Genomic DNA, 144,179 nt, shown 5'->3' with positions numbered 1-144,179 from the left:
TGCCCTTTTGCCAGGATTTCAAAGATGTAGTGACAAATGACGGGTGAAAGCAACAGCTGCAAAAGTACTGACAACACCTGACATGTATTTATCAGGCTTTTAACTTAGGGGCTCATGAAGTGCCTGATTATACTGGACTTACAGCAGAACTGGCTTTGCAGGTTACAGTATGTAGCCATTCCTGTAGCTCTTACTTTTGCAAAGTCGAAGTTTCAGTTTGTTGCCATATCAAATCAAGGCAATCAGACTCATCATTAGATACAGCTGCAGATTCTGGGGCTGGCTCTGACCATTCTGCTGGCTGGTAGGGGCATAAGTTGAACATGGTTACAAAATTAGAGGGAGAAATCACAACGTACGAAATATGAAGGTGGTTTGAAAAGTTCTCGGAATCACCATGAGAGATCAGCGCTAGTGCAACGAGTTCACATGATATTCATTGGACTGTTGCCTGTAAACACATGCCACATCAGTGCTCTTGAAAGAGAGCTGTGGCAGTTACATGGCTATGTTGCTGTTCCCATGTAGTGATTTGCAAGGATGGAAAAATTCGAGCAGTGATTAAGTACTTCATAAAGATAGGTATAAAAGCAAACAACATTCATGTCGATTTCCAGAATACACTGGGGGCTCTGCTCCTTCATATTCAACAGTTGCCAAGTGGGCAAATGAATTTAAATTTGGTCAGGAAAGCTTAGATGATGATCTGCGCAGTGGTCGGCCAAGATGTGTCAATTACAAGTTGCTGCACTCAGACAGTCACATTATAGGAGATAAATCATGTGTTGTATGTGGAGAGCCAATCATCTGGGCATAATTAATAATTAATGAGAATGATCTGGCCATAAAATGTAGGTTTTTCAACATCAAAGTGCAATGAAAGGGTTTCAACTGCAAACCCAATTAGGCCTTATCATTTGAAATCGCTTATTTCTGACTATCAGTTTTCAGCTACGTTCAGTGGAGGTGAAGGTACCAGAGGCATATTAGCACAAGTAAATATGGTTATGCTTCAATGGTTATGTAACCTCCAACATTCACAGACTTGTTCTCTACCACTGTTAAGCAACCAGTTGCCAGGCTGATGCCCTAATGGAAACATCCAGTACAAATGCTGGCCTGTCTACCATCATGCTGCAACCAGCAGCCAAGTCAGATGTCTCAATGCAAACTCACAGTGCAGATGCTAGCATATCCATGTGTTCTCGCAGCTGCACCTGTCAAGGCACTGCTGCAGTTATTAGTTTGCCAGAGCCACAAGTGCTAAGTCCCATGGAAAAGCAGGTGACTTCCACTCCAAAAAAGAAATATACCACAAAACATCTACATCTACTTCTTTTCCACCCTCCCCACAGAGAGGGGAACCACTGTGTGGGAAGACCAAGCCTAAAATATGTTATGCTGAGCCCTGTACCTGCAGTGCTTAAGTAACTACTGATGGGAGATAACTGATGGACTTAACCATAAATCATACACCAGCCAGACCACCTAGAAAAAAAACTCTCCCTTGATGTAATGAGGAATGTCAGTTAGCAATTTAGGGACAAGCAAATTATATTACCACAGTGTATGAACAGACCAAGTGGATACAGTCTCAAAGCCTTTTGGCAAGCAAAGGTTAAAACATGGCAAATCATCAAGGCAAGTAATCAGACAAATTTTGACATCTATTATCCGATCCAAACTAGCAATGAAGTTATGGGAGTGACTTCAAAAGACATTAGGGAATAAAGGTTCATATCCAATATCTGCCATATTAAGCAGCTGTGTCCTCCAAACAGCTGTTCATGGTAACAACTAATAATAGTAAAATATTTTTATTGTATTCTACTTCCATCATTTTAACTTAGCCTCAGACAGTGGGCTAAGCAGTAACATAAAAGACACTGCAGTACTTGTGGCTGGCTCCCACACACTATTATGACGACTTAGGGACGTGATTATGGTACTGCTGAGTAGGAGATGCCAACTTTGAGCTGCAAACCCGCCAATGGGAATACTGGCTGCCATCATGTGAGGTATGCAAGAGGGTCAGTGAGGTAGCAGGTGCAACAGCAGGTTGCTCTCTTGCCTACCAGTTTCCTTACCCTCCAGATGTGTTCATCAGTCCTTCCTATTGAGGGTGAAATGCTCTTTCTGGACCATGTGCAGTTCACTCAGTGGTCATAGCAGTATCTGTAAATATTGTACCCCTTAGTGGTAGTTCTTGGGAATAAAATCCATATTTATGTGAGTTCTAGAATTTCCCATTTTATTTACAGGGAAAATCCCCTAGACACCCACCTGAGGTCCTGATAACATCCTGAGCTGTACGCAAATGCTGTATTGCTCACTAAATGAGGAGCCACTAGCTGTTAAACCAGTGACTTTATTTGGTATGATTCTGGTAGAATCCATCCTCACATTGTCTGCAGACCAACATACATAGCAAGTAACAAAAAAATGTAACTATGCATAGAATATACAAGAGTATGAAACTATGAGCATTGTCAAAATTAAACAGCTGAAATACACACCATAGTGATCAGATATATAAAGACAGTATCTAACAAACAAAGGGGTCATGAAAAGCTAACTGACTAGGAATAACCTGATAACCAGGAAGACAATGTAAACCACCAGGAGGTGGTGATGAATTCAAAAATAGTGCCTGAGGGTTTGAGTCCCTGACACTGTTGACATCTAATATTATAATTAATGCTCATGTACCAAATAAATTGGTGTTACTGCTCAGCCCTCTATTTTCCTTGCATTTATGTAACAATTCTGAAATTTTTATTCTGTTCATCCATCATTTTACAAGTGTATCTTTTCTATATAGATGTAAATTTCTATTCTTCGTTCATTTCATCACTCACACTTTGTAAATTTTTGTAACAGTTTAATTTAGTCAACTATATTTCTTACAAAAAAGGTAAAACAATTATTTCTCCTTTATCACTACATGGCACTACTTCTGTATTCATCACTGCCCTCTGGTGGCTTAAATTGTCTTCCTGGTTATCACTTCATTCTGAGTCTGTTTGTTTGGCATAACAGCTTTGTTACATACTGTTGTTATACATCTGATCACCAAGCTGTTCATGATGCATATTTCTGCTGTTTAATTTTTCTGGTGCTTGTAGTTTCATATTCTTGTATGTTTTTAGTGTAGTGGAGATCTTGAGTTGCAGACATGCACAACAAAAATACATGGGAAAAATCACAAAAACTGGTACAGATGAAGTATGGGGAAACAAGATGAAATCTGAGGGAGTAGGGCCAATAGGAAAGGTGAAAATGAACTGAAATTAACATGGAAATACAATGAGAGCAAAGATAAAAATCAATAAAAAGACAATAATGTGGAGTGAAGGTTGGTGAATGGGTATGTATGAAGAAAGGGGACAGTAGATGCAACTGGATAAGGTGAGGTTAGTATGTGCATCCTTTAAAAAGAGAGGAGAAAGACTGGGGGTTAGGGAGGTGGTTGGTAGGATGAGATACAAGTTCATGTGGGACAGGAAAGTACTGAAAATAAACTGCAAAAATTTGTGAGAGTGAGGCAGGGAGAGTAATTAATGTAAAGATCTAGGATTAATTATATCAGCAGGAGTAATGTGGGACATGAGGTGCGGCACCAACGTCAGCAAGGTCACATAGCCATGTTTAGTGCACAGATGAAATGGCTGATACAGTGTGGTTCACAAATCAGATTATGGCGTGTGGTTTGGAATACGATAGGTAAAACACAGGAAAGCAGAGAAAGAAAAGGATGGACACTGAGAAAAGTAATGTGTTAGACACTAGTAGCAAAGGAAAACAGCACTGGGCTACAGGAAAGAAGAAGAGCTGTTATAAAAAATTAAACAATGAAAAATCCAGGATGGAAAATGACAATATCATGAAAAGGCTAGGTTGCTACTCACCATATATTGGAGATGTTGAGTCACAGACAGCCTGTTTGTGTTTAATAATTAGAACAAGATTTATCTATTATTGTTCACTGGCTCTTCACAAATTACAATTAAACATTTGTATTTCTGATTAACTGAACAGTGGAGAGACATTCATATGAATGTGAACTTTTAGATACAACAGTAATTTCTGTCAAATTACACTGTCTAGTTTGCCAAAATATGGGACTTTACTTCAGTAAGTATGTAATAACTGTGAACACTAATTACTCTGGATTAAAAGACGGCAAAAGTCGCTAACATATTTTCAATATTAACTGTACAAATGCTATCACATTTACATGGCCTTTTAACCTACACTTTACATGGCCTTATCAGGAAGTTAGCAGTTGGGTATATGTTTTCATGTGAACAATTATAAAAAAGTATTATATTACATATATTTGTAATGAGCACAGTTTTTAGGTAAACTAATTATCAGTTCAGTTAACCAAAGAATGTAATAGATAATAAAGTTAAGTTGGCTAAGCCCTGCTAGGTGCTGTGTACATGCCACATAAATAACACTATTGAAGATATTTGCAAGAGAAATAAAAAAAATAGAAAGAAACTTCCACATGGGAAAAATATATTAAAAACAAAGATTCCAAGACTCACCAAGTGGGAAAGCACCGGCAGACAGGCACATGAACAAAACACACAAACACACACACAGAATTACTAGCTTTCGCAACCGATGGTTGCTTCTTCAGGAAGGAGAGGGAAAGACAAAAGGATGTGGGTTTTAAGGGAGAGGGTAAGGAGTCATTCCAATCCCGGGAGCGGAAAGACTTCCCTTAGGGGAAAAAAAGGACAGGTGTACACTCGCACACTCGCACACACACACACACACACACACACACACACACACACACACACACACACACACACACACACATATATCCATCCGCACATCATGTGATGTGCGGATGGATGTGTGTGTGTGTGTGTGTGTGTGTGTGTGTGTGTGTGTGTGTGTGTGTGTGTGTGTGCGAGTGTACACCTGTCCTTTTTTTCCCCTAAGGGAAGTCTTTCCGCTCCCGGGATTGGAATGACTCCTTACCCTCTCCCTTAAAACCCACATCCTTTTGTCTTTCCCTCTCCTTCCTGAAGAAGCAACCATCGGTTGCAAAAGCTAGTAATTCTGTGTGTGTGTTTGTGTGTTTTGTTCATGTGCCTGTCTGCCGGTATATATATATATATATATATATATATATATATATATATATATATATATATATATATCCACATGCCTTGTTACATCTTGAATACATTTTTTGCCTCCTTGTATAGTAGGCAAAGCTTCTGAATCATCTGTTCCTGTACATAAAGAGCACAGTCCTTTGACCAAACTGGACGAGTGCCGAAGCAATTAACAGAACGAGGTGGTCAGTTGTGCAGTGAATTTGAATCATGCGCATCTAAAACACATCTTCCACAGGTCATCTTCCCTTTGCATGCAGGAACTGTGTGTCCAAATCTCTGGCATGGAAAGCAACACTTCAGATTGGGTGCATACAGATGGACTCTAATATGTAAGAAACCAACCTTTACATGTCCAGGAATGTAGGGAACTTAAAGATGCGTACCATGGTAGTTTTTTTTTTGTAATTTGCCATTCACCTATTTCAACACATTTCCACTTCAATTATACCTTCACTTCGCAATTCCATCATAAGTTCATTAGGGTCCAGACACATGTGGTCACTACTTGATTACCAAATGAGGTGGTGCAGTGGTTAGCACACTGGAATCACATTTGGGAGGACAACGGTTCAATCCCACATCCGGCCATCCTGATTTACATTTTCCATGATTTCTCTTAATCGCTTCAGGCAAATACCAGGATGGTTCCTTTGAAAGGGCATGGCTGACTTCCTTCCCCATCTTTCCCTAAGCTGATGAGATTGATGACCTCACTGTCTGGTCTCTCCACTCCCTCCTCCCCCCCCCCCTCCCCCTCCCAAAACAATGAAACCCTCACTACTTGATGCAGTGCTTCTGTTGTAATTGAGGATATGCATTTCAACAACTGTAGGATACTCTCTATCTCCAAGATTTTTGCTTTGCAGTACTGTAGGCACCTGACTGGACATCCTTATATCTATCAGCAGGGTACCATTTGGTAACCTTTTAATAGACTTAAGAGCTCCAGAAATTCCCTACACTCCCTTCTGTATATAGAATGGAGCTACCCTCTTGACCTTGTCCTCTTACCGTTTATAAATATTAATATATTATGATGCATTGGCATTGTTCTGTCACTGGTATTCATCACTAAAATAGATGAAACAGGTGGGTTGTCCACCTACATCTACATCTAAATCTACATCCATACTCTGCAAGCCACCCAATGGTGTGTGGCGGAGGGTACCTTGAGTACCTCTATCGGTTCTCCCTTCTATTCCAGTCTTGTATTGTTCGTGGAAAGAAGGATTATTGGTATGCTTCTGTGTGGGCTCTAATCTCTTTGATTTTATCCTCATGGTCTCCTCACGAGATATACGTAGGAGGGAGCAATATACCGCTTGACTCTTCGGTGCAGGTATGTTCTCGAAACTTCAACAAAAGCCCTTACCAAGCTACTGAGCATCACTCCTGCAGAGTCTTCCACTGGAGTTTATCTATCATCTCCGTAATGCTTTCACGATTACTAAATGATACTGTAACGAAGCACGCTGCTCTTCATTGGATCTTCTCTATCTCTTCTATCAACCCTATTTGGTACGGATCCCACACTGCTGAGCAGTATTCAAGCAGTGGGCAAACAAGTGTACTGTAACCTACTTCCTTTGTTTTCGGATTGTATTTCCTTAGGATTCTTCCAATGAATCTCAGTCTGGCATCTGCTTTACCAATGATCAACTTTATATGATCATTCCATTTTAAATCACTCCTAATGCATACTCCCAGATAATTTATGGAATTAACTGCTTCCAGTTGCTGACCTGCTATATTGTAGCTAAATGATAAGGAATCTATCTTTCTACGTATTCGCAGCACATTACACTTGTCTATATTGAGATTCAATTGCCATTCCCTGCACCATGTGTCAATTCGCTGCAGATCCTCCTGCATTTCAGTACAATTTTCCATTGTTACAACCTCTCAATACACCACAGCATCATCTGCAAAAAGCTTCAGTGAACTTCCGATGTCATCCACAAGGTCATTTATGTATATTGTGAAAAGCAACGGTCCTACGACACTCCCCTGCGGCACACCTGAAATCACTGTTACTTCGGAAGACTTCTCTCCATTGAGAATGACATGCTGCGTTCTGTTATCTAGGAACTCTTCAATCCCATCACACAATTGGTCTCATTGTCCATATGCTCTTACTTTGTTCATTAAACGACTGTGGGGAACTGTACCAAATACCTTGCAGAAGTCAAGACACATGGCATCTATCTGGGAACCCGCGTCTATGGCCCTCTGAGTCTCGTGGATGAATAGCGAGAGCTGCATTTCACACGACTGTCTTTTTCAAAACCCATGCTGATTCCTACAGAGTAGATTTCTAGTCTCCAGAAAAGTCATTAAACTCGAACATAATACGTGTTCCAATATTATACAACTGATCGGCGTTAGAGATGTACGTCTGTAGTTCTGCACATCTGTTCAATGTCCCTTCATGAAAACAGAGATGACCTGTGCCCTTTTCCAATCCTTTGGAACACTGTGTTCTTCTAGAGACCTACTGTACACCGCTGCAAGAAGGGGGGCAAGTTCCTTCGCGTACTCTGTGTAAAATCGAACTGGTATCCCATCAGGTCCAGCAGCCTTTCCTCTTTTGAGTGATTTTAATTGTTTCTCTATCCCTCTGTCGTTTATTTCGATATCTACCATTTTGTCATCTGTGCGACAATCTAGAGAAGGAACTACAGTGCAGTCTTCCTCTGTGAAACAGTTTTGGAAAAAGACATTTAGTATTTTGGCCTTTAGCCTGTTATCCTCTGTTTCAGTACCATTTTGGTCACAGAGTGTCTGGACATTTTGTTTTGATCCACCTACCGCTTTGACATAAGACAAAAATTTCTTAGGATTTTCTGCCAAGTCAGTACATAGAACTTTACTTTCAAATTCATTGAACACCTCCCTCATAGCCCTCCTCACACTACATTTCGCTTCGCGTAATTTTTGTTTGTCTGCAAGGCTTTGGCTATGTTTATGTTTGCTGTGAAGTTCCCTTTGCTTCCACAGCAGTTTTCTAACTCAGTTGTTATACCACGGTTGCTCTTTTCCATCTCTTATGATCTTGCTTGGCACATACTCATCTAACGCATATTGTACGATGGTTTTGAACTTTCTCCACTGATCCTCAACACTATCTATACTTGAGACAAAACTTTTGTATTGAGCCATCAGGTACTCTGTAATCTGCTTTTTGTCACTTTTGCTAAACAGAAAAATCTTCCTACCTTTCTTAATATTTCTATTTATGGCTAAAATCATCGACGCAGTAACTGCTTTATGATCACTGATTCCCTGTTCTGCGTTAACTGTTTCAAATAGTTCAGGTTGTTTGTCACCAGAAGGTCTAATATGTCACAGCCACTAGTCGGTTCTCTGTTTAACTGGTCAAGGTAGTTCTCAGATAAAGCACTTAAAAAAATTTCACTGGATTATATGTGCCTGCCACCCGTTATGAACATTTGAGTCTCCCAGTCTGTATCCGGCAAATTAAAATCTCCACCCAGAACTATAACACGGTGGGGAAATCTACTCGAAATATTTTTCGAATCATCCTTCAAGTGCTCAGCCACAACAGCTTCTGAGTCAGGGTGGCTATAGTGACATCCAATTACCATGTCTGAGCCTGCTTTAACCATGACCTTCACCCAAATTATTTCACATTTCATATCTCCGTCAATTTCCTTTGATACTATTGCACTTCTTATCGCTATAAACATGCCTCCCCCTTCACGGTCCAGCCTGTCTCTGCAGTATACATTCCAATCTGAGTTTAGGATTTCATTACTGTTTACGTCTGGTTTCGGCCAACTTTCTGTCCCTAGTACTATAAGGGCATTGTGACTGTTTATTAATGAGAGCAGTTCTGGGACCTTTCTATAGACACTCCTGCAGTTTAGTATTAGCACATTAATATTGTTATTCCCTGTTGCATTTTGCCTACTCCTACCTTGCCGCACCTCAGGAGCCGTCCTGTCAGTCCTAGGGAGGGAATTCTCTAACCTAAATAACCCCCATGTGCACTCCACACATACTCCGCTACCCTGTAGCCACTTCTGGCATGTAGTGCATGCCTGACCTATTCAGGGGGACCCTACATTTCTCCACCCGATAGCGGGGGTCGAGAAATTTGCACCCCAGATCTCCACAGAATCGTCTGAGCCTCTGGTTTAAGCCTACTACTCGGCTCCAAACCAGAGGACCGTGATCGGTTCTGGAAATGATACTACAAATAGTTAGCTCAGATTCCACCCCGAGAGTGAGGCTTTCCACCTTCACTAATTCTGCCAACCACCTGTACGAACTGAGGATGACCTCTGAACCCAGACGGCAGGAGTCATTGGTGCCAACATGAGCAACAATTTGCAGTCGGGTGCACCCAGTGCTCTCTATCATCACCGGCAGGACCTCCTCCACATCTCGGATGAAACCCCCCAACAAGCAGACAGAGTGAACAGTGGCCTTCTTCCCCGCCCTTTCCACTATTTCCCTAAGGGGCTCCATCACCAGCCTAGCATTGGAGCTCTCAATAACTAATAAACCCCTCCCCCCCGTGTGCCTTCTCAGACTTTGCTGTAGGATCGGCCATATGACCTCTCACAGGCAGAGTGGGTGATGCCACACGGCCAACTTCCACATTGACCCTCCGCCTCCTGCGCCGCGAATGCGGCTGAACCTGCCACTCCCCTTGGGGAGAGAGTGCCCCAACCGTGCCCGTTACACGCAAAGATGTCTCGACAGCAGGGACAGTGGTTGAAGCATGTAACACCTGGGGTGTACCATGCGACACACCAGACTCCCCACTGCCGCTACACTCTGAGGCAGCAGCCTGAAGATGGCTGACCGTGGCCATCAACACGCTCAGCTGTTCGCGAACAGTGGCTGGCTCCTCCTGTGTCCGTACACAGCAGTCACACATCCTATCCATCCTAAGAAATCAATTTACTGTAGAGAGTTAATCAACTTTTAACTAGACTGCTAATGCATAAAAGGTGGCTGATAGTTGACTAAACTGTGGTTGCTAGACACTTCTAGTAGAAAACAATGAAAATAGCACTACCTGTCTCTGGACTGTATTGAAAACAAACACCAGCACTACTGGCACTATGGTTGACTAAAGGAACTCTCTCTGACTGTATTAAAAACAAACACGAAATCTATGGAACACTGTTACTAGCACTCGACAATAGCTTCCTAAAAGCAAAAACACATGGAAGAGGTAGTGACAATTAAGAAAATTAAGTTAATACTTAAATTAACATAGATTGTTGCACAGCAGACGTGAAGCAGACGGCAGTTACAATGACACCTAAGGTCTCTTTGGGCAGTGGATAGGAAAACCCTCTAGTGGCCCACCCTTCCAGTGGGAGTTTGAAATTTATTGTTATTATAAGCCATTTCCATCCCACAGGTCACTAGGGAAGCATTTGTCTACCCAGACCAAGCCCCAACTACGTATTTAAGCCTTTTGCAACTGTGGTTCGGCAGGCTCCCCAGAGGTCACCTGCTAATGACTGCTTTACCTCAACAGCCAGACATCTTACTGGTGCACTTATTGAGGTTTTTTTAAATATTGGTTTGTACCATCCTCACAACCCAGGCAGTGAAGCCAGGGTCCCCATTTCCTGTGACACACAATGTTCCACTGCCATGCCACACAGTAGTTGCTGAAGCACATCCAGAGCTTACAGTTACAGAGGACTAGTGGCACTTACCAGACACCAGATCAGGAAACTCTGCTCATTAATCCACACCCAGCAAATGAAAGCGGATCTCACTGAAGTGCTCACCATTGAGCATTACCTGGGAGACATGTGTGGCTTATCGAATGTCATGGTCGTGGCAAGCAATACCCCTCCAAAGTGGCGTTCCGTAGCTGGACGAGTAACAGTATGGTATGCAGGTGAATTAGGAGCACTAAGGAACTTACATGCTTGAGATTTCATGAAGAGTTGCCACATGATGGTGAATGGTGGTGCCCCACCTCAGTGCAGTGATTGGGTATGGGATTGGTTCATTAATCACCCATGGCCAGTATAATCCCCTCATGGTGAATAGCTGCTTCAGGTAAGAAGATCTCCCTGATTCATACACCATTCACTTATAGTCCAGCTGTGACCACACAAAAGTCCTATAACGCTGTTGCTGATGTTCCCTGTCCACTCCTCCAGACACATGGCTAAGTCACTTTAAGATTTAGGCATTTTTTGGGTCCATTCCTTCAAGTCTTTTATGCGTGGTAACCATGACAGTTTTGATTCTGAAATGAGGTCCACAACCTCACCAAATCTTTAAAGTGTAGGATAATGCCCCTCACACCCATGCCAGGAAAATTAAAAATATACTGAGAATGCCTGAAATTAACATTCACACACAAATCTGTCTAAGTAGCCCATTCCTCCAACCTCTTCATAGGAAGTTATAACTGATGACTCACTGTTGGAGCTTTGGAGGAGGAACAAAAAAGCTGCAGAATCATTCACAAATAAGGATCATTGCACAGAACTCCCTACTGTAGATGTTATACAGCTTATTGTTATGGCAAAGGAGGCAGCATTTAAACACTTCCCTGGGGAACACCCTTCTCATGTTCAAAATTGTTTGATAACACCTCACCAACTTGATATCTAAAACAGCATTTTGATACTAAGGACAGAATGAATGCGGGGAGGTGGTCACAAAAACCTCATTGGTGGAACTGTCCTAGAATAATGTGTGTATAGTATCGTACACCGTACTGATGTCAAAGAATATCCCTATACAATGCTATTTACAGAGGCAAACCTGCTGGATAGCCGCTTCTGTCAGCATCATGTTGTTAATAGTGAATTGACACATCCTGAATCCACACTGAGAGTGGCCCAGGAGGTGCCTGGTACCTAATATAAAGACCACCATTTGCTCCAAGGTCTTTGCTACACCTCATTTAGGCAATGCCACTTTAGCTTCTGGGACACATTTAGACCTTTTCCAATTTGAAAAGGGGTAATAAACCTAACTCCCTCCTTGAGTTGGAAAATTGTTCTGTCTGCCATATTGAATTACAACATTCTAAGAGGATTTTATTTGGTGCCATTAGCAAGTTTTTCAGCATGCTGCATTGGGTTTGGTCGTGATAGTGTGTGGCATCACAAGCCTCATACCCTGCTGACTCCAGCCCGTATGTGGAGAAATGATAGTTGTATTCAGAATTGTTCGACCTGAAGTCCAGCTCACACCTCTTCATGGTGGCACAAAAGTGGTGGAGTGATGGTGACAGTGGCTCTGCTATTGTGTGGAAGATGTCTCTGTGTACTGTTTGAAGGCATCCCAGGTTCCGCACCACTGCTGGACGTATTGGAAATCCTCCTGATGGCTCCCCATACAGTTGTAGAACACGTGGAGTGGTTGTGAGAGTCCATGAACACTTGACATATCTTTCCTTGCTCTCCTTGATGAGGCATCAGGATTAGCTCTCACAGTTTGAAAGACAGTGAAGTTTTCTGCTATCTGAGGAATTTAAAAGTGTAGCAGAAGCACACACCTGCCCTAGATTGCTGAGTGGCATGCATGTGTCTGCCAAGGTACAGACCTGAGGACTTTGGGACTGTATCCAGGTGTCTCTAGGCAGCTTTCCTTACTGTGTAAAATCCATCATATTAGAGTGTTCTATCATGTTTTATATGCATGAAGCTATGATTGACTGAGTTCTGTGTGTTCTGTGAGTTTTTTCATAATGGCCGAAACACTTAGAAGAGACCAAGTGTTTTGTAAAGAGGCTAGGGATCTTATTTTAAAAGTGTACTCATTCTTCAAATGTGAGGAAGAACCAGGCAGTCTGGTCTCTGAGTTTACCAAAGAGCAGGAATGTACTGCAGCAGCCCATGGTGATATTGGTGTACTTTCAGCCAAGTAGATAATGCAGCATTCCCTGTGAGCTGTGTGTCCAGAGGCTGTTAACAGTATTGCCAAGTATAACACCATGTCACTGAGCTTAGAATTAGGTCACAGTAACATGTATTTACTTTTATGTAACCAAAAATTATGTAAGCACACTTAAGGTAAGGTGACCAACACACTGCGAAAAACTCATTTTCTATAGTAAAGTATCAACAAATATTGAATCTCAGTTTAGTAATTATAGGATTTAACACATTAAATAGTGGCCCAAATTCATTTTAACACTATTTTTTTCCTGCCACAATAAATAAATAACTGTATAGATAATGCCATTGCATCAGGTAAGTAAATACGAGTAGATAAAAATCATAAAATCCAAACCAGCTTCATAAAATAAATAAAAGTGCTTCCAGTTCAAATATTGGTTTCAAGAGGCCAACTGCATCAGACATTTCTTAGGTTCCTCAGCATAAATAACCAAATCACCTCCAGGATATGGGCAATAGACACATTTTAAATCTAGGCTTCTGGCTCTTTTACTGAAAAGTACAGTTCTTGCTCTTTGGTACCAAGCATCTACATAAAGTAGCATGTCTAAAATTATGCAGCATACACAACTATTAGACTTTATTGGTTTCACAGACATCAAATTGTCAAACAGTGTACATAAAACACTTTCATAGAATAATTCTCCATTCGAATAAACATTTTTGTTCAACTACCTCTCACAATACCAATAAAAACTACATTATGCTTTGGTACAGTCACACATATCCACTCTCCCCTGGCACAGACTGTGCTCAGTGCTTAAATCTTCATCAGCATTGTTACAGTTTAAGCTCCTGCTGGGTTTCTGAGCATGGTGTACTTTAGTACACCCCCATAGACTTTTAAATGTTTGCTTAAAATCTACTTCCTTAGTTTTAGTTAATTCTTACCAAATTTCTTGTGGCCCACTCTCTGTTCTTCTCATTTATGCATTAGAATTAGGCATATCTATTGATGATATAATCATTTCTCTTACTTTATTACTGATTAGGTCAAACACATTCTTCCAAAGAAGCAAGTACAGTGCCTGAAATCTTGGCTACATCTGAATCTGAATTTTGTTCCAACACCCTCAGTCTTACTTCAGTGCCTGAGATTTGTTCATGTATTGTTTTAAATTCCTGATCATTAAAATCCTTTAATTGTTTAAGGTCCTTGTTCGCCTCCTTAAATTGTTCATTTACTTCCTTTTGAACTAAATCACACTGTTTCAATATTTCTGAATTTATTTCATCTGGTAAGGTGGAAAATTTCACCTGTAACTGCATGACACTGTTCTGTATCTCCTGCTTTTCCCTACATGATTCAGATTTAAGCTGTTCTGGTGAGATGATTGTTTATTTTGGTGTCATGTTAATAGTTTTTCGTTTTTCATATCATTAATTAACTTTTCTATGAATGTCTTAAGCAGGACTGGGACATCTTGAATTCATTTTTCTTGTCATGACCGGCATGCAACATCTACAATTATACATGTAACATACATTTCTGTAGTGCATCCACGAACTCTGGTTTTTAAATCTACTTTCAGTTTACCAAAAATAAAATAAAAACTAATTTCTGGAAAGCAGTCAACTTGGAATGTACACATACCTCCAGACTCTCAGCATGTATAGGTACGCACTGGAAATAGGACTGGTGAGTAAGCTGCTACTTCAGCAACTATGAGTGCACTGAGTTTTTGAAATTCCCCTATAGCAGACAAAAGAAATTACCCACTTTTGGCAACTTTTCTTTAAATATCTTAAAGTCACCTACTCCTTGAAACTTTTATGTGCATCAGCATCAGAAACTTAAAGAGGTCGAATTATGTGTTCAGGGCCATAAAATTATCGTACATATCAAAAAATTGTAGGAAATAAACTAAAATTTTTAATTTGTAAATAAAAACTATAACTTGATTAAAAAATAAAAAAACCTGCTGCATGAGGGTTACATTTAGTTTCTTCATGCTTTTTTCATTCTTCTATTGATTTATCATTAGCTCGCCATCTACAGCTCACTTTGCTGTTAGACACCTCTATCCACTTCAGTACTATGAACACATGAAATTTGTGCCTGTGTTTCTTACTTACACCTCCTGAAGGGTTGTAACTGCTGATATGTCATTATCTTACATTTAATTATAGCAAATCACACCAATACCGAAGTGTCTTTGAAAGATCCTCAGTATCTGAAACAGCATATATTTATAGTACCAGGTGGTTACAATAAAAGTACAGCTATTGACAGAGGTCCAACATGGGCTGTAATAATCATATGACACCAAAAACTGGTAGATATGTAAACGTGTTACTGTGGAACTGATTTAAGCTACATAGAAATTAATTCCAATTTTGGTGACCAGATGCAAATCTGCCACTGTGAATTTTACATATAGGAATGTTTTCTATGTAATGGATTAGGAAGTGGACGTGGACAGAAAAGGTCAAACAAATAAGAAAGGCATATCAATGATTTTATTATTAACTGCCACTTACACAATTTGTTCATTGTGAGTATGGGAGATGTCAGTGATACGATGCTTCCATAAAACAATGTGATCAACAGCTCCTCACAGCAAATCCAGTAGAATCTGAGCAATGTGTTCCTGTATACTGGTCTTCAGATCAGGTAGAGATTGAACATTTCCTTGATTAATGCATGCTTTTAGATATCCCCAGAGCCAAAGGTTACATGGATTCAGATCAGGTGATGTTGAAGGCCATGCATCCAGGAAACCTCCACCGATAACACATTCATGAAAGCTTGCATTAAACAAATCTTTGCCCCATCTCGCATGAAAACAGCTCTTCCAAAGCAGGAATCACATGCTGTACAAGGAGATCTTGATAATATGCAGACATCATGGTAAATCTTACAGGTCCACTGGGTGTACCACCTTCAAAGAAGAACAGACTGAGAATGAAGGTACTTGTGAATCCAAACCATGTAACCAAATACGGTGAGTGCAATAACTCTTCATGCACAGCACGCAATTCAGCAGCACCGCAAATTCAGCAGTTCTGTGTATATACTGCACTCGTTAGTATAAAATATGCCTTGTCACTCCATATAATATTGCCCAGCCACCATCAACTTTGATCTGTACCAGAAATTGAAGAGCAAATTCAGAGCATTGCTGCAGATGATGAGGTTTCAGTTGCTACATTGTATGGATCTTGTAGGGGCACCAGTGTAATGTAGCCTGCAAAACTTTCTGTACTGATGACCATGGGATGAACAATTCTTGTGAGACTGCACGAGCACTAGAACTATCCAGAGCATGTGCTGCATTGTCAGTTACAGCAACAACAAGCTAGTCAACAACTTCCACTGGGATAGGATGCCTTCCTCTTCTAGGTACCACACCAAGCTCATCCATGTTCTCAAATTTCATTATCATATTCTTTAAACCATTAAGTGACATTGGGCATCTACTCAGACTTTTCAGTCAGTGATTCTCTCACAATGCAGCAGTATAATTAATCTGCAGTTCACACAAAATAGTTTCACCAACAGTACACAGTCTGTGTTCTTGATAGCGATATTGTTTGCTCATGTTATGGTTTGTTAAACAAATTTCATATCATTATACAAAGAACGTACAGCACCAGATTTGTACCTGGTAGCCAAAATTGTAACCTTTGTTCCAGTGTAAATTGGTTGTGCATTAATGCATTAGCATTTTTCCCACATATTGCTGCCATAAATAATTACATCCCACACTGGACATCTGTGAGTAGCTGCACTTCAATTATAACCACCCAATACATGCTGTATGATACAAAACCCCTTAAATACAAGCTTCAACTAAAACAACAAAATCCAATTTGGTGTCTTCTCAGCATTCAAATGACCGCAAAATTTGATAGACATCCCAAACGGTCAAAACTGGCCAAGTATACATCATAGTGATGTCATGGAGTGCCTAATGTCTCCCACAATAGGAAAAGTGTATCAATTGATTTGAAGAGAGAGTGACATCTATTGAATATCCATAATTAATATTAAGTATGTGTTGTTTGAACAAAAATATCAGAGATGGTATTAGTAGTAAAGGTAGGCAAGCAAAAATACTTTCCCCCTTACTGAAATTTTCCAAAGGTTTCCATTCCCGCAGAGCTCCCCCCACAAAAGTTCAGGGGAGAGGGGATGGGCAACATTGCCGCCGCTGTAAATTGCTGCACCACAGCTGCAATATGCAATTGCTAATGTCAACTTGTGATGGGATTAATTACAATCGAAGGCTTCCGTAGTTGTAGTCTAAATCTTCTGAACTGTGGACTAGTTAATCCTGTAGTTAAAGAATTTAGTAATTGTTCATTGATTACCCAAACCTCTTCAAAATTATTGATTTGAAATGCTAGAAATTAATTTATACATTGTACTGAAAATTTGACTGTAGGCCTTAATTACCATATTAAGATATTAACTTTTGCAAAACTGTGTACTCAAAATCACAAATTCTCTTTAAAATTTCAAATTTCTGTTTACTGTTCTTGTTCTTCATCAATTTTATTTACTCACAGACATCTTTGTCCTGGGTTTTTGTCAGTGGTCACCACGTGCAATCCTCCACTGGTTCTTTACAATGTCATCGGGTGCTGAAGTAAAATCTGATCAAATGGCCAAGACTTTCTGTTATTTAATATTGCTCACCTTATTATTTCTGCATACTCTCCAACATCTTCTGAAAGAACTTCTTTTCTTTTAGTTACTGTTGGAAGTTAAGAGTACACATACAACAACCAACTCTCAGAATAAAGATGAAGCTTCTCATTAACATCTTGTATACTGTAATATATGTTACAATTACTGTTCATTACACACTTGTTACATTATACAGAAGATCACAAAAATTTTAATAAGGACAAACTAAAAAAAAATCTGACTTCATTGAAACATGTCACTTGAATGTGTCTACATAACAGGTTTTCTCTTTCCCTGTGACATCATAGGCATAGTCATGGCTGCTCTTCATCTATGGCATATACAACATTGCCAAGGCAGGATCCAATGACATGGAATAAACTTCCTGGCCAGCTGGTACTGCAAATGTGTTACAATGTTTATGCTCATTCCAGACACAGTGCAGCCATCCATCTCATAATACATGTGTATAAGTGAAGGATACATTCCAATAGTAAGTTATCTAATTCATTATGAAAATAAACCTTTTACTGTAGTGATCATCATTCTTCAGTTCGAAAAATGCTTGTGTAAGACATCGCTTCACCATAGTGGTATGTTACACTGCATTATTCAGTGGTTTTACTGGGTCTTACGTAATTTTGCTTATTTGATCATCTGCTGTCTCTTTCATCTCTCAAAGCTGTTCTTTATTCTTTAATTGTACTCTTTTTCATATTTTAGTCAACCATTGGCTAAAGCCTCCTCTAAAACTTTCAACAACCTCTGAATCTTCCAATTCAAACAAGTCAAATTTACTTAATTATCACCTTTCTAAATTTTTGCACTTTTAATGTACACTGCATAGCTGATAAATTGCAGTTCAAGTCCACATACGTCCCTGTAAATGTTTTGTACTTTAAAATCTGTTTTTAACTCTGTCTTCTTATTATTTAATCTGTCACAAACACTTGCTGTGTGTGAAGCTTGCAGCTTAATTTCATGTTCTTATTGTGGAAGAATTGTGTTCAGCTGGCTCCTACATTCAATGATCTTTATGTAATTAGAGGGCTTCCAGATTACAGGAATTGCAGGGAAACATGAAAAAACAATTAACATAAACTGGAGCAAACAATTCATTGACAGATGCTAAGAACAAGAATCTACACTGGATTAGTCTAAAACATATCACTCAAAAACCACAGAACATCTACATGCCAAGGTAAAGAATAATAATGTATCAGCACTCCAAGCAGACATTGCATGAACTCAGTTGACACATGGTAGGTAATCAGCTGATTCTGTGATTGCAGCTGCATGACCAGCTGTTGCCACAAATCTATCTAAAATCTCCCTTAACTATCTGAATCATTTCTTTATCTTATCATACATTCTTTGAATCTGAGGAGCTAGTATGCATATAAATTTGCACTATGGGTGGAGGTTAGTTTTGTACCTATCTTAATTTTGATAGTGCAGTTATGATATTAATCCTAGAAGCTTATCAGTATTTTATTTTATGTTGATTAAACTTTATTCACCTAATCAGAAATCCTGTTCTTCTTGTCATCACACTTCACCAACTCCCACTATATCCATCTTCAATCTGTCCATTTCTCTTTACAAATCCTGTACCTTTCCTACCTATTTAAGGCATTTAACATTCCATTCTCTGCACCCTATGGAACACTACTTTCATTTCATGATGACAATAACTTCGTAAGCAGCTCTCCACCCACATGTCCAAATGTTGGATTACTTTACGACCAGAGTATCTTACCCCATAGAATACCCTCATCATTCAGCCATACAGTAGAGCTTTATAAGCCATACAGTAGAGCTTTATGTCTTGCCTAAAAATAGTGGTTGTAGCTTCCCCTAGCTTTCACTCCTTCACAGTACCGACATAGCAAAGCCAAGGCGGCTACTGGTAAAAGGTCAGATCAATCAATAACTTGCAGCTACAACTATTAAAAAGACTGCTTCCTCTCCACAGATACCACTCCAATGCAGTTGCACATACAGTATGGCATCTATATGATTGAGGTATGCAAGCCAGCCCTCCACAGTAAGATCCAAACCATCAAATCCTATTTTATTCCTGTCACATGGTTATCTTATTGTATTAAAGGCAGGAGCACATGTGCATCTACATCTATATCTACATCAAAAACAAAGATTCCAAGACTTACAAAGCGGGAAAGCACCTGCAGACAGGCACATGAACAAAACACACAAACACACACACAGAATTACTAGCTTTCACAACCGATGGTTGCTTCTTCAGGAAGGAGAGGGAAAGACGAAAGGATGTGGGTTTTAAGGGAGAGGGTAAGGAGTCATTCCAATCCCGGGAGCGGAAAGGCTTACCTTAGGGGAAAAAAAGGACAGGTGTACACTCGCGCACGCGCACACACACACACACACACACACACACACACACACACACACACACACACACATATATCCATCCGCACATACACAGACACAAGCAGACATATTTAAAGGCAAAGAGTAAGGACAGAGATGTCAGTCGAGGCGGAAGTACAGAGGCAAAGAAGTTGTTGAAAGACAGGTGAGGTATGAGCGGCTGCAACATGAAATTAGCGGAGATTGAGGCCTGGCGGATATCGAGAAGAGTGGATATACTGAAGGGTGAGTTCCCATCTCCGGAGTTTGGATAGGTTGGTGTTGGTGGGAAGTATCCAGATAACTCGGACCTTCCTGTGTGATGAGATAAAAGAAATTATTCAGATAGTGAAGGGAGATGAAAATTTAATAGTCATGGGTGTGTAGGAAAAGAGAGAGAAGGAAACATGGTAGGTGAATAGTGATTGGAGCTAAGAAATGCAAGAGGAAGCCGTCTGGTAGAATTTTACATAGAGCATAACTTAAACATAGCTAACACTTAGTTCAAGAATCATAAAAGAAGGTTGTGTACATGGAAGAATCCCGGAGATACTAAAAGGTATCAGACAGATTATATAATTGTAATACAGAGATTTAGGAACCAGGTTTCAAATTGTAAGACATTTCCAGGGGCAGATGTGGAATCTGACCACAATCTATTGGTTATGATCTGTAGATTAAAACTGAAGAAACAGAAAAAAGGTGGAAATTTAAGGAGATGGGACATGGATAAACTAAAAGAACCAGAGGTTGTTCAGAGTTTCAGGGAGAGCATAAGGGAACAATTGACAGAAACGGGGGAAAGAAATACAGTAGAAGAAGAGTGGGTAGCTTTGAGGGATGAAGTAGTGAAGGCAGCAGAGGATCAAGTAGGTAAACAGACAAGGGCTAGTAGAAATCCTTGGGTAACAGAAGATATATTGAATTTAATTGATGAAAGGAGAAAATATAAAAATGTCGTAAATGAAGCAGGCAAAAAGGAATGCAAATGTCTCAAAAATGAGATAGACAGGAAGTGCGAAATGGCTAAGCAGGGATGGCTAGAGGACACATGTAAGGATGTAGAGGCTTATCTCACTGGGGGTAAGATAGATATTGCCTACAGGAAAATTAAAGAGACCTTTGGAGAAAAGAGAGCCACTTGTATGAATATCAAGAGCTCAGATGGAAACTCAGTTCTAACCAAAGAAGGGAAAGCATAAAGATGGAAGGAGTATATAGAGGGTCTATACAAGGGCGATGTACTTGAGGACAATATTGTAGAAGTGGAAGAGAATGAAGATAAAGATAAATGGGAGATACGATACTGCGTGAAGAGCTTGACAGAGCACTGAAGGACTTAGAAACAAGGCCCCATGAGTAGACAACATTCCATTAGAACTGCTGACAGCCTTTGGAGAGTCAGTCCTGACAAAACTCTACCATCTGGTGAGGAAGATATGTAAGACAGGTGAAGTACCCTCAGACTTCAAGAAGAATATAATAATTCCAATCCCAAAGAAAGCAGGTGTTGACGGATGTGAAAATTACCGAACTATCAGTTTAATAAGTCACAGCTGCAAAATACTAATGTGAATTCTGTACAGGCGAATGGAAAAACTTGTAGAAGCGAACCTTGGAGAAGATCAGTTTGGATTCCGTAGAAATATTGGTACATATGAGGCAATACTGACCTTACGACTTATCTTAGAAGAAAGATTAAGGAAAGGCAAACCTATTTTTCTAGCATTTGTAGATTTAGAGAAAGCTTTTGACAATGTTGACTGGAATACTCTCTTTCAAATTCTAAAGGTGGCAGGGGTAAAATACAGGGAGCGAAAGGCTATTTACAATTTGTACAGAAACCAGATGGCAGTTATAAGAGTCAAGGGACATGAAAGGGAAGCAGTGGTTGGGAAGGGGGTGAGACTGGGTTGTAGCCTCTCCCCAATGTTATTCAATCTGTATATTGAGCAAGCAGTAAAGGAAACAAAAGAAAAATTTGGAGTAAGTATTAAAATCCATGGAGAAGAAACAAAAACTTTAAGGTTTGCCGATGACATTGACTTGGAAGAGCAGTTGAACGGAATGGACATTGTCTTGAAAGGAGGATATAAGATGAACATCAACAAAAGCAAAACGAGGATAATGGAATGCAGTCAAATTAAGTCAGGTGATGCTGAGGGAATTAGATTAGGAAATGAGACACTTAAAGTAGTAAAGGAGTTTTGCTATTTGGGGAGCAAAATTACTGATGATGGTCAAAGCAGAGAGGATATAAAATGTAGACTGGCAATAGCAAGGAACGCATCTCTGAAGAAGAGAAATTTGTTAACATCGAGTATAGATTTAAGTGTCAGGAAGTCGTTTCTGAAAGTATTTGTATGGAGTGCAGCCATGTATGGAAGTGAAACATGGATGATAAATAGTTTGGACAGGAAGAGAATAGAAGCTTTTGAAATGTGGTGCTACAGAAGAATGCTGAAGATTAGATGGGTAGATCACATAACTAATGAGGAGGTATTGAATAGAATTGGGAAGAAGAGGAGTTTGTCGCACAACTTGACGAGAGGAAGGGACCGGTTGGTAGGACATGTTCTGAGGCATCAAGGGATCACAAATTTAGCATTGGAGGGCAGCGTGGAGGGAGACCAAGAGATGAATACACTAAGCAGATTCAGAAGGATGTAGGTTGAAGTAGGTACTGGAAGATGAAGAAACAGGATAGGGTAGCGTGGAGAGCTGCATCAAACCAGTCTCAGGACTGAAGACCACAACAACAACAACTTATTAATCAAATAATTATCAACAACAACAACCATACACCACAGCATCATCAGCAAACAACCACAGATTGTTGCCCCACCCTGTCTGTCAAATCATTTATGTATATAGAGAAAAACAGCGATCCTATCCCACGTTCCTGGAGTACTCCTGATTATACCCTTGTCTCTGATGAACACTCACCATATTCGAGCCACTCTCATATCTGTGAACTTATTTTATATGCTCATATCTCCATTAACAGCCTACAACTGGGCACCATGTAAAATGCGTTCTGGAAATCTAAAAATATGGAACCTGCCTGTTGCCCTTCATCCATAGTTATCACTATATCATATGGGAAAAGGGCAAGCTGAGTTTTGCATCAACGATGCTTCCTAAAACCATGCTAATTCATGGGCATAAGTTTCTTAGTCTCAAGAAAGTTTATTATACTTGAACTGAGAATACATTCAAGGATTGTGCAGTGAAGATAACTTAGGGATATTGGTCTGTAATTTTGTAGGTCCATTTTTTTACCTTTCTTATATGCTGGACTCACCTGTACTTTTTTCCAGTCAGTTGGGACTTTATGATGGGTAAGAGATTCACAATAAATGTAAGCTAGATGAGGAGCCAATGCTGCAGAGTAATCTTTGTGGAATTGAACTGGACTTCCATCCGGATCTGGTGATTTATCGTTGCGTTCTTTGACAGTTTTGCTGTAGTTTCTGCACACCATTTTATGTGGAGTGTGACCAGCATCCAGCTTCCCACATGAATGAATGGTCACTACCAAACGGTGTCCAAAAGCAGAGTTGACCACTCAGGTGCTGAACACACTGCTGAGCAGAAGACACTTGATTTCTATTGCTGGTTCACAACACATGCCATCTGGATCCGTTCCCCCTAATACCAGCTTCTCTCAATTACAAAAATAATAGTTTTCCTTGGAACACAGCATTCAGTCAATAATTCAGCTGGCCTTAATCACCACTAGCTCCTGCCCCACACCCACTTGCACTATGACCCCAACTTCACTCATCCTACACTTTCACTCTCTTCTCAACAGTCTCTCTTTTCTGCTATTCTGTTGCACCTTTCCTCCTCATTGTTGTGAACTGTACCCAATTCCCTGGCACCTGTGACCAGAACGGATTAGCCAGTGTCATATTAATATCCTGAGCACCTGCTGCCTTTCCCTCCCAATTGTAAGACCCCTTTCAGAAATCATGGTTCCCACTCCCAATCTCTTTTTCCCTTGTTCTATAAAAACACGGGAGAACTGCCGGATATCAGGAAGTTACTCATATCCGGCAGTTCTCCCGTGTTTTTATGAAACAATCAGTATGCCGGGAAAGCTTTAAACATCACATCTTTTTCCCTTGTTCAAAAACTTATTGGCTTCTTAGTTAGTAGGGCCTGTAAACTTTCTGGAGACACAAAGCATAAACAAAGTTGGAATTTTAACTGTTACAGACAAGTAAGATTGCTAGTTGACACCGACTCCTAGTCTTGTTGTGTGCTGGCTAAACCAAGCCTGCATAGGTGTGATGTCAGTACATCTCTGGAAAATTTGGATTCCTTAACTTTATCCACAAAGGTTATCTACAGAACTTCTTGAACAACAGCTAAGCGTATGAGGTAGAAGAATTCTATAATAGCATGATGTCCCAAACCTAAGATGTAAATTTTAGTGTAAAATATAAATGCAATATGCAACTTATGATGTTAAATCTCATTATTGTACAAATATCAAAACCTATATTACGTATAAGATCAGTGTTGATGATAGATTGCTACTCACAGTACAGATGACACATTGCACAGGTACAACAAAAACATTGTTATATACACTAAACTCTCAGTCAAAGCTTACTTCAGAAAAGTAAGGAAAACCATAACACATTTGCACAAGCTGGCATGACTCACGTGCACATGACCGTTACCTCTAGCTGCTTTAACTGGACTGCAACTATTGTTTTGAATGAAAGCACCAATTGAGAGTGAGGCAGGGAAGGGGGAGGGAAGAGAAGAATGCTGTGTTGTGGAGTGTGCAGAGACTTATCTAGAAACGTCAAACAAGGCTGCCAGGGGCAGTGCTGGGAGGCTGTGGGACAGGGGGAACAGGGGGTGGAAAAGGAGAGGAGCAGGGAGGGGAAAAGACTGGTTGATGCATTGGCACAATGAGGGTGAGAGATGTGAATTCGAAGGATTCTGAGGTGGTTGTAGGACAAAGGGGATGGAATCTGGTGGGCAAAGTGTGTGGGGCAGTACGTTACTGTAGGTTGAGGACAGGATAATTTTGGGAGCAGAGAATATGTTGAAGGATTACCCCATCTGCACAGTTCAGAAAAGCTGCTGGTGGTGGGGAGGATCCAGATGGGCCACATTATGAAGCGGCCATTAAAATAATATACGTTATGTTCAGCTGCTTGTTGTGTCACAGGAGAGTCAATTTTGCTGTTCGTCATAGTATGGTAACAACCATTCATCCTGGCGGACAGCTGGTTGGTAGTCATACCAATATAAAAATCTGTGCAATGATTGTAGAGAAGCTGGTTTATGACATGGTTGCTTTCACAGGTGACCTGGTCTCTGATGGCATAAGATAATCTTGTGACAGGCATGGAATAGGAAGTGTTTGGTGGATGTATTGGGTAGGTCTTGTATCCTGGTCTTTCACAGGAATATGATGTCTATGGCCATCCTTATACCAATCTCAATTCCAGCCCCTTGCCATTGCACATCTTTTTATATTCGTATGACTACCAATAGGCTGTCCACTTCGATGAATGCTAACTGCTAAACTGTGGCCAAGAGCAAGCTGGATCACAGTGAGGCACGACATGCAGTTGAACATAATATGGTTGATTTTAACGACTGCTTCACAACCCAGGCCATCTGGATCCTTGCTTCCACCACTAGATTTTCTGAACCTCAAAGATGAGAGTAATCTCTGGCAACAAATTATCCACCCTCAACTTATGGTAACCAACTGTCTCCACAGCTTCCACCCAATTGTTTCCACCCCCTCTGTCCTAACACCTCCTCTCTATTTGTGTCCCCTTGCCCTCATTGTGCTCCTCTCTACCAACACACACACCAGACTTCTCCACTCTCTGCTCCTCTCCTTTTCCACTCCCCATACCCCCCCCCCCCCCCCCTCACACCGCAGTCTCCTGACACTGCCCCTGGACACCTTCTCCTGATAACCTCTTGTCCCTCCCCATGCTCCCCTCTCCTCCCATCCATACTCAGCTATCTCTCCTCCTTCCCTGTTTTACTGCCAGTTGCTACTTTTGTTCGATGAAACTGTTGCAGTCTGGCACTGTGTGTGTGTGTGTGTGTGTGTGTGTGTGTGTGTGTGTGTGTGTTTTCCTTTCTTTTCAGAAGAAGGCTTTGGCCAAAAGCTTAGTGTGTAACAGTGTTTTCATTGAGCCAGTCTGCAACTCACATGTCATCTTTATGGTGAATTCCAACCTATCTTTTTCATAACAGTTGACTTTCCAACATTGACTTTCCAACATGGACTTTCCATTCTTAGAAGTGTGAATTCTCAATGGCACTGAGAAACAGCTGAAACCGAAGGTAGCTCCAGGATCCAATGGAACCCATATTAGTTCTACATAGAGTTTGTGGCTGAGTTAGTCCCTTTTAATGATATACCTTACAACCCTCAAATATAAAAGTGTGGTCAATAGTTGTTATAAACCACAGCCATCTACAAGAAGGGTAGCAGGAGAGATCCACAAAAATACCATCCAGCACTGCAGACATTTACCTTTTGTGGAATCCTAGAGCATATTCTGAGCTAAAAAAAAATTGGGTGTCTGAAAAAGAATGGTCATTTACATGCCATCCTGGATGAATTAAAAACTCTTCGATCATGTGAAACCCATGTCATGCTTTTCTCAGATGATATCCTGGAAGCCAGAGATCTAGGCAGTCAGGTAGGTGCAATATTTACTGAATTCCATAAAGCATTTGACTCATTACAACTTCTATTGTAGAAAGTATGATCATCTAGGGCATCGAGTGAAATTTGTAATTTGGTTGAAGATTTCTTAGTAGGGAGGACACAGCATTTTATCTTGGCTGGAGAGTCATTCACAGATGTAGTAACGTTATGTGTTGCTTCAGGAAAGTGTTTTGGGGCCCTGCTATTCATACTGTATATTAATGACTATGTAGACAATATTTGCAGTAATCTCAGGCTTTTTGTGAAGATGATGCAGTTACCTACAAGGAAGTACTCTCTGAAGGGGCTGCACAAATATTCCATCAGATCTTGGCAACCTGATTTAAATGTTTAATACATGTTAAACTGTGAATTTAACAAAATGAAACAAACTACCCTACAACTAAACTATCAATGAGCCAATTGGTATCAGGCAGTTCGTTTAAATATCTGAACATAACAATCTGTAGGGTTATGAAAAGGAACAATCATATATATTCACAGTCATAGTTAGGATACTAGACAAATGAAACCTTCTACAAATGAAATTGCATACAAAATATTTGTTCTATCCATCCTAGAAAATTGCTCAAGAATGAGGCACTTGTACCAAAGAAGACTAACTCGGGACTTTGAAGGCACAGAAAGAAGTGCAGTATGAGTGATTACAGATTTATTGCACACATTTCTGAGAAACTAAAATGGGAGATGACTGAACATAGAAGCAAACCAGGTGACAGCTTACATACAAAATTTCAAGAAATAGGTTTAAATGCTGAATTTGGGAACACACTTCAACTCCTCCCCCCCCCCCCCTCCCCCCGACCCCCCACCCTACCCACACATTTTTCTCCCTGTACTATGTAATTACAGCTTGCACAATGCATATAAATGATTCTTCTTGCAGTTGTGACTTGCCAAAGTTGAGTGGTTGGTAGCACAAGGAAAACAGTTGCACAAGCTTAGTTACCGGTGAACAGTCAGTGCCTAATAATATGAAAATGTGATAATGGGTTTTGATATAAATCTTTTGTATACAATATGTTATAGATGTAGAAAAAGGAGAAAGAAGCTGTGAGAATGACGATGCTGATAGAAGCCACATATGAGGAAGTTCCATGGCTGCAAAGGGTCAATGGCAGCAACAAAGCTGTCTGCTCTATGATTTTCTGATGCCCCGTGACTGCAATTTAACCAGTATTAAAAAGCACCAGTAACACTGTTCACTTGTTGATCTTCACTGGTTCCTGTGATTTTGGTACTGGCTTAACAACAGATGTGTGAAGATTTTGGTCAAGAACTGAGCAGATGATTGAGTATCAGATGGGCAAGTCGACTTTATATGAGTACTTTTGCTTAAAGTTGTAATAGGGCAATGACCAAGTCAAACCAAGGGAGTACAAGAGACTATACATTTAATTTTGTTCTAACAATCAGTTTGTTCAATTAATTTACAGAGCTATAAATGAACCAATTTCAAATAATATGGCAGTTTAACCCTTTTAACTACCATGAGGCCATGGCAGACACAGTAGAGGTTCAACCCTGATTTCGTGCGCCCCCCAACAGCCACAAGCTCTATTCTGTTTAGAACAGTATAAAGTGCAGTGCTGCGCATTTATTTGTCTTTTTTGATTGAGTTGATACTACTGTACAGGCAATCAGGTACAATATCTTGATCGACATTTCGAAAGCATTTTACAACTTTGCATACAACCTGAAGATATCCTGTACTAAACAGAGCAAAGTATGTGGCTGTTGGCAGGCACATGGTAACAGCTATGAACGCCTGCCACATTCACCAGCGATATCATAGCAGTCAGAGTGTTAAGGGTCCAGCGCAAGGAAGGGGCATTTAGGTTGAGAAAACCTTCAGAATCATAGACTGACCATTTCATGCACAGCAAGTCGTATCTGAATTAATAGTGGAATATAGAAGAGGGAATTTGGTTGAAAGGATCTCTGATTGCTAGCTGGTGTGAAGTAGTTTTGCCTGTGCAGACCTGCATCTATTGAGAGTGGGGGTCTGCTAGCTAATATTTTGATAAGTTGCCTTGGCTGCTGGTGACAGACTGAAGCGCATACCTGATGTTGAAGCAGTGATTACTTTTGGGTCACCAGACAGTCTGAACTGCTGATGGAAAATTTATCCCTCAACCAAAATAATAACTGCATTGAATTCTCCACCTAGATATGTGGTCTTATGGAGCCACTAAAACCCAGAGTTCAATGTTATTATTCACTTGTTTCATAAGCTGAATCAAATTTGCAACTATTCCTGTAACCTAAAACTGGGACAAGTAATTTAGCTAGAGGCCACTGGCTGAAGAGAGTGAGAATTATGTCATATATATTAACTGGCAGGAATTAAGTGGCAATGATATTAATGTTTTTTATATGCTAGGCCAATTTAGGATCGGGAGTACAATGGAACTCAATTACAGCAGCTATAGTGAATTAAAAAGAAAAAAACTGGAACTACCTTAAAGAACAAAAACAAAAAGTTCTGATTTGTAGTTAAAAAAATAATAATTCTAGAAAAAGAAAATGAAAGTACTTCACAATGAAATATATTATGAAAAGATTAGTAAGAACCAAAGAGATAACATCTATTCCAGCGATACAAATTGATCAGTTACAAATGAGATTTTGAAGTGCTGGGATAATGGTCAATTTATCACAGTGACTGCTATACTACCTACAAGTAGAACTCTGAGCTCAAAGCATGGGACTTCAACATGCCTGCAAATTCCTGTAATCTGAATTGTAGTCTGTCATGTTATAGTTAGGCAAACAAATTTCTACCATTTTTCAGGTGATAAGGAATTATCTGGTTATTTCTGGCATTGAATCTTGTGTTAATATGTAATAGGTGACATGGAAGAATAATCTAACAGGATTTTCATTTTGCATTCTCGTGACATTTCATGTTATAATTAGGCAAGAAACAAAATATGAGCATTTTGGCCAGCAAGTTCAGACAATTGGAGTAGGACTCATTTATTATGATACTCCTCTGATATTGACCATTATCTTAGCACTGGTATCCCTGATCTCTATCTTACTACAGTGATAACAACTGAAAGAGGATTACAAAAATATTTAAGTAAAATTTCTGCTTAATCAGTACACATTTCTTTTGTAAGGAAACATTGTTTTATATTTTTCTGGAAACCATTTGTTTGTTTAGGATTACTTTTACTACTGGTTATAAATTTACAATACAACTTTCATATTTCCAGTAATAATATAGTCTTTACTATCACTTCATTATTCTCAATGGGTTTTTATTCTGATTATTAATTTACTGCAAACAATCATTTATCTATTAGTAATATAATTTTAGATATACTGCTATTCTGTTGTATTTACTGTTTCCTTTTATGTTACTACTTTCATAAAAGCCTTGTAGATTCATTACTGTTATGTCCTGTTGGTGGAATGTTCTGCCACTGTGATAACTCCTAGCGTTGCCCAGGCTATGCCCAATCATCTGTGATGGCATATATCAGTGGAATTATCTTTAGGAGGACCTTCTTTGTACCCCTAGTCTACAACCGAGAAAGAGCTTTCTTTGAATAACTGAAGCAATTACATCATTGCCTTCTGCTCACTGAGTAGAGCTGTGATGAGACAAGGCAATTGGAAGTAGCAGCCAAGACCTAAATGAAGAGCCTGCTATTGGTTTACAACTACCCTACCAGATGTGGAAGACTCTGAACAGACTGTGACCTGGAGTGACACAAGCAAAGTAAGCTTGAAGAGGTGGTGCTACATTACTGGAGATGCAACATGTGAATTTGGAAAACTTCAAGATACTGAACTGCTCGTGGTCCGCCCAAAGTTTCCTGAAGCCTTTACATTGGATGACCTGGTTTTACCAGATGATCCAGCAATCATGGCATCTGAATGCTGGGCCTCAAAATCAATTTGAAGTTTATGAAGTCTTGTATATATATTTGTTTTTGTAAATGACTGTACTTTACCATCCAGAATATGAAAATAATACTAATAATTAGTACCTTCATTCTTGTTTCAGTATCACTATTTTATTAGCATTTTCTCACATTTTTATATACTGCACACATTGTTGCCATGTTTTATCGATTGTATCGAAGTATCTTTCTCTCTGCTACGCTCACACACCTTCGATTTCCACACTTTCTGTTAGGTAAGCATAGCCTATCAAAGACATAAAGCCAAGTATACCTTCCAGCTCTGTATATCTAACAGACAAGGCAGCACAGTGTGGCAAGATATATCCTACATGCAAACTTATTACCTAATGTTGTGCTCACATCCAAAAATAAGGACAAACAACCCAAATATATGCTCATCAAAATCAAACCTCACAACACAAAGTGTCTTATCTGTGCTATATACAAGCCACTCAAAGTTAGACAAGTCTTGAATCTTTGTATAATCACACAACTATAGTCAAAAACAAAGATTCCAAGACTTACCAGGCGGGAAAGCGCCGGCAGACAGGCACATGAACAAAACACACAAACACAAACACAAACACACACACAGAATTACTAGCTTTCGCAACCGATGATTGCTTCTTCAGGAAGGAGAGGGAAAGACAAAAGGATGTGGGTTTTAAGGGAGAGGGTAAGGAGTCATTCCAATCCCGGGAGCGGAAAGACTTCCCTTAGGGGAAAAAAAGGACAGGTGTACACTCGCGCACACACACACACACACACACACACACACACACACACACACACACACACACATATCCATCCGCACATACACAGACACAAGCAGACATATTTAAAGGCCTTTAAATATGTCTTCTTGTGTGTGTGTGTGTGTGTGTGTGTGTGTGTGTGTGTGTGTGTGTGTGTGCGCGCGCGAGTGTACACCTGTCCTTTTTTTCCCCTAAGGGAAGTCTTTCCGCTCCCGGGATTGGAATGACTCCTTACCCTCTCCCTTAAAACCCACATCCTTTCGTCTTTCCCTCTCCTTCCTGAAGAAGCAACCATCGGTTGCGAAAGCTAGTAATTCTGTGTGTGTGTTTTGTTCATGTGCCTGTCTGCCGCCGCTTTCCCGCCTGGTAAGTCTTGGAATCTTTGTTTTTAATATATTTTTCCCATGTGGAAGTTTCTTTCTATTTTATTTACACAACTATAGTCAGATGTACAAACATAAATTTTGCTAAACAACAGTTCTTCCACAACAATACTCAGCTCTGTTCTTTCCTGCTTGAATCTTACACTGCTTCCACTTGGGTCAACTCACCATACAGCAGACACTTGTACATTTATCAATATATTCACAGCCAAATCTCTAAATAGCATTACTTTCACTGATGACATCTCTGCACCTGGATTGTCTCCTCGTAATTTAATATTCATGGCTTACTCATTGCAATAAAGAAGCAATTTTTAAAGATTTTAACAGCACAAATGTGTCTGAGCTATGGTATTTCTTGGCTGACAATTATGACATAAATTATAAAGCATATAATTTCACACCTCCCCCCATGAACCATGGACCTTGCCGTTGGTGGGGAGGCTTGCATGCCTCAGCGATACAGATAGCCGTACCGTAGGTGCAACCACAACGGATGGGTATCTGTTGAGAGGCCAGACAAACGTGTGGTTCCTGAAGAGGGGCAGCAGCCTTTTCAGTAGTTGCAGGGGCAACAGTCTGGATGATTGACTGATCTGGCATTGTAACAATAACCAAAACGGCCTTGCTGTGCTGGTACTGCGAACGGCTGAAAGCAAGGGGAAACTACAGCTGTAATTTTTCCCGAGGGCATGCAGTTTTACTGTATGATTAAATGATGATGGCGTCCTCTTGGGTAAAATATTCCGGAGGTAAAGTAGTCCCCCATTCGGATCTCCAGGCGGGGACTACTCAAGAGGATGTCGTTATCAGGAGAAAGAAAACTGGCGTTCTACGGATCGGAGCGTGGAATGTCAGATCCCTTAATTGGGCAGGTAGGTTAGAAAATTTAAAATGGGAAATGGATACGTTAAAGTTAGATATAGTGGGAATTAGTGAAGTTCGGTGGCAGGAGGAACAAGACTTCTGGTCAGGTGAATACAGGGTTATAAATACAAAATCAAATAGGGGTAATGCAGGAGTAGGTTTAATAATGAATAGGAAAATAGGAATGCGGGTAAGCTACTACAAACAGCACAGTGAACGCATTATTGTGGCCAAGATAGATACGAAGCCCACACCTACTACAGTAGTACGAGTATATATGCCAACTAGCTCTGCAGATGATGAAGAAATTGAAGAAATGTATGATCAAATAAAAGAAATTATTCAGATAGTGAAAGGAGATGAAAATTTAATAGTCATGGGTGACTGGAATTCGGTAGTAGGAAAAGGGAGAGAAGGAAACATAGTGGGTGAATATGGATTGGGGCAAAGAAATGAAAGAGGAAGCCGCCTGGTAGAATTTTGCACAGAGCACAACTTAATCATAGGTAACACTTGGTTCAAGAATCATAAAAGAAAGCTGAACACATGGAAGAAGCCTGGAGATACTAAAAGGTATCAGATAGATTATATAATGGTAAGACAGAGATTCAGGAACCAGTTTTTAAGTTGTAAGACATTTCCAGGGGCAGATGTGGACTCTGACCACAATATATTGGTTATGATCTGTAGATTAAAACTGAAGAAACAGCAAAAAGGTGGAAATTTAAGGAGATGGGACATGGATAAACTAAAAGAACCAGAGGTTGTTCAGAGTTTCAGGGAGAGCATAAGGGAACAATTGACAGAAACGGGGGAAAGAAATCAGTAGAAGAAGAGTGGGTAGCTTTGAGGGATGAAGTAGTGAAGGCAGCAGAGGATCAAGTAGGTAAAAAGACAAGGGCTAGTAGAAATCCTTGGGTAACAGAAGATATATTGAATTTAATTGATGAAAGGAGAAAATATACAAATGCAGTAAATGAAGCAGGCAAAAAAGAATACAGCCATCTCAAAAATGAGATCAACAGGAAGTGCAAAATGGCCAAGCAGGGATGGATAGAGGACAAATGTAATGATGTAGAGGCTTATCTCACTAAAGAGATAAGAGGAGCACTTGTATGAACATCAAGAGCTCAGACGAAAACCCAGTTCTAACCAAAGAAGAGAAAGCAGAAAGGTGGAAGGAGTATATTGAGGGTCTATACAAGGGCGATGTACTTGAGGACAATATTATGGGATTGGAAGAAGATGTAGATGAAGATGAAATGGGAGATACGATACAGCGTGTAGAGTTTGACACAGCACTGAAAGACTTAAGTCGAAACAGGGCCCCCGGAGTAGACAACATTCCATTGGAACTACTGACAGCCTTGGGAGAGTCAGTACTGACAAAACTCTACCATCTAGTGAGCAAGATGTATGAGACAGGGGAAATACCCTCAGACTTCAAGAAGAATATAATAATTCCAATCCCAAAGAAAGCAGGTGTGACAGATGTGAAAAAACTATCAGTTTAATAAGTCACAGCTGCAAAATACTAACGCGAATTCTTTACAGACGAATGGAAAAACTTGTAGAAGCCGACCTCAGGGAAGATCAGTTTGGATTCCGTAGAAATGTTGGAACACGTGAGGCAATACTGACCCTACGACTTATCTTAGAAGCTAGATTAAAGAAGGGCAAACCTACGTTTCTAGCATTTGTAGACTTAGAGAAAGCTTTTGACAATGTTGACTGGAATACTCTCTTTCAAATTCTGAAGGTGGCAGGGGTAAAATACAGGGAGCGAAAGGCTATTTACAATTTGTACAGAAACCAGATGGCAGTTATAAGAGTTGAGGGGCATGAAAGGGAAGCAGGGGTTGGGAAGGGAGTGATACAGGGTTGTAGTCTCTCCCCAATGTTATTCAATCTGTATATTGAGCAAGCAGTAAAGGAAACAAAAGAAAAATTTGGAGTAGGTATTAAAATCCAGGGAGAAGAAACAAAAACTTTGAGGTTCGCCAATGACATTGTAATTCTGTCAGAGACAGCAAGGGACTTGGAAGAGCAGTTGAACGGAATGGATAGTGTCTTGAAAGGAAGATATAAAATGAACATCAACAAAAGCAAAACGAGGATAATGGAATGTAGTCGAATTAAGTCGGGTGATGCTGAAGGAATTAGATTAGGAAATGAGACACTTAAAGTAGTAAAGGAGTTTTGCTATTTGGGGAGCAAAATAACTGATGATGGTCGAAGTAGAGAGGATATAAAATGCAGACTGGCAATGGCAAGGAAAGCGTTTCTGAAGAAGAAAAATTTGTTAACATCGAGTATAGATTTAAGTGTCAGGAAGTCATTACTGAAAGTATTTGTATGGAGCATAGCCATGTATGGAAATGAAACATGGATGATAAATTGTTTGGACAAGAAGAGAATAGAAGCTTTTGAAAAGTGGTGCTACAGAAGAACGCTGAAGATTAGATGGGTAGATCACATAACTAATAAGGAGGTATTGAATAGGATTGGGGAGAAGAGAAGTTTGTGGCACAACTTGACCAGAAGAAGGGATCGGTTGGTAGGTCATGTTCTGAGGCATCAAGGGATCACCAATTTAGTATTGGAGGGCAGCGTAGAGGGTAAAAATCGTAGAGGGAGACCAAGAGATGACTACACTAAGCAGATTCAGAATGATGTGGGTTACAGTGGGTACTGGGAGATGATGAAGCTTGCAGAGGATAGGGCAGCATGGAGATCTGCATCAAACCAGTCTCAGGACTGAATACCACAACAACAACAACAACAACAACATAATTTCACAGTGAGACTCTATAATTTATACATTAAATATGCTCCATAAAAAACTGTAAGAATACAGAGAAAACCTGCAACACATTATGAGCAACATGGACACAGCATACAGGACATTTAAACAGCACAGACCTCTGATGATCATCTTGCCTACCAACTACTGCCCAGAAGAAGTTAGTCTGTGAGAAATGGAAAACTGAGGTACATCCACTCATTAATTGGCAACTTTCACAGGCCATCTGACTTGTGGAAAAATCTACTACAAGTGAACCTCTAGTTCCTAATGAGTATCTAAATGTGTATTTCATCTTGCCAATGTCTTCAGTTGAGCAAGACACAAAAGTGCAAACCATTGATTACTTTGAAGAATCGTTGGTTCGTACAAACTAGAAATTTTTTCTGCAGCTGGTAAGGATTGATACAGTCAAGAAGTCAACTGCAAGAATTCATTTGGCAGCTACATGATGCTATAATTGTACAGTACAAATGATAAGTTTCCTCCTCAGTCCACTACTATCCAAAATAACAGACATATTTAACCATTCTATGAGCTCTCAATGGTCTTGAACAAGGAGCTCTTAAAACCATTACCCACTCACGAATCTGCTAAGAACCCTCTGACTACACATCTATTTGCATTCTACCAACATTATCTAATGCTTTGGAATACTTAGTTCATGGTCAGCTTACTAATTACTTAACATCAAATAACCTGTTAGATTAACCAGTGTGGTTTCCAGCCCGGTGAACTGAGACAAGCTAGGGACAAACAAAATGTAACTTTTATAAGCTTTTTGAATTTCAGAAAAGTTTTTGTCATTGTTGACTTTGACATTCTACTCAAAATTTTTCTTCAAGTGTTGTACAATGGTTCAACTCATGCCTTACATCCCACCAACAGCGTGCAATGAGTGGAACAAGAGGGTCACAAAGGCGAGATGTAGTGTCATGTGTCCCACAAAGATCAATATTCAGTCCATTACTTTTCTCATTGTATGTTAATAATGTGTTGACTATTCTCTCTGAATGCAAATACCTTTTATACGCTGACCACCTTCAGTTATACCTAAATTCATGTCCAACAAATCTATACACAGTCATCCAATATGTGAATACTGAATTACTTGCTTGCTCGCTTTATCAGAGAAGGCGCAGATCGTAACCCATCTAAAACACTAACAATCTGTCCTTCACAAAAGACTTATCACCCCCTCAGTTCAGAAAATATCTTCCACCTTTAACCCTAAATGGCACTGAACTGACCTTTTCTTCTTCTGCAAAGAACTTGGGCATAATTCTGGACTCTCACTTAAACTGGATTTGGCACACAACTGCAATCCATAAGAAAATGTCAGCATCAATTCATTCATTACAGAAATATAAAAAAGTATTTCCTTTTGAGGTTAAAAAGAAAGTCTTAAGAGCCACTAATGCTCGCCAGTCTTGATTACAGTGATCTTATTCTCCAAGGGCTTTTGTAAGAGATCTCAAGCCAGATGGAACTATCAAACACTCGTTTACAATACATTTGTGATGTATGCTATTTTTACCATATCTCTCCTGCCTGCTCACAATCATCATGTCTGTGTGTTTATAAGCATAGAGATTATCATACCCTGAATTTGCTCTACCACCTACTCTATCATTGTATCAAACTCTACATTAGTCTCTGAAAACTGCAGCAGGAATACTCATTATCTACCACTATGTAACACTGCCACATTCCCTATATAAGTTCTCTATCAGAAACCCAAGTTTGGAACAATCTTCCTCAAAATATCAGAGAAATTACCATCTTTTCAAACTTCATAAGACAGCTAATGGCCTATCCATCATAATTGCTATGTCTTCCATATACTGGGTGCTTATAATTAAAGTGCATCTACTCAAGAGGGTTCAATGTGATCTGTAATTACCATATGGGAATGATACTTGGTAGATATGCAAATGTAGTAATGCAGTACTGATTCATGCTGGAAAACAAAGTTCCAACTTTAGCTACCAGGTGCAAGTCTAGCAACTGTACCTCATATGCATGATAGTATGACATTCACATTGTCATTTGACAAGCCATAACATGAATGAACAATATGGCTACCAAGAAGAAAGCCCATATGCTGCTAGTGAAGCTGTTTCATGTGAACAGCAACAATTACAGTGCTGTGTTGAGAGAGTATCGCCAACTGAAAGGTCTGAGAAGCTCGAGGTTTTTAACGGTTTAAAGAAGATAATGAAATTTGAAAACACAGGTGAGCTTAGAGTGACATCCAGAAATGGAAGGCATCCTATCCTGGCTGAAGTTATTGAACATGTTGCTGTTGCTGTAACTGACCATGCAGCACACACCCTGTGTTAGAGCTCGTGCAATCCTATGAGACTTGTCCATCCAATGGTCAATGGTATCGAAAGTTTTGTGGTCTATATTACATTTGAACCTGTACAAGTTCCAGACAGCGCAGCAATTGAAACCTCATGACCCGTAGTAATGTTCTGAATTTGCTCTTTGTTTTCTGGTATAGATCAAAACTGATTATGTGGCTGGGCAATGCTCTATGGAGGGACAAGGCACATTTTACACTACAGGGTGCAGTGAATACACAGAACTGATGAATTTGGGGTACTGTTAAACTGTGTATCACACATGAAGAGTATTTGCACTCACTGTACGTGACTGTGTAGTGTTGATTCACAAACATCTTTATTCTCGGTCCTTTAATCTTGAAGAGAATACGTCCAGAGGGCTTGTCAAGTGTACCGAGTATCTGCACATTATCGAGACCTCCTTGTATGGCACGTGATTCCTGCTTTGGAAGAGCACAATCATGTGCAAACCACTGTTTTCATGCAATATGGATCAACGCCTCATGTCTCTTACCCAGTGAAAGATCTGTTTAATGCAACTTTTCATGGACATATTACTTCCAGAGATTTTTCAGATGCATGTTTTGCAAGATCACCTGATCTGAATCCATGTGACGTTTGTCTCTGGAGACATCTAAAAGAACACATTTCCCAGGGATACCTTCAGTCTCTACCTGATCTGAAGGCCTATATACATGAACACGTTGCTCATTTTCCACTGGAACTGTTGATCATTTAGTTTCATAGAAGCAGCATCTTGCCAACACCTCTGTTGCTCATACTGAATGATTTGTGTAAGTGGTGGTTGATAATAAAATCAACATTATGGCTTTCCCACTTGTTTGACCGTTTCTGTCCACGTCACTTTTATAATCCATTATATATGGCAACATATCTATATGTCTTTCTTGCATTCACAGTGCCAAATTTGCACCTGGTGGCCAAAATTGGAACTAATTATTTTCCAGAGTAAATTGGTTCCACATTACCACGTTAGCATACCTACAGTTTCACTCCAGTATCATTAGTACATCCCACATCTGACCTGTGTGAGTTGCTGCACTTTAGTTGTAACTACCCAGCACTTTCGTTTACAGTTAATTCTCAGATCATAACTGAAGATGAAACATGGATTTCGCATATCATGACTGAATTGAAGCAACAGAGCATGGAATGGAGACACACACAATCGCCTGTAAAGGCGAAGGCCAAACACACTGTCCTAGCGCAAAATCATGGCGTTGGTGTTTTGGGATAGGCATGGTTTTTTGTTGGTCAACTTCCTGCAACGAGGAACCACTATCAATGCAGAAGCATACTGCCAAACCCTGAGAAAGCTACGCAGAGCAGTTCAAAACAAAAGACGTGGGATGCTGACAATGGGAATTGTCCTTCTCCATGCAAGACCTCACACGCAGGTCACACCCACAATTTATTGGACAGTTTTGGCTGGGAAGTTTTACACCACCCACCCTACAGTCCTGATCTTGTGCTGGGCAATTACCATCTATTCCTCCACCTCAAACAACACCTCAGTGGCAACCGTTACAATGATGATGACGATGACGTGAAAACGGCAGTGAACTCTTGCTTATCAGAGCAGGTGGCTAGTTTTTATGAAGAGGGTATTTTAAAATCGGTTGAGAGGTATTTAGCGTGTTTCAACAAACTTGGCAACTATGTCAAAAAATAGAGTGAAGTATGTACTTTCTAAAAATCAATTTACTTTTTTTGAAATAACCTTTCATTATGTACTTATGTTCGAATGGACCTCACTTAAAAAACAGGCCTTGTAAGTTGAAGGAAATCTCCCATGTCCTTTACGAGGAACCATTCTGGCATTTGCTTTAATTTACCTAAACCACAAGTGGGCAAACAAGATTTCAATGATCTTCCTCACAAATGCAAGTCCAGTGTGCTTTATCACCGTTCCACTTCACTTGCTATTAGATTACACTGACATAAAAACAGTATGTAAGTTGATGAAATGCAGTATGGGTTGAACTGCTTAAAACTTAGCTTCTATGGACATGAGAGTAAGATGATAAAGGGGAGAACTTTTCAGTCTGCTCTTTATAACAAAGTTTCAGTGTTGCTTCTTGTACATGCAGTACAACTTTTGATGCCCTCAGCTGACATACAATATTTCTCATTCATTCTCATGGGAGTACAACATACAAAAACTGATAAAAATTACAAATATTTAAAGAAACGATTTTAAATTTTATTTTCATAAAATACTGTGCTGAATAAATATAAATGGTTCACATAAATAAACTTCTGCAGGTTATAAAATATAATTTATCACATTGTGCTAATTAAATATCTCTCTTTGTGCTCTTTAAAAAATGTGTCACCTTAGAACACACTAATTCTTCCATATCGACTCAAACATAGTACCACGACGACATTCACAATAGTGCTTTTAAAATTATATAAGAGACAATGAAGATTTGTGATCCATAAATAAGAACAACAAGCTATGAAAACAATGTCTTGGTCTTGCAATTTTAATAAGTAAAGGATACACAAAAAGCAGTTTTCAAAAAACCTTCTGATTACATAGTAATACAAAACTAAGTGCTTACACTTCTGACAGGACAACTTAAAGTAACAATTCTACAAATAATTTATGAGTGAGTATTTGCAACATATTCAAGTGTTTATGCTGAAAGAGCCAGCAGCAAGAGCTGAAAAATACACATTTTTCAGGTACACAATGTTATTCATTGATATCTGTAGGAATCAATGGCAAAAACAGGGCAACAGAATTTTGTCTTAAAGGCTAATATTATATTTCTGGAAGGGATAATTGTCACAGGACAATACCTGAACCTGAAACTAAAGCCAACTCAAAAACAAAAATAAAATGCATGTGAATATATAGCCTTTATCTCATCAAAGCTGACTGCAAAACATAAATAAATAATCAGAGAAAATCAATAACTGTGACTTATAGGAGATTCAAGGGGTAGGAACATTTATCTTCAGCAGATTCAATTTCTTAATTTGATTAATACAGAATACATTTCACAAGTGCTACCCATATCAATGTTGGCATTAAAATATTAAGTACAAAATCTTCAAACCATGAATGTGGTTAGGAAGAAACTGGTCAGGATCTGAGCTGTTATTAGAAGACTAACAAGAATTATCATACAGGAAATGCCGGTTACATTTGGTGCTAAGAGAGATTAATTCATTTAGTGAGACACAACATTATAACCTTCAATGGAGGACAAAACACAAATGTAGAGATTGGGTAACCCACATTCAGCATTGTAATGACGTACTTTCACATAAGTGTCATTATATTTGAGGTACAAATAATTAACATAACGAGTATTCAGGAAGTCTATGTCATAATAATTTAAGACAAACACAGCTGAAACCATGCAACTTAAAAGTGCAGAGTGGTATTCAGATTATTCACTCTTACATGTAATAGGAGTTTCACATTCAACTGAAAAAGTTAAAAAAATATTCCTTTGAAACATTACTTTTCCCAAGTCAAAATTATCACAAATTTGTGATAAAGTGTGACAGCAATAAGTTATAAAAAGTAGAGGATTTTACAGGAGAAAATACCTTATTGGACGGAAATATCAAATAAGAATTTGTCGTCACATATACAATTATATGAAAGCTTTAAGTAAAGCAGCATTTCTCTTGGCCCTATTTATGAACACGTTTGAACTACGGCCCACAATTACAGAGAGGACATATCAAATAGCACTTGCAAGCTCATAGGCAATTCTAATTTTTCAGGTTGTTTTTGTTCTACATTCCGTGAGCTGCAACTACGTGGTCTGACTGATACTGTAATATACAATGTTTCTATAATAAACTCACTGAGGAGCTTCCATAATAATTAAACATAAGGAAAACCTTCACTACATCGACACAGAGAGTTAAGTTTCAAGACATGTCAAAGCAAAAAAATTCTTGAACTACTATATATTATTCAAAATTTAGCACAAAAAAAATCAGCAATTTAGATTTGAACATTTTCCTTCAGGTTCTGACTTGATTAGTTTTACACATTTAGCACCAATAAAACTATTTAAGGAAAAATATTCTGTAGGTGGGGATAACTACTCAAGTTTGTTTATATACAAAGGCACCTAACAATAGATCTTAATAACCTGAGTGGTGGTGGTGGGGGTGGTGGCAAAACTCAATTCTACGCAGTAATGGAGGCTTAACCTGTAAGTCTTTTCAATACAGATGCCAACTACGATTTTTCTAGCTTTTTTAAAAACAACACTTGGCCATATCAAGCTTTATGGACTCTTGAAATTGTGTCAGAGGAAAACATTTAACTATGATTCAATAATATTATACAATTACTCTTATAAAACAGAACATTGCTAATAGAATTTTTATGTTTCTCCTGTTCCGTAGTGTTTATGGTAATTCTTTTAGCCTGTACACTTAGTGAGCAAGGCGATTCAAATCTGATGTTTGGAACATTTTTATGCCAGCATAAATCAGTTGTCTACCCTGGGTCTTTTAACACAATATTGTTAATATTTGTTTCCCAAATGGCTACACATTAAGCATCTTTCTTTAATTTAACCCTGCACATCAGTGTATCAATGCTACTCATAAAACATGCTGTTTCAGTTTTATAAGAACACACACACACACACACACACACACACACACACACACACACACACACACACACACACACACACACCTTAATTTCACTTTCTATGTTTAAATTTGATCAGATTTCTGAGAAAAGAATTATAAAGCCTAATGACATAGCTATGCAACACAACATGGCTGAACAAAAATTTTCAATTGAAGACACATTCAGAACAATTTTTTGACATTCACTATGCAAGATGTATTCCTGTACAGAAATTAGGTGACAAAAATTAAGAAGTGCACTGCCACTGATGTGATAATAAGGCTTTCATGGTTGTACTTGTGCAGACTTTAAGTGCTCTCCTTGCATTGTCCTGTGGGATACTATTTTATGACATTTTGCAGAAAAGTATCATCACTACTCTAAGTCCATATGAGATGAGTATGTGAGCCACAGCACTTCAGACACAAAGAGGAATGCAGTTAACACCACGAGTGCCAGGAGCATCACTAAGACCAAGCCTGAGATACACCACAAGAGGAAATATCAGGAATTCCAATGCAAGCGTAGCATAAAGATGGTACACAAACCGACAAAAAGATAGAACTACTCACAGCGTAGGGAGTTTGAGGAATACCACAGAACTGTGGAAAATTACAATTCAATGACAGGTTCGCTGAAATAATCGGCACTGGTGGCTGTGATTCAGCGTGACATATCATTAAAATAAATAAATAAATAAAAATAAAAAATTGATGGCACACATAAGATATGCCATCAAGAGCTATCAAACCTTATATACGGAGAATCTATTGAGACATAGAAGCTTGGCAACAGCTCTGCAAAGAAAGAGTACTTGCTGATAAAAACAAGAAACCACACCAGCAACTGCCTGGAAGGACCTACAGTCAATGATGCTGTGGCTACATGTAACCGATGGGTACAACATCAATTCCAGTCTGCTACCTGTAGGGTAGAATGAATATTTAAATACTGCCACAGTGTAAAATTCACTCTCTAAATATCACCAGACATTTGCCATGCTGCATGCTGCTACAATACCACTGCATGATATGGTGAGACACTGATCTGCAACGCAAATGTGTGAGCATAAATTTTATGTAAATATTTTAAATTTTCTGTGTACTAAGTACAAACACATACAAGAGGCCTCAGTGAAATGAAATTTGGCAAGTGCAGACTTTGTAAGTGAAAATTTGAAGAGGAATATAAGATACAAAAGGTGATAACGTAATGCAATCTTAAGTTTGTGGACAGCGTAATGGGTTAATATTAAAAAAGAAACAAATAACTTATATGAAGACTCAAGTGCACTTAATTCAATGATTTGAACACTAAAACTATGACACCTTTCTCAAACATGCTGTTAAAGAATTCAGAGGTCAACATGAAAATCAATTACAATTGTCAACTATTAGTTTCTTATGGTATATGAATGGAATCTAAGAGTGAACTATCTCGAAGATCATGTCTACCAACGAAATGTGTCTGCACTCAAATTCAGAAAATGGTGCCAATTTGCTCATAAAATATTCACACAAGATGTCTAGTTAATGAATGGTTCTTATAAATGGCTTTAATTACCCATAAACCTATACCTCCAGCTTTCAAGTTCACATAAATAACAAATAAAAAAGTATGTTTTGGAAATCGTTTCAATTATGTTACTTTGAACGTCTACTCCTGTTGCTGACTAGCTACAATATGCCTTTCCTACAAGACACCCCCAGTACAGAGGAAATGAAAGGAGAGAGAATAAGTGTAAGAGTAAAACCTGAAGTAATTTTGCAGAAGATACAAGAAAGCTAATATGGAATTGGATCTGGTTACATTGGCCTTTAAGAGTACTGTATGGCATATTGTCAGCGTCTTTCATTTTTTTGGAAATTGATAACTGAAATAAAAGTATTAACCATAGCATAAAAGGCCACATTCAGTTGGATTACAAAAATGTTCTCCAATGTAGTGTAAACTAATATCATAATATCAAAAGTGGTTATCTAAACCGTTTGCAACAATTGTGCATATTTGAAACTTAGTCCAATATAAAATTTCCCATTTGTATTACATTTAACAAGAAGTTTTACAAAGTGTTTTGTAGCATTATCAAATTATGTACATAGTACAAAGATCAGGTAACTACTAGCCGTTTGCCAAAACAGAGTTTCAGGTTGTCAACCATAAATGGAGTGGGAAATACAAATACCTCTTATTATGGTTACATATGGGAATTCTTGAAAGTCAAACACACATGCTACGAATAAAATCTGTTCACAGAAACTCCCTATTAAAGTTGTGCAGTGTTAGCAATAAATCATCTTGTTAATACACTAATCCAGTTTCTACCTGGAGATGAAACTATAGAATGAAATTCTTTAGCAATAGAGCAAGCAGTATTAAAAATAAATAAATTAATTAAATAAAACGGTACTACTTGTAATCTTTTTTAAAAATGCATTGTCTAGGAAGCAACATCACAAAACTTTTGAAATATGGTTTTGAAAGTCTCCTGCCAGTTATCTTCCATGTAGTGTCTGTGCAAAACATTTTAAAACTACACTCATTAAACAACAAATAAATAAATACAACATTTGCTAAAGCAATCATTGCACACATACTTGATGAAACAGTAGGTACAATAAAACTTCACACACAACAACAAATTATAAGTGACTAAGATTATGAGTCAGTACCATTTACAAAATATATCACAGTCAACAGTCATATAGTAACAACAATTATATATTAAGATATCAGGCCAGCTTGATTTTCATTTTGGATGCTGGCATTAACAAAGCCATCTGTTTGTTCTTCAGAAGTCAGTGAACGGTATGGTGGTGCCGCACCTGAAATGACAATCAAGTTCTTTTGTCAGGACACGTGGTTTTTAATTGTGTAATTACCAAATAAGTAAAATAAATAAAATGCTCTCTGCCTCCAGAAAAAACAGCAAATCTGATGAATCAATACCATAGGGTAACGATATATAATTCCATTGAATAGGCTTACCAGATCAATAGCAAATATGAGAGAAAGCAATAACTTTATGAGGGAATATATTACTAAGAATTCAAACTAGATGAATTATATTGTGGACCTTTTAAATTCATGATATTAGCTACAAGAACAACAGACAACTGCTGTGACTTAAAAACAGTAAATTACCATATTTACTCGAATCTAAGCCACACTTTTTTCCGGTTTTTGTAAACCTAAAAACCGCCTGCACCTTAGAATCAAGTGCAAAGTAAGCAGAAGTTCTGAAAAATGTTGGGAGGTGTCGCTACAACTAACTTCTGCTGTTAAATATATGTATCGCTTACACAGGTATGCTTTGCAGGCACAAAGATAAATACTGGCCCCAAAACCTCTGCGTCAGTAAATAAAATAAAAAAAGATGGAAAACAAGCTTTTTTCTCCGCTCCGAGTTTCGACCACTGCATTTTCATACATTATCCAAGGAAGTAAATACAAAGTCCGTATTGTTTATCATAGAATGTAGCAGCATTTCAATGTACTATGAAAATCCGAATGGTAAGACTGTTTGGGATGTTTGTCAATATGGCCAACTCTACGTTCTGAATTTTCGACTACCTGTGACAAGAGATCGTTGCTAGTAGGAATGTTTATGAACTGTGAATCACATGCAGTATTCTCTTCATCATAAGAATAATACGAATATAAACATTTTACCATGTATTCTTTCATGTTTGCTGCTATCTCATTTAAATCCTGTCTGCGTAATTAACTACAAAACTAGAGTAAGATAACGGCAAATGCAGAAGAATATACATATCATGTCATGTTTATATTCGTATTATTCTTGTGCCTAACTGTGATACAGTCAGAAATGAAGCATGGCAATTGATTAGATTTTTAAGTCTAAGATGACTAATTTCTGTGCAGAATGTAATGTACTAAAGATTTTCAAACGGAGAACAATTTTCACTAAACTCTCATTCAGTTGTTGTTGTTGTTGTTGGGATGTTTAAGGGGGACTAAACAGCTAAGGTCATCAGTCCCCCATTCCAAAAAACCGGCGAAACAAAATTTACGGAACAGGTAAAACCCCAAGGGGGGAGGAGACGCCCCTCCCCCCAGTCACTGAAAAAACACCAATGTGGAAGCGAACACTAGAGACAAGAAGAGTACAGACGAACACCGGACAGACAGAAACGGAAGAAAAGAAGAGGGTCGGAGACTGGTTGACTGACCATGGGAACAAAAATTGGGAAAGAGTCAACCATCCGAATACACACATTAAAATCTGCAACCAATGAGACACTCGAGGACAAGATACACAGAAAGGGAAAGGGACTGGTCCCCCCTAAATGGAACCATAAAAAGGACTACCATGGATAAAATTTAAAACGTCGTCAGCCATGGAGGCATCGTCGCATAAAACCAAAGGCAACGTGCCCGGGAGATTAAAAGTCTGCCGGAGGGTGCGCAGGCGGGGACACTCCAACAAAATATGGGCGACTGTCAACCGGGACCCACACCAACACAGGGGGGGATCCTCCTGACGCAAAAGATGTCCATGCGTCAGGTAGGTATGGCCGATACGGAGCCGACACAGGATAACAGAGTCCCTGCGAGAAGCTCGCAGAGAGGACTGCCACACATCGGTCGTCTCCTTAACAGCCCGCAGTTTATTCGGAGAAGTCAGGCTACGCCACTCGTCACGCCAAATCTGAAGCACCTTACGGCGCAACGCCAGCTGCAAATCACGAGCCGGGAGGCCGATCGCCAAAGTGGGGGCGTCGACCGCCCCTTTGGCCAGCCTGTCGACACGTTCATTCCCTGGGATGCCAACGTGACCTGGTGTCCAAACAAAGACCACCGAAAGACCAGAGCGGGTAATGTCAAAAACAAACTCCTGAATAAAGGATACCAGAGGAGAAGAGGTATAGCAGTGGTCGATAGCCTGGAGGCTGCTCAGGGAGTCACTGCAGATGACGATGGACGTAGCTGAGCAGGAACGCATATGCTCAAGAGCGCGCAATATGGCCACCAGCTCTGCAGTAAAAATACTGCAGCCAGTCGGCAAGGAGCGCTGTTCAACATGGGCAGCGTGAGCAAAAGCGTAGGCAGGACGACCATCCACCAGGGAACCATCAGTGTAGACAGGCTCACAGCCTGAAAATGAGGCGACGAGCACAAGAAAACGGTGACGGAGGGCCACATGCGGAACCGAGTCCTTGGGTTCCTGTGCCAAGTCCAGGCGGACAGACGGACGGGTCATACACCAGGGAGGCGTGGGTGCACAGGCCCGGAAGGGCGGCAGAAGAGGGAACGACCCCAGTTCAGACAGCAGGGACTGGACGCGGACAGCAATGGAAAGCCCAGACCTAGGTCGCCGGTCGGGCAGAGGGAGAACCCTGGCAGGGAAAAGCAGGCGATGATTGGGAAGGCCCGGTGAGCAATGCACGTGGACAGCATAGTCGGCGAGCAGTCGGTGGCGGCGAATCCGCAGCGGGGGAACCCCGGCCTCCACCAGCAGACTATCCACGGGGCTCGTACGGAAAGCGCCAGTTGCAAGCCGAACCCCACAGTGGTGTATGGGGTCCAACAATGTCAACACTGAGGGCGATGCAGACCCATAGGCCAGGCTCCCATAATCAAGCCTGGACTGCACAAGGGCTCTGTATAATCACAACAGCGTGCTGCGATCTGCACCCCAAGACGCATGGCTCAGGCAGCGGAGGGCATTGAAGTGCCGCCAGCACTTTTGCTTCAGCTGAGTAATATGAGGAACCCATGTGAGCCGGGCATCAAAGACGAGTCCTAAGAAGCGGCTAGTGTCCACCACTTCAAGTAGGTGACCGTCGAGGTAAAGTTCCGGATGAGGGTGGACCGTCCGATGCCTGCAGAAGTGCATAACTCGAGTCTTGGCCGCAGAGAACTGAAATCCATGAGTCAGAGCCCATGATGCCGCCTTGCGAATGGCTGCTTGCAGCCTGCGTTCGGCGACTCCTGAAGTCGTTGAGCTGAATGAGATGCAGAAGTCGTCGGCATACAAAGGAGACACCGACGACCCCACGGCTGCAGCCAGACCATTAATGGCCACTAGAAATAAGGAAACGCTCAACACCGAGCCCTGCGGGACCCCATTTTCCTGTATATATAGAACTAGAGGCGGCACCGACTTGCACCCGGAAAGAGCGGCGCAATAAAAAGTTTTGAAGAAAAGCTGGGAGCTGACCACACTCGCGCAACGTAGCAAGGATGTGATGCCTCCATGTTGTGTCATATGCCTTCCGCAGATCAAAAAATACAGCAACGAGATGCTGACGGCGGGAAAAGGCCATACGGATAGCATATTCCAGCCGCACCAAATTGTCTGCAGCAGACCGGCCCTGACGAAAGCCACCCTGGGATGGAGCGAGGAGACCGCGCGACTCAAGGACCCAACACAAACGCCGCCCCACCATACGTTTGAGCAATTTGCACAAAACGTTGGTGAGTGTAATGGGACGATAGCCGTCCACCGCCAGAGGGTCCGCACCGGGCTTCAAGATGGGAACGATAACACCCTCTCGCCATTGCGACGGGAACACGCCCTCGCTCCAAATGCGGTTAAAGATGTTGAGGATGTGTCTCTGGCAGTCCCCGGAGGGATGCTTCAGCATCTGCGCGTGGATGCAGTCCGGTCCTGGCACTGTATCAGGGCAATCGGCGAGGGCAGCGAGGAATTCCCTCTCGCTGAAAGGAGCATTGTATCTCTCATTCAGAACATCATCTATCATAGGCAGTCTATTATTTGGTTCTTGTTGATCATTATCAAAGAAAGCAACAGTGTAAGTAACAACAAATAGCAGTCTCTTGCCATTGTTTCACTAATGAGACAATTCCACTCTCTCTCTCTCTCTCTCTCTCTCTCTCTCTCTCTCTCTCTCTCTCTCTCTTTTTTTTTTTTTAAGTCGCAGTAGCGTGCACAAAAGCAAGCCATGCCGCAAGCGGTGACAGGTCGCAAACACTCATTATCAAAATGCGACAAACAATGCGCGACACACTATAGTAATGCATTTTCAGCTTAGAGCGACGTAAACACCTATAACAAAGAGAACGACACTTAACAGATCAAAGAAAAATAAGCAATCAATTCAAACCAGACGAAGCACGTGAAAAAGGAAGGGTACCTGTATAAATATGAACGGAGTGCCTGACACATAGCAATGGCTCCCTGGTAAAGCTTACGACTCTAACCTAACTACTGTAGCTGTATCGTCATTCATTCGACCTAAATTGTGTCTCATATTACAATAGCCCAACTTTGTTTCGATTTGGAGGAGCGGCCTAAAACTTTTCTCTCTCCTTGAATTTCGAGTCTCATTTTTCAGGTGTGGCTTAGATTCGAGTAAATACGGTACTCCAGTTAGCAAATAAAGGCAACACCATGGTGGATTAACAACCTTCAACTTCTTGATAAACTGAAGCAACAACAACTGGGCTTCACAAATATTGAAGAAAGCTGAAAAAATGAATCTTGTTTCTGCAAGACAATGCTGCTCCTCACAAGGTGGCCATCACGCACAAATAACTGGCAGATGCTCACTTTTAAATCCTAAAACATCCACCCCACTCACTTGATTTGGCCCCCTCAGACTATGATGTTTCCCAAACCTCAAGAAACATCAGAGGCAGATTATTTCTGAACATTGAGGAAGCCTGAAAAGCTGCTGATGAGTGGTTTGCACCAGCATCAATTTCTTTTTTCAATTTTTTTTATAGGTAGATTAAAGAATCTGGAACAAAGATGCCTAAATTTTTTGAGCTCAAGGGGGACTATGCTGAATAAATAAACTTCTTCAAATCCAAAACAGCATTTTTTTATAAAATCAAAAATTTATCAGCATCCCTCATGTTTCTGATCAGAAGTGAACAGTAGCTAGTTATTTAAGTGTTTTTTAGTTGTGTTATATATTTTTGGTGAACAAGTTTGCATAATTTTCAGTTTTTTGCATTGAGTGAGTTCAATTTCCTGGGTGGGGTAATGTTGTCTATGGTTCAGACATTACCTGATTAATGATTGATAGAAACAGCACCAGATATGTGCAGATATTCGGGAAATTGGCCACTGTCTGAACAGCCAGAGGCTGTGTTTGCCATGGTTGATAGGCTTCACATTTCTGCTCTGGGCTGCAGCAATGTTGTGGCATTCAATACCAATGCTTTGGCACCTCTGTAGCCTGTAGTGTCACCTGGGACCCCTGATGCTGCTGCATGTTCCAATCCACATGTGAAATGACACGTGATGGTGACTGGCAAACAGTGACAGGGTCATGAATCTCTAGGCTGAGTGTGAAAGTGTGAATCGGCTGCATGGCTGTCCCCGTACATCTTAAAATCAGGTTTGATGTACAGCTGCTGCTGAAACTATGCTGGATCCAGCATGAACTGCCTCACCTGTTGGGACTGTGGCTGATCTCCCCGAGAAGTCCAGATAAGTGATGAGGGTGGAATTGCTTGTAAGTGAGAGCTCCAATGTTAGGCGGGAGGTGCAGCCCCTCACGAAAATAGTATGCGGGTCGGAAATGAAGGCCAACGCCCACTGTTTGCCTGCCGAGGGGTCTCAATCAAGATATGAAGGATGATGTGCTAGCAGTGACTAGGCACATTTGGTGCACTTGGCTGCAAACTGTGGCTCATCTAGGCACAAATGACGCACGAGGTCTGCTGCCTGGGTTCAGAGGCCATTCCCAATTCCTACACGCTGCTTGCTGATTTGGTGAACAGCTAGCAACAACCACAGGATGGACACAGAGCTATTGTTTTGCAGAATCATTCCCAGAACCTATTGTGGTCATCTGGTTTGGAGCAGAGTGGAAGTATAAAATATAGACTCAGACGATTCTTTGACTATCAGATACAAATTCCTCAACCTCCGCTAGTAGCTGGAGGAATTTAGAGTTCCCCTTCTCGGTCAGGCATAAGCAGCTATTGGGGTACTGGAGTACATGAATAGGCCCTGTAAGATGACTTCCAAATTCAGACAGAGTAGCATTTGTCAAAGTAGATTGGAGAATGAAAATGGTAATATAGTATTACTGAGTCGCAGATAGGCACAACAACGAGACTGTCACAATACACGTGCACCCGCACCTGCACGCACCCGCACCTGCACATGCACAGTGGAAGTATAAAATATAGACTCAGACGATTCTTTGTGCACGCGCGCACACACAGCTGCAGTCTCAGGCAACTGAAACCACACTGCCAGTTGCCCGAGACTGCAGTGTGTGTGTGTGTGTGTGTGTGTGTGTGTGTGTGTGTGTGTGTGTGTGTGTGTGCGTGCGTGTGTGCGTGCGTGTGTGTGTGAGAGAGAGAGAGAGAGAGAGAGAGAGAGAGAGAGAGAGAGAGAGAGAGAATGTGAGTGTGTGTATTGTTGACAAAGGCCAATGGCCAAAAGTGCTTTAATTGTGAGAGTCTTTTTGTTGTGCCTATCAGTGACTCCGCACCTACACTATATGATGAATAGCAACTTTCCTTCTCATAATATTGTTACATTCCATCCTGGAGATTTCATTGTTTGATTAATTTAGTGTTAATTAATTGCCAGAGCATCTATGGAAAGCTCTCAAAACTAATCTTTTATAAATGGTAGCAATGCCCAATGTACTAAGGATAGAAAGCTGGCTGAAACCGCTTGTCAATAGCAATGAAATTATAAATTCTGGTTGGAAAGTATAATGCAAAGATAGGTTGAACACTGATGGTGGAGGTGTGGTTATAGCCATAAAAATATGATAAAGTATAGTGAGATTAGTTCAGATTCCAAATGAGAATAATTTGGGTGAAGACAAATATTAAAGGTGGCACAAACACGGTCATTACATGCTTTTATAGGTCCCCATCTCAGCAGTAGAAGTGGCAGAAAAGTTGCCTAGTAACTTTGATAATATTTTGAATGAATTTCCTAGTCACATTATAGTTTTGGGTGGACATTTTAACTTGCCTGTTATAGACAGGGAGACTTAAATAGTTAGGATGGCTAGCACAGACAAAGAATCATGTAAAATTGGCTTAAGTGCTTTATCTGAAAATTATTTTTAGCAGATAAGCAGGGAACTGATTTATAAAAGTAACATCTTAGACCTGCTGGTGACAAATGGATGAGAGCTTTTCGAGCCATTTAGTGTAGAACAGGGAATCGGTGACCATTAGACCATCATATCATCACTGAATATGGCTGTAAATATAAATCAAAGAATGGCAGAAAGATCTTTCTAGTTAGCTAGAGCAACAAGAAACATTTCAGATTAACTGAGCGATCAGCACAAAAATTTCATCTCTAGCACTAACAGCATTGAATATCAATAGACAAAGTTCAATCACATCATAAAATATGCTTTATGACAGATATGTGCCAACCAAAGGTGTGAGGGATGGAAAAGAAATGCCATGGTTTGACAGCCATGTTAGAAAACTGCTACAAAAGCGAAAAAGAGTGTCGCTGCAGTTTTAAACACAACCAAAGCCTCAAACACAAATGAAAATTAAATAAAGCCAAAATTAGCATAAGGAGAGCAAAGTGTGAGGTGTTCAATGACTTTGAAGGTAAAATTCTGTCTACTGACTTGACAGAAAATCCTACGAAATTTTAGCCATATGTTAAATCAGAAAACAGACTGAAGCAATCTGTCCAGACATCATAATGGCACTGAAACTGTGGACAACAGGAAAGATCAGAAAACAAAACTTTTTGCTTAACAGAGGAAGATCACACAGTAGTGCCTCTAAATCCTCTCATGAATGACGAAATGGCTGCTATCAAAATAAGTGACCTTGAATAGAAAAGCAACTGCAATCACTCAGTGTGCAGGCCAACAGACCTGAAAAGATACCAGTATGATTCTACACAGAGTATGCGAAAGAACTTTCCCCTCTTTTAGCAGCAGTGTATCATAGGCCTCTGGAAAAGCAAAGTATTCCCGATGATTGAAAAAAAGCATGTTATTCCATTTTTCAAGAAGGGTCGTCATAAGGACACTCAAAGTTATAGGCCTATATCTACAACGTTGGTTACTTGAAGAATTTTCGAACAAGTTTTCTGCTCATATATTATGACACATGGAGGCCCAAAAATCTCCTCTCCAGGAACTAACATGTGTTCTGAATAAAACACTCAAGTGAAACCCAGCTCAATTTGTTAGTCCACTAAATCCAGCAGATACAACACTCATGTTATGCCATGTTCCTTGACTTCTGTAAGGCATTTTATACAGCCCTGCACTGCTGCCTAATGAACAAAATATGAGTCTATGGGATATCAAATTGCATGTGTGTTTGGACTGAAGACTTTCTAGCAAACGGAAAACAGCATCATTCTGAACAGAGAGGAAGCTTCAGTCATAAAAGGAATTTTGAGGTGCCCCAAGTGAGCATTATAGGACCATTACTTCTCACAATACAAATAAAAGGCATAGTAGATAATGTCTGAAGATCCACGAGGCTTTACACGCATGATGCTGTAGTATCTAGACAAGTCATGACATTAGAAAATTGTAGCAAATGTAGGAAGACCTGTAAAGGGTCAATGCTCTGTGCAGGGAGCGACAACTGACCTTAAATATAAACAAATTTAATGTATTGCAAACACATAGGAAGAACACATTTTCAGAACAATGACTGGAACCAGGAGCTTCCGCAAAATATTTTGGAACTACTTTAACATCTAAGAGCTACTAGAAATGGAACAAACACACAGATGTATGTCACGAGTAAGGCAGATGGCAGAAGATTCAAAGTCCTCAAGAAACGCAGTCCATCAATCGAGGGAGTAGCTTGCAAAACTCAACCGATATGTGAATATCGCTCATGGGTATGGGACCTGCACCAGATAGGACTGATATAGGAAATAGAGAAAATCTGAAGACGAGTACCACATCTTGTTACAGGTTCTCTTAGTAAGCATGAAAAAAATCACAGGGATGATCAACCACCTCCAATGGCAGACACTGCATCATTGTGTGGTTTATTGTTGAAGTTCCAGGAGTACGTTCCTGGAAGAGCCAACAAATATATTGCTTCCTTTTCCATATATCTTGCGGAAAGACCATGAGGAAAAAATTAGGGATAGATGAGCCCACTTTGAGGCTTCCCAGCAATCTTTCTTCCCACAAATTACTCGGGACTGTAACACGAAAGTGGGGAAGTGACAATGGTACAGAGAGTACCCTCTGTAACAGACTTGTTGAGTATGGGTGGGGATTTAGATGCAGAATTGTGCATATTCAATAGAAGACTCCCAAATTAGTTTAGTCCAATAATCATTTTATCAAAATGTATTAATGGGGTTGGTGAAACAGGAACAATAACTAATAATCTGGCAGTAGCTGAATACCGCTAATGCATGGGCGAAGCAGATATGCTATCTGATTCATGGTGGTATGTGAGTCACTGCTGAAGCATTGGTTATTCTTTATTTTTTACTGTTCCTGTTAATACATATTGATAAAACTAATATTGCACCAGACTAATTCGGGATTGCTCTATCAAATGGTGATATACAATTCCTCTTTAAAACATGTTTTATGTATAATAGGAAACAAACTGACACACTCTGCTGAGAGTAAGTGTTACATTAAACGTGATGAGCCATATTTGTTTGGACTGATGCCATCTACACACTGAAAAAACAAAATTGCCAATTTTTCATGAAACAGCAGAGAAAATGTGCATAGTGACTTAGGAGAGAGACCCTATGCATACAATTATTATACAAAGATGAATACAATAAATAGCCACTATTTTTTCTGACAAGTGTCAACCCTTATTTTAAATTACTTATGATGACATTGGCTGCATGTTAGTGATGGGCACATAAATAAAAACAATTAAATACCGTATTTACTCAAATCTAAGCCACACTTTTTTTCCGGTTTTTGTAATCCAAAAACCTGCCTGCGGCTTAGAATCGAGTGCAAAGTAAGCGGAAGTCCTGAAAAATGTTGATAAGTGCCGCCACAACTAACTTCTGCCGTCAAATTATGTAGCGCTACACAGGCATGCTTTGCAGGCACAAAGAAAAATACTGGCGACAAAACATTTGCGTCAGTAAATTAAAAAAAAAAGGTGGAAGACGAGCTTTTTTTTCTCCGCTCCGAGTTTCGACCACTGCATTTTCGTACATTAATCCAACGAAGTAAATACAAATTCTGTATTGTTCATATTCGAATGTAGCAGCATTTCAACATACTACGAAAATACGACTGGCAAGACTGATTGGGATGTTTGTCAATATGGCCAACTCTACGTTCTGAATTTTTTCCTACCTGTGACAAGAGATCGTTGCTAATAAGAATTTTTATGAATTACATGCAATATTCTCTTCACGATAAGAATAATACAAATATAAACATTTTGCCATGTATTCTTTCGTGTTTGCTACTATCTCATTTAAATCCTGTCTGCCCAATAAACTATGAAACTAGAAGGAGACAACAGCAAACGTGGAATAATATACATATCACGTCATGTTCATATTCGTATTATTCTTATGCCTAATAGCGATACAGTCAGAAATGAAGCATGGCAATTGACAAGATTTTTAAATCTAAGATGACTAATTTCTGTGCAGAATGTAATGTACTACAGAGGTGCCTGCAAAGATTTTCAAATGGAGAAAAATTTTCGCAACTCTCGCATCTTCTATCATACGAAGTCTATTATTTGGTTCTTGTTGACCATTATCAAAGAAAGCAGCAGTGTAAGTAACAACAAATAGCAGTCTCTTGCCATTGTTTCGCAAGTCATGCCACGCCCGGCGACGGGCCGTAAACAATCATTATCAGAATGCGACAAACAATGCATGACACAGTACAGTAATGCAATTTCAGCTTAGAGTGACAAACACCTATAACAGTCATTTAAAAGAAAAATAAGCAATCCATTCAGACCAGAAGAAGCACTTGAGAAAGGAATGGTACCCGTATAAATACGGACAGAGCACCTGACACATAGCAATGGCTACATGGTAAAGCTTATAACTGCTATGCTTAAGACTCGAACCAAACTACTGTAGCTGTATAGTCATTCATTTGACCTAAATTTTGTCTCATATTACAGTGGACCAACTTTGTTTCAATTTGGAGCTGCGGCCTAAAACTTTTCTCTCCCCTTGAATTACGAGTCTCAAATGTCAGGTGCGGCTTACATCTGGGAAAATTTTGTTTTCCTTGATTTCGAGTCTCATTTTTCAGGTGCAGCTTAAATTCGAGTGCGGCTTAGATTAGAGTAAATACGGTACTCCAGTTAGCATATAAGGCAACACCATGGGGGATTAACAACCTTCAAATAAATTATAAAGTTTTAAAAGTTTTTGGAAAGAACACTTAATGAACAAATATACAAATTTACAGCTGTTTGCAGCACATATGCTCATTTTACCTCTGCCTGACCTGATTTATCCACTGAAAATTCACTCCTATGTACTCAAATCCTGATTTTTAATTTTTTATTTTATTGGTTCAGCTGAAAGCGATATGTGGATGGAGTGTACCACCTCCATCTTCTTAATCTTTGCTAATAATATTCTGTCCATTCCATTCACAAGAAACTGATCCTGCTCCCTGCAGTTTCTATGTTCTTGCTCATTTGTACTGGTTATGTCATTGACCTGGATTATATGCCTGTATCGACATGTGCCAACTGAGTGACATTCTTACTCTCCATTTGAAACTCACTGATATTATTGTGGAACATTTCCCTCATGTTCTTATCTAGCAGAAACTGAAATAAATCTGGTGATAAAACAACATCCTAGCCTCTGTTCAACGATGTTACCAAAGCTATTCCCAAGATCACTTTGTCCACTTTTTTACACAGATGTAGTAGCTAGATTCATTACAACAACAAAAATAATCAGTTTTTGAAAATGTAATATAAGTGGATAGATAAAAGATCTACTCATCTCCAGCCACCAGTCGGTGAGTAGATTTTTACTTATCCAATTACATTATAAATTCTCAGATATTTTGAATTGGGTCAGACAGTTCAGTGGGCCCTCCTGATGAATAATCATAATCACCTTAAATCTTGCCAAAGGTCCACAAATTTTTGTCGAGTTTGCATGACATTTTGGTGAGTTATCCAATATGATAGATGCCACACATTGGGGATAATTGTTTCCAGAAACCACAATGAGTTTTACTGATACTTTCTTCCTTTGCAGATTGCATTTTATAAAATATACAGTTGGGCATCATCTTATAGTAGGTTTCGGCAAGAGCTGTTCCTCAATAGTAAGTGCAGTCCATTTTACTGTCATATTTGTAAATCACATAATTACACCATTTTTCCTCTTCAATAATTGTCTATTAATTGAGCATCAGAGAGAGAGAGAGAGAGAGAGAGAGAGAGAGAGAGAGAGAGAGAGAGAGATGTAGTAAGAACACTCATAGCAATAATATCAGTAGAAACAGTGACAAAATTTTGTTCCAGCAGTGGTCACTGTTTAACTTACCATCCTTTCTTCTACCTATCTGGAATGGCATCAGGGTCACTAAAGCAACAACACCAAATAAAGCTGCACCACCACACACATATGTCATTACATCTCGGTAGTAGCCGACACACAGTGCGCCACATTTCCTGAAACAAATTCCATTTTTTCTATCTGGTAGCTTCCTTAAAAACATACAAAACAACCAAGTTCATTTAAGATATAAAATACATTAAAACTGTAGGACTACACTTTTAACCTAGACATCAAAATAGGAAACATTTACATCAATGTAATTTTTCTAATATTATTCCAGTCAGTAGACTATCTGCAAATGTGTAAAATGTGATTTCTTAGTCTCATTACATACATTGTAAAGATCATCCAAGCTATGATTCTCAAAGGTTTGCAAAATCAAATACTACAGTATAAAGTTATTTATTGCTATCTAGATATCTTCTAGCCTCAAATTCTTAGGTGGAAACCAAGGAGGGTCGTGTGGTATGAAGGGGGTGCCGTATCTTAAGTTTTATCATTCCTGAACCATCTTTGTGGTTAACTGTACAGTTCTGATAATAAAAAGGACATTTTCTATCTTTTTCAGCCCTTGCACTCTTTCACCCAGCTGATGATGCCATTCATTGTTATATCCTCTGAACGCTGACAAAAAACAAATACCTGTTTTGCATCTCGGCGAACATTGTCCAGAGGCCTCTCCAGCAGACCTAAGTGTCCTTGCCTTTTGTTACAGAATTACTTCTACCACTGCTTTGATTACTATTAAGTTTCCACCATGAAGGGGTACTAACTCTTCTTATCTACAGTACAAGCCAGTACACAAATTATGTTATTTTTTAGCATGCTTATTGAGCAGGCACAAAAGTGCTCTTATTGACACATACATGGAATGTTCCAGCAAATTGCAGTATTCCATAAATAACCAAGTCCCAGAAATTACCAATAATAGATGTAATTACCAATAATAGATAAATGCAAATGATGGGAATCCAATCAGTGATCCATATATTGTTATCCAGTAACTGAAACCACTACACCACAGAATACATATAGTATTTGGCAATACTGCAACAGAGGTCTTCTCCAACTTGAAGGAATCTGGTAGTGTCACAAACAACATTCTGAGAAGAATGTTACGTTTCCAGATACATGGTTCAGTACATGCCTGATTTAGTTCATGGAAGGGACAGAATGTGGAAAATTAAGATATAGCTACCACCCCCCCCCCCCCCCCCAAAGTATTTTGAATTTTGCTGTTAATTATTTCTCTCATGAATTCCTCTGTCCTATTGAAGCTGTTATGGAGGAACAAAAATCTTTCATTTGAAAATCCATCTGCTACCAGTCAGAAATTTTATTTTAATGAGCAAAAAGTATTAGTTTAATGAGTGTTTCACTCTATGTTCTGTTCCAAAGTTAAATTCATTAGGAGGTAGTGCAGATCAGTTTTGCCTCCTGTGCTTGTGAATATTTATGGTTCTGAAATGGACAGCTGGCAGCAAACTTCATAAGTGAATAAATGTATTGATGCTTGCAAAATGTACATGTGATTCTATGTGTAATGCAAAGTTACCAAACTTGACAATTATACTTATGATAGAAGCTGGCACTAAACATCTTACTTTGTTGAGTATGTGAATAAGCAGTATTGCACCAATAATCATACATTCTGATTAGTGTATATATCCTATAGAACAGTGTCAGATGCACATTGCTGGCACTATGGTATTTGTCCCATCCCCTTCTACACACTTTAGCAGTACTCACAGATGGTGTACACTAGTATTTAGCGTTTAATCACTCATAACACACTTTACCAGTACCTTTCTGAAGAATCAAAGCCTACCCTTTGCTTTAATCACAACTGTACCTATGTGCTTGGTCCACTTTGCAACTCTACATATTGCTACTCCCAATAATTTGCAAGATGTGGCGGACTAGTTGTGATTAATTAACATCACAGTCTAAGAAAACCACAGATTTCAGGAACAGCAGATGATGATGATGATGATGATTCATCATCATCATCATCATCATCATCGGTTTGTGTGTGGGGCTCTCAAATCCACAGTCATTCGCATCCGTACAAAGTCCCAAGCTTTGTTGTGGTTGTGGTCTTCAGTCCAGAGACTGGTTTGATGCAACTCTCCATGCTACTCTATCCTGTGCAAGATTCTTCATCTCCCAGTACCTACTGCAGCCTAAATCCTCCTGAATCTGTTCAGTGTATTCATCTCTTTGTTTCCCTCTACAATTTTTACCCTCCGCACTGCCCTCTAATACTAAATTGGTGATCCCTTGATACCTCAGAACATGTCCTACCAACCGATCCCTTCTTCTAGTTAAGTTGGGCCACAAATTTCTCTTCTCCCCAATTCTAATCAATACCTCCTCATTAGTTATGTGATCTATCAATTTAATCTTCAGCAGCACCACATCTACATCTACATGACTACTCTGCAATTCACATTAAAGTGCTTGGCAGAGGGTTCATCTAACCACAATCATACCATCTCTCTACCATTCCACTCCCGAACAGCATGCGGCAAAAACGAACACCTAAACCTTTCTGTTTGACCTCTGATTTCTCTTATTTTATTTTGATGATCATTCCTACCTATGTAGTTGGGTTCAACAAAATATTGTCGCATTTAGAATAGAAAGTTGGTGACTGAAATTTTATAAATAGATCTCGCCGTGATGAAAAAGTCTTTGCTTTCATGACTTCCATCCCAACTCGCGTATCATATCTGCCACAATCTCTTCCCTATTACATGATAATACAAAATGAGCTGCCCTTTTTGCACCCTTTCAATGTCCTCCATCAATCCCACCTGCTAAGGATCCCACACTGTGCAGCAACATTCTAACAAAGGACGAATGTGTGTAGTGTAACTGTTTCCTTAGTGGACTTGTTGCATCTTCTAAGTGTCCTGCCAATGAAACGCAACCTTTGGCTCGCCTTCTCCACAATATTTTCCATGTGGTCTTTCCAACTGAAGTTGTTCGTAATTTTAACACCCAGGCACTTAGTTGAATTGACAGCCTTGAGAATTGTACTACGTATTGAGTAATCGAATTGCAGCGGATTTCTTTTGGAACTCATGTGGATCACCTCAAACTTTTCGTTATTTAGCGTCAACTGTCACCTGCACACCATACAGCAATCTTTTCTAAATCGCTTTGCAACTGATACTGGTCTTCGGATGACCTTACTAGACGGTAAATTACAGCATCATCTGCGAACAACCTAAGAGAACAGCTCAGATTGTCACCCATGTCATTTATATAGATCAGGAACAGTAGAGGTCCCAGGACGCTTCCCTGGGGAACACCTGATATCACTTCAGTTTTACTCTATGATTTTCCGTCTATTACTACGAACTGTGAACTTCCTGACAAGAAATCACGAATCCAGTCGCACAACTGAGACGATACCCCATAGGCCCACAGCTTGATTAGAAGTTGCTTATGAGGAACGGTGTCAAAAGCTTTCCGGAAATCTAGAAATACGGAATCAATTTGAGATCCCCTGTCGATAGTGGCCATTACTTCGTGCGAATAAAGAACTAGCTGCATTGCACAACAACGATGTTTTCTGAAACCATGGTGATTATGTATCAATAGATCATTCCCTTTGAGGTGATTCATAATGTTTGAATACAGTATATGCTCCAAAACCCTGCTGCAAACCGACGTCAATGATACAGGTCTGTAGTTCGATGGATTACTCCTACTACCCTTTTTAAACACTGGTGCGACCTGTGCAGTTTTCCAATCTGTAGGTACAGATCTATCGGTGAGCGAGCGGTTGTATATGATTGCTAAGTAGGGAGCTATTTTATCAGCGTAATCTGCAAGGAACCTAATCGGTATACAATCTGGACCTGAAGACTTGCCCGTATCAAGCGATTTGAGTTGCTTCGCAACCCCTAAGGTATCTACTTCTAAGAAATTCATGCTAGCAGCTGTTCGTGTTTCAAATTCTGGAATATTCCATTCATCTTCCCTGGTGAAGGAATTTCGGAAAACTGTGTTCAATAACTCTGCTTTAGCGGCACAGTCGTCGGTAACAGTACCATTGGCACTGCGCAGCGAAGGTATTGACTGCGTCTTGCCGCTTGTGTACTTTACATACGACCAGAATTTCTTCGGATTTTCTACCAAATTTTGAGACAATGCTTCGTTGTGGAACCTATTAATGGCATCTCGCATTGAAGTCCGTGCCAAATTTCGCACATCTGTAAATTTTAGCCAATCTTTGGGATTTCGTGTTTTTCTGAACTTCGCACGCTTTTTCCGTTGGCTCTGCAACAGCATTCGGACCTGTTTTGTGTACCATGGGGGATCCGTTCCATCTCTTACCAATTTATGAGGTATAAATCTCTCAATTGCTGTTGCTACTATATCTTTGAATTTGAGCCACGTCTCGTCTACATTTGCATAGTCAGTTCGGAAGGAATGGACATTGTCTCTTAGGAAGGCTTCTAGTGACACTTTGTCCACTTTTTTAAATAAAATTATTTTGCATTTGTTTCTGGTGGATTTAGAAGAAATGGCATGGAGCCTAGCTACAATGACCTTGTGATCACTAATCCCTGTATCATTCATGATGCTCTCTATTAGCTCTGAATTGTTTGTGGCTAAGAGGTCAAGTGTTTTTTCGCATCCATTTACAATTCGCGTGGGTTCGTGGACTAACTGCTCGAAATAATTTTTGGAGAAAGGATTTAGGACAATCTCGGAAGATGTTTTCTGCCTACCACCGGTTTTGAAATAGTATTTTTGCTGACATATCGAGGGAAGGTTGAAGTCCCCACCAACTATAATTGTATGAGTGGGGTATTTATTTGTTACGAGACTCAAATTTCCTCTGAACTATTCAGCAACTATATCATCGGAGTCTGGGGGTGAGTAGGAGCAGCCAATTATTAACTTAGTTCGGCTGTTAAGTATAACCTCCACCCATACCAATTTGCACGGAGTATCTACTTCGACTTCACTACAAGATAAACCACTACTGACAGACACAAACACTCCATCACCAATTCCTGAACACCATCTGAGACTTCATAAAAACTTCTGCAGATCTTATTTCAGGCTTTAGCCAGCTTTCTGTGCCTATAACAATTTCAGCTTCTGTGCTTTCTATTAGCGCTTGAAGCTCAGGGACTTTTCCAGCGCAACTACAACAATTTACAACTATAATTCCGACTGTTCCTTGATCCAAGCACGTCCTGTAATTGCCAAGCACCCTTTGACATTGCAGCCCATCCCGCACTTTACCGAGGCCTTCTAACCTAAAAAACCGCCCAGTCCACACCACACAGCCTCCGCTACCCGTGTAGCCGCCAGCTGAGTGTAGTGAACTCCTGACCTATTCAGCGGAACCCGAAACCCGACCACCCTATGGCGCAAGTCAAGGAATCTGCAGCCAATACGGTCGCAAAACGTTCTGAGCCTCTGATTCAGACCCTCCACCCGGCTCTGCACCAAAGGTCCGCAGTTGGTTCTGTCAACAATGCTGCAGATGGTGAGCTCTGCCTTCATCTCGTAAGCAAGACCAGCAGCCTTCACCAAATCAGGTAGCCGCTGGAATCCAGAGAGAATTTCCTCAGATCCAAAGCGACACACGTCATTAGTGACGACATGTGCCACCACCTGCAGCTGGCTGCACCCTGTGCTCTTCATGGCATCCGGAAGGACTCTTTCCACATCAGGAATGACTCCACCCGAAATGCACACGGAGTGCACACTGGATTTCTTCCCCTCCTTAGCCGCCATATCCCTAAGGGGCACCATTACGCGCCTAACATTGGAGCTCCCAACTACCAATAAGCCCACCCTCTGCGATTGCCCGGACCTTGAAGGATGAGAATCATCCTCTGAAACAGGGCAAGCAGCTGCATCTAGCTCAGCCAGAGAGAGTGCCTAACACCTGTTTGTCAGATGCACCAGGGAGGCTTTCTGATCAGCCTCCAGGGACGTGTTTCGCTGCTTGCCATGCCTTGGAACGACCTCCCAATCAAACACAGGCACAGGCGAGGGCTCAGCCCCACTGTGGGCAGCAACCGGGGCAACCACAGTGGCATACCAATCTGGGAACAGACAGGACAAGGTTGATATCCCCGTGATACCCAAATCTGGCTCCCCACAGTGGTGCCCATTGGCAACAGCCTCAAGCTGCATGACCAAAGTGAGCGCCGCTTGCAGCTGTGAGTGAAGGGATGCCAACTCAGCCCTCATCTGAACACAGCAATCACAGTCCCCGTCCATTCTAATCAATGTTGAACAACAGTTACTGAAACATGAGTCCGTGCCTAGATAACGCAAGGGAAACACACAAAGAATGTATGAACTAACCTGTACAAATGCCTAATGACTGCGCTACAAACTGCCTGAATTTACGATTACAGTAACAAACTCGAAATTACACCTCCTATACGAAACTCACAAGCATTTAAGTAAGAATCTACGAAGTGAACACTAAAGCGCAATGCTACAACTCTCAAATACTACAATACACACGAAATTTATGAATTAAAAAAAAAAAAAAAAAAAAAAAAAAAAAAAAAAAAAAAAAAAAAAAAAACAACCCGCAAAGAAATTAAGAATTAAACTATGTAACAAATAAGTAAGCTAGGGGTATACGACTTGCTGCTGGCAGCTACTTATCCAACGGCGGCAGGAAGCATATTTTGAAAGCTTCTATTCTCTTCTTGTCCAAACTATTTATCATCCATGTTTCACTACCGTACTTGGCTACACGCCATACAAATACTTTCATGAATGTTTCCTGACACTTAAATCTATATTTGATAACAAATTTATCTTCTTCAGAAAAGCTTTCCTTGCCATTGCCCGTCTACATTTTATATCCTCTCTACTTCGACCATCATCAGTTATTTTGTTCACCAAATAGCAAAACTTCTTTACTACTTAAAGCCTCTCATTTCTTAATCTAATTCCCACAGCATCACCCGACTTAATTCGACTACATTCCATTATTCTCATTTTGCTTTTGTTGATGTTCATCATATATCCTCCTTTCAAGACAGTGACCATTCTGTTCAGCTGCTCTTCCAGGTCCTTTGCTGTCGCCGACAGAATTGCAATGTCATCGGCGAACCTTAAAGTTTTTATTTCTTCTCCATGTATTTTAATTCCTACTCTGAATTTTTCCTTTTGTTTCCTTCACTGCTTGCTCAATATACAGATTGAATAACATCAGGAAGAGGCTACAACCCTGTCTCACTCCCTTCCCAACCACTGCTTCCCTTTCATGCCCTTCGATTCTTACCACTGACAACTGGTTTCTGTACAAATTGTAAATAGCCTTTCGCTCCCCGTATTTGACCCCTGCCACCCTCAGAATTTGAAAGAGAGTATTCCAGTCAACGTTGTCAAAAGCTTTCTCCAAGTCTATAAATGCTAGAAATGTAGGTTTGCCTTTCCTGCCCCAAGCTTTAATCAGTCTAATCTAGCCACTTTCACGGATGATGATGGAATGATGAGGACAACACAAACACCCAGTCCTCAGGCAGAGAAAAATCTCCAACCTGGCCAGGGATCGAACCCAGGACCCCATGATCCAGAGGCAGCAATGCTAGCCACTAGACCACGAGCTGCGGACAGTTATGGCAGAGATAGCACTTCTCTACAACAGAAGGTAGTTAGCAATCTTTGCATCGGACACCTATTTTATTGAGAAAGAACTGATTGCAACTTATAATACTGAGTACATCATTACTATACAATGGGGACAGTAACAGACATATTATTCTTCACTTATGAACACTAGATATTATTACAATATCTGCCAAGAAGTTTTTGATCCATCTGTAGATCTAGTTAGTTTATACCAAAGGAACATGTTTGCCTTTAAAAGTATTCAATATGGTACCAAATAAGAAGCTTTTCAAAATTTCGAAAATGCTGAAACAATCAGGTTTCCTCCATTAATAGCACTGACGATAATGGGAGTGAAGAGTGCGAGTTGGGTTTTGTTAGATCAAAGTTTTTGGAGTCCTGCCTGATTTCCATTTACATTATTTGTTCCAGGCAGGTTATTACATTTGAAGTCAGAATGTGTTCCAGTTATCCTGCTACACAAGCAGGTGTTGAGTAATGTACGATGACGGTAGTTCTATGACTATGTATACATCTTTTTAGTACATAGGTATGACTCTTTCTTTTCCAAGCATTGAGACAATATTTCTGCTCCAACACATTTGTAGTTTATTACTGTCAATATTCAAGCTAACTCTCACACATCCTGCAAAGTCTAGGGTGTTACTGAGCAGTTGTGTTCAAGCTGTTTTTCAACACTACTAGTACAGCCTACTTTGTCACATGTCCCTATTACATAGATGTTTTTCTACAGCTTGGTGGGTCATTCATATAAACTTGAACCACAGACCCTCTAAATGTTCCAACTGTAATCAAAACTGATTCTAGTTCTGCTTAACAGATGAGATAACCCACTTATTAATTTTACTGAACATCAGAATTTTTTGCTGATTTTTTCCTACCCCTTTACACTTCGCTGCTACAACTGTTCACGACCATGGATCTTATTCTGTATGTGAACATCCTCTAGGAGATTGGGTCGGCTTGTTAAGTTTAGAATGTTTTGAGCGTGATTATGGTCCTACACTCCCTTTGAGGAATTTTAGAGGAATTTTTTATAATTACTTCATAGGAAGTTCTCTCTCATCCACTACTCCTGAAGTACTTATTTTCCCAATCAGCTGTGCTGTGGCTAATATCTCCAACTATCATAGCACGACTTGGAAACACACATACTACTGAACAAAGTGAACAGTTACTTCTGTAGAAGGGTCTGTTTGTCGATGTAAGAATTTACTAACAACTTTTATTCCACTCATGATGGCTTTCCTTGCTTAAACCATTTTACACAAAGACACATTTTCTACATAGACTCATTTCAAATTCTTGGTTGCTGGTACTTCTCATTGCACAGAGACTGTTTTCAGTACACATGTACGTTTGCATCAAAGATCTCCTACCTATTGAATTCCAGTGTTCATCTATCAGAAACAATAATGAAAACCCTAGCACTTTTTGTGAATGTTTTAGCAGTTAATAACTATCATTTCAATATTTTCATCTACTTAAATTTCTTGAGGTGTGGAGTGAATATTTTAGAGCCTTTCTCTGTATCAAAATTTATCCTGACTGGGCGGAGTGAGTGAGTGACTGAATGTACGAGGTGTGTTCAAAAAGTAAGATTACTATATCCTTATGAAAAAAAATTTGTTGAATAATATTCATGTTGTCCCCTTCAAAGTAATCCCCCTCAAATACAATACACTTGTGCCAACACTTCTTCCAATCCTCAAAGCACTTCTCATAAGCACTTTTTGGTATAGCCTTGAGCACTTCCAGCAATGCAGTTTTTATTTCCTCAGTCTTTGGAAATCTTCATCCTTTCATAGATGTGTTCAGTTTAGGGAACAGGAAAAAGTCACAGAGGGCCAAATTTGGTGAATATGATTGCTGAGGCATGATTGCTGTGTTGCTTTTAGCCAAAAAATCTCTCACAAGCAATGATGAATCAGCAGGTGCATTGTCCTGATGCAAAAGCCATGAATTATTTTTCCACAATTCCAGATGTATTTTGCATACTGCTTCTCTCAAACAGCACGTAACATCAAAGTCATACTCCTTATTGACTGTATGACCTCGAGATAAAAATTCATGATTCACTACGCCACAGCAATGGAAAAAAACAGTGAGCAAAACTTTGACACCTTCCTCTGACCTTGAGTACATATAAACAAAGCTTGCACAGGAACTAAACAAGAACTACTACCAGCTACTACTTCACTAAAATGGAAAGCACGATAACAAATTACATCTCTATGCACAAAACTCTCACTACCACTGTACTCACTCACGCTCCACATTCAACAAACACAACAGTTAACCAACCATTACGGCTACCAGGTGGCGTAACACCAGGTCTGACTTACATCAAAACCAAATATACAACCTAAAAACACACATGGTCCATCAATATGAGCACGAGAAGTGATGCCTTTAACTTTATTTTTAGCTGTGATAACAGCAGTCTTCAACTCAACGTTGTCTATTACCTTGTTCACAGTCGTGCGCAAGTGTCGATTACAACTATAGCAACGCCCCATTGTGAGACGTTCAATGCTGTTGCACGTGTAAAACTCCCAGCCAGAGTCTACCTGCAACTATCTGCTGTTGCGCAACCAGAAATGAATTTTTCTCTGTCACAGCCCTAGTAATACTAGGGCCTGTGCCACACCTGGTCTCACCAGAAACGAAGTCCCATTACTTTAACAGCTTATTTAACCAGTTGCCTCACTTAACCGAGAACGTCTTTAACTGTGATGAACAGTTGCAGCTCCAGCTCTCTCTCTCTCTCTCTCTCTCTCTCTCACACACACACACACACACACACACACACACACGCACACACTTTTATACCAGATGTCTCTCCTAAGGGCCATCAGGCACATTTTATATGGTGTTTTGGCAGGTTTTGGCAGGTATTTGCAGCTCTGTTTTTGCACTGTGTAGCTGGAGTAAGCCCATACAATTACTGCTCATTACATCTTTCATGCAATGCATAGTGTCAACAAAAAGTGTTGGTTTGTTTCCCTCTACAAACAAAATTACTTTTATATCTGAGTTGTATGTGTCCATTTGATACAACACTCCAAAATTGGTCTAGTCTGATGTTTGTTTTATCATTAAGTATTAATGGGGATGTGGTATCAGCTACTATGTGTCCAGCAGCACTTTCAAATATTTGCACCACCAGCTGCACTGTCGCATTTCCTACAGCCACCACTGCAGTACAAGGGCGCTGCCACAAGCAATTACACTGGTGACAATGACATGCAAGCATCACCTCTCTGGAGGTCCAGCGATGAGAGTACTCAAGTTCGAACATTCACACACAGAGCCCCATTTTGTCTGTTTGGCTGTTGAACAACATTTACAGACTTTCATGTACAACAGGGCTCATGATCTACTGAGTAGTTATTGCATTGAAGAATGACTGATTTGTAAATCTCATCATATAGTGGAGATTCTGAGTTGCAGATAGGCACAATAATTTAATAATTTTTAGTGATTACAGCACCACAAATTAAAGAACTTTTTAATTGAACTGTGCTGAGACTAGTAAGAGTAGGGAATGTTATTGTTATCTTAAATAGTGATTGTCGGACAAAGGTGACGACTTAAAATTCTCAAACGCCAGACATTGGTGCAATTGTAGACAGCACTAAAAAACCAGGACTCTCCAGGCTAATCCTGTACATATAGTAGGCCAAATCCTGCACATGGTTCTCCTTACCATCACTTCCTACCATTTTTACAAGTGGACCACTTTCCCATAAGTTCAAATTTCCAACAATAAATAGAACCCTTCCCTCCTGCAGGATGTAGACAGCTTTCCAATGTAACAAGTTTATCACACTGCTTCAGATACACTGTCAGTTTCACACAACACTTCATACTTGCTGGTCAAAGAAATGGGTGTAACTCCATTCTTTCCTCATATCCTGCTTCCCCTGAACAGAATGTGTAGTCCTGAAATAAGCCAGCTACAGTCAAAAGGACAAACACTTTTCAGGACAGTCTTTTCTTTTGAGTAGACTTTAGAGAAAGATGGTAACGCCTCAGATAATGGGTTCTTTTCCTAATAAATAACCCAACAGATTCACTTGCAACGGTTTCCAATTTTTGGATCACAGTAGTCTGCAACCATGCACAAGTTTCAACCTGGAAAAATCTTGTGCAGTGTGGTTCAATTTTAATTATGATCATGATGGAGTGTCTAGCAGAACGTTAAAGTACTGTGCTGCACATGTTAGCCCTACATCTAGAAACATTTGTATTTTTTTCCTTTAGGAATGGTCAGTTTCCTGAACAATTAAAAGTACTCTGTAGTAAAACCACTTTATAAAATGGGAGAAAGGGATTAATGTAGACAATTTTAGACCAATTTCTATGCCATCAGTGCTTGCTAAGGTTATTGAAAAGGCTGTGTATGTAAGCATAATTGATCAATTTATATCACACAATTTGTTATCGAATTTACAGTTCGGCTTTAGAAGTCGTTAACAACTGAAAATGCTATCTTTTCTCTGTGAGGTACTGGATGGGTTAAACAAAAGGTTTCAAATGCTAGGCATATTTTTTGACTTAACTAAGACTTCTGATTGTGTTGATTACAAAATACTGCTCCAGAAGTTGGACCATTATGGAATAAAGGGGAGTTGCTCACAACTGGTTCACCTCTTACTTTAGCAACAGACAGCAGAAGATCATTATTCACAGTATTGAGAATGGCTGTGATGTGGGGTCTGAGTGGGGTACAGTGAAGTGGGTGTGTGTGTGGGGGGGGGGGGGGGGGGGGGGGGGGAGGGGGGGGGGCAGGGATCAGTGTTGGGGCCACTCCTGTTCCATATTTGTATAAATGATATGCCCTCTAGTATTACGGGCGACTCTAAAATATTTGTTTGCTGATGACACTAGCTTGGTAGTAAAGGATGCAACATTGGCTCTGTTTCAAATAGTGCAGTTCATGACCTAAGTTCATGGCTTGTAGAAAATAAACTAACACTAAATCACAGTTGAACTCAGTTTTTACAGTTTCTAACACACAATTGAACAAAACCAGACATTTTAATTTCACAGAACAAGCATATGATTAGTGAAACTGAACAGTTCAAATTTCTAGGTGTTCAGATAGATAGCAACTATCGCGGAAAGCACACATTCAGGACCTTGTTCGAAGACTTAGTGCTGCAATTTTTACTATTTGAATGGTATCTGGAGTAAGTGATCATTCAACATGAAAATTAGTCTACTTTGCTTATTTTCATTCATTTATGTCATATGGTATTATATTTTGGAGTAACTCTTTCCATTCTTAAAGGATATTTTTGGCTCAGAAATGGGCAGTTCGGGCAACAAGTGGTGTAAGTTCATGAACATCTCGTCGACCCCTGTTCACTAGTCAGGTATTTTGACATTGACCTCTCAGTATATATACTCCTTACTGCCATTTCTTGTTAACAATGTTAGCTTATTCCCAAGAATAAGCAGGTTTCACTCAGTTAATACTCATCAGAAATCAAACCTGCATTTGGATCAGACTTCCTTAACTCTTGTGCAGAAAGACGTGCAGTATACTGCTACATCCATTTTCAGTAAGCTACCACTAGATTAAAAAATCTTAACAGTAATCCACATGCTTTCAAATCCAAACTGAAGAGTTTCCTCATGTGTCACTCCTATTCTGTCGAGGAGTTCCTTGAAAAATTAAGCTGATTCTTGTTGTATTGGTGATTGCATTTACTTAAACGTATGATGACTTTTTTCGGGTTCATTAACATTTCTTTTTATTTTTTGGTGTTATTACTTTTATGTTGTAATTTCCTGTACTGCTGCGTTCCATGAGAATGGAGATTTGCTCCTCAATTTGGTCCTACAGAACTTGGCGTGTAAATAAATAAAATAATCAGTATATCTATACTCTAAAGTTATATTGCATAAGGAGACTCATGTAAAAAGCTGACTGATAAAACCAGTTTATACCTACAGAAACAGAAAAACAGAAGGAGAAGGAGAAGGAGAAGGAGAAGAAGATGATGATTAAGTAGTTGACTAACATGCACTGAATGAAGAGATGTTTCAGGGAAACAAGTTACAAACATTATGCAAACTTTAGTTGTACATGACATCCATACTCTGAACGCTATGTAAAATATTTTACACATTTTGCAGTTGAGACCCAACAGTGCTAAAATATTTAAAAAATATAATAAAAATCCTATAAATATGCACTAACATTAAGGAAAAACAATTTTTGAGGCAATATATCACTACACTGAATATTAAAACATACAAATGTATCAAAGGTGTTGATTTAACGTGACATGTATTGTGATTTCATACTCCAATTAACAAAACCACATGTAAGCATGAAATTTGGCTATGCATTTTCTCTCTCTATTTTATAATCATGAGTGTTGACTACATGACTTCCTGCTCATTCTTTACAATTCCTGCAATCAATATTTCATGTCAGGCAGTAGCCCTGAAATAAAATGGTTTCTCACTTACACTACTACCAGTCAGATTTCTTTCTGGGTTTCTTTTCTGTTCAGCAAATAAGTAAAGTTTTCAGTATTATTAAGGAACAAAAAAATTACTGATAAATTTTAAAACTGTTTTCAACACACAGATAATGCTGGGAAAAGTGCATTGCATATAATAAATAATATTCTGAACTTTATTAAAGGTGCTTTAAGTCTCATCAAGTGTAACTATGATGATTTGTGTTCCTTGTCAGCTGAGTTGCACTAGTCACTTACAGCAAACCTGTGGGATCGTTACTGTTATAAATTTTAATATTCTAATCATATTGCATGAAAGTGATCATGAAATCACACTTTTCATATTGAGTTGTTAGCAAACTATTAGTGACAGAGAGAAAATTGCAATTTATGAAAAGAAACACTTACAACGTCTGTATTATAGTTACAGCAACTCCATTTGACAATTTGTCAGTGAAACTCATTGCCCCATATACAAATGCACCACTTTCAGTATTATGCCCAATAAAGTCAGCTGTGATACCAAGACTTGTCACCAACATTATGGAACCTCCAGCACCTGCGGTCAAAAAGAAAAAAGAATGTGGCAAATCAACAATATTTTATGAGACAAACTGACACAAATGATCAGATGTTAATTGTAAATTGTGCAGTCCACATAAACAGCATACGCTAACTACATAAACATCAATGAATGGTTTTCTATGACACTGACATGCAGACTACTAAAATTCATTACATCTTTTACATCTGTATAGGTACAAAATACTACCGGAGTTCTAAAAGTTCAATATTTAAACATCAGCTGCTAACTGTATGATGTTAACTACGATCAGTTGTGACGAGGAATTATTAACCATTACTCTCAGTACTGCCACAGAAAACTTGGTATACTGCTCCCTATCTGCTTAAGAAACAGTGGGAAACTAGAGCAGAGTTCAAGGACAGATAACAGCTCAAACTATGTGACAGACAAAGTAATACTGAGGATAACAACAGCAGGCACAGTGCAATGCTAAGGCATCAACATAGTAGGGAAAGCCTGACTCACCAACAGTACCTTCAGGTAAGTAGCTGTTTCAGCCTCCTGGCTTCAGTCCATCAGCATGTTTCATAACTCATCCTGTTGTCAAAATACTGTGCATGCCCAATACAATAACAAGAACAATTTTCTGTCAATAAAAAAACTGATTATCAAGCACAACAAATAGTGCAACAAGCTGCAAGTATTGGCACTTGTTGGCAAAAAATGCTGCCAGCCGCTTGGGTGCTGTGGCTGTCCTTAGCTCCTTTTGGCACATGCGGGGTACAGGCTAAACTGTCTATTTATAGCATCACACCTGGGTCGTTTGCAGTCCTCTGCTTAGAAACAGATCGGGAAGTCTAAACCAGAGGTTCAGATGACTCCGCGATGGTATCGGATGCAAATTTCTCTAACTCCACTATCAGGTGGAGAACTGTAGGGTTCCCCTTAATAGGTCACGAATACACTACACACATAAAGCAGCTACTAGGTTAGCAGAGTACATGTAGTGTGCACTCTTTTTTTTAAGTTTAGACAAACCCCTCTTAGGACCTTAGTCTAACTGCCTGCCAAAATCGAGGTTACACCAGCCACAATGTTCTCAGAGAAAGCTTGTCCTCACAAACTGGATGCACAAAAGGTTGATAAGCTATTAGTCAACTGCAGAAACATCAAAGGAAATGTCCCAGAATTAGTATCACTTATTGAAGGTTATAATTCTCTGACAGTATTAGGATCAGAAAACTGGTTGAACCTAAAGCGAATAGCAATGAAGTCCTAAGTTCTGACTGAAATATTCATGGTAAGGATAGGTTAGTCACCAATGGTACTGAGGTATTTGACACTTAAATTCACGCCAATAAATTCACAATCAGTATCCATAACAGCCTTGCTAGATATCATCGAGTAAAGAACTTGATAATATCTAGCAAGACAGTTCTGGATCCTGAATGTGAATTAATCAGGGTGAAGTTAAGCATCAAAGGTCAGTCAAAATGGTAATCTGATGATTTATAGACCACCTAGGTCAGCAGCTGTAGTAGCACAGCATTTCAGAGATAACTTACAGAATACTGTTCATGATTTTCCTCATCATGCTGCTGTAATGGGTGTGACTTCAATTTCCCAGGTATAGATTGGGAGAGTCGTGCTATCAAAACTGGTGCCAGAGGCAGGGAGTTATCTGACAGTATTCCAAATACCTTGTCTAAAAATTACTTTAGAGAACCAAATAGATCAAACAGACCTGAACTTTATTGAATCAGTTAATGTAGAGGACGATATCAGTGACTTTCAGACTGTGATACCAACCATGACTGGGTTTCACAAGGGATATTGAGGAAGGTAGGAATATGTTTTTGTTTATCAAGAGTAACACGATAAAATTGCAGAGTATCAGCATCAAATATTCAGTGATGAGGACAAAGATGTGAAGCACAAATAGAAAAAATTCAAAAGCATCATTCAATATGCCTTAGATAAGTTAGTTTGAGCAAGGTCGTAAGGGACGGGAAAGACCCACCAGGGTTTGATGGCCATGTTAGAAAACTGTTACATAAACAAAGAGAGCATCTCAGATTCTAGAGAAGTGAAAATCTAGATGACAACCTTGATGAACAAAGCAAAAATGAGCTTAAGGAGGGCAATGAGAAGCATTCAATGACAAAGTAATATATTTTGTCAACTGATCTCAGTAAAAACCCTAAGAGGTTTTGGTCTTATGTAAATTCATTCTGAGACCATACTACCACCAAAATAGAAGATAACAGAGAGAAGGCCAAAATATCGAATTTGGTCTAACAAAATTGTTTCACTGCAGAAGATCTTAACACAGTCACACCTTTCAATCACCATACAATAGTCAAAACTGAGATAACCAATTGCTGAATAGCAAAGCCAACTACAATTGCTTAGTAGTGTAAATGCATCAGGACCAGATGAAATACCTATTAAGATTCTACAAAGATTATGCAAAAAGAGGTTGCTCCCCTTCTAGCACCAGTTTATTGTAGATCACTGGGGCAACAAAGGGTACTTAGTGAATGGAAAAAGACCACAGGTCATCCCGTTTTCAAGAAGGGCCACAGGAAAGATGCACACAAATAGAGACCTATATAAATGACAGCAATCTGTTTAGAATTATTGGACATGTTTTATGTTCAAATATTTTGATGTTTCTGGAGAACAAAAATCTACCTTATAAAAATTAACATGAATTCTGCAAACAGAGATCTTGTGAAACTCAGCTTGCTCTGTGCTCTGTTCCTTCATGAGATCCATAGCACTGTAGACAATAGCACTCAGGTTGATGCTGTGTTCTTTGACTTCAGGGAGGCATTTGACACTGTCCCGCATTTCTTTTTAGGTAAACTTATTGAGTATCAGATCAGAGTTGCGAGTGGATTCAAAACTTCCTTGCAGGTAGAATTCAACACGTCACTCGTAACAGAACAAAATCAATAGATGTGAAGATAATTTAGACAGTACCCCACAGAAGTATCATAGGACTGTCGTCGTGTACAATGTACATAAATGATCTAGTAGAAAGCTTCGGATACTCTTAATGACTGCAGACAATGTAGTTGTCTGTTACACAATAGCAATATCAGAAGGCTGCACTGATTTGCAAAATGACCTGCAGCAGACTGATGAGTCATACAGGTTCTGGCAATTGATCCTGAATGTAAATATATGTAACATATTGTTCAGTCATAGGAGAAGAAAGCCACTACTGTACAACTACACTATTGATGAGAAACTGCTGGAAACAGTATATATGATAAAAATCTGGGAGTAACTATCCAGAGCAACCTTAACAGGAATGATGACATAAAACACATAGCAGAAAACCAGATGCCATACAAATTCAAAGGAAGAATCTTACAGAAATGTAACTCATCCACAAAGAGAGTGGCTTATAAGGTAGTTGTTTAACTGATTCTTGAGTACTGTTTATCAATATGGGATCCTGAGCGGGAGAGAGAGAATCCAATGAAGAGCGACGCATTTTGTCATGAGATCGTTCAGTTGGCGCAAGAGCATTACCAAAATGCTCAATGAACTCCACTGGCAGTCATTGCAAAATAAGTGTTGTGCATCACGGAGAGGTTTACTAATGAAATTTCAAGAGAGCTTCCTTCCACATACACCTTGCATTATGATACTCCAAGAAAATTCAAGAAATGGAACAGGATATGGGGTATCAGTTAGTGGTACCATTAGTACCCTCCACCACATGCCATTTGGTGCCTTGTGGAATATAATGTACATGTAGGTTTCAAGAGGATATCCAATTCCGAAAGATTAAAAAAAATAGAAAAATACAAATCATCTTTCAATATGGTGTAATAGGATTGTTCAGTTTTCTTGAATAATTCAGGGTATGGAAGCTTACAAATCTTTAATAACCTTTAAACAATCATTAAAATGGAACACACAATGTTGGGAGGGGGATAGGGAAGGAAACTTCCACAAAACAGCAGTAGATACACTAATAAAAATTTAGAAGTCTCATGCAGGAACACTATCAACTGAGAGGCTTCAAATATTTAGTCACATGGAAAATTATGTTTCCAGTGTTATTTTATGACATTTTAAAGATTACTTTGTCTGAATTTTAGGCTGTATTTCTGGTTTTTCATACAAAGTGTTCTATCTGAACTACTTGAGCTCTGAACACAATCTAATGTAATCATGCCTCTTTCATTTTTCAATATTCCGCTTCTTCCTTCTACATATGAAAGATTGCTATCTGTATGACGGCACGTAATGGGACATTGTTTAGTACAAACTTAGATACAAAACAGCAGGAGACACTTCCACTGTTTGAAGGATAAAGCAAGTGAGATAGGTAAATGAATGTAAGAAAATAGTACCGCAGGGGGAGGGGGATTTAAATGCATATAAAGTTGGTTGCAAAAAATGACTCTACAAGGAACTGGTATTGGGGTGATGAAGGAAAAGAGGAAAGCCCCTAATTACATTAAGGGAATCAGTCCAGCTAAATTCCACTATCCATTCCAGAGATTCCTGCCATGCAGCTGTTGGTTACCACCTTGTTGGTTCACATTATGGGAGACAAACTAACCAGCCCACTATGCACATAAAGACGCAACTCTAAGTGTAGTTCTCTTTCATTTAACTGGTTTAATGATTCTAGCCTTTCATGACATTTCTCGTTAATGTTTGTACTGCTGATCGATGATCAGTGTGACTCATGATGGATAGGGTAAAACTGAAAAGGAGGAAGTTAATAGATATCCTTATGTAGTTACATGTCAATTACGTGATATTCAATTGTATTTATGCATGTTCTAAATGATTTCTTTCATGTAAACATATTGCGATGATGGGTCACCCATAACGTGCTCAGTGCCATACCTACTATACTTGGAGCCGCCTGCCAAATCCTTTTATGCACACATGTAAACCAACTAACAAGTACAGACAGGAAAATTTCACACAAGCAATAACATGGAAAAGACACAAAATCGATTATTTTTAGTGACTATGTGAAATTGGAGGTTCTTATGAAATTTGGAAACTGTACATTTTCACCATTCCCGTGTAAAAATATAGTACATCTGAAGGCAGCAATTTACTAACATTTATAACAGAGTGTTATTGAATGTTGAAATTGGACTTTTCCTTTTTCCTCTCACAGAGGTTCATGTACAACTGTAAAATGACTGTTTACTTCCCTCATAAAGAACTGTGGCTCTGTATTTAATGCCAAACAAGAAATACATTACTCATAGAGGTCTGCATGGGTGTGGAGCTCTAGAAGTCCGCAGTAATATTTACTTTGCTGATAAACACTTGTGCAAATGAAGATATCCATGGGTATTTCTGCACACACACCCAGTAAAATTACTTTGTGACAAAGTTTACATTATCAATATTATGAGTTTTCTGTTTTTGTATCACAATTCAAAACAATTATTATTACTATTATTATTATTATTATTATTATTATTGTTGTTGTTGTTTTACACCAACCATTTGAATGCATAGTATATTGAAAATAGACATGTTAACACCTCCAAGAATTAAAGGCAGCAACAAATCTATCTTCCATGTTTTCTGCACAATTACACACACGTTCTACTTTCATCATACTACCTGCTGCCTTAAATTTGAGTCACACCTGCTTCATCTGCAGAAACACAGATCACTTATGTAATTACCAAATGCTGTCAAAGTGACAACAAGGCATTCTGATTTTTGTAATTTTTAAGGTTTCGTCCCATTCAGCAACACTAAACTGCAGAATTCTAGGATCAAAAAATGGCTTAGTGGTGTTGGAAGAGTAGTTAAATAACCAAGTGGAATGTAGTAGCGTTATAAATAGTACTCTGAATGAATAAGATCAAGGCATATGAAAATCGGAAACTATGTTTACTACAGTGGAACAAAACAGGAAAAAAAATTCAACAATAGACAATGCAAACAAGAACATGAAAATCAGTTTTACAGATACTTGAGGAATACGGTAAAGAACAGTAAGAGTTCTTTTTTTTAAAAAAAAAAAAAACATCGGTATTCCACTTAAATTATTTAAATCGGTACACCAATATGGTCATATTCTGATGAGGATGTAGGCACCTCAATAAACTGACAAATGACATCAAATCTCAATACAAAGCAATAACAGAGAATTTTAATGTGGAATTAGAACTAATATTAAAGGATGGATTATTTAATTGGGACCTTCGGATACAAAAAAATGACAAGCCTGTATTATTAGATTTTGTCCAGATAAAGAATATGTCCCAAATACATTGTTATAGAAGAAGAAAACATAAACCCTTTGTATGATCCACTTGAACTAAAATCGACCCCGACTATGCTGACACGAACAATACAGAAACATCGCAGGATGTGATGGTACTATACCACTTAGGAATTTCAAGTTGCAGAGCAAAAATGCATAAAGATAGAGAGAAATAGACTTATTGGACAAGAAGTCAGAAAAATCTGCGTCTTGAAAAACTAATGTTATACAAAAACATATGAAACACAAAATAATGTAATAACTATGGAATACATTGTAGGTATGAGCAATGCAGAAGACAACTATTAAAAAAAAGGAAAAATATCTAACAAACAATAATAGAAACACAATAGAATTTACTAAATGCAACAAAACTATGAATACGGCAAAGCAAAGCTTAAACTTATGCTGAATGACCTTCTGGCCAGAGAAGGGCAACTCAATGCATCATCTTTACAGTTAGCTATCTGTTCTTTCTGACATTGTAGAAACTTATGTTGGGTGGATGTCACATTTCGCCAGCTAATATGGCATATGGCAAAGTATGTCACAACAGAGAGAAACCTGTACACAATTTTCTAGACTTATTTAAACCTTTATGTAACAAAACGGATATCAGAAACATAGAGAACTAAAATGAAAATTATGAGATTCTGGAAGTAATGTCAGATGACATTTATGAAAACACCCATTCAAGTTATAAAGAAAGGTAAGCCATAGAAATTGTTCAAGCTGGTAGCTAAACAACACAAAAGGAACTTTCAAAATTGCTGACTGAAGACATGCAGAGAAATACAATTCCCGGTGTTTAAATTACTTTGCTTCATTTGAAAGGAAATACATGAGGCATACACTATAGCACTTCAGCCTGCTCCCCATAACATGAAAGATATTCATTTGAATATGGACTACTTTGAGGTTGGTAAACAAGTACAGAATGAACAATGAGTATGAATTACTGATTTAGCTAGGAGTGACATTCTGAGAAAACTTGACTCTGTTTCATAAAAATCTATACTATTGGTACCAATTCGTCCTATGCCATTACACTGAAGAACATGCACAGCAATGCTACAGCTTCCCTTAGCTCAGCTGAACGAGCTATCGAGCTATCTAAGCACAACTCACAACCTGCCACCATAACTTAATTCTGGAAACAATCCCCTAGAATTGTTTCTCATTCTTAATTCTGCTATTCTTCTATATTCCCTTAATCTATCTTTATTTCTCACTCTGTCCTTATCTCTGTATAGGAGGTGGTACTGTGCTTACCAACATACCATCTCTGACACCTCTCCCTTCATCTTGGTTAACTCTCTCTCTCTCTCTCTCTCTCTCTCTCTCTCTCTCTCTCTCTCTCTCTGATGCAAGTGCATGCGCACACGCATGCCTCTACACCCTTGGATCTGAGTGCCCTGCCCTTCATTTTTAATCTACCAATTTCTCAACTCTGATGGAGTAATTTACCAAAGCAAATTTTCACCTTGCAGCTGATTATGCCCCAATTGAAAATTTACCTGGCTGATTCGAACTGTGTGCTGAACAGTGCCTTGAAAATGGTTCAAATAACTCTGAGCACTATGGGACTTAACATCTGAGGTCATCAGTCCCCTAGAAATTAGAACTACTTAAACCTAACTAACCTAAGGACATCACACACATCCATGCCTGAGGCAGGATTCGAACCTGTGACCGTAGCAGTCGCACGGTTCCAGACTGAAGTGCCTAGAACCGCTCGGCCACACATGCCGGCACAGTGCCTTGAACCTGAGACCTTTGCCTTTCCTGGGCAAGAGCTCTAATGACAGCTTCACAAGTATGATTCACTACCTACCCTCACAGCTTTGCTTCACCACTATTAACTCCTACCTTCCAAATACCATTGAAGTTCTCCTTCATGTCTTGCAGGACTAGCAGTCCTGGAAGAAAGAATATTGTGGAGACATGGAAGAGAGGTGCTACTGGAGGAAATAAAGCTTTTAGGGCAAATTGAAAGTCGTGCCTGAATAGTTCAGTCTGTAGAGCAAAGTAGGCAAAGTTCCCAGTTTCAGGTCCCAGTTCAAAAGAACTAAGGAGTGTGTCCCTGGTGAGGACACAGTTTTCTTTTTTTTTTCTCTCCTTAGGAAAATTTGGAATTTTTCCTTGAAAGACAGACGTGCAAAGTTTTCTGTACACTCATCTTTTTATTTTAAAAAATGAGTAATAATGTCATTTACCAATGATAGATAAAAAGGGTATTTTTGAGATACTGCACAGGTCCACATTCTTGCATAGGATATGCTGTATTGGTATGGATACTTGTCTGTGTTTGGACTGCATGCGGCAGTGAAGTTCCCCAGCAGATTAATTTTCAATATAACAAGTATGTCATAAAGCTCCCAACACCACATGGATGCTGAAGGGGGCCTTTCAGACCATATAACAACAATAATTATCTTGGAAGATTGTTTATAAGACGTGCATCCAGAAAGTACATTTCCCGATGTTTCCTTTAAAGCAGACATATTTAGCCAGGAAAAATGCACATGTGCAACAGATCTATGACACGACAATCAAATGCCAGCCTGACACAACCTGCATGGTGCCTCTTATTCGTTCTCCTGTAGCTTGTGAGGTTTGGAAAGTGATAAGGTCCCTCAATGCACAAAACATAGAGCCCATCGAAATTACTCATCAGCTCTGCTAGGTCTACAGGCAGAACATCATGAGCAAACAGATGGTGAATCATGAGTGTAGGCTTTTCTCCGAAGGTTGTCAAAGTGTCCCTGAGAAGAGTGCAGTGGGTGAACATCTCTCAACAATGATCATCTGGGTGAGCAGCAGTGCACCCAGGAGACTCATCCCTTCACAATTAAGGAGCTTAGCAGTCATTTTCCACAGATATTGAGAGCCTTGTTGCATGAAATTGTCACTAAGAAGTTCAAGAAATTGTGTGCCAGGTGGGTGCAGAAAAACCTGACACCCAAGTACAAAACAAAATGCTTTGGAGCAGCACTGACATTTCTGCAGCAGTATCATCATGATGGTGATGAGTTCCTTGACAGGATTGTCACAGACGATTTCCATCTTTTCTTGTACCTCACGAAATTCCTGTCCTCCGTGATGATGATGAAGAGCTGAAGATGACTTCCATACACTGATTCCATTCACAGGTGGCAGACTTCTGCGACACAGGAATACAAAAGTTGATCCCATGACATCACAAGTGTCTCAATTCTTTGGCCACTATGTCGAAAAGTACCTCAAACATTGCTGTACCTGTTGCCGATGAAATATTTTATGTAAATATGTTGTCTTTGTTTAAAAAAAAAATATGGAACTTATTTTCTGGATGTGCCTCATACACGAAAACCCCCATAGCTGCAAAACTTAGTTTGTTTCACACACACTCTGATATTCACACTGCAAACTAGATTTTATGTAATCATTTAATAAACAGTCACTTTTATTTACTCTTCAGGATAGTTATTTCCAATATTACAAAAAGGGAAGTTTGCTACTCACCATATAGCGGAAACACTGTGTCGCGGACAGGCACAACAAAAAGAGTGTCACAAAATAAGCTTTTGACCAACAAGGCCTTTGTCAAACACACACACACACACACACACACACACACACACACAGAGAGAGAGAGAGAGAGAGAGAGAGAGAGAGAGAGAGAGAGAGAGAATTTTTGATGAAGGCCTTACAGGCTGAATGCTTTATTTGTGACAGTCTTTTTGTTTTTCCTATCCACAACTCAGCATCTCCACTATATGGTGAGTAGCAACTTTCCTTTTCAATACTGATACTTTAAGAATAGTAATTTTTTACGATTTAGACGCTGAGAACCCTCTCACTCTAACTTTTACTTTTTGTGTTTAACATTAGTACTACACCCATCACCTCCTGAAGGTATGTAATGGCCGTCAAATCTGTCTCATAGTTTATTAATTTTTCCAACTGAATTTTCCTTTGATACTAATATTATTAAGTATGATGATAATGACGAAAGATAAACAGGTTTACTTATACAATACTTTAAATAGTTTTAGGAATGACAATACCTGAACATACCCAATAAAACTGCAACACCATAGATTTCGTATCTAACAAATGCACTGCCATATCCAAATTGGATCCATAAGCACCCAGCAAACCCCACAGCAGCACCTACTAAATACGCTACCTGAAAACCAAAAATCATAAAATAAGAATGTAGCGAAGACTACACACACTAACTTTTTTTTTTAATTACAATGTCAAACTAGTCAAACCTTTCTGCCAAGTTTCTTGTTTAACAGTTTGATCAGCAATGATGTTCCAAAACTGGACAGAAGCATGACAAGTGGAACTATTGCCAAGCTTTCTGCATTCATACTCAGTGACTCATGCAGGTACAGAGGGATGTAAACCTGGCTGAGATTGACAAAGAGCCTAGTTGCCATATACACTCCTGCAACCTGAAATTGTGTGCACATATAAGAGACAGTGCAAATTTGTAACTATTCACATATATTAATAAAATAGAGAACTAAAACATTCACTTGTGAATTAGTGACTACCCCTATTATGATATGTATCTTAACTCACTTAAGTAGTGCCATTAACATTTTTTAAATAATTTCTATCCTTATAATAGATTAACCACGATCAGAGGTGTACACACTAGCTAATACCATGGGCCTCAAATCCCTCACTGTGACCATGAAAGGACTGTAAGAAATTTTTCACAAAAAATTCATTTTTTGGTGTGGCTCAAAGGAACGATGTTCTGCAAGGGCTCACCCTCTCCTCCTTAGGAAAAAGTGAAAAATGAGTAAAAAAATTATAAGAATGATCAATGAGGGGTGGGCTGCCATCAGATCAATGCTGAGCTACATGAAGCTCATGGGCCATCAGCTGTGCATCCCTGACCAAGATGATCTGTGCCACCAAGGTAATGTTACTTTTCCATAAGAAGATTACTTTAATTCATTTGAGAATATGCATTTTTATTTTACAGATTGCTGCTAGCACAAGTACATACTATCATGCAAGTTTATACAAAAAGCTGTGTTTGAAAGGGAGGAGGGAGCTGAACCTGTCCTTTATATATCCTAACTGTTGTACACTTCACTCTTTGCTTCAAGTTGTATGCCAAAATGAAATAGTCTCCTTATGTTATTGATAGCTTTCACTGTGTTGCAACATGTGTCCATCTTTGCAGAAAGGCAATACCACTGAGCTGTAGATTTTCAGCACACACTGTTTCCTGATAACTAAAGGTAACAACTATATAACCCAATACAGCATGCTGTAGTGTGGCAACAAATTGAAAATAATTTACTGGTAATACATGGTACAGTGATTTAATCTATACTTAAAAGGTGTTTTGGTTGTCATGCTATGTGAAACGTGTGTTTAAAAACTGTTTTTATTTCTATTTACTCAAGAGCGAATAGTAGATTAAAACTGAAGAAACAGCAAAAAGGTGGGAATTTAAGGAGATGGGACCTGGATAAACTGACTAAACCAGAGGTTGTACAGAGTTTCAGGGAGACCATAAGGGAACAATTCACAGACATGGGTGAAAGAAATACAGTAGAAGAAGAATGGGAAGTTTTGAGGGATGAAGTAGTGAAGGCAGCAGAGGATCAAGTACGTAAAAAGACGAGGGCTAGTAGAAACCCTTGGGTAACAGAAGAAATACTGAATTTGATTGATGAAAGAAGAAAATATAAAAATGCAGTAAATGAAGCAGGCAAAAAGGAATACAAACGTCTCAAAAATGAGATCGACAGGAAGTGCAAAATGGCTAAGCAGGGATGGCTAGAGGACAAATGTAAGGATGTAGAAGCTTATCTCACTAGGGGTAAGATAGATACTGCCTACAGGAAAATTAAAGAGACCTTTGGAGAGAAGAGAACCACTTGTATGAACATCAAGAGCACAGATGGAAACCCAGTTCCAAGCAAAGAAGGGAAAACAGAAAGGTGGAAGGAGTATATAGAGGGTCTATACAAGGGCGATGTACTTGAGGACAATATGGAAATGGAATATGATGTAGATGAAGAAGATGGAATGGGAGATATGATACTGCATGAAGAGTTAGACAGAGCACTGAAAGGCCCCCAGAGAAGACAACATTCAATTAAAACTACTGACAGCCTTGGGAGAGCCAGTCCTGACAAAACTCTACCGTCTGGTGAGCAAGACGTATGAGACAGGCGAAATACCCTCAGACTTCAAGAAGAATATAATAATTCCAATCCCAAGGAAAGCAGATGTTGACAGATGTGAATATTGCCGAACTATCAGTTTAATAAGTGACAGCTGCAAAATACTAAGTGAATTCTGTACAGACGAATGGAAAAACTGGTAGAAGCGGACCTCGGGGAAGATCAGTTTGGATTCCATAGAAATATTGGAACATGTGAGGCAATACTGACCCTACGACTTATCTTAGAAGAAAGATTAAGGAAAGGCAAACCTTCGTTTCTAGCATTTGTAGACTTAGAGAAAGCTTTTGGCAATGTTGACTGGAATACTCTCTTCCAAATTCTGAAAGTGGCAGGGGTAAAATACAGGGAGCGAAAGGCTATTTACAATTTGTACAGAAAACAGATGGCAGTTATAAGAGTCGAGAGGTATGAAAGGGAAGCAGTGGCTGGGAAGGGAGTGAGGCAGGGTTGTAGCCTCTCCCCAATGTTATTCAATCTGTATATTGAGCAAACAATAAAGGAAACAAAAGAAAAGTTTGGAGTAGGTATTAAAATCTATGGAGAAGAATAAAAACTTTGACGTTCGCTGATGACATTGTAATTCTGTCAGAGACAGCAAGGGACTTGGAAGAGCAGTTGAACGAAATGGACAGTGTCTTGAAAGGCGGATATAAGATGAACATCAACAAAAGCAAAACGAGGATAATGGAATGTAGTCGAATTAAGTCGGGTGATGCTGAGGGAATTAGATTAGGAAATGAGACACTTAAAGTAGTAAAGGAGTTTTGCTATTTGGGGAGCAAAATAACTGATGATGGTCCAAGTAGAGAGGATATAAAATACAGACTGGCAATGGCAAGGAAAGCGTTTCTGAAGAAGAAAAAATTGTTAACATCGAGTATTGATTTAAGTCAGGAAGTCGTTTCTGAAAGTATTTGTATGGAGCATAGCCATGTATGGAAGTGAAACATGGATGATAAATTGTTTGGACAAGAAGAGAATAGAAGTTTTTGAAATGTGGTGCTACAGAAGAATGCTGAAGATTATATGGATAGATCACATAACTAATGAGGAGGTATTGAATAGAATTGGGGGAGAAGAGAAGCTTGTGGCACAACTTGACTAGAAGAAGGGATCGGTTGGTAGGACATGTTCTGAGACATCGAGGGATCACCAATTTAGTATTGGAGAGCAGCGTGGAGGGTAAAAATCGTAGACGGAGACCAAGAGATGAATACACTAAGCAGATTCAGAAGGATGTAGGCTGCAGTAGGTACTGGGAGATGAAGAAGCTTGCACAGGATAGAGTAGCATGGAGAGTTGCATCAAACAAGTCTCACGACTGAAGACCACAACAACAACAAGAGCTCATGAGTGACTTAACATTCTGATGGTCGAAATGTCGCTACAGCAACCATATGTGCTGAGACAGACATTGCCACAACTTGAAGCAGCAGCAAGAAGATTCTGCCGTTCAGAGTTACACAACTCTGGCTTCAGTGAGATACTTAACACTCTGTTGAACAAACCTGAGCCCAGCTCAAGCCACAACTCAGTATTAAAAAAAGACTACAACTATGTACATATTCGGCTGCAGTTTTCCAGATGCACAAGGCACCTACTGCTCGGAAACGATGTACGGATGTATTGCTACATGTCCCTTGTCTGGTGCTACCTTGTGTTGTTAACTTCTGGAATTATTTTTTCTCGGCAAATGCAACAGCTGCTGTTGTGAATGGATGAGCCAGTAGGATCACACTGACAATTTCGTGTGTGTGTTTGTTAGATTTCATAGTTTGCTGTAATTCTGCTACAAATGCGTTAAATACATTTCATTTGTTGAGCAAGCAAGAAATTTTGAAAGCTCAAGAGGACTTTTTTTTGGAATTAAAAAAAAAACAAAGGTGCATATGAAGAATAAATCTTGAAGCTTCGTCTTTTTTAGTATGTAATATTCTTTAAGATACATCAATTATATACACTGATCAGCCAGAACACTATGACCACAGACCTACTATCGACATAAATCCATCCAGACGATAGCAGCGTCACATCCTGAGGAATGACAGCTAGTCAAACACACACACAATACATGTAGCATCACTGAGCGTGCTGAATGTGAGTAGAATGGGGAAGGTATGTGATCCGAGTTCGACTGAGGACAAGTCACGATGGCCCAGAGGCTCGCCATGAGCCTTTCTGAAACTGCATGACTTGTCAGGTGTTCTAGGAGTGCTGTGGTGAGCATCTTCAACATGTGGTGAAACCAATGTGACACAACATCCTAACTTCGTGGGATTAGGCAGCCAGCCCTTATTACACATGGCTGACGTTGCAGGCTGTGCAGACTGGTAAAACACAATGGGCAACAAACTGTGGCAGGACAAACATCAGGCTTTAATGCTGGGCAGAATACAAGTGTGTCTCAACACACAGAGCGCCAACGATGTGCCTCCGCAGCTAATGACCCATGCATGTGCCAATGTTAACACCATCATATTGGCAACTACAAGTGAAATGGGCATACGACCATAGGCACAGATCATTGCCGCAGAGGCAGAGTGGTGCATGGTCTGATGAATACAAGTACCTTAATCATCATTCAGATGGGAGGGGGCGAATCCGTCGTCTTCCAGGGGAACAGCTCCTTTACACCTGTACAGCGGGAGGGAGACAAGTTGGCAGTGGCTCTATTATGCTCTGGGGAACATTCACACGGGTATCTGTCTGTTAGAGCTCGTGCAAGGCATCATGACAGTCAAGGAGTATCATACACTGGTTGTAAATCATGACGATCATGTTTCCCAACAGCAATGGCATTTTTCAACAAGGTAACGCACCATTTCGCAAGGCCTCAAGGGTTATGCAGTGGTTCGAGGAACAATGATGAGTTCCAATTGGTGTACTAGTCCCCCAATTCCCCAGGTCTGAACCCAATCAAACACATCTATGATGTGACTGAACATGGCATCAGAGATCAGCAGCCCCCCTCCCTGGAATTTACAGCAGATGTGGTGCCAACTCCCTCCAGTGTCCTACCAAGGCTTCACTGCTTCCATGCTATGATGCGTCACCACTGTTATCTACGCCCAAGATGGACATACTGGCTATTAGGTAGGTGATCATAATATTCTGGCAGATCAGTTTATGTGCAAGTATCGCTTTAAATAATGGCATAGGTGGCCTGTTTCCCAGGCCCTACATTCTTCTAAGTGGCTGGTCACCAAAGCGTTACAATTCAGTTGTAAAAATTAAAATAAGTGAATGAGTACCTTACCATGTCATTTTGAACTTTTTCCATTTCCTTGTCTGTCTTAGTCATGAACAGACCAACTGATTTCATATGTGCAAATATATATTTGTCTACAGGAAGTTAAAAACAATTTTACACTGGGAATATTTACAGGCAAATGATATTAAACAGCACTGGAAGACATGAACTAATTTTATGGACAAAAATACCATATTGCAATACTGGTCTAAAAAAATATTAAATTAAATATTGCGAAAAGCAGTCTCAAGAAGCAAAAGGGAATGATTAGGGATACATATATAACAGATTAAAAAGAATCTTCTTTGCTTTTCCAAAGATTTCACAAACTAATAAGGATTATTATGATTATATTCTGGGGGACAGTTTATTCTGAGCACTTTCATAACAAGAAAATGAAATCACTAGTAATCTAGACATAGCATCAGAATGTGCAATGCGTCAAGTTTCACAACCACAATTATGACAATTTGCCCCAGAGAATCGAGGTATTGGGTGGTTGGTTGTTGGAGTTAAACAAACCAACTTGTGAGGTCATCAGTCCTTCCTTCCTAGAAGTATGGAGCCAAGAATAGCCCTCTGAAGGAGGACGCAAAATGGCAGATCCTGGTAAGCCCGACTGTAAGCAAAATACAATAACACAGAGAGAAAATCGAGGGCAAGTAGACAGGCAGTGGAGGTTTCCAGAGCATTGTGTGCACAACACCAAGATAGTGCACACTGCTGACCTGCTGTTGGTAACATAAGTTAATGAGGAAACTTTAAGCATCACACAGTGTGGATGGGAGGGAGCTAATGATTTCCTGAGGAGCACTGGAGACGAGATTCTTTAATAGTTGCATCGGCAATACATAGAGTAAACTATTAACTCATGATGGGAGATGGGGCATACTGTTGGCAAGTCTGAGGTTAAAATGCCAGACAATACATCATTCTATACTGTATTTCCTTATAGTAAATGGCACAAAAAAAGCTGCAGGTGAAACAACTTTTTGTTACACGGCAAGCACACAGACATACTGTTATGCCTTCCACGTGAAAATTTGCGATACTTTCATTTTTAATTCTATCAAATTTATACTCTAAAATCAGAAAACAAAATGTGCTCTGTAGTAGATTGTTACCAAAGAAATTAACAAAAGTGAATACTTGCTTAAAACTTTTATTGGACTTCATCCTTCACATTAAATGCAAAATTCACTTAATCACACCAAATATACAACGAAAAAGAGATTAAAATATATGTCATAATTCACAGCACATGACAGTTAGTTCATTACATGTCCAATTAAAGAATGCATGTAAATATGGGATATTACAAAAGCAATGAAACAAGGAATTTATTATCACCAAAATTCTGTGAAGCATGTCAAGAGATAATGCTTTTAATATTGCAGTCATCAAACACAAGAAAACAAAGAAATGCATGTCTTTAATTCACTTCCCCTAAAAAAGAAAAAAGTTGTGTAATGGTTTCGACTGTGGACACATCTGGCAGCCCAGGATTCAAATACCCAGTTGGCTATCCAGATTTAGGTTTCCCATAGCTTATCCAGGACTGATCAAGGTGAATTGAGAGAGAGTACCTTTAAATAGAACATCGTCAATTTCCTTCCCAAATCTAAATTTGTATTTCCTTTTTAATAACTATTTCAGAGATGGGATGTTTAAGCTCAAGTTTCTTTCCATTTTCTTCATAAAAAAATTAAATTATAAACAGAGCACACCACACGATAAAGATTTCTTAGCAAAACATGACACCAAACACCTTATGGTATATGCATTCATACCTGATAAAGCTGAATATCTTTCAGCATGTGTAATGCTGTGCGTCTGCCACCTGGACCATGCATTAAGCCATCACTGCGTGGTGGTGCTTCCTTGACACCCAGATGAAATATCAGAGAGGCAAATGCACCAACTCCAATCCCAATCAGTGACACATTCTATAGCAGTAGGGCACAGCACAATATGTTATATAAATAGGAATTTCCAACTGTGTATCGTGTTAATTACATCAGGTTCAGTGTTTAAAATAAGATAAATGACAAAGGAAATGTAAAACTATGCTGCTTGTGAAATTATAGTAATTTGTCCATTATTAATTTGTACTTGCCTGAAATTTTGTTAAATCTTTTGGGCCTATTTGTGCTTCTGAATTTTCACTTGTGAAGTGCAAAATTGCCCATGTAATAATGTACACAAATACATTGGAACAGACTGTAAAACTATACCTATAAATAACAAAACATATTTCACTAACAGACACATGACAACAAATCAAAAGCTACTTTAAATATCAAGAACCTTTGAAATTTTATACTTAACAAATGAAATGAAAAATGACACACAAACACACGCATTACTAAAAGCAAGATGAATTTTCAATTATTAATCCAAGCTTGAGAAAATATATTAATACATTCAGTAAATGAATTATAAGCACGAGGGCAGATTATAGCTGCTTAAACTGAAAGAATACCTACACCAAAAATCAATTTGGGTTTTGTGCTAGTTTTTGCACTCAACAAGCAATTTTATCTCCGCAATCAAGTTTTGGAAGCCACTTAAAAATGTCTGCAATAAGTATGTGTCTCCGTCTGTTGGGGGCAGAGGGCGCGGGGACTGGGAACAGACATCTTACATTGTGCTGTGTCACAAGGTGCTGTTCTAGGAACGTTGCAATTTTCTTCATTCCAATATAGAGTAAATTTAACCTTTTTGCAAGTGATGCTACGATGCTACAATTCTCATTGACCAATTGTCAGATAATCTTGAATAAACTATGAACAAAGTTTTCAGTGAAATTGTATCTCACAAAGCAGATAAAACCCATTATATGAGGTTTCAGACACTACAACGAAATCTTGAAGAAGTTATCTTTACGTGTGGAGAAAAAAAAAAAAAAAAAAAAAAAAAAAAAAAGAAGTTGAAGATGCAAAATTCCTGGCTGCATATATAGACAGCTAATGTAATTGGTCAACACACATTATTCATCTTTCTAGAAGACGTTGTTGTTGTTATTGTTGTTGTTGTTGTCTTCAGTCCTGAGACTGGTTTGATGCAGCTCTCAATGCCACTCTATTCTGTGCAAGCTTCTTCATCTCCCAGTACCTACTGCAACCTACATCCTTCTGACTCTGCTTAGTGTATTCATCTCTTGGTATCCGTCTACGATTTTTACTCTCCACGCTGCCCTCCAATGCTAAATTTGCGATCCCTTGATGCCTCAGAATATGTCCTACCAACTGGTCCCTTCTTCTTGTCAAGTTGTGCCACAAACTCCTCTTCTCCCCAATTCTATTCAATACCTCCTCGTTAGTGATGTGATCTACCCATTTAATCTTCAGCATTCTTCTGTAGCACCACATTTCAAAAGCTTCTATTCTCTTCTTGTCTAAACTTTTTATCGTCCATGTTTCACTTCCATACATGGCTACACTCCATACAAATACTTTCAGAAAAGACTTCCTGATACTTAAATCTATACTCGATGTTAACAAATTTCTCTTCTTCAGAAATGCTTTCCTTGCCATTGCCAGTCTACGTTTTATATCCTTTCTACTTCGACCATCATCAGTTATTTTGCTCCCCAAATACCATAACTCCTTTACTACTTTAAGTGTCTCATTTCCTAATTTCAGCATCACCTGACTTAATTCGACTACATTCCATTATCCTCGTTTTGCTTTTGTTGATGTTCATCTTATACCCTCCTTTCAAGACACTGTCCATTCCGTTCAACTGCTCTTCCAAGTCCCTTGCTGTCTCTGACAGAATTGCAATGTCATCGGCAAACCTCAAAGTTTTTATTTCTTCTCCATGGATTTTAATACCTACTCCGAATTTTTCTTTTGTTTGTTAGAAGACTTAGCTCAGCAATATTTGCACTATGAAATATTGCTTCAGTGGCTGAAGTAGATACCATTAAAGACTTCCTAATTCAGTTACTTTCATTAATTAATGTCCTATGCTTTTCTATTATGAGAGAACCAACATCTCTCAAAAACACTGCACTAATAAAAGCCATCACAATAATGAGTGGTGTCCACTGTACACAACTTGCAGGTATTTGATTCAAAAGATGTGGATCCTCACCACCTCCTCAGTATATTTTTTCCTTGTGGACCTCTGTCAGTAATAGCTTTTCTCTGTGCAAAGATAACAGCGAATATCATGGCTATAACACAAGAACCAAAAACAGTATGCACACTGGATTGAAAAGTCTAAATTTGGCTCAAAAATAAGTTTATTACACTAGCATTAAGCTCTATAATGCACTCCCACTAAATAACAAAGTCTTCATAAGCAGTTACTGAAATTCAAACAAATTCTGAAAGAGTACCTAACAGAAATCTTTTTATATGGTTAATGAATTTATAAGAAAAAATGAAAACCACCCCTAAACTTACAATTGTTATAGAAATACTATTAATTACTTTTATTTGTAGCACTACCACAGACACAAAAATTTGGTGTTTGTTATTCATGTATTTATTTATTGTAATATTTAGCTTAACTCTGCTTCATGTAAATACACTATTTTTGTTAACTGGGTATATTTTTATTTGATAACTTATTGAAATTGTATCTTTTATTGTATTTATGTAAGTTATGTCTGAATTGTGTACAATTTGATACACTCCATATCCTTGTTATTCACTCATTACCTTTATCTTGCACAAGATCAACAAGTATGGAGAACTGCATCAAACCTACTTTTGGACTGAGACAGCAGTATAAAAGCGAAACACACTTGACCAGGAAAATTTTATGTAAACTTTAACACAAACTCTGCAGTTTTTGTTGACGTAGAGCAAAACATGCTGTTGTACAGTATAGGATGTGTGACATACACAATAGTACCTGCTGAAAACAGTTCTGCTTTGTCAGCTCCTAACCAAACCATTACCTTTCAACCAGACCTAGGGCTTGTGTTACATAGCAATTCAGTTTGCGACCACAAGATTTAGACATGAAATAGTAAAAATAATATTCAACAAATGCTGAAATAAACATTTTCAGTATGCTGTTTTACCACCAGGCACGTGTTTATATGATGACACATATCTTGTGCTGTGACTGGGTGATAAGAGTAAACCAAACAGGTACCATGTTTATTTACATGTTTATGAAGTTAAAGTGACATATTTGGTAGTTTTCATATTTATAAATATATCCTACAAAAATATACAGTTTAACTGATGCACCACACTAACAATTTTCCAAACTGTATTATTTCTGATACAACTTGTTGTGCACAAATATTGGGAAATGTGACATCACTGGGCAAAACTATGGTGTTACCTATATTACAAGTCAAGAATTTGAAGATTGCTTCATTACTGTGATAAAGGGATTTTGTAATGATGAAATCAGCGAGCTTTAGAGAAACATAAATGAACAAATATTTCAGGCATAGGTAAAGGAAACACAAACAAACTGGGTTACAACTTGAAATCAAACTAATGTCTCTTAACATCATAGATCCATCAAAGTATGTGTTCACATTCATGGGAATGTGTTTTAACCAGGAGGGGAAGGGGGAGGAGGGGGGGGGGGAGGAGGAGGATGAACTCTGTTAATGCTGCGTTTTAATGAGCCTGTTCTGTTATGCCTGTAATGCCACGATTCAGCTGCATAAATATTCCCATTGATTACAAATCCATTCAAATCATGTTTCAGAATTGCTTCAATGTCTTCCTTTAAACTGACTTGGTGAGGATCCCAAACACACTAGCAGTACTCAGGAATGGATCACAGAATATAATACTGTTTGCTGACAACACTTTAGTGTATGGTAAAGTGTCATCATGTGACCACAGGAGGGTAAAGGATGATTTACACAGAGTTTCTGTTTGGTGTGATGAATGGCAGCTTGCTGTAGATGTAAAAAACTAAATCAACACAGATGAGTAGCAGAAACAATACAGCAATGTTCAAATACAGTATTAGTGGTGTGTTTCTTCACACAGTCATGATGATTAAATATCCAGGTTTAATGTTGCAAAGCAATAAGAAATGGAACAAATGCAAAGTCCAGTAGGGGAGATGAATGATCAACTTCAGTTTAATAGGAAAATTTTAGGAAAATATAGCTCAATTGTAATGGTGGTCACATACAGAATGCTATTGTGATCCATTCTTGAGTGCTGATTGAGTATTTGGGATCCCCACCAGGATGAATTAAAGGGAGACATCAAAGCAATTCAGAGGCAGGCTGATAGATTCGTTACCAGTGGTCTCAGTCAACATGCAAGTAGTAGGTAGATGCTTTGTGAACTCAAATGGGAATCCCTGGAGAGAAGGTGACATGAAATACTGACAAAATTTAGAGAATGGACATTTGTGGCTGACCACAGAACAATTCTAGTGCCACCAACATAAATTTTGCATAAACACAGTGGAAAAAAGATAAGATACTCTAGTGGTCATAAAAAGGCATACAGGCAGTCTTTCCCCCATCACTCCATTTGCAAGTGACACACAAAAGGTAATGACTAGTAGTGGTACAAGGTACCCTCTGCCATGCACTGCGTAATAGCTTGTGGGAAATTATGTAGATATAGATGTAGATTATTTAGTGGAAAAGCAACTTGCTATGTCAAGAGGAAATGTACACATTGTCAAATATCTGGTGGTGTACTGAAGGCAGTATGTCTTCTATGTTCAAATATAGACTCCGGGCACCTGTTTTGTTCTGGCAGATCGGCAGCATAATGTATCCAACTTTGATTGAAAAATTTCCAATAATTTATGGCTGCAGAGTTATTTTTGTTATAACTGACTAGATTTAATTGTTCTAGTGAAATCTTTTTAATAATGTAAATAAATGTAATGTAATTGACAGATATAATCTCATTTTCAAAACACACACACACACACACACACACACACACACACACACACACACACACACACACACACACAGAGAGAGAGAGAGAGAGAGAGAGAGAGAGAGAGAGAGAGAAACCATTAAGGAAGACAAAAATAAGGAACATCAGGTACTTCAAAGTAATACCGAAATGGATAAACAACAACACCAAAATTAGCCACAACATACAATGATTTTTTTCCTTTCCCTAAGAAAAGATCATAATAAATATGGTTCTTCATATGTTTAATATATTACTCACTGTGTGTGTGTGTGTGTGTGTGTGTGTGTGTGTGTGTGTGTGTGAGAGAGAGAGAGAGAGAGAGAGAGAGAGAGAGAGAGAGAGAGAGAATATGCCTCCAGAAGATGCTTCACAGTCCTATGCAAAAGACAATGTCCTGCAACTACTTTGGCCTCAAATACTACAGCTGTTATGATCTCACCTTATAGCTGTCAATTCTGTGCGTTCATGCTCACTTGGTGTGAGATCAGGAATTAGTGAAAGATGTGAAATCTGTACTGATGCCCAACCCAACTGGAAGATGATAACAAATGCAGAATAATATATAAGCTGAGCCCACTGATGGCTATGTTCGCAGTTCAAGCACGGTGAGAATATCAGAGGAAAGCTGAATAGGACACACACTGTACCTGTGGAATGAAAAGGATTAGTGTTAGTGTTGTGAATCAACTTTTATCAAGTAACTACAGTCGCACTAAAACTAATATAATTTATGAACAGGGAAAATTAAAACAAAATAGCTGTAAGATGACTATAAGAATTTGTCTTAAATGAAGAACAGAACGAGTGAAAGTCAAATTATCATTATGTGCTCTAACACTGTTTGTACAACTGCAAGAAATGTGAACAGTGCAAAGGGCTTTCAGTAGAAGAGACCTGCTTCCAGTATCTAAGGTGAAGTGCTCATAGTTCCTAAGATATGCATTTTAGAGCCCTGTTTATTACACTTCTTGCTTCAAAAGGTCGTTCCTGTCATGTCCATGAATATTGACCATTACTCCTCAGATACTCTGTATACAGTGTCTATGATGGACTGAAAATTGTTATATCATTCATTTTATCATAAGGTACAAAATGGGACAGTTCCCCATTTCTGATAATCATCATCATTTGATTTTCTTAAAATTTGGCAAAGACTATTTTTCAAACAGCTGTGATTATTGCATCCTGTGTTGGTGCAGAAAGAGTTCAAAACAGGTAGTTCCATTACTTAATGTATACAATTCAATTTAATGTAAACAAACAGAATTTTATGTTTTTTTTTAAAACGTCAACACTGGTTTGCCACTATCTGGAAACATGTTGTATGATACAGCGAACAACTTTAAGATAATCTGCACCACATTGCAGGTGTAATAGCAGAGCCTTTGTGATTGATGTAGGACAAATCGAGATGTCACCAGCATCACCACGAGGTTCAGCAAGTGAAACGGCACTGTTAGATTACAAATACATATAGAAAATGACAAAAATATACCATAAACTGTACAGAGTAACTTACGACAGGTAACCAGTAAAAAACTAGTAATGGTCTATAAAAAGAACTGAAATTTTCATTTTTCTACATTAACTTTAATGTCTTTACACATCCATTGCTGAATCGTGCATTCCATTCTGGACAGTACATTCAGAAACCAACTGTGCATTAACAGGTGAGACAATAAATGTAACTATACTTGATTCATCATAACAATAAACTTTATGTAAACAGTACACAATGTATTCTTCGACATTACAAACAAGAATAATGAAAATTCCTAACTAAAACATAGGGTAATTTTTCTGAGTGAGCTATGTGTGATGCAAAAGCATACTGCAGGGATTTCATCATATTGTTGAATAGTGAAGGCACTGAAGATATTAATATAGTCAGTCGTCTGGTAATCTTTTAGCTCCTTCCTTTTCAAAACTGAGAAACACATTTCAGTTCTGGGGCTGTGACCTGCTATGTTGAGGATGAGTCAATCATCAACAGACTCCATGAAGACACCCAGGCATTGCATTTTCCCCTCTTTTTTTTATGACACGCCAGCATTTGGCAGTGACGTGTGAAAAAGCTGCATGTGTTAGTTCCGATGTGTCTGGTAGCTTAACAGTTTTGTTATTTCTTGGGCCAAATCCCTCAACTTCGCTGTTCTGTTGGGCTTACATGGCAATGGTAAGGTGGCACATATAAAAAAGCAGCAATTACATGGTGTGCTCTATGCTGTGAAAATGATTGTTTTTCATGTTTCGTAGACACTTGACATTCCGGTTCATGTGAGACAATATCTGTGGTGTAAAACAATGGACATAGTTCAAATAAAGAATATCTGGTTTTTCAGTTTTGCCCTAAAAAATTAAACTGTGATGTTTTCTTAATTTAAGCAACTCTTATTAACTATCTTTCGCAAAGTATCAATAATTATGAATTTATATTTGAAATGAAAACAGAAATTTCATGCGCAATATGTAAATTGAAACAAGAATATGTGCATTTTTCATAAAAAATATGATGAATTTTACAATTATGAGATGTAGGTACCGCAAATTGAATGAAAAATAAATATATAAAGACTAAGGCGAGACTTAAACCAGAGACCCATAAATTACACTAGGTTATCGATCTACTACGCTGACGATTCTGCTATACATCCAATGTGTATTTCTTTCTCAACTGTATGAAATATGGTCCGCTGGGAAACTTAAAAGCCATTTTTTTTTTCTGTAAATTTATGAAAAACTTTAAGAACAACCTATTTCTTAGCACTTTTTAACCACGATCCACAGGTGTGTTTCACTACAGAGCAGGAAGCAGCCTCAACCATTTTCATACTGCGTATTAACAGTGAGACAATCAGAGCACAACAGTCCAGAGACAGTGACTGTACACATTTTTTAAACAAAAACTATAAAGCTAAAGCATGTATGAGAACACCGTTCATGGCTGTTAATACATTAGAATATCTTAAAGTCTAATTAAACGTAACTTAGTAGTAAATAAAATAGAAATAAACATTCCACATGGGAAAAATATATTAAAAACAAAGATTCCATGACTTACCAAGAGGGAAAGCACTGGTAGATAGGCACAATAAAAAAACACACACACAAAATTTTGAGCTTTCGCAACCCAAGGTTGCTTTGTCAGGAAAAAGGGAAGGAGAGGGAAAGATAAAAGGATGTGGGTTTTAAGGGAGAGGGTAAGGAGTCATTCCAATCCCGGGAGCGGAAAGACTCACCTTAGGGGGAAAAAAGGACAGGTATACACACACACACACACACACACACCAACACACACACACACACACACACACACACACACACACACACACACAAGCAGACATATTTAAAGGCAAAATCCTTTCATCTTTCCCTCTCCTTCCCTCTTTCCTGACGAAGCAATCGTGAGTTGCGAAAGCTCGAAATTTTGTGTGTTGTTTTATTGTGCCTATCTACCAGCACTTTCCCGCTTGGTAAGTCATGGAATATTTGTTTTTAATATAACTTAGTAGTAAGATATCTAATACATAAGTAGGACCTACTTCCAAAAGCATAACACCATAAGTGTTTGTGTGTGTGTGCGCTACAGCCTCTGACCAATCATCACATTTGTGTTTGTTTATATCATGTTTTCTCATATGTTCAAGTTGACAGCTGGGGATTCAAATAGTACACAATTGCAATGAAAAATTTCATATTTTTTTTTCTGGCCTGCTGAGGTATAAAGCAAGCATCCCTGCATTAAATATTGGAGATCCAGAGTTTTCAGACTACCTATAATACAAGCTAAGGAGTTACAAAACTAGTTAAAAGTGTATGTATTGTAGCTTGCAAATTTACACCAGACAGATCTCTCCATCACAGATCACACAAAATCCAGCAAGCTGCACTCTATATTCCTCATTCAGTTCGATGTGACATAGGCACCTCCAATTCATGCCTCTCATGAAACATCCTACATTTGAAGTGTAGAAACATCTTAAATAAAATTGTAACACAATGAGTATGGTCATCATATGCTTAAGACAGTGCAGAAATTGTATTTGGGTAGCAATCATGGATATCATGATGATGCATTACACCCTGTAAATGATCAATTGCTGTTGATATGTTCCTGTCATATGTGCCAAGCATAATTTAATGTTTAAGTTTGTCTAGGTTCTGGATAATGTTGCTTCACCTATATGCAATTAAAGTTCTGTAATGGTTATTACACAATTGTTGATGGTAAGAAGTGTTAGACCACACATTGTTTACAAGCTTAAAAGATGCACAAAACAAATTATTTCTTTTGGGTATTTTCTATCTGTCAGTTTAAGTACATTCTATTTTTCTATTAATTTCATATATTTTGATGAAAAAAATTAAAACACTCACCAAACAAATGCCATGTTTTGCGTCTTCCGTACTTGCAAAGCCAAAAGTTGTCATCTCTATCCGACTGATATCCTACAAATGGTGTGGCTACTGCATCTGCTATTTGTCCAATTAACAACACTAGGCCAGCTAAAAAACTGTTGAACTGTAGCACCAAATGAAAAAATACTAGAAGATAAGTAAACCACATAGACGCACATATATCATTCAAAACATGGCCAACACCATAGGCTAAACGGTGTTTTAGAGGAAGACGGCTAATTATTTCAGTATAGTCACTACTCGGTCTTCTTTCAGTTGACTCCATCATCAGGGTTGAAGTAGGACAGCTGAAATTAGGAAACATTTGTTTAGAATACAACTGAAAAAAAAAGCTCGGATAGTATTTATTTTAAACGTAAACTACAACTACTTAGCTGGGTGTTTAAAATGGTAGTTGGAAAATATCAATAGCAAAGAGGCTGCACAATGTGACCTACTCATCCCATTCCCTTTCTTCCATTCATTTACTCTTTTCTTGCCCCTTTTGAGTAACACATACAGGTAAATCCACATCCACTTCAGATTCAAGAAAGCTGCTTATTACAGTCAAAAAAAATTTTTTTCCTTACTGTGCCATTCACATTAGACTCTAACACTTCTGTAAATAATTTAAATTTAGTACTTCCTTATCACACCAAAGTAACACTGGTATGGGAAGTAAAGCTGCTACTCACCATATAGCAGAGATGCTGAGTTGCAGATGGCAGTGTGGTTTTAGTTGCCCGAAACTGCAGACGTGTGTGTGTGTGTGTGTGTGTGTGTGTGTGTGTGTGTGTGTGTGTGTGGGCGCACGCGCGCAATAGTCTTTTTGATTTGCCTATCTGCGACTCAGTATCTCCGCTATAATATGAGTAGCAACTTTCATTTTCATAATATTGTTACATTCCATCCTGGATTTTTCTATTGTTTGATCAAAGGAATATTGCTGTTACAGGGCAAATTTTAGAAAGGAAGGAAGGAAGATTAGAATGTGACATCCCATGAACATCAAGGTCATTAGAGACTGAACACAAGCTCTGATTCAAGGTTGGGGGGAAAAAAACGGCCATGTCTTTCCAAAAAAAACTAGGGTTTGATGGGAGTGGATGTCCTAAATCAGGATGGCCAGATGCAGATTTGAACCATTGCCATTCTAAAAGTGAGTCCAGTGTGCAAACCACTACCCCATCTCGCTCGGTGGCAAACTTTATAATGGGTGATGTACATATGGAGAAGAAAGAGGGTGTGCTGTGCATCTAGATGTCTACTCTCCAATTCATGCTTAAGTGCCTGGGAAAGAGTTCATCGAATTACTTTCAGATTATTTTCACTGTTCCATTCTCGAGTAGCACATGGGAACAGTAAAACACTTCAATCTTTCTGCAAGGCCTCTAAATTCCCTTATTTTATTATTATGATCACTTCTTCCCAAGTAAGTTGGCATCAACAAAATATTTTCACATTTAGAAGAAAGTTTGTGATTGAAATTTAATGAAAAGATCTTGCTACAAAGAAAAATGCCTTTGTTTTAAGGATAGCCACACTAACTCGTGTATCACACCTGTGACACTCTCTCCCCTATTTCATGATAATATCATATGTACTGCCCTTCTGTGAACTTTTCAATGTCTCACCAATCCTGTCTCGTACAGACCCCATGCCATGCAACAATATTCCAGTAAACGGCAGATAAGTGTAGTGTAGGCAGTCTCTTTAGCACACCTGCTGCATCTTTCAAAAGCTCTGCTAATAAAATGGTGTCTTTGTTTCACCTTCACCACAGAATTTTCTATCAGATCATTATGCTTTAAGTTGTTAATAATTGTAATACCTAAGTATTTCGTGGAGAGAGAGAGAGAGGGGTGAATGACAGTGATGATGATCAACAGAATGACAAATACAGCTTTCTATGTAACAAACACACACACACACACACACACACACACACACACACACACACACACACACAGTGTTTCATAAGTAATGGTTAATATTCAGGGATTTGACAGGAATGATCATTCAAAACAAAAAAAGTCAAGTAAACACAGGCTCTAAAACGCATACCTTAAGAGCTATTTGCAATTCTGGATCTTCGATACAGTGAAACAAATTTCTTCTACTGCCAGCTCTTTGCTTCCCATATCTTGGAAAGTGGTAGTACAGAATAAATCAAGACAAAAGTTTCCAGTAAATGCATGCTCTAAAACTCCTACCTCAAGAGCCATGAGCACTTGCTCATCTTTGTTACTTTGAAACAACTCATCTAAGTGAAGAAGTGCTCATAACATTTAAAGTATGGATTTTAGAGCACATGTTTACTAGACACCTATTTCTTGTTTTGGTCCATATTACCACTTACCAAAACATGGAAAGCAAAGAGCCTGCAGTAGAAGAGATCTGTTTCACAGTATCCAGGCTCAAGACTTGCTCATAGCTCTTAAGGTACACATTTAAGAGCCCATGTTTACTAAACGTTTTGTTTCCAATGATCATTCCTATCATTTCCCTGAATATTGACCATCACTTCTAAAACACCCTGTGTACTATACTAGTTTCAGAAGCAGAACAGACTATACCAACCTGTAGGCTAATAGGTGATGTCAGCTATCCCCTGATCTGAAAAAGCTACACGTTTCAAATGGAGAGCTGCTCATTACAAGTTTCTCCACGTCCCACTTCCATCTATTGTGATGTTGAGATTATGCATGCATAATGACATCTCTGTTGGTCACAACATAATTTGAATTTCTAAGAAGCACTGCATGAACGAAAGGCTAACTGAACACTCATTACCAACTTGTTATTTAAATGGAATCACATGGTATGGACGACCAATTGTATATCAGAAGGACACTGCAGATGACCATCAGTCATACAGCAAAAGGGATAATACCTCATACGACAATTGTCTTCTGGCATAGCTACCTTTAATAGAAATGCCTCTCGCTGACATACATGTCCAGTCATGCTCAGAGACTATTTCCTATACCTCAGAAAGTGATAGCAGATGTTTAATGGCCTTCTTTGCTAGCATCACTCACATGTGGTTTTGGTTACCAGACTTATGGTTGAGCTGATTAATATCTCCATTCCTGTTGCCTGCCTACTGTACTCTTTATTTCAGCAGAATTGTTGCATCACTTGTCAACAATCTGTATTATACACTCTTAACTAGATCTACCATTTGATTATTTCCTTCTATCATACCTTCAACTGCTGTTAGCTCCTACCTCTCATTTTCATACTGAGCACACTTTTACGATAAGAAGCAATGTCGCAACACAATACATTGCATTTTTTCTTTCCTGCATTTGCACATACTCTTGTTCAGTCAAATGATGCTTCTTACATTCTTTTGAGCAGGGAAGGAAGTGTTGCATTTCCTGGAATATTATTATCTGTCAGACACGAAAATAGTGTCATGAAGGGTGTATGAAAATTCTTTAGATTCAAAATTTAGTCTTACTATCGGCAGTGTGTTATTTAAATACAGGACCTTATCAGACATCCTTACTGACTATAAAGACACCCTACATCATTACTTTCTATGGTTGTTAAAGCACCATTTCGTGAATGGTAAGAGCAAGATAAAAACTATCATTCCGATTTATCCTCCTCTCTTAATTCTAAGCTGTTGATGATGCTGTGGCATGATTTATGGACTTCAAAAACAACAAAAAGTACTGGGAAAGTTTTGCAATACTGTTGTTGTTGTTGTTGTTGTTGTTGTGGTGGTGGTGGTGGTCTTCAGTCCTGAGACTGGTTTGATGCAGCTCTCCATGCTACTCTATCCTGTGCAAGCTGCTTCATCTCCCAGTACCTACTGCAACCTACATCCTTCTGAATCTGCTTAGTGTAGTCATCTCTTGGTCTCCCTCTACGATTTTTACCCTCCACACTGACCTCAAATACGAAATTGGTGATCCCTTGATGCCTCAGAACATGCCCTACCAACCGATCCCTTCTTCTGGTCAAGTTGTGCCACAAACTTCTCTTCTCCCCAATCCTATTCAATACCTCCTTATTAGTTATGTGATCTACCCATCTAATCTTCAGCGTTCTTCTGTAGCACCACATTTCAAAAGCTTCTATTCTCTTCTTGTCCAAACAATTTATCATCCATGTTTCACTTCCATACATGGCTATGCTCCATACAAATACTTTCAGTAATGACTTCCTGACACTTAAATCGATACTCAATGTTAACAAATTTCTCTTCTTCAGAAACGCTTTCCTTGCCATTGCCAGTCTACATTTTATATCCTCTCTACTTCGACCATCATAAGTTATTTTGCTCCCCAAATAGCAAAACTCCTTTACTACTTTAAGTGTCTCATTTCCTAATCTAATTCCCTCAGCATCACCCGAATTAATTCGACTACATTCCATTATCCTCATTTTGCTTTTGTTGATGATCATCTTATATCCTCCTTTCAAGACACTATCCATTCTGTTCAACAGCTCTTCCAAGTCCTTTGCTGTCTCTGACAGAATTACAATGTCATCGCCGAACCTCAAAGTTTTTATTTCTTCTCCATGGATTTTAATACCTACTCCGAATTTTTCTTTTGTTTCCTTCACTGCTTGCTCAATATACAGATTGAATAACATCAGGGAGAGACTACAGCCCTGTCTCACTCCCTTCCCAACCACTGCTTCCCTTTCCTGTCCCTCGACTTGCAATACTATTCAACAAGAAGTCACAGGAGGCCAATCATGTTGTGTTCTGAGAATACTACATACCTGCAGTGTAGCCTCTGCACCAAGTCTGTGGTCGTAGTCACTCACAAGCACAGTTAGTTTTAAGTGCTCGGTATGGCATTGTGTTAACAAAGTGAGATTCGGGAAGTTTTGTGGTACAACTTTGCGCGTGGTTTAAACCTAGACCTGTGCTTTGAAGAAATCACTCGTGTTATGTGATGTGTGTCCACATCATACGACTATATTCATGTACCAAATATTGCAGGGTACAGTGCTGAAACTTCTTGACCACCCTCCTTCCAATCCAGACCTAGCTCTTGTGACTTTGCACTGTTCCTGGATGTGAAAAGGAGAGCAGTTTTAAAGTGATGAGGACTTCAATCAGCATGCCTTTCTCTCTACAGAAACTTGGGAGAACTGGCTTAGGGACTCGTTTCAGAGTATGTGGAGGTGTATTCCACATGGTGGAAATTACTTCAAAAAAATTAAATAAATAAAGCTGTACTGCAAAACTTTCCTAGCACCCTTTGTACAATCATTTTCTGTTTGGTTGTTCACCTAGCTACAGTAGCCCTCACAATGTGAGAAGATGTTTGATTACCTGTAGTCCCCCCCCCCCCCCTCTCTCTCTCTCTCTCTCTCTCTCTCTCTCTCTCTCTCTCTCTTTCTCTCTCACACCCCCACCCCCCAAGCTAAGCTGTCATTCTTGACTACATGACTATTGAGATCACTGGTATGTCAGATTAACTGAAGACATCAAAACAGTTGAGGTGGGTACTGTTACATTTGTTACCAGTCAGTTAGTATGAGGGGGCAATTTTTCTCACAACATGCTTCCTATTGGCAAACTTTTTCTAGATAACTAAAACACCCAAGCTTTTTCTTACAACATAGTTGCTGGTTTTGTCAACTTACAACCAAACAATTGCCTTTTAACTAAACCTAGATCTCTCATGCTATTTTGATGAGCAGTGACTATACAACCTTACTCCAAAATGAAGTATGTAAAAATACTGAAGAAGTGATGATGACACCAATTTAGGGCAACCTTTCAAGATTGAGTGTAACACAATGTTCAATAGTTCCAATTTTGACACTCCAAATAGATCACTTCTTTTCTAGTCTGTTACTGGTTACCTAAAACTATGCTAAAGTTATGTGCAGATGACTTATGCATTGTCTATGGTAAGTGTGCTGGCTGGCACTGCCACTGTTATACAAATTAACCTAAGATTTGAACCACAATTACAAATAAATTTTTGTGGGACAAGAACACTGCCAAAGTTACAATTCATAGTAATGTCAGGTATGAAACTTCCTGGAAGATTAAAACTACATGCCACACTGGGACTGACTAACACCAGGTGGGACCAATGGCCTTTGGATCTCAAGAGATCACATTTCACAGCTTCAACAGCTTCCAAACTATCATCTTACAATGTGCTACAAATCAGTACTGCACCACAACTTTACTTCCAATAGCTAGTACAAATAATATTAAATCCATTGCGGTAAAAAAAAAAAATTGCATTGTTTGTCACATTTCTGCTTCTTTATGATGAAAACACTTCAATCTATACCTATTATTATGTTGTAATTGAGCTGTAAATTACTCAAAAGTGCTTCATTTTAATGGGAGATTGGCAATGCTCCGAATAAATGGAAAACTGCTTAACAAAGCACACCAAACCCTCAAACTCAATATTACTGAATAATTTCAATTTCTGCATCCTCACTGGTACCTCACATAACTCTCTCAATGGTCTTCCAAAACTAATGTCTTGGAAACCTACATACTACAGATGAAAAAAAGTCCCATGCAGTTGCACTGTTACTGCTCACAGGCTACTTCATGTCAAATCAAACTCACAACACCACAGACAACACTGAGAAACATGAAATTCTAGTAAGGGAAAAAAATTTAATTTACACCTGGTTTGAAAACTCAAGAAATAACTGCTTTCTATCTCAAAGAAGTTGTTCTTTTAATCAACTACTGGTATGCATGTTTAAATGGAGCCAAAGAAATAAGAAACGTTTTTAATACTGGAGCTTATTGTTGTAAATAGTTCTCGAATGGGATTACATCTGTTACATTAATACTTATTTGAGAACTTTGATGTAGCTTCAACCATTCAATTTAACATCTAAAACAGAACAGACTACTCAAGTCACTGCAGCTGCTGCCAGACTACATACACAGTCTTGACACCGCAACTACTGCTTTATGAACTTGTCTTGACTGCTTAATAGGATGTGGTGTGAGAGCAAAAGGAAGAAGAATTGCCCAAAATATTGGCTGGCAAGTGGAGAAGAGCAGAGCAGCAAAAACAAGTTACATCCTCTGCATGCAGTATTGGTACTATTCCATCAGCGTTTTGTTTGGAGCAACAACTAAATTAGAATTTAAACAAGGTAACAACAAACGGTAAAACGTTAACATGAGGATATGAAGGGGATAGATGGGAACTGCATCACTTCATAGACACAATGGTTACTACAATGCTACAAACATTATTGCTACTGTTACACCTGTAAAGCTGTTAGTGGCTGGACACAGTTCTTTAAGCCTAAAAACTTCAGACTTCTTTAGACTTAACTAGGAAGGTCAATCATCAACAATGATACAATTCATTTTTAATTGTGTTCAAAATTCGTTGTGCTTATTTACAATGCAGTCAACAGTTTAATGTGATGAAAGAGTTCTGAGCAGTCCACCTGCAGACTACAGTGTGCATTGAAAAAGAAACATTCAGTAAAACAATGGTAGGAATTAATATTTATTATATGCTTTTTTGTATCAGTTTGTTCAGTATCACAATGGGCAGACAACCTGGGTCTTGAACTACACCCTAATAAATCACAAGCGACCCTTGTACAGGGTGTTTGGATATTCCCATTACAAACTTCTAGGACCCCTAGTGGGGAGTGAGTACATAATATTCTGAATAGGAACCCATGTCCAGAAATGTACTATTTCCATTCGAAGGCAGTTTCAATTTAGGTGTTTAACTCATCCACTTTTGCTTTAGGAATTTAACTAGGTGTGATGCAGTAAAATCGTTAGGTAACAATTCAAAAGAAAATGTAAGAAAACATCCATTTATCACTTAAACATATCATTTTACATTGACACTGAAGCATTACATGTTTACATTTTTCCCAAGCAAAAAACAACCCAGCATACTGTATGTATAGAATAGTACCGATGCATTACAACAATGCCTCAATGTGGCAACCACCAAGTTTGTAAGAGACAGTGTACCTACAAATCACGATCAAATATACAGGCATGCACGCACATGCACACACAACACAACATCCCACCTGGTGTCTCTGCAATTTCTAGTGCAGTGGCCTGAACTCCTGCCATCAGATCTTCCTCTGTGTTTATACAAGTGTTTCGTAAATTAAACTTTGCAAATGATCCTACATGAAGTATTCCATATGATTTAAATCTGGCAATCACAGTAACCATGTGGTTGGACCACCTCCAATTATCCGTCTTTCACCATATCTGTTTGTTGATATGTCTCCAATCCGCACATGACAAGTGAGGTGGTGCACCATATTGCTGAAACCACACTTCCTGACAGACATTCAGTTGCATATCTTCCAAGAACAGATCCAATACATTTTGTAGGAAAGTCAAGTATAGCCTAATCACATGACCATCCAGAGTACCTGCCCACACTTTAATACCAAACCTGTACTGAAATCCCTGAATTTGTGTGACAAGGGTTTTCGTCTGCCAAGACATGGCTGTATCAGTGCAGGAACAACATGCAGTAGGCAATGCATTTTAGAAAATAAGCTGGGCCCATAGCATGTTCCCATTGTAAGTGGTACAGATGTAATTATAGCTCATACAGGATGTGCCAGATAATACTGTAACTAACAACCAATGCACATGTAACTGCTTTAGCACTCCAAAGGTTCTCTTCAATGTGATTCAGTATATCATCTTCAAATTCAGGCATGCAGTGTAGCCATGGAACATCACAGCCTTGTCTCCTCACAGTGCGGGTACTTATTTCTCAGAGCCACTGCGTAACTTGGACAAAAAGTTTGTGCAACAGCATGCTATACTGGGGAAAAGTTCATGATACAATGAACTAGCAGCTCTATCCTTACCTCAAGCTTCACCACACACAAGAATCAAGTATTTCAAAAAATGTACTGAACCATGTTTACCGTATCGGAAATGCACAGGCATTGACTAGCTTTCACGTCGGTGATATCAGGCAATCACCTGACATAATTCTGTCTACCCTACCACATAGCAACACAAGTAACTCAGACTTTTCTGTTTCCTTCACCAGAGCTGGATACATTACACATCTGAATTGCAACCACCTTAAAACAGAAAATGTACATTTCTGAACAGAGGTTCCTATTCAAAATATTATGTACTCACTCCCCCTCTACAAGTCCTAGAAGTTTGTACTGGAAATTTCTGAACACCCTGTGCTGGTAGCTGATCAGTGAACATCATGGTGAAACAGCTTGCAAGAAACCTCATGCCAAAATTTTACTAAAAACATTTAGGAAAATATTTCCATTAAAAATAAAACAAAAACAGTCCTATTATTTATTACATCTACAGCTACATTTATACTCCGCAAGCCATCCAACAGTGTGTGGCGGAGGGCACTTTACGTGCCACTGTCGTTACCTCCCTTTCCTGTTCCACTCGCGTATGGTTCGTGGGAAGAATGACTGCCAGAAAGCCTCCGTGCATGCTCGAATCTCTCTCGTGAGGTATAAGTAGGGGGAAGCAATATATTCAATACCTCATCCAGAAACGCGCCCTCTCGAAACCTGGACAGCACGCTACACCGTGATGCAGAGTGCCTCTCTCGAAGAGAGTCTGCGACTTCAGTTTGCTATACATCTCCGTACTGCTATCACACTTATCAAATAACCCTGTGACAAAATGCGCCGCTCTTCTTTGGATCTTCTCTATCTCCTCTGTCAACCCGATCTGGTGCGGATCCCACAGTGATGAGCAATAATCAAGTAGAGGCCGACCAAGTGTTTTGTAAGCCACCTCCTTTGTTGATGGACTATATTTTCTAAGGACTCTCCCAATGAATCTCAACCTGGCACCCGCCTTACCAACAATTGATTTTATACGATCATTCCACTTCAAATCATTCCATATACATACTCCCAGATATTTTACAGAAGTAACTGCGACCAGTGTTTGTGCCGCTATCATATAATCATACAATAAAGATCCTTCTTTCTATGTATTCGTAATACATTAGATTTGTCTATGTTAAGGGTCAGTTGCCACTCCCTGCACCAAGTGCCTATCAGCTGCAGATATTCCTGCATTTCGCTGCTTTTTTGTAATGCTCCAACCTCTCTGTATACTACAGCATCATCCGCATGGAACTTCTGACACTGTCTACCAGGCCACTTATATATATTGTGAAAAGCAATGGTCCCATAACACTCCCCTGTGGTACAACAGAGGTTACTTTAATGTCTGTAGACATCTCTCCATTGAGAACAACATGCTGTGTACTGTTTGCTAAAAATTCTTCAATCCAAAGGTTGTGGTAACACTGATCTGTTGCATAGGCTGAGGTCCATACAAGATAAATTTAGAAAAACTGTAATACATAATTAACAAGTCTCCCACAAGTATTATAGTAAATACATTGTACAGTCATTATAAAAAGTATGAGGATAAACCACTATGTGAACAGTACTATAGTGTTTTGGTTCAACATTAAACTTTTAGAGCAAAAACAAGCCAGAAAGGCAACGGTCCACAATAAAAACTATGTGGGGTGGCACACTAGTTAAGAGACTGGACTCATCTCGGAGAGCCATGGTTCAAACCCATATCTTTTGTTCAGATCTAAAATTTTTGCATTTCATCATCAGCTGCTGAAGGGAAATAAAGGTAAGGTTACTTTTATAAGGCTACAACTGAATTCCTTCCACATCCTTCCTAAAACTGTGTATCTGCTTGGTCTCTTATGACATTGTTGACGGAACATTGAAACCTAATTTTAATTCCTTTCTGTTGTGACAATGTTTCCTAGTATTATGGTAATCGTATAATACCTATTAATAGTCAATGAATTTAACTGACAGAAGCCATATCCACCACTTTAATTGATCTCTCCAGTACACAGATCTGTGAGAAAATTATGACTATTACCCTAATTTAATGAAGTAAATAAATCACACAATATTGTACAAATGAATAAAAGTGTGACTTCATTAATACTTGTTCCAAACACCATGACTACAACATTTGTAATGATGTTAAATGTATCTCTTTAACATAAGATATATATATAAAAAAATATTGGAATGACTCCTTACCCTCTCCCTTAAAACCCACATCCTTTCGTCTTTCCCTCTCCTTCCTGAAGAAGCAACCATCGGTTGCGAAAGCTAGTAATTCTGTGTGTGTGTTTTGTTCATGTGCCTGTCTGCCGGCACTTTCCCGCTTGGTAAGTCTTGGAATTCAGTTACTACTTCATATCTAAAAATTCACATATTCAGAAGAAGGAGTTGTATTCAGAAATTCTTTTAACTTGTTTTTAAATGTTGGTTGCCTATCTGTCACACTTTTATAGCTATTTGGTAAATGACTAAAGATTTTTTGGCAGCATATTACACCCATTTCTGCGCCAAAGTAAGATTTATCAACCAGAATAGTGAAGATCATTCTATCTTCTAGTGTTGTAGCTATGCACTTTGCTATTATTTTTGAAATAGGATGGATTATTAATAACAAATTTCATAAGTGAATATATGTATTGTGAAGGTACTGTGAATATCCCGAGATCCTTAAATATATGTCTGCAAGGTGATCTGGGGAGTGCTCCAACTATTATTCTCATTGTACACTTATGTACAAAAAATATTTCTTCTCTTAGTGATGAATTACCCCAAAACATGCCTTGTGAAAGAAGTGAATGAAAATAGTCATATTAGGCTAATTTATTGATATGTTTATCACCAAAATTTTCAATAACCGTTATAGCATTAGTAACTGAACTTAACCATTTCTGCACTTTATCTATGCGTTTTTTCACGTTCAGTTTCTCATTAATACACACACATTCAGAAATTTTTGATATTCTGTTTTAGCAACAGACTTCTGTTCAACGTCTATGTTTATCAATGTTGTTATGCCATTCACTGTACAGAAATGTATATACTGTGTTTTCTCAAAACTTAGTGAGAATCTATTTGCAGAGAACCACTTAATAATTTTCTGAAAGACATTATTTACAATTTTCTCAGGAAATTCTTGTTTGTTGGGTGTAATTGCTGTACCTGTATCATTAGCAAAATGAATTATCTTTGCATCTTCATGAATATAGAGATATACTTCATTAATATATATGGCAGTCATATGTGTGGCTTACAGCATAGTTAATTACACAAAAAATGATTATTTGGCAATATTTTTTTCGAATTATTATTTCTCTGTGTTCAGGTAAATGTGGAATACCATCTTTTACATGTTTTACAATATCGGTATATAAATAAAATTACTATAGCAGAAACATACCTTGGTTCAAGTAGGGAATTCTTTAATACTATGGCGTCAAATTAGTGCTGAACGGTGTGTAAAAATCTGCAGATTCATAATTATGACAGCAACAACCCTGCAAAATAAGATAATTATATTTTATAATGATGTTAAGTTTTTATGTTTCTACAGTAATTGTTGTTCAAGGGGCATGCATAAGCCTCTAGTGTTAACTGTTCTGGTACATGTACTTAAACTTGTCTGATGTTTCAATATATGAATCTCGACAGTGCCACTGTATCACATTTTGCAAATTCAACAACCTGCCAACAGTAACCAGCAGCCACTACCTGACAGAGGCATTGGGGTTTTTACCTAACTTAATCCAGAGGCAGAACAGAGAGCCATATATGGAACAGATGCGGGAGAAAGACTAGAGTCATCAGTCTGTTTCACTGCAATTTAAAAGTCTACAGTTTTGAAATTAGGAGCGATTCCTGCTGATTAGAATGTTCAGTACATTAACTGTTTTAATGAAACGTGTTTCCTACTGACAATGCAAATACTCTCCACTGGAAGAAGTCCGAAAACTTTCAGCTGCAGCGCATCGGTAACAAAACACATTACTCTGAAGGCACCGAATATAACACACACAATCTCCGGAATTTCTTATAGGCCTAATACAGCGATAAGGTATAATAGTATTAATCACAGTCTAGACTGTGGTATTAATCAAGAAGAGTGATGTGTTAGTACACTTGCTCCCGCTACAACACCAAGGCAGATATACCTCTTATTCAAATTTATGCCGCCGTAGCCAAATTAAAAATTCGATACGTATACAACGCGTTAACATCATAACACAGCGCGCAAAATTTCTAGCCTGATGCAACACGTTTGTCCTTGGTGGCGCACACTATTACCAAGAATAATAACATGCATGCAGTTATCAATTCCATTCTTGTCCTTTCGACCTAGTAACCTAATTAATATTCCGATTCTGTAAACAATGCATTTAGAAGCGAAAAAACTAAAATAACTTACGAAACTTACGGATACAGCGCTCAAATAAAAACATGTTTACGTCAGTTGTTTCTACCTAGTTTCCGCGTTTAAAATACTGTCATTGTGCTACCGATCAAATTCCGTGAACAAATGGTCACAAGCACTGCTCACACACGGTGATGAAAGAGTTGAAGTGACATTAGTCACAGGATTTCTTATCATACAACAAACACCGGCTGGGAAATTAGTCATCCCTGTGTCACAAGGAATTTGAGCTGTCATTGGGACCAAGGATGTTTTATTCTGCGTAAACTGCGCTAGAGTGGACCACTAGCGATATGGTATAGCGTCTTTGACTAGCCATATAACGTGGGGAAATCTTTTTCTACTTCATGATTACGTTGAGGCATTAGGGGTAGCGAAACAACAGCTGTAGATAACAAAAATTGGCTTTTTTTTTCCTCAATGGTTTTTTTCAGTCACTACAACCCAACTGAAGAAGTTGCAACCTTGAAGCCATCTGCTTTACTAGTATCCTGATTGATGTGTGATAATGTTAACGCGGCGGCTGCAAAGTTATGCAACAGAAAGGAAACCTCTGTTATTATTACCAGGCAGGAAGGCACCACTATATTCAGAATTAAGAGTTTGTTTTCCTGCCTCAATGCACCCACTACATCATACAATGTTTTTCGCGCAGTTTCGTTTGTCACACCATTGAAGCTATTAAAATAAAAAGAAAAGAACAGTTGCCTACGAAATTTGTTTAGATTATTAGGCTACTCTTTTATTACCACATCAAGTCATTACTGGACAAATAGCGTCAATATTCCAGTGCAGGCATAATAGAGTTATGCAACTGCATAAAACAAAAGAGAAGCACCGTATGTGAATTAAACATAGGGAGGGGTAAAGTGGGGTAAGATTGAAACAAAATAATTTTGATGAATGAACATTGAAATTTTTGCTTGCTCGTGATGGTAGTTCCTCAGTATGTAGAAAAACAAGCGCACACAATTTGGTGCTTGCCCGAGTATTGTAGCATTTTAGTCCTTTCGCTTTCGATTTTTGTGGTAAACAAATTTGAAGACTAGTCGAAAATGTTGTTACCAAAAATTTCAGAAGATGTGTTTGATAAATGTATGAACAGTGGCCTATCTTCTTGTCATATATCGTTTCATCTAAATACTATACATTCCCAACAATTTTGGTTTCATATCGATAGGAACAGGAGGAAGAAGACTTTTGGTCAGGTGAATACAGGGTTCTAAATACAAAATCAAATAGGTATAATGCAGGAGTAGGTTTGATAAAGAATAAAAAAAATAGGAATGCGGGTAAGCTACTACAAACAGCATAGTGAACGCATTATTGTGGTCAAGATAGACACGAAGCCCACCCCTACTACAGAAGTACAAGTTGATATGCCAAGTAGCTCTGCAGATGATGAAGAAATTAATGAAATGTATGATGAGATAAAAGAAATTATTCAGGTAGTGAACGGAGACGAAAATTTAATAATCATTGGTGACTGGGATTCGACAGTAGGAAAAGGAAGAGAAGGAAACATTGTAGGTGAATTCAGAATGAGATTTTCACTCTGCAGCAGAGTGTGCGCTGATATGAAACTTCCTTGCAGATTAAAACTGTGTGCCTGACTGAGACTCGAACTCGGGACCTTTGCCTTTCGCAGGCAGGTGCTCTACCACATGAGCTACCGAAGCATGGCTCACGCCCGGTACTCACAACTTTACTTCTGCCAGTACCTCGTCTCCTAGCTTCCAAACTTCACGGAAGCTCTCCTGCGAAACTTGCAGAACTAGCACTCCTGAAAGAAAGGACATTGCGGAGACATGGCTCAGCCACAGCCTGGGGGATGTTTCCAGAATGAGAGGTGCTCTACCATCTGAGCTACCGAAGCACGACTCACGCCCGGTACTCAGATGGTAGAGCACTTGCCCCCGAAAGGCAAAGGTCCCGAGTTCGAGTCTCTGTCGGGCACACAGTTTTAATCTGCCAGGAAGTTTCATATCAGCACACACTTCGCTGCAGTGTGAAAATCTCCTTCTGGAAACATCCCCCAGGCTGTGGCTACGACATGTCTCCGCAATATCCTTTCTTTCAGGAGTGCTAGTTCTGCAAGGTTCGCAGAAGAGCTTCTGTGAAGTTTGGAAGGTAGGAGACGAGGTACTGGCAGAAGTAAAGCTGTGAGTACCGGGCATGAGTCTTGCTTCGGTAGCTCAGATGGTAGAGCACTTGCCCGCCAAAGGCAAAGGTCTCGAGTTCGAGTCTCGGTCGGGCACACTGTTTTAATCTGCCAGGAAGTTTCATTGTAGGTGAACATCGATTGGAGCTAAGGAATGAAAGAGGAAGCCGCCTGGTAGAATTTTGCACAGAGCATCACTTAATCATAGCTAACACTTGGTTCAAGAATCATGAAAGAAGGATGTATACATGGAAGAACCCTGGAGATACTAGAAGGTTTCAGATAGATTATATAATGGTAACACAGAGATTTAGGAACCAGGTTTTAAACTGCAAGGCATTTCCAGGGGCAGATGTGGACTCTGACCACAATCTATTGGTTATGAACTGTAGATTGAAACTGAAGAGACTGCTAAAAGGTGGGAGTTTAAGGAGATGGGACCTGGATAAACTGAAAGGACCAGAGATAGTACAGAGTTTCAGGGAGAGCATAAGGGAACAATTCACAAGAATGGGGGAAAGAAATACAGTAGAAGACGAATGGGTAGCTATGAGGAATGAAATAGTGAAAGCAGCAGAGGATTAAGTACGTAAAAAGACGAGGGCTAGTAGAAATCCTTGGGTAACAGAAGAGATTCGGAATTTAATTGATGGAAGGAGAAAATACAAATATGCAGGAAGTGAAGCAGGCAAAAAGGAATACAAACGTCTCAAAAATGAGATCGACAGGAAGTGCAAAATGGCTAAGCAGGGATGGCTAGAGGACAAATGTAAGGATGTAGAAGCTTATCTCACTAGGGGTAAGATAGATACTGCCTACAGGAAAATTAAAGAGACCTTTGGAGAAAAGAGAACCACTTGTACGAATATCAAGAGCACAGATGGAAACCCAGTTCTAAGCAAAGAAGGGAAAGCAGAAAGGTGGAAGGAGTATATAGAGGGTCTATACAAGGGCAATGTACTTGAGGACAATATTATGGAAATGGAATACGATGTAGCTGAAGATGAAATGCGAGATATGATGCTGCATGAAGACAAAGCACTGAAAGACCTGAGCCGAAACAAGGCCCCTGGAGTAGACAACATTCCATTAGAACTACTGATGGCCTTGGGAGAGCCAGTCCTGACAAAACTCTACTGTCTGGTGAGCAAGATGTATGAGACAGGCGAAATTCCCTCAGACTTCAAGAAGAATATAATAATTCTAATCCCAAAGAAAGCAGGGGTTGACAGAGGTGAAAATTACCGAACTATCTGTTTAATAAGTCACGGCTGCAAAATACTAACACGAATTCTTTACAGACTAATGGAAAAACTCGTAGAAGCCGAACTCAGGGAAGATCAGTTTGGATTCCGTAAAAATGTTGGACCATGTGTGGCAATACTGACCCTATGACTTATCTTAGAAGAAATATTATGGAAAGGCAAACCTACATTTCTAGCATTTGTAGACTCAGATAAAGCTTTTGACAATGTTGACTGGAATACTCTCTTTCAAATTCTGAAGATGGCAGGGGTAAAATACAGGGAGCGAAAGGCTATTTAAAATTTGTACAGAAAGCAGAGGGCAGTTATGAGAGTCGAGGGGCATGAAAGGGAAGCAGTGTTTGGGAAGGGTGTAAGACAGGGTTGTAGCCTCTCCCCAATGTTATTCAATCTGTATATTGAGCCAGCAGTAAAGGAAACAAAAGATAAGTTTGGAGTAAGTATTAAAATCCATGGAGAAGAAATAAAAACTTTGAGGTTCGCTGATGACATTGTAATTCTGTCAGAGACAGCAAAGGATTTTGAAGAGCAGTTGAACGGAATGGACAGTGTCTTGAAAGGAGGATATAAGATGAACATCAACAAAAGCAAAACGAGGATAATGGAATGTAGTCGAATTAAGTCGGGTGATGCTGAGGAATTAGATTAGGTAATGAGACACTTAAAGTAGTAAAGGGGTTTTGCTATTTTGGCCGCAAAAAAACTGATGATGGTCAAAGTAGAGAGGATATAAAATGTAAATTGGCAATGGCAAGGAAAGCATTTCTGAAGAAGAGAAATTTGTTAATATTGTGTATAGAATTAAGTATCAGGAAGTAGTTTCTGAAAGTATTTGTGTGGAGTGTAGCATTGTATGGAAGTGAAATGTGGACAATAAATAGTTTGGACAAGGAGAGAATAAAAGCTTTCAAAATGTGGTGCTACAGAAGAATGCTGAAGATTAGATGAGTAGATCACATAACTAATGAGGAAGTATTGAATAGAATTGGGGAGAAGAGGAGTTTGTGGTACATCTAGACTAGAAGAAGGGATTGGTTGGTAGGACATGTTCTGAGGCATCAAGGGATCACCAATTTAGTGTTGGAGGTCAGTGTGGAGGGTAAAAATCACAGAGGGAGACCAAGAGATGAATACACTAAACAGATTCCGAAGGATTTAGGTTGCAGTAGGTATTGAGAGGTGAAGAAGCTTGCAAGGATAGAGTAGCATGGAGAGCTACATCAAACCAATTTCAGGTCTGAAGAGCACAACAACAACAACAACAACAACATTGAAAATGGCCCCATGGCCTTTGGGGCAAATATGGACAGTTGAAGAGGGATGAGAGTGGAAAGTGCTTACAGTTACTCCAGTCCTGTTGTAAAACAGACTCTAACTTTTAGTTACATAACTTCACTTTTATAAATGATTTTAAGTAAATTATCTATATTGTACATGATGAGGAATACATACCCACAAAACTGTCATGGCTAATATTAATGAAGAAAAAGTTCAGAGAGCGTTGAAAGAAGTTGTCGTCAAAAAGGGGAGTAGGGCCTAGCTAAGCAGATGTATTGTACAAAAGACAATTGCCTCCTCATACTTCTGGACAACAATGTGATTCACATCAGCATTGATATTAACAATATGAACAGGGATACTGGACTCACTGTACCAACTTTGTTCTCATAGGCTGCAGCCACTAAATATCATTGTATTTGGTCTGTTTAAGGGATCCCTAAGAATAGCAATAGCTGACTGGATGAGAATGTGTACTGGTCGCCCAGTTACTATTTCAGAGATCACTATGTTTGATGGGACACAGTAGCATTTCCACTCTCCATTATCCCCCTGCACTAACCCTAACCAAAAACGTCACATCTGGCTTCAGTGTGCCTGTATTGTGGCCAATCAATAAATTGATATTCAATGAAGAATATTTTAGGCCATCATAAGTAACTGAGCAGCCAGGAGCCTCTACACTGAGTTGTAATACACTTGTGTGGAACCTGCAACTTTGTGTGATGATGTACCTTCCACTTCAGGTCCAAACCTAATTGAAATACTGATTCTTGAAGACTGTACACCATTCTTAAGAGCTGTGAGGGTATAAGCAAAATCAAGGTAAAATAAATCTTCATTTTACACTAGTGCTCCAGTGAAAGTGGGTGGCAAAACAGGACCAGCTTTATAGAAAACCTCGTTCATGAGCAAGAAGTAATTGAAAGTTTCAGCAGAAAATAAAATCAGTGATGATACAGACAATGAATCAGAAACCCTTTCATTCAGTACACTGGAATCGGAGGATGAGAGATGCTGCAAAAGAAAATACAGCTGGAAAAGGGGAAACGTATGTTACATATCCGCAGAAAAAGGTTCTGGATTTATATTCACTATTGTGCCAGGTAAGTCAGTAGTGAAAATGTCTGTTATTATCTGTCGCCTAGCTTCCACAAAAACAACTGTCACACAAAGGGGAGGGAGGATCCTGCTGTTTAGTGTTATTTTTGAAATGTGCAATATTTGTAAAGAAACAAAAAAGATATGGTAATTTTGATATGTCTGACATTTACTAGGAAATAAATAAACCTTCCCCCCCCCCCCCCCTCCCCGTCAGCTGGTGGTCAGAATGATGAAGATACCAAGAATCCCTATACGGCTTCTCTTAATGTAAAAACCAGTGAATCCAAAAGGTATTAATTCTATTAGTCTGCCTTATATTGCCTAATTTTAAGGTCAGTAGACACACTGTAGCTTACGGGGAGAACTAATAGAGGTACTCAAGGTACCCTCCGCCACACACCGTCAGGTGGCTTGCATATTATGGATGTAGATGTAAATGTAGATGAAGGGGAGCTGGAACGCCAAATCCCAACATTGTTAAATTTAGTGACTTAGCATCCCTTGTATTGCAGGAACCGCTGAAGCCATTGTCATGAAACCTTTACAGGACATTAAACTTTATGTTCTGAGTCTACTGAACTACAATAATTGCATTTCAACCACTGCTTTCGGAAATACAATTTTTTAATTACATTGTTAAAATTTTTGTACCTTTTTTACGTTATCCTAAATAATTTTAATTATACATTACATTATGGTCTTGTCTTAGTTCAATAGAATCAGCATATGTATGTTATTACTGCCTGAAAATTTGAATACTTTACTCAAAGTGGTTTCTGAGATCTGAGATATGGGGGGAAATGCAACAGGAAATGTGAGCTTTCAGAAACGGCTTCTGAAGTTTCAAAAGACTGTAACTCACTTAATATAGGCTTAATTTTTTATTTTTAGTAACTCAGAAGCATCCTGCACCATACTGTATATCACCCTCTTGATCTTTTTTCAAGTTTTTTCTTCTTTCTGGTCTCCTTAGTGGCCAATTGTGCTGCATACTCTGCTTTATCAATGTGAACCTTGTCCATCTGTTCAAGTTCTCTGATGCAGTTTGCTCCAGAATTAATTCTCATATGCTGTAGCACTTTCACCCTGCCAATGTTGCCATCATTAAAAGCAATAACAGCATCACTGACCCCCCACTTTAGTGTCTTCTTTCCAACAAAAACATTTTTTGGTAGGCAAGTCCATATAAGATTATTGAATGACTCATTGGGATTTTGAGTCTGAATTTCAGAATTTGCCAGGTCTCTGTAAATAGGTTTTATGATATCCATGACTGCTGCTGGGATGGAATTGCAGTAATTGCTCCATGAATAGGATCCAGGAGGGCAAAGGTGATGTTCTGGTTTTTCATCAGTTGACAGTCTGTGGAAGAAGGTAGCCCATAGTGCCTGCTTCATTTTCAACAAACCCTCAGTATTATTTCTAATGGGCATCCCATAACACTGCTGTAGTTCATAAATCATTTTGTCTGTTAGCCTGCCTCTTATGGTTTTACCATTAGAAAGTTTCTTGTCTCTCAGACTTTGTTTCAACTTCCTTAACCTGGTGCCCATCCTCTTCTGGAAATGACATATACAAACACATAATTTAACATATACAACACAGCAGTCCACAGCCTTCCATATAAAAAATTACTGATATTAGATCTTGAAGTAATGCACATAAAACATTTTAACATTTTCAATCAGTGTAGATTATATTTTTAAAAAAATACATAAAATACTTCCCAATGTGCACTTATAAGTGATATATATATTGTTTTATTTGGAAAATTGCAAATTTTATAATGAGATAAAAATCCAAAACCATGAAAAAAATGTTTTTGTCCTAATTCCCCTTAATAACAAAATAAATAATTTAATTCTGTATTTAGTTTAATTGAAACTTCAACTCAGTAAAGTTTGAATACTTGTAATTGGGTGAGATTATTCTAAATGACTAAGAAAATGCATAAGAATGACAAGGCCTAAGATCCAAAGTTGTGTTATTTTCTAGACAAAATACAGTTATTTTCAATTTTATTTTGAAAAGCTACCTCTTTATTAATGATATTATGAACACTACCATTAACTGTTTAGCAAACTGTACATTTTATGTTAGAACAACAGCAGACTGGAAAAGAAAATATACTGCTACCGGACTGTGTGTAGCATGTATTGTGATTTGATTTCATCTAAATAATATATATTCTCAACAATTTTGGTTTCATATCGAATATGGCCTTCCAGGAGCAGCATGAATGGTCAAAGGTTGTTTTACCTGTGGGAGAGTGTCACACAGATGCTGAAGAGAGTGAACTAGCTCTTGAAGATGCATGTAATTGATTTTCTAATTTATTTTGACTATTACTAGTTAGTATCTTTCATTATTGGGTGAAATCAGTAATTTTTTCATAACAATAACTTAAATTCTATTGTTGACACATAAACAATTATAAATTCTGTAATAACTATAAACATATGAAAGACGAAATACTAATATTCTTAAAGCATCTATTTGGCTCTAGTCGGAAACAAGTTAGCAAAGCCAGCCCTTAATTAATTCCAGAGTAATACGTTCAGTATCCTCTGTTGGTCACTATTTGATACACACTTGAGCAATATTCCAGAATGGGTCACACATGTGATTGGTGAGCAATCTCCTTTGTAAACTGATTGCACTTTCCCAGTATGCTATCAATAATTAGACGTCTACCATGTGCTTCACCCGTGACTGTGTGTATGTGTTCATTTCATTTCATATCCCTTCAAAGTGCTACACCGAGATAATTGTATGAGTTGTCTGGTTCCAGGAATGGCTGATTCTAACTGACTCATTGATATTATAGTTGTAGAATACTATTTTCTTTTGTTTGTGAAGTGCACAGTTTTGAACATTAAAGCAAACTGTCCATATTTGCACCACTTTAGAATATTATCAAGACCTGACTGAATATTTATGCAGTTTCTATAAGACAATGCTTCTCTACCGATAATTGCATCATCTGCTAAAAGTCTGAGGTTACTATTAGTATTGCCCGCGTGGTCATTAATATACATGGACAGCAAGCATCGTGTACGATACAAATAACAGTATGGCCACAACGAAACAAAGGCTATTCTTCTTTCACATACAAGTGGACAGCAGTTGAGAACATAAAAACAGACATTGAGACAGTCCAGGTACTGACACAAGCAGTTGCAAATATGAACACAATATGAGAGCGAGAGGCTGTTACACTGCTCTTTTAGGGAGGAGGGCTCCAGTAGACAGCATGGCAGATGCCATTTGGTGTGCAAAAATCTACATCTGCAAACATACTCTGCAAGTCACTGTATCATGCATGGTGGAGAGTACTTTGCACCAGTCAAGCATTTACCTTTGCTGTTCCACTCTCAAACAGAGCAAGGACAATAGACCTGCCTATATGCCTCCAAATGAGCCCTAATTTCCTGTATTGTCTTTATGGTCCTGATGTGAAATGTATGTTGGTAGTTCTGCAGTCAGCTTCAAATGCTGATTGTCTAAATTTTCTCAGTAGTGTTCCTTGAGACAAATGTTGCCTTCCCTTGAGAGAGCTGCACTTGAGTTCCCAAAGCATCTCCATAATACTTATGTGTCATTTGAACCTACTGGTAACAAATCTAGTAGCCCAACTCTGAACTGTTTCAATGCCTTCCTTTAATCCGACCTTGTGGATACCCCAGACTTTTGACCAGTACTCAAGAATATTTCACTCTAGTATCCTATATTTATCTCATATACAAATGAACCACACTTTCTAAAATTATCCCAATAAACTGAAGTTTACCATTTGCCTTCTCTCCCACAATCCTCATATGCTCGTTCTACTTCATATCACCTTACAGTGTTATACTTAGATATTTAAATGATGCGGCTGTGTTAAGCAGGACACTACTAATGTTCTATCCAAACATTATGAGTTGGGTTTTCCTATTCATGTGCACTAACTTACATTTTTCTACATTTAGAGCTATCTGCCATTCATCATAGCAATTGTAAATTTTATCTAAGTCATTGTGTTTCTTCCTACAGCCACTTAACTTTGACACATTCCCGGACACCTCAGCACCATCAGTAAACAACCACAGATTGCTGCACACCATGTCTGGAAGACTATGTATATATATTTGAAATAATAGCAGTCCTGTCACACTTTTCTGGGGCACTCCTGAAAATACTCTTGTCTCCTATGAACATTTGCCATTTAGAACAATATACTGGATTCTATTACTTAAGAAGTCTTTGAGGCACACACATACTTGGGAATATATTCAATAAGCTTATACTTTTGCTAACAGTCTACAGTGGGACACCATGTCAAATGCTTTTCAGAAATCAAAAAATATGGATTCTGCCTGTTACCCTTCATCCATAGTTCACACTGTGAGAAAATGGCAAGCTGAGTTTCACATGAGCAATGCTTTTTAAAACCATTCTGATTCATCGACATAAGTTTTTCAGCCTGTAGGACATTTATTATATTGAAACTCAGAATATGTTCTAGAATTCTGCAGCAAAGTAATATTAAGATTATTGACCTATAATTTTGTTGGTCCATCATTTACCCTTCTGATATACAGGAGTCACCTATATTTATTTCCATTGGCATCAGACTTTGCTCTGGGCAAGAGATTCGTGATAAATGCAAGCTAAGTGACTGGACAGGACCACAGAATGATCTTTGTACAACTGGTTTGGGATTCCATTCAGAGTAGGGACATGGCCCACCACAGACAACCTCTGATGGGTGGCCTGCACAGGTGCCAATGGCTGAATATGTGTAGCACGATGGTGGCCTGGTGCTGTGGCACATACCCAAGTATTGTATACAGGGTTATACCATCCCTCTTCCCCTTGAGGAAAGGATGTTCCACTGATGCTGGCATGGGGTCAGTTTTGAAACATAGCCACTGTGATAGATACCTCAGATGGCAGAAGGTGATGCCAGGCTGGAACTGGTGAGTAGGGATGAAGGTGGTGCAGCTGCTCTTCTGTGAAGTACCGTAAGAGAGAACCAGTGACACGGGTACTGGTAGCATCTCAACATCCAGCTCCTTGACATGGTGGGGCTGCACTTACGGTGAAGGTGCTGGCCATTCATTCAGGGATGCTGTGAATGCCAGTGTTGAGGGCTCAAAGGCACAGGCTCAGTGGGCAGCTAAATTGCCGGTGGCAGTAAAGCAACACAAGAGGGACTGGCAGCACATTCTGCGGGGCTGTAATCTGGAGGGGAATCAGAAATCAGCGGCATCTATAAAGAAGGTGGGTTCTGCTCCCCACATCAGGGATACCCCTCAAGACTGGGACAGTTGCTGAGAGAGGAGGTGGCAGCCGAGGACCCACAGCTCACATTGTGGTGCTCAGATGCAGCTCATCATGGTGGCACATGACTAACCCACCTCTGGTGCACACTCTACAGAGGAGGCAACTGTGGACTGTGTCCAGAAACCATAACAGTTGACAGCTGAACCCTCAAGCCTAGAACATGGAACTAGCAGTGAACCATGACAAGGGCCATGCTGAATGGCACTGGAAGGATGACATGAGCATATGCAGGAGGTTGCGTGGCTGACACCCATGAAACATGTCAACCGGACTCTGATCCCCCCTCCCTGTGTGAACCTACAGGAACTCAAGAAGCTTGTTAAGGCATCATCTGTGGAGGCCCCCATGATGTACTTCTTCATTTGGACCTTGAATGTGCATACAAGATGTTCTGCCTCACAATTAAATTGGGGGTGAAGAGGAGGAGTAGTCAAGTGATGAGTGCCTTATTCTGCCCAAAACTAATGGAAAGCCTGAGAGACAAACTGTGAACCATTATCCATTGCATTTGTATAAGGCAATCCTTCAATATAACAAAAAATGGAGTGGACATGACCCATAGCCAGTGGCTGAAATGAAATGAAATACACTCCTGGAAATTGAAATAAGAACACCGTGAATTCATTGTCCCAGGAAGGGGAAACTTTATTGACACATTCCTGGGGTCAGATACATAACATGATCACACTGACAGAACCACAGGCACATAGACACAAGCAACAGAGCATGCACAATGTCGGCACTAGTACAGTGTATATCCACCTTTCGCAGCAATGCAGGCTGCTATTCTCCCATGGAGACGATCGTAGAGATGCTGGATGTAGTCCTGTGGAACGGCTTGCCATGCCATTTCCACCTGGCGCCTCAGTTGGACCAGCGTTCGTGCTGAACGTGCAGACTGCGTGAAACGATGCTTCATCCAGATCCGGAGATCTTGCTGGCCAGGGTAGTTGACTTCACCTTCTTGAGCACGTTGGGTGGCACGGGATACATGCGGACGTGCATTGTCCTATTGGAACAGCAAGTTCCCTTGCCGGTCTAGGAATGGTAGAAGGATGGATTCAATGGCGGTTTGGATGTACCGTGCACTATTCAGTGTCCCCTCGATGATCACCAGAGGTGTACGGCCAGTGTAGGAGATCGCTCCCCACACCATGATGCCGGGTGTTGGCCCTGTGTGCCTCGGTTGTATGCAGTCCTGATTGTGGCGCTCACCTGCACGGCGCCAAACACGCATACGACCATCATTGGCACCAAGGCAGAAGCGACACTCATCGCTGAAGACGACACGTCTCCATTCGTCCCTCCATTCACGCCTGTCGCGACACCACTGGAGGGGGGCTGCACGATGTTGGGGCGTGAGCGGAAGATGGCCTAACGGTGTGCGGGACCATAGACCAGCTTCATGGAGACGGTTGCGAATGGTCCTCGCCGATACCCCAGGAGCAACAGTGTCCCTAATTTGCTGGGAAGTGGCGGTGCGGTCCCCTACGGCACTGCGTAGGATCCTACGGTCTTGGCGTGCATCCGTGCATCGCTGCGGTCCGGTCCCAGGTCGACGGGCACGTGCACCTTCCGCCGACCACTGGGGACAACATCAATGTACTGTGGAGACCTCATGCCCCACATGTTGAGCAATTCGGCGGTACGTCCACCCGGCCTCCCGCATGCCCACTATATGCCCTTGCTCAAAGTCCGTCAACTGCACATACGGTTCATGTCCACGCTGTCGTGGCATGCTACCAGTGTTAAAGACTGCGATGGAGCTCCGTATGCCACGGCAAACCGGCTGACACTGGCGGCGGCGGTGCACAAATGCTGCGCAGCTAGCGCCATTCGACGGCCAACACCACTGTTCCTGGTGTGTCCGCTGTGCCATGTGTGTGATCATTGTTTGTACAGCCCTCTCGCAGTGTCCGGAGCAAGTAATGGTGGGTCTGACACACTGGTGTCAATGTGTTCTTTTTTCCATTTCCAGGAGTGTACATGAAATGATCATATGGCATTGATGGGCCGGAATCCCCACATGGGGAAGTTCAACCACTAAGTTGCAAGTCTTTTCAATTGATGCCACATTGGGCAACTTGCATGTTGATGATTATGAAATGATTTTGAGAATAACGCAATGCCCATGCCCCAAGTGTAGAAAATATCCAACCCTACCAGGAATAAAACCCAGGTCCACTACATGACAGTCAGACATGCTGGCCACTCAACTAAAGAGGCAAACATAGCCACGGCTGACATCAAAAGAGAGTGGATAATGTATGGAAATTTAGAGAAAGCATTGACAACAAACAACCAGGAAGAATTTAGGAAGGGTTCTGTAAAATCAATATGGATGCATTACCACAGATGCTGTGGTTCAGGCCGCGGAGAGAGCATCACGTATGAGACTGCGTGAAGGGAAGCACACTGAGAGCAGGTCGAGGCAAGATGTACAATGTTACCATTGATGCCATGCCAAAACATGTGCTGACAGGCCAAATACTTGTTATGTGAGGCTTTTTGCAGATGGTGCAGTTAAGTTACCTGTAATGAAGTGCTGTGTGAAAGAATCTGCATAAATATTCAACCAAATCTTGATAAGATTTCAAAGTGGTGCAGAGATTGGCAACTTGCTTTAAATCTCCAGAAATGTAAAATTTTGCACTTCATAAAAACAAAAAACAAATGTAGTATACTGTGACCATAATATCAATGAGTCACTGTTGGAATCGGCGAACTCATACAAATACCTAAATGTAACACTTTATAGGAATATGAAATGGAATGGTCACATAAGTTCAGTCATGGATAAAGCAGGTGATAGATTTCAGTTTATTAGTGGGATTCTGGAGAAGTACAATCAGTTTACAAATGAGATTACTTACAAATCACTTTCGCAACCAGTTCTAGGATACTGGTCAAATGTGTGGGACCCATCCAGACAGGACTAACAGGAAATATTGAACATGTGCAGAGAAGGGCAGTACAAATCGTCACAGGTTTGTTTAATCTGTGGGAGAGTGTCACAGAGATAGTGAAGGGCCTGAACAGGAAGACTGTTGAAGATAGACATTAACTAGTCTACTAAAAAAGTTTCTGGAACCAGCTTTTAATGTACTCTAGGAATATACTACAACCCTATTTGTATTGCCCACATGAGTATCATGAGGATAAGATTAGAATAATTACTGCAAGCTCAGAGGCATTCAGATAATCATTCTTCTCACACACCACACGTGAATAGAACAGGAAAAAGCCCTAATACCTGGTACAATTGGATGTACCCTCTGCTATGCGACTCATGGTGCTTTGGAGAGTATATATGTAGATATAGATGAAACCCTGCTGCCCAGAGACCTGTCCAGTCAATCTTGCTGAAGGAGGTGACTAACTTGATGCAAAACTGGGTTGGAGCTCTGGCATAGCAAGTTACTCCAATTGAGCAAATTGTCATGCAAGCAAACTGTCATGTTTCCACATACAAAGCTCGCTATGCCAGACAATAAGAGGCCTGGAAAACGCCTATGCAAGCTGCAGGTCAAGATGTCCACAGACCAGGCGGATTTGTCTTACCTGGCCACAACCTGCATGGTCATCTCCAGTGATGACATTGCCACTAACTCCAATAATGCCACACCTCCTATCCTACATGTGTAATACACATGCGATTGTATGCCGACTGATTTGGAAGCTGCCATCTCCGTGGTGACATGTGGAAATTACTGTGCAATGGACTGGGGGGGGGGGGGGAGACAGCAGTTTTCTTAATTGTCCTTTGCCTCCCAAAGAGCTCATGATGTGGTCAAGGAGCTTTTGCCTGAACACCTAGTCACCAAGAATGCACTCAAGATCCTCAGATGATGTGAGACTGTGAGGGCGGCCATACATGGCCTTCCCTGATTTGTGTCAAAAGGGAGGTCACTGGGGCTTGGGTTCTACAGCATGACTGACCTCCTCCAGGTTGCAAAGAGGAAAAAGAGGAAACGGGTGCCATCCTACCTATTTGTAGGCCCCATCTGGCACAAGAAGAGCAAAGACATTTTCCATGTCTGGATGCTGATGCAGTTCAAAGTCAAAATTGTGTCGGACATGGAAAAGTGTAATAGACACAGCAGTGTTTCCACTTCCAGCAACTGGGCTATATAGCAAAGTATTGCCACAATGCTGAGGCATTCACAAATGCACATGAGTGCATGACATGCATGCCGTGCCTGCTCCCAGCCACACACAGCCAGTTCCTGTCCATAATGGGTTGTGGAAAGAAGCTCAGACAAAGACACAGAAAGAAGGCCTCACAACCAGACCTCCTTCCCCTGCTCTACCACCAAGACCATGAGCACTTGCCCCACAAGAAGTCGATATCAACATGACAACAAAGCATTCGGTGATCCGTTAAAGGATGGTGGGGACTTCCAGATGGCTATTGGAGCAGTTCGTAGCTGCCTTGATGACAGCCACAGAAGAAATCCTCCAGCAGGTGAATTCTGCTGCCACCAGATCCGGGCTGCATGCTGCTCCCATGATGAAGCAGCCGAAAAACACAGATCAAAAAAGACTGCAGCCAACACCCCCAGTGCTTGCATGTCTGCAGAGTGCCCGCAAAGCTGCGCAAAGCAACCAACAGTTGCATCAATACCTGTCTGCCCCAAAAGTCAGACAGAACAGTTGCTACCAGGTGCTCCTGACACCATCTGCGCCACGGAGCAACAGCTCGTCTCACATATCACAGGACCCAGGAGGGTGGCCATGAAAAGACAAGCCAAGCACACACCACCCATGTCACCTGAACAGCAGGGAAATGATGGGATGCCATTCACCTTCAGCACCAGTTAGGTGTTGCATCAGGATAGGAAGGTGGCTGCCACACAAGATATGCTTGCCTTCCCAGTCACACCACACTGGGCAACTGGGATAAAACAGCACAATCAAGAAGAGAATTCAGATGAGATGAACAGCATCTCAAGTAGATCTTACAGTTGCTCCCAAATGGTGCTCACTTGCACAATGAGACACCGAAAGAAAAACATAAAACTAAACCTTTACATGCTGAGAACCCTACCTAGTGACAGCTGGTTGGCAGATTACGCTGATACTATAGCTCCCTACTTAGCACTCATATACAACCGCTCGCTCACCAATAGATCTGTACCTATAGATTGGAAAATTGTGCAGGTCGCACCAGTGTTCAAGAAGGGTAGTAGGAGTAATCCATTTAACTACAGACCTATATCATTGACGTCGGTTTGCAGTAGGGTTTTGGAGCATATACTGTATTCAAACATTATGAATCACCTCGAAGGGAACGATCTATTGACACGTAATCAGCATGGCTTCAGAAAACATCGCTCTTGTGCAACGCAGCTAGCTCTTTATTTGCATGAAGTAATGGTCACTATCGACAGGTGATCTCAAGTTGATTCCGTATTTCTAGATTTCCGGAAAGCTTTTGGCACCATTCCTCACAGGCGACTTCTAATCAAGCTGCAGAGCTATGGGGTATATCGTCTCAGTTGTGCGACTGGATTCGTGATTTCCTGTCAGGAAGGTTGCAGTTCGTAGTAATAGTCGGCAAATCATTGAGTAAAACTGAAGTGATATCAGGTGTTCCCCAGGGAAGCGTCCTGGGACCTCTGCTGTTCCTGGATAGTTGCAGTATTTCTTGAGTTACAAAAGGCATTTGACTCAGTACTGCACCTATGCTTATTATCAAAAGGACAATCATATGTGGTATCGAGTGAAATATGTGATTGTACTGGGGACTTTTTTGTAGGGAGGACACAGCATGTTTTCTTGGATGGAGAGTCATTGTGAAATGTAGAAGTAACTTCAGGTATGCCCCGGGAAGTGTGTTGGGATTCATGCATTCTTGTTGTATACTAATGACCTTACAGACAATATTAATAGTAAAATGTGGATTTTTGCATATGATGCAGTTATCAATAATGAAATGTTTTGTGAAAGAATCTGCATAAATGTTCAATCAAATTTTGATAAGATTTCAGAGTGGTGCAGAGATGGGCAACTTGCTTTAAATCTTCAGAAATGTAAAATTTTGCACAGCAAAAAATGAAAAAAAACGTAGTATCCTACCACTATAATATCACTGAGTCACTGCAGGAATCGGCCAACTCATACAAATACCCGGGTGTAGCACTTTGTAATAACATGTAATGGAATTATCACATATGTACCGTCACTGAAAGTGCAATCAGCCTACAAAGGAGATTGCTTACAAGTCACTCTTGTGACCAGTTCTAGAATATTGCTGAAGTGTGTGGGACCAGCACCAGGTAGGACAAACAGGGGATACTGAACATATACAGAGAAGGGTAACACAATGGTCACAGGTTTGTTTAATCTGTGAGAGAGTGTCACAGAGACAGTGAAGGAACTGAACTGGAAGGCTCTTGGAAATAGATATAAACTATCCTGTGAAAGTTTATTAACAAAGTTTCAGTAGCAGGTTTTAAATAATTATTCTAGGAATATAATACAATCCGCTACATATTGCTCAAGTAGGAATTGTGAGGATCAAATTAGAATAATTACTGCACAGACAGAGGAATTCAAACAATCATTCTTCCTGTGCTCCATACATGAATGGAACAGGAAGAAGCCCTAATAACTGGTATAATGGGATGTACCCTCTGCTATCCACCCCATGGTACTTTGCAAAGTATAGATATAGATGTGAATGTAGATGTAAGCACTGGACACACAAAATTAACATCCATGACCACGTTTGCAGGAGGTTGGTTGGTTGGATTGAAAGAGGAGGGAAGGCACCAAACTACAAAGTCATCAGTCCCTTGTTCCAAATAAAACAATGCGCAAGTGTGAGAATAAAATAAATGAAACTGATAACTCAAAACGGAATGCAAGGAAAAATCACAACAACAATGAAGAGGAACAAACATGTAAATGGACAAAAGGGGACAAGAAAACCACAGAAACACAAGAAACAGGGTGAAGAGATTAAAACAACAAAGCAGATTACCATGGCTGGCTGATCATGAGAATGAAAAAGGAGAAGCCATCCACTCTGCAACACAATGAAACCTCCACCCTAGAAGCACTAGGGGGAAGGGCACAGTGGGAGAAAAGACATGGGCTAGGACTTCGATCAAAAGATAAAACCCACCCTCGTGAATAAAATGTAAAACTAAATCAGCCGATGAGGTGTTGTCGGATAAAACCAAGATTTCGTCGCTGGGCAGTCAAAGTGGGACAGTGCACCAGAATATAGGCCACTGTCAACCGGGCACCGCACTGACATTCAGGTGGGTCTTCACGGTGCAGGAGGTAACTGTGGGTCACCCAAGTGTGACCAATGTGGAGCTGGCAGAGGACAACTAATTCCCTGCAAGAGGCTCACATGGAAGTCTTCCCCATATTCATAGTCTCCTTAATGACACACAGTTTGTTGTGTGTACTGTTATTCCATTCCATCTCCCAAAGCCAAAAAGCCCTACGGCGTAAGTCAGAATGCATGTCAGGTTCAGAGATTCCCATCTGCAGAAGCAATTTCAGCATAGCCTGTTTGGCCAGCCTGTCACCAAGTTCATTGTCTGGTATGCCGGGGGTCCACACAAACACCACTGAATGAGGGGACTGGTCCAGGTCATAAATGGACTCCTGGATGGATGCTACCGAAGGATGGCAAGGGTAGCACTGGTTGATAGTTTGAAGGCTCCTCAAGGAGTCAGTACACAGAACAAACGATTCTCCAGGGCATGAACAGGTATACTGAAGTGCACGAGAGATGACCACCAGCTCTACAGTGAATACACTGCAGCCATCAGGCAAGGAATGCTGTTCAAAATGGCCTCTGTGGATGTGGGCGAAGCAAACATGACCATCAGCCATCAAGCCGTTGGTGTAAACAACTTCATAGCCCTGGAACATTTCAAGAATCAAGAGGAAGTGACAGCGGAGAGTGGCAGTAGTAACTGAGTCCTTAGGGTCATGTGAAAGGTCCAGATGAATCTGCAGCCTAGGTGTACACCATGGAGGTGTACATGGACAGACCTGGATGGGAGGTAGTAAAGGGAAGTACTACAGTTCAGACAGAAGTGATCACAAGCAAGCAAACTGCAATTGTTAGCCCTGACCTGGGCCGCCTATGTGGGAGATGAACTGCCATGGGTGGAAAAAGCGGACAGTAATTCGGATGCTCAGGGGAACTACAAATGTGTGCAGCATAACTGATGAGCTCGTCGGATCTGTAATGGAGGGACTCCAGCCTCAACCAGGACACTGGTCGCCGGACTCGTTCTAAAAGCTCCTGTCACTAGGCGAATGTCACAGTGGTGCACTGGGTTGAGTACACACAATGCTGAGGGTGCCGCCGAACCATAAGCCAGACTCTCATAATCAAGGCAGGATTGAACAAGAGTGTTGTAGAGTTGCAGCAGAGTAGAGCAATCTGCACCCCAGTTGGTGTTTGTCATGCAGAGGAGGGCATTGAGGTACTGCCAGCACTTCCGCTTCAGCTGATGAAGGTGAGGTAGCCAAGTCAATCAGACGTTGAAAACCAATCCTAAGAATCAATATGTTTCCACTACAGCTAGTGGATCATCATGAAGGTAAAGTTACAGTTACAGATGAATGATACAATGCCGACAGAAGTGCATGACACACGACTTACTGGCCGAAAACTGGAAGCTGTGGGCGAGAGCCCATGACTGCACCTTGTGGATGGCTCCCTGTAGGCGCCACTCAGCAACACTGGTACTGGTGGAGCAGCACAAAATGCAGAAATCATTTTCATACAGAGAGGGTGAGACGGACTGCCCTACAGCTGCTGCTTGACTGTTAATGGCCACTAAAAATAGTGACACACTCAATAAAGAGCCCTGCAGGACCTCATTCTCCTGGATATGGGGGGGGAACTATGGGAGGCACCAACTTGGACACAGAAAGTACAGAGCAACAGGAAATTCTGGATAATATTCGGGAGCAGGCCTGGGAGACCCCAATTGTATAATGTGGCAAGGATATGATGGCACCAGGTGGTGTCATACGCTTTGCATAGATAAAAAAAAACATGGCAACAAGGTGTTGGCATATGGAAAGGGCTGTTCGGATGGCAGACATGAGGTACACAATATTATCAGTGGTAGAGTGCCCCTGGCGGAAGCCGCCCTGATATGGAGGCAGTAGGCCATGTGACTGCAGGGCGCAACCCAACCGCTAACATGCCGTACATTCCAGCAGCTTACAAACAAGTTTCGAGGCTGATGGGCCAATAGCTATCCACATCAAGCAGGTTTTTACCAGGTTTGAGCACCGGAATGATGGTGCTCTCCCATGATTGCGAAGGAAAGACGCCATCAACCAAATCCAGTTGAAGGTGATGTGGAGATGGCACTTGTAGTGAGACCAGAGATGTTAAATCATCTGACTGTGGAGCTGATCTGGCCCAGGAGCTGTGTCGGGGCAATGTGCAAGTGCTATGAGGAGCTCCCACTTAGTAAATGGGGTGTTATAGTGTTCACTGTGGCATGTAGTGAACGAGAGGACTTTCCTTTGTGTCCACTGTTTGAGGGTGCAAAAGGGCAGGGGTAGTTCGCTGATGCAGAGGCTTGAGCATACTGCTCAGCAAAGTACTCGGCAATAGCGTTTGTGTCGGTACATAGCATGCCATTGATGATAACGCCAGGGACACCTGTTGGGGTCTGAAACTCAAAAGACATCTGACCTTCATCCAGACTTGGGAAGGTGACGTATGACACCCAATGGTCGACACATACCTCTCCCAAGACTCCTGTTTCTGTCGTTTTATAAGCTCGCGTACACGGGCACAGAGCCACCTAAAAGGTATCAGATGCTCTAGGGAAGGGTGCCACTTATGTCACGGTAGAGGTCCCCAACGCTCTGTAATTGCCTCAGTGACTTCCGGTGACCACCAAGGGACTGTCTTTCACCGGGGGCACCCTAAAGAGTGAGATATCACGTGTTCTGCTGCAGAAACGACTGCGGTATTCACCCACTCAACCCTCACATCAATTTTACCATGTGGAGGAGAGTCAATGGTGACAGCAGAGGTGAAAGTTTCCCAGTCCACCTTGTTTAAAGCCCATCTGGGCAGGCATCCTTGGGCCTGACACTGGGGCAGTGACAGGAAGATGGGGAACTGGTCACTACCACGCAGGTCATCATGTGCTCTCCAGTGGATTGATGAGAGAAGTCCTGATCTGGAAATTGATAAATCAATGGCCGAGTAACTACCTTGAGCCACTCTGAAATGTGTGGTGGCCCCAGTATTTGAGAAACAGAGGTTGAACTGAGATAGTAAAGTTTCGACATCTCTGCCTTGGCCAGTAAACACAGTGTCACCCCACAAGGGGTTATGGGCATTAAAATCTCCCAAAAGTAAGAAAGGTTTAGGGAGTTGATCAATCAGTGCCGCTAATACATTCAGGGGTACTGCACTAACTGAATGTAGATATACATTGCAGATTGTTATTTCCTGCATAGTCCATATTCTCACAGCCACAGCTTCAAGAGGGGTTTGAAGGGGCACAGTTTCACTACAGACTAAGTTTAGGACATAAACGTAAACTCCACTTGACACTTGATTAAAATCGCTACAGTTCCTGTAATATCCCTTATAGCTGTTGAGGGCAGGGGTCCACATAGCCGGAAGCCAGGTTTCCTGAAGGGCAATGCAGAAAGCAGGTGTAAAGCTTAACAGTTGCTGTATCTCAGCCAGGCAGTGGAAAAAACTGCCGCAATTCAACTGGAGGATGACATCATCGTGTGACTGGGAAGGCATGCAACACTCAATGAGGCACCTGCTGCCACCAACATTTGCCTGAGTAGTCTATATCTATTGTGTCTGAGGGTCCACCAGCAGACACCAGAATCTCCACCTCATCCTCAGACACAGAGAGTTTAGGTAGCGGTGTTGTGGGTGCCACCACAAGTTTCTTGTTCTTGGGGGTCTTCTTTTTCTATTTCTTGCGCTGTTCCTTGGGTTTCCCTGGCTGGGAGAACTTCATTGAATCAGTCTCTGAGACTGAGGATGAGCATGAAGCCCTACAACCAGTTGGATTTGGACTCTTCAGCCACTGGCGGGTACTAGCAGAAACCTGGGAAGGGAGTGACCTAAGGGACACCTTCCTAGCGAGAGGAGCTGAAGAAGCCTTACTCTTCTCTGGCTCAGAAGTAGGGACTGTGGTCCCTGATGGTTGGGGGATGTTGCTCCCAAAGTAGGTGCAGCAGGGAAGGGAGTGTCCCCCACCAACAAGAGGGCCGGTGTAGTCTCTCAGTTCTGAGAGGTGACAGGAGTTCAAGGAGCTGATGAGGCAACAACTGGTCTCATAACGGCAGCATATGAGGAAGTCATAGCTACAGGATGCAGGCGCTCAAATTTCCCCTTAGCCTTAGTGTAGGTTAGTCAGTCCAGGGTCTTATATTCCATGATTTTCCTCTCTTTCTATGAAGTCCTGCAGTCTGGCAAGCAAGATGTATGATGCTGTATGCAGTTGATACAGATGGGAAACGGGCCACGTGGAGTATTGGGATGCGATGGACATCCACAATCTCATCAGGTGTGGCTAGAAGTACAGCGGAAAGACATATGGCTGAACTTCCAGCAATTAAAGCACCGCATCGGAGGAGGGATATATGACTTGATGTCACAGTAGTAGACCATTACCTTGACCTTCTCAGGCAATGTGTTACCCTCGAATACCAACATGAAGGCAGCAGTGGCAACCTGGTTATCCTTCACACCCTGATGAATGCACCAGATGAAATGAATACCTCGCCGCTCTAAGTCGGTGCGCAGTTTGTCGTCAGACTGCAAAAGAAGGTCCCTGTGGAATATAATTCCCTGGACCATATTTAAGCCCTAATGAGGATTAATGGTAACAGAAACATCCCCCAACTTGCCACAAGTGAGTAATGTCCATTCTAATGTTTTTGATGAGAAGAAGGTGTGGAGTTGGATTGCAACCTTCTCACTTCTTTTACACATGAAGACTTACTTGGTATGCACAGCTGATCTTCTTCTCTGGATGGCCAGCTATGTCAGTCTCCAAAAACCTCTCCGAAGAATGATGCTAGTTAAAGGAATATATATGACTCATGCTCTCTTTCTCTACTCGTGAAATAAGTAGGTATTTGAAGAATACTTTTAGTCCACTGTCGGTGTATTTCAACTTCCATAAAGAACAAAATTATCATTTCTCACATAAACATTAGACTTCTCTTAAGTCACCTGTGTCATATCACATTAGACACAAATTAAGATACATTTACCACATAGTTGATTCAACAACCACGAAAATCATGAACAAGTCTTGCTGTAGCACGCCTGTGTTAAAAGTTACTAAAAATCTTTTTTCTGCAGTTTCTTCATCACTACAACAGTCAAAGTTATAAAATAGCACAGAATAACACAGAAGTTCCTTGGGGCTGCCATGTTCTTTCATTACGACTTCCTTGGCGAAACCAACAAGTACTTATCTGTGCCATTTGACCACCATGTCTACAGTCTCCTGACTAGACACTTCGGACCTGCACACATAGACAGGTGCTGTGCAGTAGACAGGCTCTCTTACACTTATATTTGAAATATCTGGTGTTCAAGACAGTAGGAATCTGAGTGGTTCTAGAATTTATGTGGAAATTCTCGAGACACTACAGCGTGACTGGGCAGAGGATGCTGTTTTTATCAAAACTGACCCAGAGCGCATTTTGGACAAGCCTTCCACCTCCCCAAACTTGTCCTCCAAATGCTACACAAAAAACAGAGGCTTCATGGACATGAAAGATTCACCATCAACTCTCGTACATATGAGGTACCAGGGTGAATAAGCTTCACTGCCATCCTTAGACTGGCATTCCTCCCATGGTGTGGCCACGGAGGAGAACAACATGGCCTCATATTTCTTAGCACTGTAGTTAGACTTTGCCCGCTTAGAGACTGCTGGCTGCAGACCACCAGCAAGAGATGACGTACTACACTTCATGGCGTGTCATTCGCCCTGATGCCATCTGCTCCAACCAGGGGCCCTCTCCATGGACGCCACCCAGCCGCTGCAAAGGCCACCTGGCAGGATGGCCTTTGGTGGGAGTCCCAGTGCCCCAGGGTTATGGACATCTGCTCCTTGGCATACATGGGTACTTAACAGTGCAGGCATCAGCAGAGTGATCCCTGTGTTGTCAGGGGGCTACAACTAACAGGGTACATGGCGGCCCCACCACAATGGACTGGCAACTGTGCTGGGTATGAGGTGCAAAGAAGTCCATGGTCATCATGGGCACAGAAAGTGACGCAGCATAATGCATGGTGGAAAATGCACCCAGGAAGGTGTCCTCACCCAAGAGATGGAGAATGTGTAGGACTGCAGTGCGACAACAAGAAAGTAGGTTAAGATCTCAATGCACGATGGAAAGGTGCCCTTTCCCAATTGGCTCACTCTTCAGGAAAATTTTGAAAAATGGCTGTCAAACCCTACAGGGGACTATCACATAAAGGCCGAAATGTGTTAGACTCCTTTTAGTTGCCTCTTATGACAGGCTGGAATACTGCGGGCCTATTCCAATCCCCAGACCCACACAGGGGTCTGCAGGATGGGGCTGGGAAACTTATGGCACATGGCCCTGCCATAACTCACAACAGTGTGGGCAAGATGGGAGCATGGAATGCTGACATTGCTGGGGTTGTTGTTGTTGTTTGGCACATTGCTGGTCAGTGTGGTGCCGAGGCCACATTTGTGTGGCTGCCACGTTGTCCTCCACCCAAGAACTGACTGATGACCTGAAATAGGAGCAACTGTGGTGATGTCATGTCTCAATCTGAACCAGCAACATGCAGTATCTTGAAAGATTGAGTAATATTTAACACTTGAGCCAAAGTTCGTTTCTCAAGTTGTAGTTCACATTGACACATCTTCTTGTCAGGAGCCAACTGGATGATGGTGTCACAGACCACAGTATCAGCATAATGAGATGAGAATTGGTTACAAATTGACATTTGCCACTGAGGCCATGGACTTCAGCCACCCAAGCATGATAGGAATGGTGGGACTGTTTATGGCAACGATAGAACACTACACTCACTGCAGTAACATTTGTGTATTTACGGTGATAATTTGACAACAACTTGCACATCTCATTGGATGAAAATTATCCAGGCTCCTGAAGTGGAGCTAACTGGCACAGCAGTTGGTAGATCTGATGAGAAATACAAGAAAGCAACAAAGCCTTACACATGTTTGCCTCAGTGACACCAAAAGCAAGAAAGTGTTATTGAAGCTGTTTCTTGTAAGCCTCCCAATCTTTGGTTGCATTATTGGTAGGGGGAAAGGACATTGAAGCCTGCATAGTCAATGTGACTGACTAACTGGTGATAGCAAATGTAAGATTGTGCTATTGCTCAAGGAGAGGTTGGAGTGCAACCTCCATGGGCAGAAGGAACCAAAGTAACAACCAAATAGACTGAGCACTTGAAACTGCTAATCAAGTAAGCTTTTGATCAGAAAGCCTTCTTCTGAATTATATATATATATAATAGAGGGAAACATTCCACATGGGAAAAATATATCTAAAAACAATGTTGATGTAACTTACCAAACGAAAGTGCTGGCATGTTGATAGACACACAAACATACACACAAAATTCAAGCTTTCACAACCAACGGTTACTTCATTAGGAAAGAGGGAAGGAGAGGGAAAGACGAAAGGATGTGGTTTTTAAGGGAGAGGGTACGGAGTCATTCCAATCCCGGGAGCGGAAAGACTTACCTTAGGGGGAAAAAAGGACAGGTATACACTCGCACACACACACATATCCATCCGCACATACACAGACACAAGCAGACATTTGTAAAGGTTGCAAAAGCTTGAATTTTGTGTGTGTGTTTGTGTAAAGGAACAGGAACTGCGGAATTTTTTTTGTAAGCAGTCACTAGTCATAATAACTTTCAAGGCATATAAAAACAATGATATATATTGGATTAATTTGCCAAATTAATCTATTTTGAAATATATGATTAATTTACAGTTGAGATCTAATTTCTGAATAATACAAAATATGAAATCAATTTGGATACAAAAGAAAATAATTACTATTGCCCAATTCATGCACAATGGTTATGCAGATCAAGGCAAGGATGGAGGGATTTCAATATTGCTGGTTCCAAGTGACAGTTGTGGTACATGCATGAAGGGACTTTGCACTTGAAGAAAGGATGTATCCTGTGAATTATGTCTCTCACATGCACTTGTAGAATTTTTTCGCTTATCTCCATCATCAGCCATTATAACTCATACCAAATAGAATAAAAATTCACTAAAAATCATACTACAATGTTCATGGCAGAGGGCTCAGAACACTACTGACTGCTCATTGTATTGGGAAAAATGTGTGTCATCAGCTGCACAGAACCAGTGTAAACTCGACTACTGTCATTTGTGATGGCAATGTTGCAGGGTGTCGTTGGTCGAACCTGAGACTCCAGCAGATGGCCAAGCTGAAGCTGGGACCCATGGCACCACTTTTCATCAGGAGGCCGATCAAGTTCAATAGCATGAAGGGCCAGTGCAGAGTGATACAGCGGTATTTGGAAGCATTGCTTTATTCACATAATTTACAGTACTATGATGGGTGCAGTGTAGTTTCGGCGTGCCACCCGCAGCATTGTTGTGCGAGTCCAGCCAGCTCAGCAACTCCTGGTATGCCAACGCCATTGCTCTGTCATCAAGGCCACTCAGCTGGGAGTCGGCTGCACTCCGCCTGGTAGTCGCCTTGCCGAGGAGAAGCGACAGGCACCGCTCTACTACCTGTGGTTCTGGAGACTGTTACAGTCCCTGGTCCCCGCTGCCCTCTGCCCCATTTGGCCTGCTGTGTCCGACCATAGGACGAAGGTGGTTGTACTGGTCACCCGTGGCCCTCAGCCACCGCTACTCCCAGGACAGGCCCGGACTTGAACCTGCATCCTCTTGGATGCAATGCTGCAACTTGCCGCTAGTGGTGCCTGCTGGATTGCAACATCCACCGCCGCCTCTGGCGATTCCGCACCTCCTGTAGCGTACACCTCACCTGGACCCTGGTACACCAGGTAGGAAGCGAACGTGGCCAGTTCTGGATCTGCTGTAGACTGCTGTCACTGCTCTCCCTCAGGCAGACCATGCAATCTCCAAGTACCCGGCTGCTGTTCCGTCCCGCCCTGGTGTTGTGTCCTCGAAGGTGGAATACAGCCAGAACAAGTACATACAAATAAAGTAGTGTTGTGTCAGAGAGAGACAGAAACTATGGCAGAGGTAAATTCCCACACATCAGCCACTTACACATCATCATTCCCAGCTCTGACGTACTGCCTCGCCTCATACATCGCATAACTTAAAGCAATGCTGCAGTTCCCTGCTTCATAGTTGCTCCACTCCAAACAGTATGTGCAATATCCCACTATAGCTCCACACCATGTTTACTCTGCCTGGCCCACTGGCTACTGACTATTACCACAGCCTGCCAACAGCCCCAGACTTTATCGCCCAACCACGCCTTTACTGATTTTTTAACAAAATTCCCCTTTTCTATGACTAAGACTAATATTAGTGCAGCACACCTCCCTCCGCTCAACAAGATTCGTCCCAAATTGAATTATAACAGCTGTGGCCTGTGGCTGCGTAACATACCTTTTTGACAAAACTTATATGCTACAGACTAAAACTAACGAGAACATAAAAACATTAATGCTATCCCTATACAATGTTTACTCTAGTTACCCATGCCATAGGCAACTGATGTGTTGGCACCTCCTCTACTGGTGCACGTTTCCACACTCTCCACAAAGCTCTACTCAAGAAAAATAGAAAAACGGCACAGCCTATGGCTGAAATTCTCACGGTCATTATCCTGTTGTTTCGATGCTGTTGTAATGTTCTAACCTGTTGCAATACTTTATTAACCTTGATAGATCCTTCCTGTGCTTTAATAAAGGAATGCAAAGTTTTCAAAAACTCTGGATTTAAGGTGGAGTTTAAATATGTCAGATTCTGCATTGGTAATATCTCCAGAACCCCTTCTGGATGAAACAACATTCCCTGTGTCAAAGTTAATGCTGTTTCACTCGTATGTTATGCTGGAATACAGAAATCCTTCCCCACAATTTCACAAGCCATACCATATGTAATTATTTCACTCTCCCGCATTTGCAACCTCCTTATTTTAATCGCTCTCTGATTGGTATAACAAGTGACCATCATCTATATCGGCATACATACCAAATATAACCAACGCCTCCCTATCTTCTGGAAGTAGGAATGTGTTGATAACACCTCTTTCTCACAATCTGAGGCATTCGTAATCCCCAGGAACAATCCAACTTCGCGTGTACTACTATCGAAAAAAACAGGTCAATTAGGACAAATCATCACTCGTCCTTGTGTAGAAAAGGAACAAAACATGCCTGTACCATCCCTTTCCACTACAAGTTACTACAACATCATATGATTTCCTCAAAAACTCCAAATAGTACACTCCGTCCCTATCGAACTCTCTGAAAATAGTCTCCCCCACACAATGACAAAAACACTAAAACAACAAACAAGAAAAACACAAAAAAAATGCAAATTATCCCTTGATACAAAAACACAAAATGTAAACATGCCATACAATATTACACATATAATAATTTTCTCCCTCTGTGACCGTAATGCATACGGAACATTATGCGTCCACTGTTGTCCCTGTGCCATAACCTTCTTCTTCTGTTTGCTTTGCCTAGCCTCTGTAATTGGGTCACTTCCTTGTAATTGAGGTAATCCATCCAACATTACTTTAAAAGGCTTTACTCTACTTATGTGGGTAACAGAAGTTTTTGTTGGCAGCTGCACTTTAACATTTACAGGCGAAGTTATCTCCACGATCTGGTATGGTCCGTGGTACTCTGTCAACAATTTTTTTGTCTTTCCCTTGGATGTATATGAATTCATAATCAGTACCCATTGATCTACCCTGTACTGTGGTAGAGGTCCCAGCCACTTATTCTGTTCTTCCTGCCTTTCCAACGCTTTTGTGTTGGCCTTCTGTTCCCTCTTCCAGACGTCCCATATTGTCCGTGCAAATTTCCTCACTGTGTCCCGTTTAGCTCCTGATTTCGGACATAGAATGTCAAACGGTGATGCCATCTTTCTTCCATAGACCACCTTGAAAGGCGACATTCTGCCCTCCGATTGTATTTTGGTGCTATAACTCTATACCACATGCGAAAGATAAAAGTCCCAGTTATCATGGTTTCCATTCACATAATAACTTAGCATTTTTGAAATTGTCTTATGTACTCACTCCATTCTCCCATTCACCTGTGGATGAAATGGACTGGACTGTAATTTTTCAATAACCAACACAACTGTGACATTAATTCTGACATGAAGTTTGTTCCCTGATCCGTAATTATGGTATCAGACACCCCAAACTTCAATAACCAGTTATTGACTAAAGCCTGTGCTACCGCACTTGCCTGTTGGTCTGGTATTGTGACCATGGCTAGAAGCCTTGAAAAGTGATCAATTATAGTTAAAACGTAATGATTCCCTGCCAGTGTTTTGTTATATGACCTGCAGATATCTAGCCTGATAAACTTGAAAGGTTTCGAAGCCTCTGGTAATCGTTGCTATGGAATCCTTACATGCGTCACATCCACTAATTGCCCACATGGTACACAATTTGCTACGTATTGTTCCACATCCCTTCTCCGAGTGCACCACCAAAATCGTTCTGCTACTCGTCATTCCGTTGCTCGATGACCCCCGGCCCTGAAAGCACATGATTATGGGCATGCTTCAAGACTTCCTCTCTCAAACTGTTTGGTACCACTACCCATGATCCACACCTGGTAACTCTACACAACAAATTTCCCACCACAGTGAAATGTGGTTGAGTTCTAAAACCCTGGCACTCCTCATCCTCTGCTTGTGTCCTTTGCCATTCCGCAACACTCTTACCCATGACTTCTAAAGCGTCTAACCTGTGACTTAATGCATCTGCATTCCCGTGTTTCTTCCCTGGCTTGTGAATTACTTCAAAGTCAAACTCGCTTAATTTTAGAGCCCACTGTGTTAAGCGACTAAAAGGATCCTTAAGTCCCAGTAACCATCTCAACACTGTATGATCTGTCATGACGTTAAACTTCCTACCATAAAGGTAACGACGAAAATACGTTACTCCAGATATTACAGCCAACATCTCCTTTACAATCGTGGAATAATTCCACTCTGCCCTATGTAACTGTCTGGATGTATATGCCACCGGATGCTCCTGCCATTTACCATTTGTGTACACCTCGCCCGGACCCCATTACACCAGGTAGGAAGCGAACGTAGCCCATCCTGGACCCGCTGCAGACAGTTGTCACAGCCCTTCTTCACGCAGACTGTGCAATTTCCAAGTACCTGGCTGCTGTTCTGTCCCACTCCAGTGTTGTGCCCCGGAGGCAGAATACAGCCCAAACAAGTACATAGAAAAGAGTACAGGTTTATATAGATTATTTATAACATCGCTGCCAGACTGGCCCCTATAACTGTAGACCAGCAGAGGTCCAACCTGACTCTCGACTGACCTGGCTCACTCCCTCAAGCTGAAAGTGCCTGACTATTTATACTGCTTTTGCCCTCGCTTCTGACGTAGTGTGAAAGAGAGACAGAAATTATGCCAGGGGTAAATTCCCATACGTCAGCCACATACACATCGCCACTTCCGGTTCTGGTGTACTGCTTCTCCTCATACATCGCAATAACTTAAAGCAATGCTGCAATTCCCTGTTGCTCCACTCCAAACAGTATGTGCAATATGCCGCTACAGCTCCGCGCCATGTTTACTCTGCGTGGCCTACTGGCTGCCAACTATTACCACAGCCTGCCAGCGGCCCCTGACTTCATCACCCTTTACTGAATTTTTAACAAAATTTCCCTTTTCTATGACTAAGATTAATACTAGCGAAGCAACAACTTTAGGACATTCAGATGTAAATGGCGTCTAAATTTTGAAAAACAAAAATGTTTTATTGGAAAAAATATATGCAAAAAGTTGTGATCTATGTGATATGAAAGCATTGTTTACATGGTAGAGGGTGTTACAATACTCAAATATTGCAGGCACATTACTCAACCCTAACTTGACAAATCGTGTTCATCATTAAAATGGTGCATCTTATTCATCATTAAAATCAGTG

The 144,179-nt window shown here is 40.0% G+C and overlaps 1 protein-coding gene across 5 annotated transcripts; it reads right to left on the bottom strand.

Moving 5' to 3' along the window:
- Nucleotides 1-40,074: 40,074 nt before the first annotated feature.
- Nucleotides 40,075-113,143, bottom strand: LOC126266728 (major facilitator superfamily domain-containing protein 12-like). Of its 5 annotated transcripts, none has more exons than XM_049971212.1 (11): nucleotides 112,610-113,143; nucleotides 111,859-111,955; nucleotides 99,591-99,919; nucleotides 95,653-95,860; nucleotides 90,452-90,569; nucleotides 90,126-90,281; nucleotides 83,139-83,324; nucleotides 82,939-83,050; nucleotides 72,491-72,641; nucleotides 57,957-58,084; nucleotides 40,075-45,336 (listed from the first exon to the last, which is right to left on the bottom strand). In XM_049971212.1, exons 3-11 carry the CDS (start codon nucleotides 99,898-99,900, stop codon nucleotides 45,236-45,238), a joined length of 1,470 nt encoding a protein of 489 aa, XP_049827169.1. In that variant the 5' UTR covers nucleotides 99,901-99,919; nucleotides 111,859-111,955; nucleotides 112,610-113,143; the 3' UTR covers nucleotides 40,075-45,235. The 5 variants fall into 5 exon arrangements, with proteins under 5 accessions (XP_049827169.1, XP_049827168.1, XP_049827163.1 ...); XM_049971211.1 differs by having other exon boundaries at nucleotides 112,864-113,143; XM_049971206.1 differs by having other exon boundaries at nucleotides 112,873-113,143.
- Nucleotides 113,144-144,179: the final 31,036 nt, after the last annotated feature.

This window comes from Schistocerca gregaria, chromosome 4, assembly GCF_023897955.1.
Source record: "Schistocerca gregaria isolate iqSchGreg1 chromosome 4, iqSchGreg1.2, whole genome shotgun sequence".
NCBI classification, from domain to species: domain Eukaryota; kingdom Metazoa; phylum Arthropoda; class Insecta; order Orthoptera; family Acrididae; genus Schistocerca; species Schistocerca gregaria.
This window is presented reverse-complemented; position numbering and strand designations above follow the sequence as displayed.

Excerpts from the sequence above, each read along its gene's own strand:
- LOC126266728 (XM_049971212.1), bottom strand. The coding sequence starts at position 99,900 with ATGATGGAGTCAACTGAAAGAAGACCGAGTAGTGACTATACTGAAATA. Across the intron at positions 95,861-99,590 it reads CAAAACATGGCATTTGTTTG|GTACAGTGTGTGTCCTATTC; the intron begins GTGAGTGTTTTA and ends TTCATTCCACAG. Across the intron at positions 83,325-90,125 it reads AAGATATTCAGCTTTATCAG|GTTGCAGGAGTGTATATGGC; the intron begins GTATGAATGCAT and ends ACACAATTTCAG.